This window comes from Pseudophryne corroboree, chromosome 8 (assembly GCF_028390025.1).
Source record: "Pseudophryne corroboree isolate aPseCor3 chromosome 8, aPseCor3.hap2, whole genome shotgun sequence".
NCBI lineage: Eukaryota > Metazoa > Chordata > Amphibia > Anura > Myobatrachidae > Pseudophryne > Pseudophryne corroboree.
The window spans coordinates 363,767,358-363,911,536 of NC_086451.1; the positions used below are offsets into that span (position 1 = coordinate 363,767,358).

Consider the following 144,179-nt stretch of genomic DNA (forward strand, 5'->3'; position numbering starts at 1 on the left):
CTTCCAAAACCTATAATCCAAAACCTAAGCGTGCCTGGGCTGCCTATCAGCCTGCTTCCAAAACAGACAAGCCTGCTGCATGACAGGGTGGGCCTCCTCCTGGAGGATCCAAGGGTGGGAGGCTGACTTCTACGGTTTACCCAGGTATGGTTGAGAACCACTTCGGACGCCTGGGTAAGGGAAGTTGTCGCTCACGGATACGCCATATCCTTCAAGAAACGTCCCCCTCATCAATTTTCGCCTGACAAACATCCCTTCGGATCAGGAAAAGGCAAACACTCTCCGTCTGTTGGTACAATCCCTCCTGGACACAGGAGTGGTAGTGCCGGTGCCTCTGGCTCAGAGAGGCAGGGAGTACTATTAAACGCTGTTCCTAGTTCCGAAACCGAATGGTTCCTCCCCGCCCATTCTCAACCTCAAGTCTTTGAACAAGTTTGTGAGGGTATCCAAGTTTCGTATGGAAACTCTTCGCTCTCTTGTTCTGGCTTTGGAGCCAGAGGACTATATGGTATCCCTGGACATACAGGATGTTTACCTACATATTCCTTTTGCCATGTCACATCAGCAATACCTGTGGTTTGCTATTGGCAACCTCCATTATCATTTCCGGGCCTTACCTTTTGGACTGACCACGGCTCCGCGAATCTTCACCAAGGTCATGGCGGTGATGACGGCCCTGCTCCGCCGTCAGGGTATCAGGATCCTGCTGTACCTGGACGACTTGCTGATCCTGGTGAATTCCCCAGAAGTTCTCCTCCTTCATCTGGATCTGAGGGTCCAGTTTCTGCAAGCCCACGGGTGGCTCATCAACTGGAAGAAATCATGGTACCTGCCCAGAGCATGGTGCACCTGGGGTCGTTGTTGGACACACACAACCAGCGGTTGTTCTTGTCACAGGAGGAGGTCCTGAACCTTCAGGACAAGATACGATGCTTCCTCTCTCGCCCGCGAGTGTTGATACACTCAGTGATGCAAGTACCAGGCCTCATGGTGTCGGCTTTTGACATGGTAGAATACGCTCAATTTCATTCCCGCCCTGTCCAGAAACTGGGACGGCCTGCCACACCGGATCATGTCTCAAATGATCTTGATGTCTCTGGAGGTACGTCTGTCACTGAGCTGGTGGCTACAGGACCAACGATTGAGCAGGGGTCGTCCCTTCTGGATCTCCAACGGATGCCAGTCTTAGAGGTTGGGGAGCGGTGTTGGAGCAACACTCTCTTCAGGGTCGGCGGACCAGGGAGGAGTCTCTCCTCCTGATAAACATTCTGGAATTGCGGGTGGTGTTCAATGCTCTGAAACTGGCCAGGCATCTGATACAGAACAGGCCTGTTCAAGTACAGTCGGATAACGCCACCACGGTGGCGTACATAAATCATCAAGGCGGCACTCGAAGCCGCATGGCAGTGATGGAAGGGTCAAGGATTCTTCAATGGGCAGAACGCCATCTGCCAGCCATATCGGCAGTGTTCATCCGGGGTCCTCAACTGGGAAGCGAACTACCTTAGTTGTCAGGACGTAAACGCCAGAGAGTGGAGGCTTCATCCAGAAGTATTTCAACTCCTAATGGACAACTGGGGCCTACCACATGTAGTCCTGATGGCGTCTCAACACAATCATAAGGTTCCGGTCTTTGGAGCAAGGACAAGGGATCCTCAAGCAGCATTCGTGGATGCACTGGCAATTCCAACGAACTTTTGGCTGCCGAACGTGTTCCCTTCGGTGTCACTCCTGCCCAGGGTAATTAGGAAGTTCAAGCAAGAAGGAGGAATCCTACTTCGGATCGCTCCAGCGTGGCCCAGATGGCATTGGTTCTCAGACCTACATGGTCTCTCGGTAGAGCATCCTCTCCTGCTTTTGCAACGCCCAGACCTCCTCATTCAGGGCCCTTGTGTCTACCAGGATTTGGCCTGGCTGGCTTTGATGGCGTGGCTCTTGAAGCTTCAGTTCTGAAGGCCAAAGGATTTTCTGATGCGGTCATTCAAACTATGTTGAAGGCTTCTGCTTGGATTTATCATAGGGTCTGGAATTCTTACTTTGCTTGGTGCACGTCTAACAATCATGATGTGTACAAGTTTAGTACGGCCAAACTTTTGGCTTTCCTGCAATAGGGCCTGGACTTGGACATTCGTCTGGCCTCCCTCAAAGTTCATATTTCTGCCTTGTCGGTATGGTTTCAGAGAAAAATTGCGACTCTGCCTGATGTTCATACATTCACTCAGGGTGTTTTTCGGATTCATCCTCCCTATGTCCCGCCTGTGGCTCCTTGGGATTTGTCAGTTGTTCTGGAGGCCTTACAAGAGTCTCAGTTTGAACCTCTTGAATCTGTGGACCTTCAGTGGCTTACTCTTAAGATCTTGTTTCTGCTGGCTATTGCCTCTGCTAGACGGGTTTCAGACTTGGGTGCTTTGTCCTGTCGGTCACCCTTTCTGATTTTTCACCGTGACTGGGCAGTTCTCCGAACTCATTCTGGTTATTTGCCTAAGGTGGTGTCGTCTTTCCATCTTAACCAAGAGATTGTTGTTCCGGGCTTACCTCTCCAGGTTTATCCTCCAAAGAGCAGTCTATGGATGTGGTACGGGCTCTCCATATTTATGTGAAGAGAAATGCTTTGCTTAGGAGATCTGATTCTCTCTTTGTCCTTTTTGGTTTTCACAAATGTGGCTGGCCTGCTAACAAGCATACCTTGGCCAGATGGATTAGAATGGTGATTGCACATGGTTATGTACAGGCTGGCCTTCCAGCTCCTGATACCATCAAAGTTCATTCTACTCGGTCTGTTGGACCTTCTTGGGCGGCCCACCATGGTGCGACCCTTGAACAATTGTGCAAGGCGGCTACGTGGTCCTCAGTGAACACGTTCATAAGGTTCTATGCCTTCGATACTTCCACCTCCCAGGATGCCTCCTTTGGACGCCGGGTTCTTGTGCCCGCTACATTGCATCCCCTCCCATGAGGAACTGGTTTAGGACATCCCCGATGTTATCCCTGTTGGACCCCAGTGTACCCTGCTGCAGAAAAGAAGATTTATGGTAAGATCTTACCTTTGTTAAATCTCTTTCTGCGAGGTACACTGGGTTCCACAGGGCGCCCACCCTGATGCACTTAGCTTCTTTGGGTTTGTGTGGAATTAGCCACTGACACCTTCTCCTGTCGTGAGAATGTGGTGTATGTTGTCATCTCTTTTACCGCTACTGCATTGGACTGGTTAACAAAACTGAGCTCCTGTGCACAGAGGCGGGGTTATAGAGGAGGCGGCGCTGTGCATCCTGGGAACAGTCAAAGCTTTTAGCCTGTTGGTGCCTCGGATCAAGATCCTACTCTAAACCCCGATGTTATCCCTGTGGAACCCAGTGTACCTCGCAGAAAGAGATTTAACAAAGGTAAGTTCTTATTATAAATCTCCTTATTCATGGAATCAGGGTCTTGTTGCAGTAATCTGGGCCCCATTTAAAAACAAAGGTAATCCAGGCCCTTCAGTGCTGCCGATCCCCGGGGGAACCACCCAGCACATACTTTATATTATACACATCAGAACATGTATGTTTATAGTGCTAAGTGCCCTCCCCCCACTATGTGGTCGGCACTGCCGCCGCTGGTCACACTGCTTTATTATAGGATATCTGTAAACTTGTGATTCATGCTTAGCATAAGATTGTGATTTGTCATCATGGAAACCTGCAAGCCACAGATCTGTGGTTACTGCTGGGGACATTGCTGGTGGTGCATGATACATGTTTATGGATTAAAGACAAAGCTCACCCATGTATACAGTAAGTATGAGAAACAATGTGGCTAGGCAGGAACTCACCCAACATTGTTTTTAACTTACATATTTCATAGTGTAGGGGAGATGTATGAAGTTTTGGAGAGAGATAAAGTGGAGAAGTTGCCTATAGCAATTAATCATGCTATCAAGAAGATGACTGATTGCTATAGGCAACTTTCCCACTTTATCTCTCTAGAAGGTTTGATGCATCTCCATCTGTGTTTATTTTCTCTAATACCCCTTGTATACTGCCTGAGAAGCCTGACACGGGGGCTTCCCGGCTGCAACCAGCCTCAGGCCCCTCTCCGCCGCTGTTTCCAACCCAGCATATTGCTGGGTTGGTGACATCATTGGTGGCACGGAGGTGGCGGCACTTAGAGATAACATGATCTTCAAGCGCCACCCATCCACACAGAGTGAATGAGAAATGGGCCGCTTTGACCCGGCTTACCATTCACACAGCACAGAGAGCCTGGTTGAACCCGTGTTCAACCTTGCTTGTTATCCGAGTTTGAATACCGGGTCGCTGGACCCAGATTATTGCAGTTGGGCCCTTTCACACCACACAGCAATGCAGGTTATGCACGCTCATGTGCAATAACCCGTGTTCAAATCTGGCAGTGTAAAAGGGGTATTAGTGTCATACTGTATATAAGTGATTGTTATCCTTGATGACACCATGTGCCACAAAGTAACTGTTTCCTTTCACTTCACAATTTCCCTTTGTATATTTTGCTTTCTTATTTATGTTTTTAAACCATTTGCCACCTTCATTCCTAGAAATAATAATAAACGTTAAGTTTTAAATACACTTATCTCTTGCATTAAATAAACTGGTTACTTTCTCTTTCCCCTATACAAGTGTTTCAATTACCCATACTTCCCAACATTCTGCAGGGCTAAGTAGGGACTTCTGTGTGTTCCAAAGTCAGGCCCTCCTGAAAAGGGGTGTGGCCTCAGTAAAAGGGATGTGGCTTCACGAGAATACCGCAATCGCGAGCCACGCCTCCCATTTTGATTATTGTGGAAGCTGCTGGCCATGCCCTTAGCCCCTCTGTCTCCCGTGAATAGATGCTGGGTGCATGGGCACAGCATCTATACACTGCTTCACTGCTAAGCAGAACAGCAAGTGTCAGGGGGTATCACAACTACCCCGCTATAGGTTAAAGCAAATCTTCACCATTTAAGTTCAATTAATTAAACCCTCAAACCTTCAGTTTTTCGAAGGAGGAGTTATTGTACAATGCAATTTACTTTATTTTTTCTTGAGCCATTTTTAGTTTACCATACTGGTAGATATGGGTGGTCTTCAGGTTGCTGGTGGCTGGGCTCACGACGACCACCATACTGGCGCCGGAATCCCGACCGCCGGCATACCATCAACTTTTCTCCCTCTTGGGGGTCCACGACCCCCCTGGAGGGAGAATAGATAGCGTGGCGCATGTAGCGCGCCACCGTGCCCACAGCGCAGCGAGCCCGCAAGGGCTCATTTGCGCTCACCCAACTGTCGGTATGCCGGCGGTCAGGATTCCGGTGCCGGTATGCTGGTCGCCGGGAGCCCGACCGCCGGCAACACATACTACACCCGTAGATACAGAGTTGGGGAAAGAGCCAGGTGCAGAGGCACTTTAAAAGTGGAGGGGGCTCGTGTGCAGTCTCCAACTGGGCCCCCACCTCTCTGGTGGCACAGTAGATTCTGGCACTGTGCCAGAGTCTACTGCGCCCAGGAACATTTTTACTGTGCAAGTGCGACTCACTGGAAAATAGCCATGGTGCACATTTTCCAGGGGCCCATGTGCACCGTACACCTTGCATACATTATACAGTAGATATGTCAGTGGCCAGGTGTATATTCTTGATTTAAACACTCTACAAAAAACAACAAAAGTAAATATATATCCAATATTTTTTTTTATTTAAATACGTTATTAAAATTCTGAAGTATGTGCCTAGCTAGACAGTGCATTTTATCTATAACAAACATGAAAATATCCGAGATCATAATTAGCAAATTTTCTTGGTAAAATACAAGAATAGGCAGAATGTTTATAGCAATTCTTCTAAAAACTAAATTCTAAATCAGAAATGTTCACACTGAGATGCTGATATCATGTGGGGCACGCAGCAGATGAACAGTTTCTACAATATGAGATGATTTGGATGCACATGTTCTGTGCTAATGATGTTTTTGATATTATATAATTGAGAGTATCAGAAATCTCACCTTTCACCTAGGGACAAAATCCTCTTAAAATGCCTTCAGAATCTGTTTCTTCAAGTTATCCAACATCTTAATACTGATGTTTTATCAATCTAACTTATCAATGACACTTATTGAAAAGTAAATTTCAAATTTCACTTCAATACTAGTAGAGGACAACATGGTGCCAGAAGACCAACTACAGTAAGTTTTAGAGTTGCAAACAACAAGGAAAAAAAGTCCCTCAGATTTGAAACAAAATTTGCAATTGCAATGTTGCAGTTGGCAATTGGTCTTGCTTCATAGTCATTGTTCAACATGTGCAGTACGAGTCTGGTTCATGTGTAAAGTACCCAACATCATACACTGCTACTCCAACCACATCTGAATCAGGTCCAATGTCTACTATTGTATTAGGCTTTGGGTGAGGGTTACCATTAGGATTAGCGTAAGGATTACCATAGACTGAAATTAAAAAGTGTCAACATTATATCAGTGTTGACATGTTAAATGTTGACGTAGTCAATGTCAAAATTAAGAAGATGACGACATGTTCAATCTCAGCATAACTGCCATGTCCACATTCTCATGCCGACATTCTGATGGAGACATAAATACTGAACCCATTCTATAATCTGTAAACAGGAAAGTGTTAGGGGTAGCAGATTATTTTATCCCTATACTTTACAGTCAATTCTTTAACACTTTGAAATCAGATGCTGTTCTGCATCTTCAATTGCTTACTATGGAGATTTTCCAAACCCCAAAGACATTGCTGTACCTCTTGCTTTATGTCCATTAACATATTTACAAACTGAGGGGAAGATTCAGCTCTGTTCAATGTTTGGACCCACACATCGCGGTACAAAACGGTACACTAACCTATATATTGTACATTGAGTAAATGTTTTCTTATATTTATATACATTATACTTATATTTATTTATAAGAGTGTTATTAAGTCACATGACTTCTTACATTTTACATTTAAAAAGTCACAGTCACCAAAATAAATCATCGATATTTCAATCCTATTGAACAAAAAGTTCATATTGCAGCTTTCACTTCTGTCAGCTAATTTTTAACTTATTGAGGTATTTATTCACATAAAAGGCACTTCTCTAATAATAAAATGTAAACATACTGTACATTATTTTCTAATACAATATATACAACACGATAAACGTTTTGTGTGGCACTACACACTCTACCTCTCAGGGTATTATTAACTAGACATCTAGGAAGCCTATAGCTGTACCGGTCACTTTAAAATCATGGAAGTTTTAGTTTGGCAGTTTAAGATTGCCGTTGGGCTAACAGAAGTAATTAAACTTACATTTAGGGGCATATTCAATTAGCATGGGGTTTACCGTTAGCTAATTGCAGTGCCTGGAGCTATTCATTGCAGCCCATGGGCTGCACTTAAAACAGGTTTCTGCTCGCACAATCCCAAGGTGTAAGAGGGTACAGACAGAACTCTACGGTAATTCTGGATTTGTTGCACTTATGGAGGCCGCCATGAGAACGTTAACCCATAGCCCTGGGCACTTTACCTGAAACCTAGGGCTTAACACACATTTGCCGTGGATTTACTGCAGGAGGAAATGTCCTTTTAATTGAATAGCTCTGAGTGTTAAAACTCAAGGCTATCCTCCTGCAATAAACTGAGCGGCTCATTGAATTTGCTGATTAGAATTTACAAATCACTTCCAAAAGATATACTAACATTTAAATCACATAATAAAAAGCTTAATCTATGTTGATGAATATGTACAATATTTTACAATGCTGCAGCTGAACACGGGAACATCCGCAGTGATTTTTAACCTTTAAAAATGGCATTTTATATTTTTCAATGGGCAGTTTATGGTATTGTCATTATTTAAATAACAAAATCCAACAGTGGTCCAGTTGCACTTGATACTGGATGTCAGGTGTGGTGTTCTGTTCTGTTTATTAAGAAAATGCTTTGTTGTCATATCCTGATAAGCCTCCTTCAATCGTGGGGATTTCCAGAGCATTTGTAGCTTTTTGGATATTACTGAAGTTTTCATATCTTCCAGTGCGATGTTGATCTAGAGCAGGGCCCCAGTCTGAGGTTGGGCGGCACAGAGTCCGAAAACGCTGTAGGAAAATTACATTCACTTATTATACTGATTTTAAAAGCAGATTTTATTTTTCTTGGCAAGCATGGCCTTACAGAAAACCCAAAGGCACATACAATATAATACATAGAATTTTTGTGGCAGTTTAGAATTATACTTCCAACATAGGGGGAATTCAATTAGCTGCAAAATTGCGTTTTCGTGGTAAAAGCAGAGATTTTACTGCGACCTGTGATAAGTCCCTATTCAGTTGTCTGGGAAAAATTATCACTGATAATTCTCCACAGGTTTTCCACAAATTGAATTTCACCACCTCTGAGCAGGTGATAAGCTTGGGGAAAATCACTATTTTAAGGTAAAAATGCTGGGATTTGGTACAGAACCCCTGGGACACCCCCCTGAATAACTAATTAGGCAGTCTTTCATTATTTTTAATTGTTCAATAATGACAGGGGGTCAAAAAATGGCAAATGATGGAAGCTTGGGTGCAAGTGTTTTTAGGCTTGCAGGTGGGAGTAATCATATTTTTGGAAGTGGCTTAAAAAATTACACAAATATATACGTATATCCATTATTATGTACCCCTGATTAATAAGAGCACTTATTTTGCTGAAAACACTAGCTTGCTATCATTTTTTTACTTTTTTTTTGGTAGAAAAATGCATATAACAGCCATTTGACCCAATTTAAGAACCCTAAATATTTGTATTTTGACCACTAATAGACTTCTATACTGTTTTCCTATTTTAGTTTGTTATTTTTTGGTGTACAGGCAGATTTCCCTATTTTCTTCTACACTTCTCTCTTGTTTTGATGGCAAGAATCCCATTTTGGTGAATTTCCAAGCCCTGAAGGAGCACCTGCGTATACAGCAGCACCTGTGTGGTTCACAGCAGGATCCTAGTGTGACAGCTGCTCTTTCAATGGAGCTCTTGTTAATTGGCTCTGTCCCAGGAGCCCTGCTATCTCCTGCAATAGGGGACAGGACGGCTCCCGTCTGGTGTCGCTCAGCCTGGGCTGCAGCAAAGGATGGCACACCCACCGCTGCTGGACTGTGAGATGGGACACACCGGTGAGCACTGATTCTGCATGCTGCAGATGACTGAATCTCGTGAGTCTGACCCTGACCTGCCTGCCGTTGTCACACAGTGTAGCTGAAGCCCTGACAATTCACTGCGGTATCCGGTACCTGTAGAACAGCTGAGAGTGCTATCTATAATTCTGTAAAATGTATGTGTTCCTTTTTTTAAGGGGGTGGGGGCAACAAACTCCAACTTCCTCATCCCTTATGTCCAGTCCTTCTGCCCACCATGGTCATTTGTGTTCTATTTGACCCCAGATTCTTCCATCATTCCCTTCTTATAGAATGTAACCTTTTACAAGCAAGATTCTTTCTCTTACGTCCTAGAGGATGCTGGGGACTGCATAAGGACCATGGGGTATAGACGGGATCCGCAGGAGACATGGGCACCTATAAAGAACTTTTAGTATGGGTGTGCACTGGCTCCTCCCTCTATGCCCCTCCTCCAGACCTCAGTTAGATCTTGTGCCCAGAGGAGATAGGGTGCATTACAGGGAGCTCTCCTGAGTTTTCTGTGTAAAAGAATTTTGTTAGGTTTTTTATTTTCAGGGAGCACTGCTGGCAACAGACTCCCTGCATCGTGGGACTAAGGAGAGTGAAGCAGACCTACTTAAATGATAGGATCTGCTTCTTAGGCTACTGGACACCATTAGCTCCAGAGGGAGTCGGAACACAGGTCTCACCTTGGGGTTCGTCCCGGAGCAACGCCGCCGTCCTCCTCGCAGAGCCGGAAGATAGAAGCCGGGTGAGTATGAGAAAAAAAGAAGACTTCAAGGCAGCAGAAGACTTCAGATCTTCATGAGGTAAGTGCGCAGCGGTAACGCTGCGCGCCATTGCTCCCACACAACACACACAGGCACAGATGGGTGCAGGGCGCAGGGGGGGCGCCCTGGGCAGCAATAAACCTAGTTTTTGGCACAAATATATATATTAGGCTGCGGAGGCAGCAAATAGACGATCCCCCGCCATTTTTATGAAATTGAAGAGGGACTGAAGCCCGCCGCTGGAGGGGGCGGAGCTTGATCCCTCAGCACTAACCAGCACCATTTTCTCCACAGAAGCTGCAGAGAACGCTGGCTCCCCGGACTCTCCCCTGCTGAACGCATCAGAGGGCTGAAAAAAAGAGGAGGGGGCACATTTCAAGCGCAGTGAGTGGGAATAGCATTGGCTTTATATATAAAAGCGCTATCTGGGTTTTCCAGTGTCAGTTTGGCGCTGGGTGTGTGCTGGCATACTCTTTCTCTGTCTCTCCAAAGGGCCTGGTTGGGGTATTGTCCCCGTATAGTTATATCCCTGTGTGTGTGTGGGGGGGGGGGGGTCGGTACGTGCGTGTCAGCATGTCTGAAGCGGAAGGCTTATCAAAGGAGGAGTTGGAGGAGATGAGTGGTGTGTCCCCGTCGGTAGTGCCGACTCAGGAATGGATGGATATGTGGCATATGTTAAATGCAAGTGTAGCATCATTGCATAAGAGGCTAGACAAAGCAGAATCCAGGGAGACATCAGGGGGTCAATCCACGGATTGGACCGACTCACAGGGCCCGTCAGGGTCTCAAAAGCGTCCCTTGTCACAAATTGTGGACACAGATACCGACAGGGACTCTGATTCCAGTGTCGACTATGATGATGCTAGATTGCACCCTAGGGTGGCAAAAACTATTCAGTATATGATTATTGCAATAAAAGATGTTTTGCATATCACAGATGACCCCTCTGTTCCCGACACGAGGGTGCACATGTATAAGGAAAAGAAACCTGTGGTAAACTTTCCTCCATCTCATGAGTTATTTGAAAAAGCTTGGGAATCTCCAGATAAGAGACTGCAGATTCCCAAAAGGGTTCTTATGGCGTACCCTTTCCCTACACAGGACAGGGCACGTTGGGAATCCTCTCCCATAGTGGACAAGGCTTCCGCAGGTAAATCTACCTTTTTACCTTTTGTTCCCCAACAGCAAAAGAAAACTCCACAGTATAAGATGCAGTCCTTTCGGTCGCAAAAGCCCAGAAGAGGTCGGGGCTCCTCCTTCCTTGCCAGAGGTAATGGTAGAGGGAAAAGAACACCTGCCGCGGCGGGTTCCCAGGAACAGAAGTCCTCCCCGGCTTCTACAAAATCCACCGCATGACGCTGTGGCTCCCCTGCGGGAGTCTGCACCGGTGGGGGCACGCCTTCGACTCTTCAGCCAGGTCTGGGTTCGGTCAGACGTAGATCCTTGGGCGATGGAGATAGTTTCCCAAGGCTACATGCTGGAATTCGAAGAGGTGCCCCCACGCCGATTTTTAAAGTCGGCCTTACCAGCTTCTACCCCAGAGCGGGAAGTAGTGTTAGCTGCAATTCAAACGCTGTGTCAACAGCAAGTGATTATCGGGGTTCCCCTGAGCCAACAGGGAAAAGGGTACCATTCGACCCTCTTTGTGGTCCTGAAGCCGGATGGTTCGGTCAGGCCCATTTTAAATCTAAAATCCCTAAATCGTACTTGAAACGTTTCAAATTCAAGATGGAATTACTCCGAGCTGTAATAGCCAGCCTGGAAGGGGGGGATTTTATGGTGTCATTGGACATAAAGGATGCTTACCTTCATGTCCCCATATATCCCGCCCATCAGGAGTACCTGAGATTCGCGGTACAGGATTGTCATTTCCAGTTTCAGACGTTGCCGTTTGGGCTTTCAACGGCCCCGAGGATTTTCACCAAGATAATGGCGGAAATGATGGTGATCCTGCGCAGGCAAGGAGTCACAATTATCCCATACTTGGACGATCTCCTGATAAAGGCGAGATCAAAAGATCAATTACTGATGAACGTGTCACTCTCTCTGAGAGTGCTCCAGCAACATGGTTGGATTCTCAATCTGCCAAAGTCACAGTTGGTTCCAGCAACTCGACTATCGTTCCTAGGCATGATACTAGACACGGAACGAAAGAAGGTTTTTCTCCCGTTGGAAAAAGCCCAGGACCTCCAGAACATGGTCAGAGACCTGCTAAAGCCAAGAAGAGTGTCAGTTCATCAATGCACTCGAGTTCTGGGGAAAATGGTGGCAGCCTACGAGGCCATTCCCTTCAGCAGGTTCCATGCGAGGACGTTTCAATGGGACCTTCTGGACAAGTGGTCCGGGTCCCATCTACAAATACATCAGAAAATAACACTGTCCCCCAGGGCCAGGATGTCTCTCCTATGGTGGCTGCAAAGTACTCACCTTCTAGAGGGTCGCAGGTTCGGCATTCAGGACTGGGTTCTGGTAACCACGGACGCGAGCCTCCGAGGATGGGGAGCAGTCACCCAAGGAAGAAACTTTCAAGGACTATGGTCAAGCCAGGAGTCCTGTCTGCACATCAACATGCTGGAATTAAGGGCCATATACAATGGCCTTCGACAAGCGCAGGGTCTTATTCGCAACCTACCGGTTCTGATTGAATCAGACAATGTCACAGCCGTGGCTCATGTGTACCGCCAAGGCGGGACAAAGAGCAGAGTCGCGATGGCAGAAACCACCAGGATTCTTCGCTGGGCGGAAAATCACGCAAGCGTTCTGTCAGCTGTCTTCATTCCGGGAGTGGACAACTGGGAAGCAGACTTCCTCAGCAGACACGATCTCCATCCAGGAGAGTGGGGACTTCATCAAGAAGTCTTTGCAGAGATAACGGGTCTCTGGGGAGTTCCTCAAATAGACATGATGGCGTCACGCCTCAACAAAAAGCTACGGAGGTACTGTGCCAGGTCCCGGGACCCTCAGGCAATAGCAGTAGATGCTCTGGTAAGGCCATGGGTGTTCCAGTCGGTCTATGTGTTTCCTCCTCTGCCTCTCATCACAAAGGTGTTGAGGATCATAAGACGGAAAAGAGTACAGACAATACTCATTGTTCCAGACTGGCCTTGAAGGGCCTGGTACTCAGATCTTCAGGAGATGCTCGCAGAAGATCCTTGTCCTCTTCCGCTAAGGGAGGACCTGTTACAGCAGGGACCCTGCACGTTCCAAGACTTACCGCGGTTACGTTTGACGGCATGGCGGTTGAATGCCGGATCCTAGATGAGAAGGGTATTCCGGAGGAGGTCATACCTACTCTAATAAAGGCTAGGAAGGAGGTGACGGCGAAACATTATCACCGTATCTGGAGGAAGTATGTATCTTGGTGTGAAGCCAAGAATGCACCTACGGAAGATTTCCACCTGGGCCGTTTTCTCCACTTTCTACAGACAGGAGTGGATATGGGCCTGAAGTTGGGCTCTGTTAAGGTACAGATTTCGGCCTTATCGATATTCTTTCAGAAGGAATCGGCTTCTCTTCCAGAAGTCCAGACTTTTGTGAAGGGAGTGCTACACATCCAGCCTCCTTTTGTAACCCCAGTGGCGCCATGGGACCTGAACGTGGTGTTACAGTTCCTTAAGTCACACTGGTTTGAACCCCTTAAAACGGTTGAGTTGAAATTTCTCACCTGGAAGGTGGTCATGTTATTGGCCTTAGCTTCGGCAAGGCAGGTGTCTGAATTGGCGGCATTGTCTTACAAGAGCCCCTACTTGATTTTTCATGTGGATAGAGCAGAATTGAGGACTCGTCCTCAATTTTTACCTAAGGTGGTGTCTTCATTTCATATGAACCAACCTATCGTGGTGCCTGTGGCTACAAATGACTTGGAGGATTCCATGTCCCTGGATGTAGTCAGGGCCTTAAAGATTTATGTAGCCAGGACGGCTAGAATTAGGAAAACAGAGGCTCTTTTTGTCCTGTATGCAGCCAACAAGATTGGCGTGCCTGCTTCAAAGCAGTCTATTGCTCGCTGGATCTGTAACACGATTCAGCAGGCTTATGTTAAGGCTGGATTGCCGTTACCACATTCAGTAAAGGCCCATTCCACTAGGAAGGTGGGCTCTTCTTGGGCAGCTGCCCGAGGCGTCTCGGCATTACAGCTTTGCCGAGCAGCGACTTGGTCGGGTTCAAACACTTTTGCTAAATTCTACAAGTTTGATACCCTGGCTGATGAGGACCTAGCATTTGCTCAGTCGGTGCTACAGAGTCATCCGCACTCTCCCGCCCGATTGGGAGCTTTGGTATAAACCCCATGGTCCTTACCGAGTCCCCAGCATCCTCTAGGATGTAAGAGAAAATAAGATTTTAAACCTACCGGTAAATCTTTTTCTCCTAGTCCGTAGAGGATGCTGGGCGCCCGTCCCAGTGCGGAAAATCTGCCAGACTTGTATATAGTTATTGCTTACATAAGGGTAATGTTACAGTTGGAATCGGTCTTGGACCGATGCTGTTATTTGTTCATACTGTTAACTGGTTTTGGGTATTCCAGGTTATATGTATGATTGGTGTGGGCTGGTATGAATCTTGCCCTTAGATTAACAAAATCCTTTCCTCGTATTGTCCATCTCCTCTGGGCACAGTTCTCTAACTGAGGTCTGGAGGAGGGGCATAGAGGGAGGAGCCAGTGCACACCCATACTTAAAGTTCTTTATAGGTGCCCATGTCTCCTGCGGAGCCCTTCTATACCCCATGGTCATTACGGAGTCCCCAGCATCCTCTACGGACTAGGAGAAAAAGATTTACCGGTAGGTTTAAAATCTTATTTTCTATCCTATGTCTCATGTCTTTGCTATCTACCTAATATGTCATTATCGTGAGTTACGCTGTATTCTTATTTCAGTAGTATGCTGATCGTCTGTTTTTATTCTTAATTACATTCATTGTTTTGTTATTCTACTTATCTGTATTCATGTGTTTGTTACTATGCTTAATAGTATTCTTGAATTTTATGCCCTCTGAGAGGTGCGGAGCCTTATAAAACAAATGGTGATTACAATTTAGTTAAATTACTTGTTGTTAAACTGTTTAAAAGTCAGACTTATTGCAGGATTTGGGGATCTCATGAAAAACTTCTTAGCTCTCTTTCCAATCCAAAAAAACAATGTTTTTTTAAGGATTTAGTTATTAGGTGATGTAACTAGTTTGGCCAGTAATGAACCACATATTCCCACGTACAGAAAACGTTAAAAAAATACCTGTTGAGAAATTCAAATAGAAATTTGTATAACTAGGCTCTAGGAAAGTTATTAGGTCAGTGATCTGTAAATTATTAGCAGAAAAAGTAAAGGATGAAGTTTAGAATGTCCACATTTATGTCACTGCATCTCATTTCACATAAAACAGAAACCTACTTGAATTTCTGATTTTGCTATAATAATTCACTTTGAGTAGTGCATACTTAGCAATATCTGGCAGCACGCAGCGCTGAACTGGTTTATTGGCAAGGCAGCAAAGGCACAACTTTGGGGGTCAAATGTATTTAATGGCACTTCCACAGTCCCCATGACACCAACATATGGACACTGACACTACAGCTTTAAAAGACCTGCTGTCTGGAATGGAAAGTGATGGACCACTAGGCCAATAGTGTAGTATGACACCACAAACCGATTGGCCAATCTGTGAGGTTCTGGAGTCATCTATGGTCCTACTTACTGTTATACGGCAATAACAAAAATATCTATCACTGCAAATCGCAGCAACAGAAAATCTGCTTTCTCTGTAATTTACTTTGAATGATATCGAATGATCGGCAATACTGGCTGGCAGTGGTAAGACTAGTCTTACTGCTTTGCCGGACAGTCTTGATGTATCTTGAGCTTTCACTCCAACTTGTAAGAAAATAAAGTTTGAAAATATAAAATAAATGTAAAATAATTAATATTTCAATCAAATTCTGAAATGCTTTAATTAAATAAATAAATAAATATATAAATAAATAAATAAATAAATAAAGCATTTTCTTTTTCCATTCATTATTTCCTGCTACTGCCATCCTGAGATTGTACCACCATGGTCCTGGTAATATAGGCTTCCTTGTTATATAGGCTTACCCATACTGGCGATAGCTGGAAAATTGCTTCGCCAGTGAGTGGCACCATCAACGATAGCACAGTGGTGGCTCTTGAAAGCAAAACTCCTAGTACGGACTTATTAGATAACCTGAGAGATGCTCATAGGGAAGTTCAAAACACAACAGATGACCAACGTTAGCATGAAATCCTTATCGTCAGCCTGCCTCACCAGACCAGGAATTAGTCTGGACCAGTAACATTTCATTTATGAAATACAAGGCGCCTCATCGCTACTTTCCGATCCCCCCCCCCCCACCCTCCTTCTGTTAATAATTCCTTGTAATGTACCTACTGTATAGCCATAATAATGAGCCATGTAGAGTGATATATAAGACTACTTACCTCCCAAATGCTTCCTTCTCCTTTACATATTTTTATAACAGCTAATATAGGAATCCAAATGATGCAGAATATGATCATGCACCAGCCCAAGATGACTCCCCATGCTGGATACTCCACATCACCGTGTTTTGGAGAAGCAAAGGTGGCCAGAGACCAAATCAGTATAGCCTGTGGATCAACCAGAAACATATGAGTTGTGTCTCCTTAATCATAAATATGTATATATATATATATATATATATATATATATATGTATATATATATATATATAGATTACCCATACTGTCATTTGACAAAGCAACAAAATAAAAGTACAACCCTAAGGTGTCCAGAACAGTGAAGCCACTCTGCCCATGGGGTGTGGATCATTATTACATTAAAAAGGTCTACAGTCAGTAGGCCAACCACTAATGGTCAACATGCATTAGGTCGACAGGGTCAAAAGGTCAACATAGAATAGGAAGAACGTAAAAAAGGTAGACAGGGTCAAAAGGGTCAACATGGAAATGGCAACACAAAAAAGCTTGACACTTTAAAAAAAACATTTTTTTATAGTTTTGTCACTTTTCTGCCACCGTTGCAGGTTTCTATTCCCAACTGTAGTCCATGTGGATGGTAAAGTATGAAAAAGTAAAAAAAATATAAAACAAAAAACTTTAAAAAACTTATGTCGACTATATGTGTGTCCACCAATGTCATGTTGACCTTTTGAACCTACCAACCTTTAGAACTGTATAGCTTTTGCATGTCGTCCTTTTGACCCTGTTGACCCAATGCATGTCAACCATTAGTGGTCGACCTATTGACTGTACATCTTTTTAGTGTAGCTCTATTGACCGGATACCCGTCCCAAATACCAAGTAAGGTTTGAATCAGTTTAGCTACTCTTGTGGCCCAATTATAGGGTGGTCTTGGTGTGGAATGATCTACATTCTCTTAACCTTATGATTTTATACAAGAAAATTAGAATGTTGGTGATACAGTCATAAGACCTTATTCAGAGATGATCGTAGATCTGCGTTCATCTCCTCACATGCTGTGGGCCGCCCAGCACAGGGCAAGGCCATCCAGCATGTGTGATGCTGCCTACCAATGCGTCCGCAATTACACTGCGGATGCTGCAGAAGAAAGGTTGACCCCTGGCTGCGCTGTCAGGTGATCTGCCGCCATTTTGTTTTTGGAGTGGCTGTGTGTAACATCAGGCAGTCGCCCCGAAAGAGGTCCCGGCCTGCCCCCGGTCAGAACACTTTAGCCCCCCAACGCAGCAACGACTCTCCCCCCAACACTTGCCGCTGTCAATCACACTGCAGCCGCATCCTTCCTGGATGTGGACGCAATGTGTAAAGTCGCGCCTGTGCACAACTGCCGGTGCAAGTGCGCAGACCACCTGGATGCGGCCGCTGCATGCGAATTTGTGGCTGCGTCCAGGTCTGAATAACCTCCATATACTGTACAAAAAGTTATGAATTTAGGCATGAATACAACTGACTTGTAAATGACCACTTGTTAGCAATCTATAGTCTATATGGGCAAAATGTAGCCAAAATGTGTCACGACAGCTGCTGTGAAACTACACATCCCAGAATGCCCTGCCACAGGTTTAGCATGTCCTAACAGGAAATCTGTGACAGGACATGCTGGGATGTATAGATCCACAGCAGCTGGAATGCCATAGGTTGCCTACCCCTGATCTATATATCTCCAATGGGCACCAAGGACTCTTAGTAAAATAGTACAAATACAATTATCTCTGAATCATGTAAATGTAAAATTCTTCAGTTTATTAGCAAGCATTTGGGACCCTTCCTAACCAAGACTGATAAACAAGGCCCTGCCCGGGAGGCAGTCAATTTACCACCTGTCGGGATCCCGGTGGACACATGCCTATTACCAGGGGTATATCTAGGGGTCTGAGCGCCCCTGGCAAAGTAAGGAACTGGCGCCTTCCACCTCCCCCACCTAGGGACACAGAGGGGGGAGGTACAGATAGGCTGAGGTCAGGGAGGGAGAATTACAGGGAGGGTGCGGGTAGGGACAATGAGGTGGAGGGCTTACAGGGAGGCTGAGGTCAGGGACACTGAGGGGCAATTATAGGGAGGGTGTGGGCAGGGACACTGAGGGGGAATTACAGGAGTGTGCGGGCAGGGACACTGAGGGGAAATTACGGGCAGGGTACATGCAGGGACACTGAGGTGGAATTACAGGAGGGTGTGGGCAGGAACACTGAGGGGGAGTCACAGGGAGGCTGAGGTCAGGAACACTGAGGGAGAATTACAGGGAGGGTACAGGTATGGAAAATGGGAGGGAGGGGCTACAGGGAGGCTGAGGTCAAGGACACTGAGGGGCAATTACAGGAGTGTGCGGGCAGGGACACTGATGGGGGAGTCACAGGGAGGCTGAGGTCAGGAACACTGAGGGAGAATTACAGGGAGGATGCAGGCGGGAACACTGAGGATGAATTACGAGGAGGGTGCGGGCAGGGACTCTAAGATGGAATTACGGGGAGGGTGCAGGCAGGAAGACTGAGGGGTAATTACGAGAAGTGTGCAGGCAGGGACACTGAGGGAGAATTACGGTTAGGGTGCGGGTTGGGACACTGAGAGGGAATTACGGGGAGGGTACGGGCAGGGATACTGAGTGGTAATTATGGGAAGGGTGCGGGCAGGGACACTGAGAGGGAATTACAGGAGTGTATGGACAGGGTCACTGAGGGGGCAGTTGCATGGATGGTGCAGGCAGGGACACTGAGGGGGAATTACAAGGAGGGTGCAGGCAGGTACACCGAGGGGATATATGCACACATACATACAGTTAAAAACCCCTCTCTAGGTGTGATGGCACTACATGTCCCAGCAAATCCAGTTGACAAGGTCTGCTGGGACTTGTAGTCTCAACACAGCTGGACAGGCAGTCACTGGTCTAGATACCTCTCCATACAGAGCTCTTTGTAAGCTGTGATCCAGACTGCCAGGATAGACCATGCAGTGCAGCTACGGTACCCCAGAAAATGTACAGGTCTGCTCAGGCTGCACTGCTGACTGGTGCTGATTGTGGTGGCTGGTGTTTGGTGACAGACCGCGTGGGACCAATGAGAAGGGGAGCGGATGAGGAAGAGGAGGTGCCTCACCCCTCCCCATACCTGTAAGTGCCCCGCTTCCCAGCTATATTCACCATCATTGTGATTGTAGTCACAGAGAGTGTCAGAGTGCAATACGCTTCTGAGAGTCCGGCAGTGGATGAGCACTGTTAAGGGATGTACTCAGTGAGAACTACTATGTCATTCTACCCTCTGGCGCGGGTGACACTGCCGAGTGGCGCCCCCCTCTTGGCCGGCGCCCCTGGCAATTGCCATCCTGGCCAATAGGAAGATACACCCCTGCCTATTACATAGCGTATTACACTTAAGTATATTCACATAATGCTAATGATGTAGTGTCTAGGTCGCTTAGTGTGACAGTAATGTCTTGAAATACATATATTGCTTACATAATTGAAATCAAGTTGGGTGACCAGACTTACGGTAAGCAGAAGGGGAGTTATAAAAAACCAGCACAGTCTCCACCACAGCCAGAACAGCCAGCCCTTCTTTCCGATCATCATCTCGATATCTTCAATGAAGCGGTTTCCACCTGTACAAAGTAAGGGAACAAATACTGAGATGATGCTGTATCACTTTCACCACACAGTGGACTGCTTATATCAATATATATCATTTAGGCTAAAATGTATAAGGAAAACATAAAATAAATGTCTCCTTTTGGTTGCTTGTGCTTAATTGTATGACATGCTTGATCTTACAACTGGTCTGATTGCCTTGAGAATAAAGTTGCCAACTTAATTTTTTGCTTGTTAATATAGATAGTTATTATTATTATAACTGTATCTGTACCAGCAACCCCCTTCATCCAGATTCATATTTAAAATGAACACTAATCCGCCATCCTCACACAGGCAAGATGGCACAAGGCAAGCACATCCGCGTTGCTACGCACAGAATTGGTCTGTTCTTTCTTTGCACAGAAGATAAAACATTATCTTTGAAATTGTCACACACACACACACACACATATATATATATATATATATATACAGTATATATATATATACAGTATATATATATATATATATATATATACATATATATATTGCCTCTATTGTAAATAATTGTAATAAACATAATGCTCACATGTAAAACCTCCTTATAAAGGAATAGTAATAAATATATATATATATATATATATATTTATATATATATATATATATATATATATATATATATAATATATCTCTATTGGGATTTGTTCCTCTACACATTTTAACCCTGCAATCTCTGGTGATGACTTCTCAAGACTTTGTTGAAGCCTCTTTACAACTATCCCAGTAATACTTGCACTGCCATAATTCATGCTCTATTATCACATTATTATTATTTCTAATGCAGTCATGGGGCTATCTGGGTCGAGGGGGTCCACACCGCACTCCCGAAAAACAAATATAAAAGTCACCTCTGTGCACAGAAATTCCTGGAAAAATTGCATGGCACAGTGACGGGGTCTGCTCCATAGCTGCACCGGCAAGAAATGAGGCTGTAAGGAGGCTTAACGCAGACCACCTCCTCTCTTAACCACTTGCCTGGCATGTTCACCATCAGGTGTGACCACACCAGGCTGGGCTGCTGTGAAGACTAATGCGACCACTGTAAATCTGCTGGAATAGCCCTTACCATCTATCCAGCCACCAGGAAAATTTGTGATGGTTGCAATGTTCTGATGATCAATTATCCGGTATATATATCAGCCATCAGTGTTTAAACAGATATTTACAAACTTTTTGGGAGTTTTATAAAAAAATAAATATTAGTCTATAAGGTGGGTAAACTGTCCCTGAAAAAAGCTTTATTTTAATGTCTACAGTTTTTAAAAATTTTTTTTTTTTTTATAAGTGGGACTAAAAGATCAGATTTAGGCTAGCCCACGATTGTTCATATGCCGTGCCAGGTAGTGAATTAACTCTTACCGCTCTGGGTCATGTTGCCTTATAGGTAATTGTCTGCACTTAGTCTAATATTAGGGCAATAGATGTTGTCTGAATCAAAATATAATTCATTATAAATAGGCGATGTTACCATAGTGGACAGTATAGTGGATATATATAGTAAGGAATAGATATGAAATAAGTTTGAATGTATGAGGTAATGTTTAGCTGATTTAAGAGATTAGGTTTGTGTATGTGTTTATATAGATATACTGTATATTTGTGTTTTACAGCAAGATGGTAAAAAATAGTGTAGGGAACAGGTTTATTCTGCTCTAGTCATAAATAAGGCCAGAGAGGTTACAGTAAGATCAAGAGTCATTGTAGAGAAAAGGTATTAGGCCATAAATGATAATAGGTATGTGACAGAGCTCTGTTGGTCATTGGAATTCACAGGTGTGCTTACAGTAGATCAGAATCTACTGGTTTGTCTATTGTCCAGTGAAGGTTAAAAGCTAGGGAGTATAAATTAACTACTATGAAAAGAGATCACATCCATTGATAAAACATTGTGTAACCGACCCCAGGAAAACTTGTCAATACAACAGAACTTTGGATGAAAAGACATTCCAGATTTTACAATACTATACTTGCTTAAGGCAGTGTGGACACCACACTTTTATGACACCATGCCTCCGTGAACAGGACACGACAGCCCAGTTCAATGTTTGTTTTATTACACCTTGGAATCTGACAAACCTATAATTACCTATTCCATTGGAAACTATGAGAATATGATAGTTTGAATTGGTAAAATATGAGATAAAAGGACCAGACTTGTAGTTAGGAGTTAGAAGGAAGAGGGAGAGGGAGAAGAAGAAGGAGAAGGAAGGAAGTCAGTCAGGAGGAGAAGTCATGGAGAACATGCAGAAGGAATGATTCTTGGGATGGCAATCTTTAACTTGCAAGTATACATTTTATGTTAGCAATTGAAACTGTTTGTGAAACTTATGTCATGTTGTTTTATGTTATGTAACGAAGGAAGCATATATAATTATAATTAGTATATATATCACTACTGTGTATATCTTATTCTGTACGATTTGATCTGCCTGTAAATAAAGAATCATATAAAAAGAGCGGTAATATTCAAGCTTGAACTCTCTTTAAGGAATCTTAACTTAATAACTTCATAAGTCATATGTATAAGGACTGCATATATGTATCAGCCAATTAGTTTGTAAGCCTGACATAATATATTTGCAGATATATATGATAAATGCATATTAATTGAAATATATCCATATATTAAATAACCATATATGTTATATTGAATATTAATATTCATAAATAAGATTCCATAAAGACCACGAATTGGACTTGTTATTACTGAATCTGATTATCTGATTTATAATATTTATGAGGAGTAGCAAATGCTATAAGCTGGCTACCAAATCTGCAGAATCACGGTGGGGATGTATCTATGAAAATTTATTACCATTGTGTAATGTCAATTTTGTATTCTGTATAACCTAGGATAAATGTGTTAGTGCAATATACGTTATTTTAACTAACATAATATCTATTAGGAAGCAGCACCAAAGGCTATAAGCCTGCTGGCAAAATACAAGATCACAGTGGAATAGGTTACAAATGAGAATAAAGAATTTAAAGGCCTAGAATAGAAAATGTGCACAGTGGAAAAGAGTATTTCCAAATAAATGTATAAATGTACCAGGTATTAGAGTTTAACCTTAAGACACCGGTCAATCTTAAGGAGAGGATACCTTCAGTACTAAAAACAAAGAATATATAAATTTAGCATTGAAATGTTAAAAATGCAAAAGTTTTCTGTAGCATTTAGAAAAATGCGCAGAACTGCGGCTCTAGAAGCCAAACAGAAATGTAAAGAAGAATCAGGTTCACGTCTTCGTAAGGCGTGCCTGACCATTAATGCAAAAATGCATTCGTTATTTAAGTCCCTTAAACAGAAAAATAAACAGAAAAAGTTTGGGGCAGAAGCGAAAAGCCTGACAGTTTGTAATCAAATTGTCAAGATCTCTGATGAAGAGATAACATCCAGCAAGCAAGCTGAGATAGAAACACCAAACAGGAATAGTGTTGAGGTATGTGAAACTCTGTACACAGAGTCTACAGGAGTCAGAAATGACTTAATCAGTCAAGATCCTAAAATTAAGGAAAGTTACATGTTGCAGGACTGCATCAATGTGCAGCGCATGGAGTCTGCTATGGTCACACAGACCACCAGCAGAACAGCCTCTGTGGTAAAGGAAGAAAGTAGCAATGTGCCGGATGTGTCTATCATCAGACAGCACATTAATGTAAAGGAGGTAGCAGCAATAGGAGATGTCCCCTATACTGTGTCTAGTAAGGGGGAAGATCATTGTAACTCAGATTATGAGTATTCTGCTGAATACACTCTCAGAGTTCCCAATGTAAATGAAGAATTTGTTATGCCCTTAGGCAAAGGTGAATTGTCAGCAGATTTAAACACTGATAGCAGCAGTACAGTGCACACAGGGGTGGGGAAGTTCCCCATGGTGAAAACTCCCATGGCAACCAGAGTTGCAAACCTTGAAATGTATTCACCTGGAAACATGTTTAAAGGGAAAATCCATGAAATTAATTCAGGAATGCATGTTTACAAACAAAGTTCCCAAACTTATGTAACCCCCACAGAGCACTCAGAGACTTCTAGTGATGGTGCAAATGTTTGCATGCTCTCAGAGAGACCACATGCAGAGTGTCATTCTGCAAACCACACACCAATTAACAATGACAAAAAGGATCACCAGGATGAAAATGTTTTTATGCCCTGGTGCCATAACCATTTTATTACAGGTGTGGAAAGACAGAAAGCCCTGGGACCTGCAATACATATTTGGCAAAGTTTAACAAGTTTCTCTCCCCACAAAAGTAGGTTTTTTCAGAAGCTCCAAGATTCTTCCAAACTAAGGAGCCACACCAAGCAGCAAACGCTATGGTTAAAGACAGTCTGGGACCAGGCTGCATCACAAGGGAGTATGGTCACAAGTGAATACGGTAGTATCATTCCTTTACTTGTTAGATCCAATGAAGCCATTGTTTGCTTTGATGTTCAAACAGCCACAGTTTCCAAATTAAACCTGCATCATATCTGCAGCGACAATTGTGCTGTCATTGACACACAATGTGACAGGAAAGATTGGCACAGGCCAGAAACAATTGTTTGTTTGTTATTCAATCGTTAAAAGACACATTTGTAAATTCTGTACCTGATAACATGCAGCAGATAGGACAGAATGCATAGCAAGCTATGTTAAATCACTGTATAAATATCTGTGATAGTCATTGTATGTATTTTTGTTTGATTCATAGTAATCCTGGCAACCTGTATACAGAATGGTGCAAGACTCCAAAAAGACTCCAATTTACAAGGGAAAAGGTCTTCATTAACCCTTTCATCGCTGCTATCCAGCAAAATCTACATAGCATCCCTAAAGACTGATATATGGACAAATCCTCAAGGAGTTTTCCAGTTTCACAAGAAAGGGGAAGGTTTTCATTAACCCTTTCATCACAAGTAATCATTACTTGTCTTTCAAACTACATGTACACTCCCACAACAGTGTACAGCACATCTCATCACTGTGATTATACAGAACTGTCTCATCCCTTCATATACCTTAATCACATATATGTAAACATTTGTCTGAGATATATTTTATATCATTGCATATATACCTTGTAAATATTTTATGTTTTTTTTATATATTACACAATAGATACTACCTATGCTTCCTTCGTAAAAGCTTCAAAAGTAATTAAATATCTAATACAGGATGGTATACCACGTTATAACAAATTGGGCCGAGATTATTAAGTGGGATGAATAATTCTCTTAATAAAGACTGTCACAAGTCTAAGATAATTATTTGTAGCATAACAGGGTCACTGTATATGCACATGGCTGCATATAAAATAATATTGGATGGAATTAGATATATTTAAAGCCATTCCTAAATGATATTTAATATCTGTTTGAAGCAAAATTATATTCATTTATTGTATTGATAGGATGTTACTATATACACATCAAAAGCATTTTAAATAATTATTAGTCAAAATATAGGTAGGATAGAAAACGCCTTTATATGGGTTAAACTGGTATAAGTTTATGTAAGATTGAGATGTATAAATAGGTACAAGGTAGAATAAGGAGATTTAAGACTGCATGGTAATTTATTCAGTGAGGAAATACAGAACAGAGTAGGTGTACTACTCACAGCCATTTGTGGTACTATTGCCCGAAGACAATTAAGACCTACTATTAACAAGCAAGGAAAGAAAGAAAGAAAGAAAAAAAAAAAGACTGTTTCATATATGCCTGTTCTATTCAAAATCACAACCTGTTTGTGCAAAAGCAATATGGACACTGGTCACAACTGCGGCATTGGATAAACGCAAAGGAAACAGAACTGCTAAAGACTGTATAAAGACTATTACTATTACTGAGGGTCGTCACAAGTACTGAATGTTCAAGACACAGCACTCGACGTACACAGCCCTCTGCCTCAAACAGCGAAATGGCAAGCAAAGGAGCAGCTGCTACGAAGAATTCTACTTCTAGTAATGGTGCAAATGTTGCAAACGCAAGGCCATAATGCAAACGCAAGGCATCTCCAATTGCAAGCAAACCACGCAGATGACAGTCTTATCCCAGTAAATTGCTACATACAAGAACAGCAAAAATGTCCAAACGTACTGATCCAGATACAGAAAAAAGGTCTACAATTGGGCTATGGTATTCCAAATGTCTGTAGAAATTAGTTTTCCTCATGAATACTGAATAAAAACCTCAGTTTTGTCTGCTTTAGTTAAAAAGTAGAATAAGGTTAGGTAAGCTAAGAATTTTTATAGATTTTTAAAATCACAATGGTTATTATTATTACACTTATGGTATATATTATGGTTACAACGAAAGTTATGTTTGAAGGAATATTTTGAAACGTATTTGGAGGCAATTACGCTAGTTTAATGTGTGGCCAATCAAAATAATTTCTCATGGCCACAAGGGGGCGACTGTTGCCTTATAGGTAATTGTCTGCACTTAGTCTAATATTAGGGCAATAGATGTTGTCTGAATCAAAATATAATTCATTATAAATAGGCGATGTTACCATAGTGGACAGTATAGTGGATATATATAGTAAGGAATAGATATGAAATAAGTTTGAATGTATGAGGTAATGTTTAGCTGATTTAAGAGATTAGGTTTGTGTATGTGTTTATATAGATATACTGTATATTTGTGTTTTACAGCAAGATGGTAAAAAATAGTGTAGGGAACAGGTTTATTCTGCTCTAGTCATAAATAAGGCCAGAGAGGTTACAGTAAGATCAAGAGTCATTGTAGAGAAAAGGTATTAGGCCATAAATGATAATAGGTATGTGACAGAGCTCTGTTGGTCATTGGAATTCACAGGTGTGCTTACAGTAGATCAGAATCTACTGGTTTGTCTATTGTCCAGTGAAGGTTAAAAGCTAGGGAGTATAAATTAACTACTATGAAAAGAGATCACATCCATTGATAAAACATTGTGTAACCGACCCCAGGAAAACTTGTCAATACAACAGAACTTTGGATGAAAAGACATTCCAGATTTTACAATACTATACTTGCTTAAGGCAGTGTGGACACCACACTTTTATGACACCATGCCTCCGTGAACAGGACACGACAGCCCAGTTCAATGTTTGTTTTATTACACCTTGGAATCTGACAAACCTATAATTACCTATTCCATTGGAAACTATGAGAATATGATAGTTTGAATTGGTAAAATATGAGATAAAAGGACCAGACTTGTAGTTAGGAGTTAGAAGGAAGAGGGAGAGGGAGAAGAAGAAGGAGAAGGAAGGAAGTCAGTCAGGAGGAGAAGTCATGGAGAACATGCAGAAGGAATGATTCTTGGGATGGCAATCTTTAACTTGCAAGTATACATTTTATGTTAGCAATTGAAACTGTTTGTGAAACTTATGTCATGTTGTTTTATGTTATGTAACGAAGGAAGCATATATAATTATAATTAGTATATATATCACTACTGTGTATATCTTATTCTGTACGATTTGATCTGCCTGTAAATAAAGAATCATATAAAAAGAGCGGTAATATTCAAGCTTGAACTCTCTTTAAGGAATCTTAACTTAATAACTTCATAAGTCATATGTATAAGGACTGCATATATGTATCAGCCAATTAGTTTGTAAGCCTGACATAATATATTTGCAGATATATATGATAAATGCATATTAATTGAAATATATCCATATATTAAATAACCATATATGTTATATTGAATATTAATATTCATAAATAAGATTCCATAAAGCAATAGTCAGTATAACTATGGCAGCTGATTATCACTCAGCTATTCTAGCAATATAGTTTTAATACATGTAAAATGCCTTATTGTTGTAATAAGCAAGAATGGCAAATCTGCCTTTTCTTTTTTTTAATAAATTAGTATTGTACCTTTAAGTTAACCATACTGTCTTGACATTAATATAGGACAACATACAGTATAAATAAGTCGTGACCCAAACGAATACTGTACACTCACCATAAATCCAGCAGATCCCAACCAGCTCAAGAATTGCAGCAATAAGTATTCCCCAACCAGCACAAAAATAATCAATTAGATCCACCCAATATATTCCTGACTGCAAAAAAGATATTAAGAAGTGACTTACATATTACGAAAAATATATGATATACATGGGCAAACTGTATCGGGTAAACATAAGCAATGTACATGTTAGGAACATTATAAAGTACTAATATGTACTGTATTCTCATATCTGAGAAAGGAATTATCCTACATTCTGTTTTAAATTGTCCACAAGGGGGCACTCCTCAGCAATCGCCTGTATGTAAGGCAAATATAATAAATTATGGTACAAGAAGAAAATTTTATAGTGATCCCATCCAAAGATCTGTGAATGTGTAGACAATCTGTCCACAAGGGTGGAAGATAGACAGTAAATACTAGTCAATGGGTATTATTCTAATCATTATTATAGTCAAACCTCTGGAGTAAAAAGTCTATGGCAGGTGAGGCAGTGCCTCACCTGCTTATCTTTTCTGCACCTCTCTGATCAAAACTCACTAAATTTCCAGCAGCATATACTACTACACTTGTGTATAATGCCCACATGTATATACTGCTACACCTGTGTATAATGCCCACATGTATATACTGCTGCACCTGTGTATAATGCCCACATGTATATACTACTACACCTGTGTATAATGCCCACATGTATATACTACTACACCTGTGTATAATGCCCACATGTACCATTGGGCTCATATATTGGGCGGGATGTACTAAACAGAAAATGCGGTAAACTCCCTGTTTACCGCATTTCCTGATGTACTAAGCCCCGGCCGCCAGGTCAGCGCCGCGGCGGGGTACGCCAGCTTTAGCTGGCGTACATCCATAGAAGCCTATGGGGCTTCTCTCCGCGGCGCTGTGTGAGGGATCCGATCGGATCCCTCCCAGCATGCCCTGCGGCCGCCCCCGTCACCCCGCGCATGCGCAGACTGACTTCTGGGGCCGAATCCCGGAAGTCAGGCTGCCGCTGCGCATCGCGGAGGACAGCTCTTATCGGAAGAGCTGTCCTCCGCAATGCTGATCGCATATGTTAGTACATATGCGATCAGCATCGTGGCGCAGGGCGGCGATGGGCGGCGATGTACATTAGTACATCCCGCCCATTGTGTGTAAATCTGACTCTGGTACTAGCCAGTGCCTCCCCAGCCATTAATCTCACCGCACGTCACTGGTCTACACTATATTGCTGATGCATGTGAGTGTGAGCTCCTGTAACTATTAGATCCTTTGTTCAGCACTGTATACAATAACTTCATTTGTGGAGCTCAGTACTAGTTTGCATTGGGTTATTTCAGGAAAAAACAACGTCACACATGTCTATTGCTGTGATCTCAGCCTCACTTTTCAAAGTAAACAATACTGGACCTTGCACTTATTGGTAATACATGCTGATATACTGTATAGATAAATACGGTTCTGTGTTGAATAATTCCAACTTATTTCACTGACCATTTATAGAAGACAACTGATAGTTTTTCATTAATTGTGTAGTCTCATTTTCATTTACATGCATACTAAGCTGTCCATCAAAACTAAAAGTGTAATGTTAACCCCCACATCCCACAAAAATCAGAACGGCTTCGGATTTCCTGTCCACACCTCTCCCTGTGTTTCTGCATCACCAATTATCCTGCAGCACCTGGTGGATGGTTTATATATACAGTATTAGCATTTTTATAAGATTGGGGGAGTTAGGGGGTCAAGAAAACCGATTAAGGAACAGCAAACCATCACCAGGTGGTCTCAATATATTTATCAAATCATGAAGAGAGATAAAGTGGAGAGAGATAAAGTACTAACCAATCAGCTTCTGACATTTTACCAGCTGTGTTTGACTAATGACGAGCTGATTGGTCAGCACTTTATTTCTCTCTGATATATCTTTCTCCAAACTTTGATAAATCTCCCCCTTAGCGACAAGCCCCAATGTGTGGACTGAGGAATTCTCCTTCTCAACTTGTCCCATATGGCAAGGTTCTGGACATTCATCCCCAGCTGTAATTCTGGATGCATACTGGTGAGAGATGTCAGTGGTCCCGCTGTCTAGACCGACAGAGCAACCGATGCAGGTACACATATACACTTACCAATCTGCCGCTCGATGTGTTGTCCTGACGTCATAGCTGGGTGGGCATTTGTATGTGCACGCCAAGCTGTGATGTCAGTCCCTGCAGCTAGTGTACGGGCGGTCAATGGACTACCCATATACACAGCGATATGTTCTGGTATATCTGTGGATATATCGGCCATTGGCTGTGCTACAAGGCTAACATGATATGTCCGTGAACATCATTCACAGACATATCATTTGTATACACTCGCCAACCCACTAGAAATATACACGAATGACCGATGTATCGCCCATTGTGTACCCAGCTTTAGGCTTCACCACTGGATGTAGGCCTTCGTGGGAGGAGCAATAATAGACTTGGCAGGAATACCATCAAACATTTTAAAGTGCAACAACACTAGAGCCATCACTTCACAAAATGTAACAGAGATCGTAGTAGGAAAATGGAATATCATAAGCGTTTTGTACCTGAGTGACACACACAAGTCCGAGCAGGAAGAACATAATGCAGGCTCCCACAGTGATAACGCCTCGCATTTTCTTCATCACTTTTGGATATGCATCATGTATGGTGGTGGTAATTGTTTCTGTCAAAGCAAATACACAATCTGTTTAATCAGGATCCTTTATCTATAGAAGGTTTCTGTTTTTAACAGAGAACTCAACACCACATTCACTAGAAGTAGACATATAAATGTACAATTCTAAAGAAAAGCACACTGCTGTGATGATGCATCTGAGTACATAACAGGTACAGTATACTGTAGGCAAGGCTTGGTGAGCTGCTATCCCTAACATGGTGTATATCCATCATGTAGACCTTGTAAGGCCAGTATTTGACATCAATATTTGCCAAGGGTTCTACATACTATACCTCCCAACATTCTTTAAATTAGAGTCAGTTGCCCCTGTTGTGTGGCCTGTGGGTGGGACAGTGCCCTAAAAATAGGACTGTCCCACTGAAATTGGGAAGGTTGGGAGGTATGGGTTGGATATTATTCAGTTGACTAATATACATAAAATAACTCAAGTGTTTATACTAAACTGCTATGTCCACTCTTCTCACTGTTACTAGCTACTATGCAGCAGGTGCAACGTTAGGAGGGAAGTGTAGAGAGAAAAAACAGGTAGTGGCAGCATTACTGGGTGTGGATTAGTGGACTCACATACAGGGTAAGGGCAAGTGATGTCACATTAACTTAACTATCTGTAGATGAGCTTCTTTATTAACTGTATTAGATAGTGTTAGATCTCCAGCTGTCTTTGATGGGAAAGGGAGTGGGGAATTAATGCATTATTGTCTCTAGTAATTTGCTCCGGTGAAAGGTAAACTTGCTTCCCACCGGTGTCTGAGAGGGGAGATGTGGGAGATTATAAGAGACTCACTCAGCAGTTCTGGTTAGACAAAAGATCCCATGGCTTACGGAGTAGAGTCAATAACACCAAAAAAATGTGGAATCGCAATGTTTTTTTTTTTGGTAAAACGTAAGTTGCAGACCCACATCCTTGGTGGCTAGCGCATAGCAGAGAATATGACTGCAGCTGCAGGTTTATAAATACACAGTATGCGGGGAACAATAAAAACATCATTATATAGTCCAGCCCACTCCTACTATGGGATCCTCATCTTCAGTCATTTCAGCCTTTCTGTTTTTCTACTACAATACTGCTTTCTTTAGTCTTAAATTAATCCTGAGGGTGAGGGCATATTGGAGCTCCCTTGAATACATGTCCCTTTTGTATGTTTGAATGCAGTACAGTAGATCACACAGTACCTCCGGACTGTCCCATTTTGATAACATTGCTCACACTATATGCATACAGGAGCAGAGAGCAGTACGTCTTTAGTAACTTGTTACCAAATATCACATGACGCTGCCTTGCTTCACAGGGACATGAATTAGTAGGTGCTCTAGTGAACAAGTTGTGTCATATCCTGAATTATCACACCTGTACTATTTCCCACAGCATAAATGGGTTTGTTTGACTCATGAAGGAGGGACATACAATAAATCTCATTATGCAGCTATGACTCAACACCTGAGGGGTTAACACTAATTACAGCCAACTGTAAACTGTCCCAGTAAGCATTTCGTTAATAACTAGCAATATCGCTGGGGCATTTATGAATACTATTTAGGGATTAGGAAATCATTTTGACAAATTTTGAGTTTCTCTAATTATTGGTGTTTTGCAGTTAGCACACTAGTATGCATTGGCTGAGGTAAAATTAGTTTTGAAATTTGAAACAAAATGTTGGTTTTCAAATGTCGTCGTGAACACCAAACTTTTTAAAATATAATGCAGCCTATGAGCAGTACCTGTTGCACCAATGTTCATTTATTAAAAGGTTTTTGAAATCTCAGAAACAACTTTAAAACAAGGATCCCAGTCATGACAGCTAATAATAGCTCTGCTATTATCTTAATAAAGTTAATAATTTGATGAACATAGCAAAAGAGAGCCATAAATAAAATGTTCAGCTTAAATTAGCAGCTTTCTGAGCAGGAAAACACTCAGCAGACACTGTCATTGATAATAAGGTATCTACTACTGACAACAGATCTGTACTCACCTACAGAGGCAAACTGGGAGTCAAGACCCAGGGTTAGCAGCATGAAGAAGAATAGAATTGACCATAGTGGGGCCACAGGCAATTGAGACAATGCTTCTGGATAGGCGATGAATGCGAGTGCAAATCCTAGAATAGAAGAAAACAGCACATATGAAGTGACTTATCTACTGACAGCTATTCAGTGTGAGGCTGCTATATGCCCTCCTTAATTCATGACACATATACATTTTACCAGAGGTGGAACTACCATTGGTGCAGCAGGTGCATTGCACCAGGGCCCTTGAGGACTAAGAGGCCCACTGCTGCTTAGGCCAGAAATAAGTTATCGTATTTTGATTTAACCAATCCTTTCGTCAGTGATATGCAGTGATGAGCGGGTTCGGTTCTCAGAGAACCGAACCCCCCCGAACTTCACGCTCCGAGCCCAGATACGAGTCCGGCTCGGGACTTCCGCGCAGACTCAGAAACCAGAACAAGGCAAAACGTCATCATCCCGCTGTCAGATTCTTGCAGGATTTGGATCCTATAATATAAACAGCCACGCGTCGCCGCCATTTTCTCTCCGGACTTGGAGAGTGAGGGAGACAGACTCCTGTCTGTCTCTGTGGGTGGTGGCGTCGGGTGAGGTTAGTGTGTGCTCTGTACGGCTGCTGCTGCAGTCACTGTGGTGTACCTGTGCAGTGTTAGGGGTGCTGTCTTGGCTGTCACTGGTGTTTAATGTGCTTTTACGGCTGAGGGCTGCAGATGTACATGGGTGTTGCTGTCCTTGCTGTCTCTGTGTTGTACAGGGTGTAGGGGCACTGTCCATCCTTTAAAATATAGGGGTGCTGCTGGCCCTGTGTGTTGTAAAAATTCAGGGGTGCAGTTGTTAAAAATTAAAAGCACACTGCTCCTGTATGCTGTAAAATATAAGGATTCTGCAGGCTCTGTATTTTGTAAAAACTCATGGGTGCAGTTGTTAAAAATTAAAAGCATGCTGCTCCTGTATGCTGTAAAATATAGGGTTGCTGCTGGCACTGTATGTTGTAAAAATTCAGGGGTGCAGTTGTTAAAAATTAAAAGCACACTGGTCCTGTATGCTGTAAAATATTGGGGTGCTGCTGATCAAATAAAATTACACTGGCCCACAAACAGTTACTGAATAAGGCCCAGTATGGAGTCTCATGGTGGCTTACAGCCAGGAAGATGCTTCCTCCCACAGTCCTACTTACAGTATGAAAGGAGTTTGGACTGTAGCGTGGTAAGCTCCACTAGGGCTGGGGCTCAATAACAAAAAAATGTACTGCACGGTCGTGCTTAGTACTTTACTGGACCCACCCGAACTCAACTTGCCCCATCCGGGGCTGATGTGGGGACTCAGGAGGGGCTGCTAAAACATCTAAGGCGCTGCTTTATTTAAAAATAAAATATGAATAAAATAAACAAGACACACAGGTATGCTCACATGCATGTAACTGGGACACACAGGTATGCTCACATGCGTGTAACTGGGAACTGTGAAAAACCAAAATAAAGCATCTGCCACAAAATATGTAAAAAAAAATGCAATAAAAAAATGGAAAAAAAGAAACCCACAAGATTTTCACGAAATAAGTCTCCAGACTCCGTGGAGAGGAAAATATCAAATCTTGATCCTGTGGTATACACCAGTTTATTTGCATCCCACCATTAAATCCGAGATTATCTTAATCCCTGTACATGGAGAAGGGGGTACAATTTTGGATGCTTTGGCCCCTAGTTTTTCAGTTTGTCCAGTAATGTGGTAATTAATAATGATATATTTGCTTGGTTGAAGTCATTTCTGTTCCACACCAATATAGTGGAGGTGAAAGCCTGTGTGTTGTTCCTGATTTCGTGTGCCTCTGTAATTTTTAATCACCTTCTTGACACTGTCCTCTTCCTCTTGCTCTTGCCTCTTCTCATAATGTGAAAAGTAATCAAATATGGAGGTGATATGTTTGTAGCTAGCTATGATTCGGAAAACTTGGCGAGCTTTTTCCAGGGGGACCACCTGTTGCTGAAATGATGGGTTTATTAAACTGTGCATGTCCTGTTTAAACAACATATGGGCGGGCCATGGTGGGTGGGAGGGCCCAAGACAATTCCATCTTGCACCTCTTTTTTTTCTTTGCATGATGTGCTCTTTGGGGCCTAGATTTTAAAAATGCCATCCTGCCTGCCACTGCAGTGCCACTCCTAGATGGGCCAGGTGTTCGTGCCGTCCACTTGTGTTGCTTAGCTTAGTCATCCAGTGACCTCGGTGCACCTCTTTTTTTTTTTTTTTTGCATTATGTGCTCTTTGGGGCCTAGTTTTTAAAACTGCCATCCTGTCTGACACTGCAGTGACACTCCTAGATGGGCCAGGTGTTTGTGTCGCTTAGCTTAGTCATCCAACGACCTCAATGCAACCTTTTGGCCTAAACACAATATTGTGAGGTGTGAGGTGTTCAGAATAGACTGGAAATGAGTGGAAATTAATGTTGTTGAGGTTAATAATAACTTAGGATCAAAATTACCCCCAAATTCTGTGATTTTAGCGGTTTTTATGTTTTTTTCAAAAATCATCCAGATCCAAAACTAAAACGAAACCCAAAAGGGTGGTTTTGGCAAAACCAATCCAGATCCAAAACACAAGCGGGGATCCAGATCCAAAACCAAAACCCAAAAAGTGTCCGCTGCACATCTCTAGTGATATGATAGGCTGCATTCTTATAAATGTGCCAGTCCTGGATAAATATAATGTAGCGCCAGTGATAGCTTAAATGTGTCACACAAGAGAAACAGGTGGAGGGGAAAAGGTCAGCCTTTTGTGAAAAAAAAAGGAAGAAGTAAACTTCAAATACTCCTCATGTGCTTATATTAAATCAGTGATAACATTTGTGGTTACATGTACTGTTTGTTTTCAGTGTTGATGATAATTATAGTAGCAAGCTACCAGGAAAAGTGAACGTACTGTAGATGATGTGAATAATCTCCCCTACTTTCACCTATACTGTAGCGCAGTCATAATACGAGAGAGTAGACATTATGAGGGAGATTTATCAAAGATTGGAGATAGACTAGGAGGGAAATGTATAAAGCCTTGGAAAGTGATAAAGTGGAGAGAGACAAAGTACCAGCCAATCAGCTCCTAACTGCCATGTTACAGACTGTGTCTGAAAAATGACAGGAGCTGATTGGTTAGTACCTATTTCCACTCTCCAAGGCTTGGTACATCTGCTCCAAAGTGAAGAATGATAAACTACTAACCAATCAGCTTCTGACTGTCATTTATCTAGCATATGTTCTCACTGGGCTGCTGCTGCCCCAGGAATGCTAGCAGCGTTCACATGTACAAGCAGAAACATGGGTGCATAGCGGCAGCCACATGTGGGGGCCCTGGGGTGACCTGTTGGCAGTGTGACACACGCTCAATCCATAATGTTGCTGACTGGACCGCGATCACAGAGAGAAATCCTAAAACCATGGTCTGGAACAAGTAACTAGTCAGTCACTATTTTAAGTCTGTCTAAATAAAGACCCTACATGCTGGAAGCAGTCCTTCAATACTTTATGGTGGTCTTCCCCAATAGTCCAGAATGTGTGGTATTACATGCTTTATTTTCACTTACTCACTAGCACATTTGAACAGTGAACTGCGCTACAGCCACACTGGAGCCATCACTGGTTATGATATAAAAAAGCTTGTTTCTCTGACGTCCTAGTGGATGCTGGGAACTCCGTAAGGACCATGGGGAATAGCGGCTCCGCAGGAGACTGGGCACAAAAAGTAAAAGCTTTAGACTAGCTGGTGTGCACTGGCTCCTCCCCCTATGACCCTCCTCCAAGCCTCAGTTAGATTTTTGTGCCCGAACGAGAAGGGTGCAAGCTAGGTGGCTCTCCTGAGCTGCTTAGAAGTAAAAGTTTAAATAGGTTTTTTATTTTCAGTGAGTCCTGCTGGCAACAGGCTCACTGCATCGTGGGACTAAGGGGAGAAGAAGCGAACTCACCTGACTGCAGAGTGGATTGGGCTTCTTGGCTACTGGACATTAGCTCCAGAGGGACGATCACAGGTTCAGCCTGGATGGGTCCCGGAGCCGCGCCGCCGGCCCCCTTACAGAGCCAGAAGAGCGAAGAGGTCCGGAGAAAGCGGCGGCAGAAGACGTTCCTGTCTTCAAATAAGGTAGCGCACAGCACTGCAGCTGTGCGCCATTGCTCTCAGCACACTTCACACTCCGGTCACTGAGGGTGCAGGGCGCTGGGGGGGAGCGCCCTGAGACGCAATAAAAACGATATAAAAACCTTATATGGCTAAAAAAAATGCATCACATATAGCTCCTGGGCTATATGGAGGCATTTATCCCCTGCCAGTTTCCTGAAAAAAGCGGGAGAAAAGGCCGCCGTGAAGGGGGCGGAGCCTTTCTCCTCAGCACACAAGCGCCATTTTCTTTCACAGCTCCGCTGGAAGGACGGCTCCCTGACTCTCCCCTGCAGACTACACTACAGAAACAGGGTAAAACAAGAGAGGGGGGGCACTATTGGCAGCTAATATATAATACAGCAGCTATAAAGGGAGTAACACTTATATAAGGTTATCCCTGTATATATATAGCGCTCTGGTGTGTGCTGGCAAACTCTCCCTCTGTCTCCCCAAAGGGCTAGTGGGGTCCTGTCCTCTATCAGAGCATTCCCTGTGTGTGTGCTGGGTGTCGGTACGATTGTGTCGACATGTATGAGGAGGAAAATGATGTGGAAGCAGAGCAATTGCCTGTGTTAGTGATGTCACCCCCTAGGGAGTCGACACCTGACTGGATGGTAGTAATTAAAGAATTACGTGACAATGTCAGCACTTTGCAAAAAACTGTTGACGACATGAGACAGCCGACAAATCAATTAGTGCCTGTTCAGGCGTCTCAGACACCGTCAGGGGCGCTAAAACGCCCGTTACCTCAGATGGTCGACACAGACACTGACACGGATACTGAATCCAGTGTCGACGGTGACGAGACAAACGTAATGTCCAGTAGGGCCACACGTTACATGATCACGGCAATGAAGGAGGCATTGAACATTTCTGACACTACAAGTACCACAAAAAAGGGTATTATGTGGGGTGTGAAAAAACTACCAGTAGTTTTTCCTGAGTCAGATGAATTAAATGAGGTGTGTGATAAAGCGTGGGTTTCCCCCGATAAAAAACTGCTGATTTCTAATAAATTATTGGCACTATACCCTTTCCCGCCAGAGGTTAGGGCACGTTGGGAAACACCCCCTAGGGTAGATAAGGCGCTCACACGCTTATCAAAACAAGTGGCGTTACCGTCTCCTGATACGGCCGCTCTCAAGGAACCAGCTGATAGAAGGCTGGAAAATATCTTAAAAGGTATATACACACATACCGGTGTTATACTGCGACCAGCGATCGCCTCAGCCTGGATGTGCAGCGCTGGAGTGGCTTGGTCGGATTCCCTGACTGAAAATATTGATACCCTGGATAGGGACAGTATATTATTAACTATAGAGCATTTAAAGGATGCATTACTATATATGCGAGATGCACAGAGGGATATTTGCACCCTGGCATCTAGAGTAAGTGCGATGTCCATTTCTGCCAGAAGAACGTTATGGACGCGACAGTGGTCAGGTGATGCGAATTCCAAACGACATATGGAAGTATTGCCGTATAAAGGGGAGGAGTTATTTGGGGTTGGTCTATCGGACCTGGTGGCCACGGCAACGGCTGGAAAATCCACCTTTTTACCCCAGGTCACCTCTCAGCAGAAAAAGACACCGTCTTTTCAAACCCAGTCCTTTCGTCCCTATAAGGGCAAGAGGGAAAAAGGCCGCTCATTCCTGCCCCGGGGCAGAGGAAGGGGAAAAAGACTGCACCATGCAGCCTCTTCCCAGGAGCAGAAGCCCTCCTCCGCTTCTGCCAAGTCCTCAGCATGACGCTGGGGCTCTGCAAGCAGACTCGGGCACGGTGGGGGGCCGTCTCAAGAATTTCAGCGCGCAGTGGGCTCACTCGCAAGTGGACCCCTGGATCCTGCAGGTAGTATCACAGGGGTACAAATTGGAATTCGAGACGCCTCCCCCTCGCCGGTTCCTGAAGTCTGCTCTACCAACGTCTCCCTCCGACAGGGAGGCAGTATTGGAAGCTATTCACAAGCTGTATTCCCAGCAGGTGATAATCAAGGTACCCCTCCTACAACAGGGAAAGGGGTATTATTCCACGCTGTTTGTGGTACCGAATCCGGACGGCTCGGTGAGACCAATTTTAAATCTAAAATCTTTGAACACTTACATAAAAAGGTTCAAATTCAAGATGGAGTCACTCAGAGCAGTGATAGCGAACCTGGAAGAAGGGGACTATATGGTATCTCTAGACATCAAGGATGCTTATCTCCATGTCCCAATCTACCCTTTTCACCAAGGGTACCTCAGGTTTGTGATACAAAACTGTCATTATCAGTTTCAGACGCTGCCGTTTGGATTGTCCACGGCACCACGGGTCTTTACCAAGGTAATGGCCGAAATGATGATTCTTCTTCGAAGAAAAGGCGTATTAATTATCCCTTACTTGGACGATCTCCTGATAAGGGCAAGGTCCAGGGAACAGTTAGAGGTCGGAGTAGCACTATCTCAGGTAGTGCTACGTCAGCACGGGTGGATTCTAAATATCCCAAAATCACAGCTGATTCCAACAACACGTCTACTGTTCCTAGGGATGATTCTGGACACAGTCCAGAAAAAGGTGGTTCTCCCGGAGGAGAAGGCCAGGGAGTTATCCGAGCTAGTCAGGAACCTACTAAAACCAGGACAAGTGTCAGTGCATCAGTGCACGAGAGTCCTGGGAAAAATGGTGGCTTCTTACGAAGCGATTCCATTCGGAAGATTCCATGCAAGAACTTTTCAGTGGGATCTGCTGGACAAATGGTCCGGATCGCATCTTCAGATGCATCAGCGGATAACCCTATCTCCAAGGACAAGGGTATCTCTCCTGTGGTGGTTACAGAAGGCTCATCTTCTAGAGGGCCGCAGATTTGGCATTCAGGATTGGATGCTGGTAACCACGGATGCCAGCCTGAGAGGCTGGGGAGCAGTCACACAGGGAAGAAATTTCCAGGGCTTGTGGTCAAGCATGGAAACGTCTCTTCACATAAATATCCTAAAGCTAAGGGCCATTTACAATGCCCTAAGTCAAGCAAGGCCTCTGCTTCAGGGTCAACCGGTATTGATCCAGTCGGACAACATCACGGCTGTCGCCCACATAAACAGACAGGGCGGCACAAGAAGCAGGAGGGCAATGGCAGAAGCTGCAAGGATTCTCCGCTGGGCGGAAAATCATGTGATAGCACTGTCAGCAGTGTTCATTCCGGGAGTGGACAACTGGGAAGCAGACTTCCTCAGCAGACACGACCTCCACCCGGGGGAGTGGGGACTTCATCCAGAAGTCTTCCAAGTGATTGTAAACCGTTGGGAAAAACCAAAGGTGGACATGATGGCGTCCCGTCTCAACAAGAAACTGGACAGATATTGCGCCAGGTCAAGGGACCCTCAGGCAATAGCGGTGGACGCTCTGGTAACTCCGTGGGTTTTCCAGTCGGTATATGTGTTCCCTCCTCTTCCTCTCATACCAAAAGTACTTAGAATCATAAGAAGGAGAGGAGTAAGAACGATACTCGTGGCTCCGGATTGGCCAAGAAGAACTTGGTACCCGGAGCTGCAAGAGATGCTCACGGAGGACCCGTGGCCTCTACCTCTAAGGAAGGACCTGCTCCAGCAGGGACCTTGTCTGTTCCAAGACTTACCGCGGCTGCGTTTGACGGCATGGCGGTTGAACGCCGGATCCTGAAGGAAAAAGGCATTCCAGATGAAGTCATCCCTACCCTGATCAAGGCCAGGAAGGATGTAACTGCAAAACATTATCATCGCATTTGGCGAAAATATGTTGCGTGGTGTGAGGCCAAGAAGGCCCCTACGGAGGAATTTCAACTGGGTCGTTTCCTACATTTCCTGCAAGCAGGATTGTCTATGGGCCTAAAATTAGGATCCATTAAGGTTCAAATTTCGGCCCTGTCGATCTTCTTCCAGAAAGAACTGGCTTCAGTGCCTGAAGTTCAGACGTTTGTCAAAGGGGTACTGCATATACAGCCTCCTTTTGTGCCTCCAGTGGCACCTTGGGATCTCAATGTAGTTTTAGGGTTCCTAAAATCACATTGGTTTGAACCACTTGCCACAGTGGATTTGCAATATCTCACATGGAAAGTGGTAATGCTGTTGGCCCTGGCTTCAGCCAGGCGCGTATCAGAATTGGCGGCTTTATCCTATAAAAGCCCTTACCTGATATTTCATTCGGATAGGGCGGAATTGAGGACTCGTCCTCAATTTCTCCCTAAGGTGGTTTCAGCGTTTCACATGAATCAACCTATTGTGGTACCTGTGGCTACTAGGGACTTGGAGGACTCCAAGTTGCTGGACGTAGTCAGGGCCCTGAAAATATATGTTTCCAGGACGGCTGGAGTCAGAAAATCTGACTCGCTGTTTATACTGTATGCACCCAACAAGCTGGGTGCTCCTGCTTCTAAGCAGACGATTGCTCGTTGGATTTGTAGTACAATTCAACTTGCACATTCTGTGGCAGGCCTGCCACAGCCAAAATCTGTTAAAGCCCATTCCACAAGGAAGGTGGGCTCATCTTGGGCGGCTGCCCGAGGGGTCTCGGCTTTACAACTTTGCCGAGCAGCTACTTGGTCAGGGGCAAACACGTTTGCTAAATTCTACAAATTTGATACCCTGGCTGAGGAGGACCTGGAGTTCTCTCATTCGGTGCTGCAGAGTCATCCGCACTCTCCCGCCCGTTTGGGAGCTTTGGTATAATCCCCATGGTCCTTACGGAGTTCCCAGCATCCACTAGGACGTCAGAGAAAATAAGAATTTACTTACCGATAATTCTATTTCTCGTAGTCCGTAGTGGATGCTGGGCGCCCATCCCAAGTGCGGATTGTCTGCAATACTTGTATATAGTTATTGTTACAAACAAATCGGGTTGTTTATTGTTGGAAGCCATCTTTTCAGAGGCTCCTACGGTTATCATACTGTTAACTGGGTTCAGATCACGAGTTGTACGGTGTGATTGGTGTGGCTGGTATGAGTCTTACCCGGGATTCAAGATCCTTCCTTATTATGTACGCTCGTCCGGGCACAGTATCTTAACTGAGGCTTGGAGGAGGGTCATAGGGGGAGGAGCCAGTGCACACCAGCTAGTCTAAAGCTTTTACTTTTTGTGCCCAGTCTCCTGCGGAGCCGCTATTCCCCATGGTCCTTACAGAGTTCCCAGCATCCACTACGGACTACGAGAAATAGAATTATCGGTAAGTAAATTCTTATTTTCTTTTGCTCACCTGAATCCACTACATCCTTTACTTCCTTCTGTGCTTTGAATGCCATGTGCCCCAGTATAGAAAAGATGGCGAAGCCAGCAAACACACTGGTGAGACAATTAGTGATGCACACCATTATAGCGTCTCCATAGCAGTTGTTGTGAAATTTGTTGTAGGATGAAAGTGCTACCAGTCCACCCCATGCCGTTGACAGTGAGAAGAAAATTTGTGTGGCAGCGTCTTTCCAGACCTAAAACATCATGCAAAAAAAAACAATGTCAGAGAAGTCTATATGGTGGATGATATCATAAGTAAAGTATTCCAGGAAAGTTTATGGAATTTTCAGATATAAAACATATAATTGAACTATATATATATATATATATATATATATATATATATATTATTTTTTATTTTATTTATTTTTTCATTTTTTTTTTTCGACAAAGCTTTATTGTCTGGCACAGAATAAAAGCACATTTCATATACTATTCAAATGAGTATCAAACAAAAAAACATGAAGTAACAAAAGGTAACGGTCATTTAAATCCCCAAGTCTGAGGTTAAGGTGATACTAGAAATCAGTTTGGCAATGAACAAGAGTGGTACCTGAATAATTATACCCATTGGGGTTGTGTTGGCTGATGTATGGGTAACTATTGGATAGAGCTTATTACATTACACTCTAGAGACATTTTTCAGATCTTATAGTGGGGGTCATTCCGAGTTGTTTGCTCTGTAAATTTATTCGCATTGCAGCGATTTTCCGCTTAGTGCGCATGCGCAATGTCCGCACTGCGACTGCGCCAAGTAAATTTGCTATGCAGTTAGGAATTTTACTCACGTTTTTTTCTTCGTTCTGGTGATCGTAATGTGATTGACAGGAAGTGGGTGTTTCTGGGCGGAAACTGGCCGTTTTATGGGTGTGTGTGAAAAAACGCTACCGTTTCTGGGAAAAACGCGGGAGTGGCTGGAGAAACGGAGGAGTGTCTGGCAGAACGCTGGCTGTGTTTGTGACGTCAAACCAGGAACGACAAGCACTGAACTGATCGCAGATGCCGAGTAAGTCTCGAGTTACTCAGAAACTGCACAGAGATGTCTTATCGCAATATTGCGAATCTTTCGTTCGCAATTTTAAGAAGCTAAGATTCACTCCCAGTAGGCGACGGCTTAGCGTGTGCAAAGCTGCTAAAAGCAGCTTGCGAGCGAACAACTCGGAATGACCCCCAGTATATGTAATATTAAGAAACTAGACATAGTGTACACTCAATTCATGTGATTATAGTGATTACTGAAAGTTGTGCGAAAATAGCACTAATAAAAAATCATACTACTGTCACTGTTTAAAATTGACATGATAAAGTGAAAACCAATAGTTGATTGCATTGTGTTTGCAGTCTGTTTGCTGCATAACATAGTTATATGATCTAAATAATAGGATTTTAATTACCTACCGGTAAATCCTTTTCTCATAGTCCGTAGATGATACTGGGGCCCATTTAGCACCAAGGGGTATAGACGGGTCCACTAGGAGCCATGGGCACTTAAAGAATTTGATAGTGTGGGCTGGCTCCTCCCTCTATGCCCCTCCTACCAGACTCAGTCCAGGAAACTGTGCCCGAGAAGATGGACATACTTTGAGAGAAGGATAGATAAGGATAGTGGTGAGATTCCGAACCAGCACACACAACAAGAGGAAAGCCAAGCTAACCAAACTTGAAACAGGCTGAACCAACATTACTTAACCAAGTAACAGTGCAGGAAGAACAAAGCACTGGGAGGGCGCCCAGTATCCTCTACGGACTACAAGAAAAGGATTTACCGGTAGGTAATTCAAATCCTATTTTCTCTTACGTCCTAGAGGATACTGGGGTCCATTTAGTACCATGGGGATGCTTCAAAGCTCCCAAACCGGGTGGGAGAGTACTGAGGTTCCTGCAGAACTGATTGACCAAACTGAAGGTCCTCAAAGGCCAAAGTATCGAACTTGTAGAACTTAGCAAACGTGTTCGAACATGACCAAGTAGCTGCTCGGCAGAGCTGTAAAGCCGAGACACCCCGGGCAGCAGCCCAGGAAGAAACCACCGACCTAGTAGAGTGGGCCTGTACAGATTTTGGACATGGCAAACTTGCCGTGGAATAAGCATGCTGGATAGTAAGTTTGATCCAGCGTGCAATAACCTGCTTTGAAGCAGGACACCCAATCTTATTGGGATCATAAAGAACAAACAGCAAGTCCATCTTTCTGTGACGAGCTGTTCTTTTCACATACACCTTCAAAGCCCTCACAACATCCAAAGACTTTGAAGTAGCAGAGGTGTCAGGGACAACCGGAACCACAATAGGTTGGTTGATGTGAAACGCAGACACCACCTTAGGAAGAAATTGCTGATGAGTTCTGAGTTCATCTCTGTCTTCATGGAAAATTAAATAGGGACCTTTGTGAGACAAAGCCACCAGCTCCGACACACGTCTTGCTGAAGCCAAGGCCAACAGTGTGACAGTCTTCCACATAAGATATTTTACGTCCACCTCCTGTAACGGCTGAAACCAGTCCGAATGGAGGAAATGCAGCACCACGTCGAGATCCCAAGGTGCCGTGGGAGGCATAAAGGGAAGTTGGATGTGCAGAACACCTTTCAAGAACATCTGGACCTCCGGGAGAGAAGCCAACTGTTTCTGAAAGAAAATGGACAAGGTCGAAATCTGGACTTTTATGGAGCCCAGACGTAGGCCCACATCCAGTCCTGCTTGTAGAAAAAGCAGGAAACGTCCTAGATGGAATTCCACCGCAGAAAATGTTCTGCTCTCACACCAAGAGACGTATTTCTTCCAAATACAGTGGTAATGCTTAGACATTACCCCCTTCCTGGCTTGGATCATAGTGGGGATAACCTTGTTAGGGATCCCTCTCCTGGCTAGAATCAGCCATTCAACTTCCATGCCATCAAACGTAGCCGCGGTAAGTCCTGACAGATGAACGGACCCTGTTGCAGAAGATCCTCGCGCAGAGGTAGAGGCCACGGATCTTTGAGGGTCATCTCCAGAAGGTCCGCATACCAGGCCCTTCTTGGCCAGTCCGGAGCAATTAGAATTGTTTGAACCTTTTCCCTTTTTATTTTCTATAGAATTCTTGGGATCAGAGGAAGTGGAGGAAACACGTACACCATCTGATAGACCCATGGAGTCATCAGGGCTTCTACCTCCACCACCTGTGGGTCCCTCGACCTGGAACAATACCACTTGAGCTTCTTGTTGAGACGAGGGGCCATCATGTCAATCTGTGGATATCCCCATCGACTTGTCAAGCACCTGAACACTTCTGGGTGAAGGCCCCACTCCCCCGGGTGCAGTTCGTGTCTGCTGAGGAAGTCTGCTTCCCAGTTGTCTACTCCTGGAATGAAGACCGCTGACAACACCACAGCATTTCTCTCTGCCCAGAGGAGAATTCTTAACACCTCTTACATTGCTGCTCTGCTTTTCGTTCCGCCCTGTCGGTTTATGTACATTACTGCTGTCACATTGTCTGACTGGACCTGAATGGCCAAATCTTGAAGAAGATGTGAGGCCTGCAGAAGGGCGTTTTATATGGCCCTGATTTCCAGAATGTTGATTGGAAGGACCACTTCCTGACTGGACCATCTTCCTTTAAACTGCACCCCCTGAGTGACTGCACCCCAACCTCTGAGGCTTGCGTCTATGGTTAGCAGAATCCAGTTCTGAATTCTGAACCTCCGACCCTCGACGAGGTGAGAAGTCTGTAACCACCACAGAAGGAATTCCCTCTCCTCTCCTCCAGACCTGAGATCACCACTCTCAGAGACTCCATCTTGAAGTTGAACACTTGTAAGTACGGGTTCAACGACTTGAGGTTCAATATTGGTATTACCGAACTGTCCGGTTTCGGTACTACAAACAAGTTGGAATTGTACCCCTTGTTCAGCTGATGAGGTGGAACTGGAACAATGATGTGAGTCTGTACCTGTTTTTAGATGGCATGTTGTAAAGTTATACTTGCCTCTTGCGAAACTGGCAAGCCTGATTTGAAGAATCTGTGAGGTGGGAGTTCTTGGAACTCCAGTCTGTAGCCCTGGGAAATAAGATTTCTGACCCCGGGATCCTGGCACGAATTTGACCAGATCTGGCTGAAGAATTGTAGGCGTGCTACCACCTGACAGCCTTCCAGGCATTGCGGTCCACCGTCATGCTGAAGTTTTTGAGGAAGCAGAGCCTGAGCTCTGTTCCTGAGCACCTGCTATTGCTGGTTTGCATGGTTTACCTCTGGCGCTGCTGGAGGACGTAGAAGCACCTCTGGATTTACCCTTGAACTTGGCTGTCCGAAAGGACTGTAACTTAGAAGCTGAATAAGTCTTCTTGGTTGGGGGGGCTGCGGAAGGAAGAAACGTAGACTTACCCTCAGTAGCTGTGGAGATCCATTTGTCTAATTCATCTCCGAACAAGGCCTCTCCTGTGAATGGTAGGCCTTCCACGCCTTTCCTGGAATCCGTGTCAGCAGTCCACTGGTGTAGCCACAAGCCCATGCGTGCCGACATTTCCATTGTGGTGGTGCGTGCGTTAAGCACGCCTATTTCCTTTATGGCTTCCACCGTAAAGTTCGCAGAGTCCTATATATGCTGCAGGAGTAATACAACATCCCCCATAGATAAGGAATCTAACCCCTCAATTAGGTTACCTGACCATTTAGCAATGGCTTTAGTGATCCACGCACATGCAATAGTGGGTCTTTGGGCCACCCCAGCAGCTGTGTACAATGATTTGAGTGTAGTCTAAATTTTACGATCAGCCGTGTCTTTCAGGGAGGCTGCACCAGGAACAGGCAATACAATTTTACGTGACAGCCTAGAGACTGATGCGTCCACTGTCGGTGGATTTTCCCTTTTTTTCCTATCCTCCAGAGGAAAAGGAAAAGATGAGAGTAACCTTTTAGGGATCTTAAATTTCTTATCAGGATTAACCCATGGTTCTTAGAAACAGGGTATTCAATTCCTTTGACGCAGGAAGAGTGACTGAGGACTTCTTTTTAAATTCAAATAAGATTCCTCACACTCCTCTGACACCTTATCAGGAATATGCAGAACATCTCTGATAGCCTCTATCAGGCTCAGTACTCACCACTCTTCATTCATCTGGCTCTGTTAGGGGTGGCGGCGTGCTGTGGGACTGTACGCTCGCCGTGGTGGGGCTTGCGAATAGGTCCCTCAGGAGCTCAATGTCCTGTAAGCGGGGAATGGGACCATTAACCCTTCAAGAGGTTGGGTCGTCTACCCACCCTTACCTTAAGTCCCACGAAGTAGGCAGGCTGGTGTCAACCAGCCCTGCCTGAAAATAACAAACATAAAAAATAAATGCAGAAAACTCTTCAGGAGCTTCCTTCAGCGTGACCGACTCCTCCAGGCACATTTTTTAAACTGAGTCTGGTAGGAGGGGGCATAGAGGGAGGAGCCAGCGCACACTATCAAATTCTTAAAGTGCCCATGGCTCCTAGTGGATCCGTCTATACCCCATGGTACTAAATGGACCCCAGTATCCTCTAGGACGTAAGAGAAATACAGTAAGCCCTTCTTCTGGGTGTAATGTGTTGCATTTAAATAATCATCTACTGTAAAACAAATGATGCCAACAAATCCCAATACCAAGAGAGAAACATTGTTACCGTGAAGTGTGTCTGCATTGATTCAGCCAGATGAAGACATCACCCCGCAATTTAATTCTCCCCATTGTTGCAAACAGTGAGTAAACTTACTTCTGCATTTGCCAGTTTTGAAATGTCCGACTGCGTACCAATATAAAAATTGATGCCATCATAGGCTCCTTCCAATGTAACTCCTCGTATCAAAAGAATCAGCAGAACAACATATGGAAATATAGCAGTAAAGTATACCACCTGTCAAAACAACCCTTAAGAAATCAGTATGCTGTACCTTAATATGTTTATAAAGGCTTACAACATTATAAATAATGTTAATCGTATTCATAAAATAAAATATAAGATAAAAATTGTTTTGGAAACTCATTATAAATTGTATCTGGCCTATGTGAAGTCATATAAATAAATGAACTTACTTAAGCCACAAATGCACAGACAGTAATAGAAATAAACTATTTTTATTATTATTATTATTATTATTATTATTATTATTATTATTATATGGTGCCACAAGGGTTCCCCAGCGCGTTCCAAAGTACATAAACAAATGAGTTAAACAAGAAAACCGTGACTTACAGTACAAAACAATGCAGCACAAGGACATGGTTTATAAACACTGCTGCTTATCTGAGTCAGGAGACATTAAAAGCAAGTAACATGGCAAAACCATGTTGCACTGCGGTGGGGCAGTAAAATGAGTAGAGAGATTTAGGTTTGGGAGTGGAGAGTCCTGGTTCATATCTAAATTGCTGTGTAAAGATAATGATGTCCAGCATGTGTTAGCTACATGCCAAAGAACCCAGTATTTATCCTGCATGCAAACATTATATGTATCGGTTCTCCATGCATTGCAACATAGCTTTGGCAAGGTGCAAAGTTACAGTACTCACATTTTTGCTTTACCCCCAACTCAGAATCAGTCCGCCTATGTAATACCTTGAATATTTTGTATATGAATTATGAACTACTTTATGTTTAATAATAATAATAATAATAATAAGAATAAGAAGAATAATAATAATAAGAAGAATTATTATTATTATTATTATTATTATTATTATTTCTGCATAAATGGTGATTTCCTCTTTCCTCAATATTTAGACAATTAGAGGTAAATTTACTAAAGTGTCTAAAAATGAAAAGTGGTGATGTTGGCCATAGCAACCAACTAGATTCTATCATTTCTCTATTGCATCCTAGAAAATGATAGACAGAATCTGATTGGTTGCTATGGGCAACATCACCACTTTTCAATTTTAGACGCTTTAGTAAATTTTAAAAAATTAGTAAATCAGGAGTCTCATCGCAACTTTTCGACCCCACCCCCCTCCCCTATCTGTTTAATCATGTCCTGATCACTGTGCCGTGTAATGTACCTACTGTATAGGTACTATAATGTTATCTGCTGCTAGTGTACTGCTACTGTCATTATCATCCTATCTTTATCAAGACTACTCTGTAATAATATAACAGCATCAGCATCAAAGTAACCATTTAAAATATGTCTGCAAAGAAAAATATTTTGTTGATTTTTTGCTATCCAATGCGACGGTGACAGCGCTGCAAAGAGACACTCAGATGCTAAATGAAGCTTCTATAATAAAGTGCTGAACCTCCTAACAGCTATATGTTAATATTTGGTGGAAATGGATTCTTTATGAGATAATATAATTTATGCTGGGGCCATTTGGACTCTTTATGACGCAATTCATTTTAATGGTTTACAATGAATGCATTTTAATGCAAGACTTCATATATAATTTACAGAACGGTGACTTTATTGGTTTACAGTCTGATGTACCTGGTAGACAGGCACAGCGCTACTTGCTGTTAGTAGTATTTTTCCTACTCTGTACTTTTATGGGACAATCATTTTAATATGTTTTATGCTACTAATGGTATTTTGTTTAGAACTGGGCTTGTTCAAAAGAAGTTCAGGTAGTGGATTTCATGTTTAATTACTTAATGGTATACAATATAATAATGTGCAATATAATTTTATGATAGGCATAACTACGTATATACAGGAGCCAATCAACTTTCATTAGGACTTTTGTTAAGCAAAAGCACAGTGTTCATCCTTGTTTATATACATTTGTTAGCATGTTAATATAATGTACATTTTGTTTTATTTTGGTGTATTCCAGGCTGCTAATATATGTATATTGCACTGCTTTGTCTGAAGAAGGGGAGAAGTCCCCGAAATGTCACATCAATAAAGCACACCCTGTGGGGTTGTTATGCACTAATACTGCTGGTTACAAGTCTCCGAGTTCCGCCTGATATATGGACGGTATGGTATTTTGGGGTTGTACCCCATACGAGGGCACCAGAGCCAGATATTGGAGTGACCGGAGTGCCAGAGCAAATTGACTATTATATATACAGATGGGTCCATGGTTCTCTTGACTAGTTTTCTGCGCCTAGGCACAACATGACTTTTTAGCATAAACCCTTCATCTATTGTTCCCAGCTGCAATACAATACAGAGAACAATGCAGCATGGGATTAAGGCATTACAGCAGGGGATTAAGTCCGATTGGCCAGTTTCAGTTAATCCTATAAAAGGTCAAGATAAATATGGACCCATTGTCTCTTTCCAATATTTTAGAAATCTCCCCCATGTTTTAGCTAGTGTCACCTGCATTTCTGAGCCCATCTCGCCATTGCAGACCATAACATGACAGCGATTACCCCTGTGGTACTAGTATCCCAGACAAGGACACAACTAGAGGTGGGCAAGCAATTCTCCGCCCATGATGCAATGCATAGAGGGCTGCACCATCATTCCCATGTTCCCATGTGGTATCGGCAATTTGATTGCCGAATGTTTAAAGAGAGCACCATAATAAAGCTCCAGTCACCGCCGCAGACCTTTCCGGGGAGTCCTTAGAACACTTTGGACCCTCTGCACTTTCCTAGTACTAGTGGCCTCGCCCCCTCGATGTGATGTATAGTAAGGATGTCACAAGTTCAGGGACGGGGTCGGCACAGAGCGGAATTTTGAACTGTTAAATCCCTGAATTTAGGGTAGAAAATGGCTGCCTTGTGAAAATGAGGAAACTTCCACAGCAAAATTAAATTAACGGTAAAAGGTTCCAATCCTTTGACGTACTCCAGTTATCAATATAAATAGAAGCACATGATTTATGTATACTCAATGCGTAACTTGTTACCTTTCCTGAAGACTTGATGCCTTTGAACAGAGCAGCACCAATTATTATCCAGGATAAGAGTAAGCAAAGGGCCAAGTACCAAACAACATTGCCCGTTTCATCAAGTCCACTTGATCTACGGAGAGCCACTTTTCTAAAAAGAGTCATTAAATGTATTGTCAGCATGTATTGATGATATTGATTGCCATCATAAACCAGGGGGTAAATTTACTAAGGTGGGAGTTTTTTTTAGAACTAGTGATGTTGCCCATAGCAACCAATCAGATTCTACTTAACATTTATCAAGCTGCTTCTAGAAGATAATAGATATAATCTGATTGGTTGCTAAAGGCAACATCACCAGTTCTAAAAAAACTCCCACCTTAGTAAATTTACCCCCAGGTGTCTCACTTTGTGTTTATAGGAAATTGGCTATGGGTAGGAGGCTGTTATATTGATTTTCATTTTAATTAGTAAATGGCTGTATTTAAATGGATGTTTTTTCTAGTTGAATGTTTAGATGTCTGCAATGGTTAAAACTTGGTGTACTTCCATGTTGTAAAATGGAATTTGTGTGGACTGGGATAGTGTTACCATTGAACACTCTGCCACTTCAATTTTTCAAGTATTCTAAAATGGGGTTCTAGTCATAAATTATTTTCAGAAGCAGAGTTCATTATTAAACTGCAAATGTAACTAGATAAATGTATCCCAATGTTAATGTTAATTTAGATCTTAGCTAAAGAATATGTTATACCACTTTCAGACTGCATAAGCCGGGTCACACTCGGGATTTGTACACGGTTCCTTCCCGGGTACTACCCGACTGAGATGCCTTTCAGACTGTTGGCCCGACCCGCTTACTGCCGACACGTGCCGAGGTGGCGCTTGGAGATGAGATTATCTCCAAGCGTCTCCTCTTCCTATATAGTGAACGAGTGCCGGGTCGCAATTTACCCGTTCATACTGCATTGCAAATCCAGGTTGAACATGTGTCAACCCTGCTCACTACCAGAGTTGAAATATCCGGTCACTTAACCTGGATTATTTCAACTGACCCCTTTCAGATTGCACCACAACCCCGGTTCCTGCACATTCACATGCAATAACCCAGGTTACTGCTGGCGGTCTAAAAAGGGTATTACTCAATACATTGATGTGTATGGAATTTATAGTGGATGGATAATTTTCCTCACATTTTAATCTGCTAATTATTGTTGGATAATGAAACATCTACACAATATACAGTAGATACTATGTATACGTTTTGCTATAATATACAGTGTAATAAAGAGCACTGTAGCACTGTAGCATATGCTTATGAATATACAGTACTTGCTATACGGATAAAATGGCAGAAAACAAACATTCTAAAGTTTTAACACAGAGGACACTGAACTGACAGCAGTGGATAAAAATTATTAATAATTGTCAATACATATCACTTAAAGATGGCTGTACATATAGTAATGTTACTTGTGTACAGAAGATGTGCTAATTCCGTTTCTGAAATACATAATATGGCTCTTCAGCTTCAAATCACAACGTCATTCAAGACAATATTCCAACTGAACAGTATATCTATACAATCTGATATTAATTAACCTGTCTCTACTGTCCTTATATGCATACAGTGTCGGACTGAAGGGCTTACAGGGGGATTGTAGTAGTAGTAGTTGGGGCCCATGTTTAGGAATGTGGCCAGTCTCCAGAGGGGGTGTGACCAGCCACCACAGAGCTTTGGCTAAACATTACAGAATTCATGGTCTGGGCCTCTTGATAAATATATATATAGTAAATATTGCTGCTGCATGCATGATAGTATACCAGAATAAAAACAGCAATGCACTGTATAAAATACACAATAGTCCTGTGCAGTATTAGCCGGTAAAATATGGATAATGTATAATTCAGCTGCAAAGTTTGGAACCTGATCCCTAGAGGAAGAGGAGGGCCCGCAGGCAGTGGGGCCCACCGGGTGTTTCCCCTGTACACCTTTGAGCCAGTCTGACCCTGAATGCATATTATTTATAATATGCACACACAGTGTGTCAGCACTAAGTAATTACTATAAATACATTATCTACTTACTTTATTTATTCCATATGTATCCACCTAAAATCTAATGGAAAACATTAGGATAGGAATATACTCACTCCCAATACTGTTTGCTGGGGAGTTCGGTTTCCATAAACAGAGTCGAGTTTTCCAAACACGTGTAATTATTCTCTCGTACCCAGGTGAGATTTACTGTTTCAATGAGATTTGGCTGCAGAGTAATGTTACAGAACCCTGTGAATAGATAACCCATTATTGACATGATCAGGAACAGATAACTGAAAAGCTTTTTATACCTCTTTCAGACTGCCTGAGGCGTGACACTGGAGCTCCCAGCGTGCGACCCGCCTCAGGTTCCGCACCGCCGGGTTGGTGACGTCATCGGTGATGCGGCGGGGGCGGCGCTTGGAGATCACATGAGAGTGAATGGGAAACGGGTCGCATCGACACGGCTCCCGTTCACACCGCACAGTGAGCCTGGTTGAAGACGTGTTCAACCCTGCTCACGACCAGGGTTGAAATACCAGGTCACTCGACCCGGTATTTAAACCCTTGCACCTTTCAGACCACACATGAACACGGATTATGCGCGCTCATGTGCCCATAACCCGTGTTCAGAGGTGGCGGTCTGAAAGGGGTATTACAGTGCTTCTAGTACACAATCTGTCTTTACTGTTAGTGGAATGTCACAGACAGACGCAGTGACACTGGCTTTAGGAAAGTTTAAATATCTTTGACCAAATAATAGTGCATGTCACTTTAGCAAATGAAATAAAGTTAGGAATAGGTGTGAATCGGGCGGTCTCCTGACCGTCGGTCACATAATCGCATCCCGGTTGAACCATTCTGTTTATTTAGTTTGTTATGTATTAGTGGGGAACTTCATCTAAAAACATATACTGTACGCATTTCTTTAGAGTCTTTCACCCAAGTAGAAATAAAAACCGCACCCCAGTAACCATTAACAAGATGTCAATGATTCCTCCCAATAAATGAAAATATTTACCTTTGGGTACTTTGCTGCACTTGCTGTCAGACCAATCGTAACAATCAGACCATGGTAATACACTTGTAAACGAGGCGAATAAATAATACAAGCTGTATGCGATAATGACATTATAATATATGGTGACCAGTGTTGAAATCAGGACCATTGTAATTCCCACTCCTGAGGAGTAAAAAACACATATTGCAATAATAAATACACTTAGTATATATACCCCAATAAACAACATTACTACAGTATGTTAAATTAAGATAATAAAAAGGAAACCATGGTACAGTATATATATTGTACACTGAAACTTAGCCAAAATAGTGGACAAGATTTATGGTCATACAGTGCACCCGGAAAGTATTCACAGAGCTTCACTTTTTCCACATTTTGTTATTTTACAGCCTTTTTCCAAAGTGGAATACATTAATTTTTTCCCTCAAAATTCTACACACAACACCCCATAATGACAACGTGAAAAAAAGTTTTTTTGAAATTATTGCACATTTATTAAAAATAAAAATCTAAGAAATCACATGTACCTGTACATAAGTATTCACAGCCTTTGCTCAATACTTTGTTGATGCACCTTTGGCAGCAATTACAGCCTCAAATCTTTTTGAATATGATGCCACAAGCTTGGCACACCTATCTTTGGGCAGTTTCGCCCATTCCTCTTTGCAGCACCGCTCAAGCACCATCAGGTTGGATGGGAAGCGTCAGTGCACAGCCATTTTCAGATCTCTCCAGAGATGTTCAATCGGATTCAAGTTTGGGCTCTGGCTCGGCCACTCAATGACATTCACAGAGTTGTCCTGAAGCCACTCCTTTGATATCTTGGCTATGTGCTTAGGGTCGTTGTCCTGCTGAAAGTTAAACAGTCACCACAGTCTGAGGTCAAGAGTGCTCTGAGGCAGGTTTTCATCCAGGATGTCTCTGTACATTGATGCATTCATCTTTCCCTCCAGCCTGACTAGTCTCCCAGGTCCTGCTGCTGTACAACATCCCCACAGCATGATTCTGCCACCACCATGCTTCATTGTAGGGATGGTATTGGCCTGGTGATGAATGGTGCCTGGTTTCCTCCAAACATGATGCCTGGCATTCACACCAAAGACATACCTCCCAACATGACCCTCTCCAGGAGGGACAGAATGCTCTGCTCCTGGACTTCCCTCTTAATTTAGGATTGCCATCACCTGTGCTGAAACACCTTTCTTATCAATTACCTGTTCAAAGCAGATGCTGGCAATCTTGAATTAAGAGAATAAATCCAGAAGCAGAGCATTTTGTCCCTCCTGGAGAGGGTCATGTTGGGAGGTATGCAAAGAGTTTAATCTATGTCTCATCAGACCAGAGAATTTTGTTTCTCATGGTCTGAGAGTCCTTCAGGTTCATTTTGGCAAACTCCAGGCGGGCTACCACATGCTTTTTACTAAGGAGTGGCTTCTGTCTGGCAACTCTACCACACAGGCCTGATTGGTGGATTGCTGCATAGATGGTTGTCCTTCTGGAAGGTTCTCCTCTCTCCACAGAGGAATGCTGTAGCTCTGACAGAGTGACCATTGGGTTCTTGGTCACCTCCCTGACTAGGGCCCTTCTCCCCCGATCTCTCAGTTTAGATGGCCGTCCAGCTCTAGGAGAGTCCTGGTGGTTCCGAACTTCTTCCATTTACAAATGATGGAGTCCACTGTGCTCATTGGGACCTTCAAAGCAGCAGATATTTTTCTGTACCCTTCCCCAGATTGGTGCCTCGAGACAATCCTGTCTCGGAGGTCCACAGGCAATTCCTTTGACTTCATGCTTGATTTGTGCTCAGACATGCACTGTCAAGTGTGGGACCCTATATAGACAGGTGTATGCCTTTCCAAATCATGTCCAATCAACTGAATTTACCACAAGTGGACTCCAATTAAGCTGTAGGAACATCTCAAGGATGATCATTGGAAACAGGATGCACCTGAGTTCAATTTTGAGCTTCATGGCAAAGGGTGTGAATATGTACATGTCATTTCTTAGTTTTTTATTTTGAATAAATTTGCAAAAATCTCAAAAAAACTTTTTTCAGGTTGTCATTATGGGGTATTGTATGTAGAATTTTGAGGGGAATTACCAAATTTATTCCATTTAGGAATAAGGCTGTAACATAACAAAATGTGGAAAAAGTGAAGCACTGTGAATACTTTCCAGATGCACTGTACTATAGTTATCAACATCTAAAATGTTTTTTTTTCTTTGATGTTTTTCCACTCAAATGTATTAATAAGAGTGAAAAGCATTTAGTTCACCAACATTTTCAAGGGCAGATTTAATGTATTACTTTTAAGGGTGTGTGCATTATTATAATTAGTTTATTGCTTATACATGGTATATGCAATCCAATACCATATGATGCTCCCAAGAACATGTATAAGTATCCAGAAATCAATCATGATTTATGAAAACTTTAAAATGCACAAATTTCCACACAGATTGTGGGTTTTAGCTTGAGTAAGCCTCCTGCATGTAAGCACAAACTTACTGTCACAAAATCACAGGATTACATATTTATTTTGAGTTATGTGTTTGTATGCAATGCGACCTGACATGGGAGGTCATTCCGAGTTGTTCGCTCCGTAAAAATCTTCGCATCGCAGCGATTTTCCGCTTAATGCGCATGCGCAATGTCCGCACTGCGACTGCGCCAAGTAAATTTGCTATGCAGTTAGGAATTTTACTCACGGCTTTTTCATCGTTCTGGCGATCGTAATGTGATTGACAGGAAATGGGTGTTACTGGGCGGAAACAGGCCGTTTTATGGGCGTGTGGGAAAAAACTAGAGATGAGCGCCTGAAATTTTTCGGGTTTTGTGTTTTGGTTTTGGGTTCGGTTCCGCGGCCGTGTTTTGGGTTCGAACGCGTTTTGGCAAAACCTCACCGAATTATTTTTGCCGGATTCGGGTGTGTTTTGGATTCGGGTGTTTTTTTCCAAAAACACTAAAAAACAGCTTAAATCATAGAATTTGGGGGTCATTTTGATCCCAAAGTATTATTAACCTCAAAAACCATAATTTACACTCATTTTCAGTCTATTCTGAATACCTCACACCTCACAATATTATTTTTAGTCCTAAAATTTGCACCGAGGTCGCTGTGTGAGTAAGATAAGCGACCCTAGTGGCCGACACAAACACCGGGCCCATCTAGGAGTGGCACTGCAGTGTCACGCAGGATGTCCCTTCCAAAAAACCCTCCCCAAACAGCACATGACGCAAAGAAAAAAAGAGGCGCAATGAGGTAGCTGTGTGAGTAAGATTAGCGACCCTAGTGGCCGACACAAACACCGGGCCCATCTAGGAGTGGCACTGCAGTGTCACGCAGGATGGCCCTTCCAAAAAACCCTCCCCAAACAGCACATGACGCAAAGAAAAAAAGAGGCGCAATGAGGTAGCTGACTGTGTGAGTAAGATTAGCGACCCTAGTGGCCGACACAAACACCGGGCCCATCTAGGAGTGGCACTGCAGTGTCACGCAGGATGTCCCTTCCAAAAAACCCTCCCCAAACAGCACATGACGCAAAGAAAAAAAGAGGCGCAATGAGGTAGCTGTGTGAGTAAGATTAGCGACCCTAGTGGCCGACACAAACACCGGGCCCATCTAGGAGTGGCACTGCAGTGTCACGCAGGATGTCCCTTCCAAAAAACCCTCCCCAATCAGCACATGATGCAAAGAAAAAGAAAAGAAAAAAGAGGTGCAAGATGGAATTATCCTTGGGCCCTCCCACCCACCCTTATGTTGTATAAACAAAACAGGACATGCACACTTTAACCAACCCATCATTTCAGTGACAGGGTCTGCCACACGACTGTGACTGATATGACGGGTTGGTTTGGACCCCCCCCAAAAAAGAAGCAATTAATCTCTCCTTGCACAAACTGGCTCTACAGAGGCAAGATGTCCACCTCATCTTCACCCTCCGATATATCACCGTGTACATCCCCCTCCTCACAGATTATCAATTCGTCCCCACTGGAATCCACCATCTCAGCTCCCTGTGTACTTTGTGGAGGCAATTGCTGCTGGTCAATGTCTCCGCGGAGGAATTGATTATAATTCATTTTAATGAACATCATCTTCTCCACATTTTCTGGATGTAACCTCGTACGCCGATTGCTGACAAGGTGAGCGGCGGCACTAAACACTCTTTCGGAGTACACACTTGTGGGAGGGCAACTTAGGTAGAATAAAGCCAGTTTGTGCAAGGGCCTCCAAATTGCCTCTTTTTCCTGCCAGTATAAGTACGGACTGTGTGACGTGCCTACTTGGATGCGGTCACTCATATAATCCTCCACCATTCTATCAATGTTGAGAGAATCATATGCAGTGACAGTAGACGACATGTCCGTAATCGTTGGCAGGTCCTTCAGTCCGGACCAGATGTCAGCATCAGCAGTCGCTCCAGACTGCCCTGCATCACCGCCAGCGGGTGGGCTCGGAATTCTGAGCCTTTTCCTCGCACCCCCAGTTGCGGGAGAATGTGAAGGAGGAGATGTTGACAGGTCGCGTTCCGCTTGACTTGACAATTTTGTCACCAGCAGGTCTTTCAACCCCAGCAGACCTGTGTCTGCCGGAAAGAGAGATCCAAGGTAGGCTTTAAATCTAGGATCGAGCACGGTGGCCAAAATGTAGTGCTCTGATTTCAACAGATTGACCACCCGTGAATCCTTGTTAAGCGAATTAAGGGCTGCATCCACAAGTCCCACATGCCTAGCGGAATCGCTCCGTGTTAGCTCCTTCTTCAATGCCTCCAGCTTCTTCTGCAAAAGCCTGATGAGGGGAATGACCTGACTCAGGCTGGCAGTGTCTGAACTGACTTCACGTGTGGCAAGTTCAAAGGGCATCAGAACCTTGCACAACGTTGAAATCATTCTCCACTGCACTTGAGACAGGTGCATTCCATCTCCTATATCGTGCTCAATTGTATAGGCTTGAATGGCCTTTTGCTGCTCCTCCAACCTCTGAAGCATATAGAGGGTTGAATTCCACCTCGTTACCACTTCTTGCTTCAGATGATGGCAGGGCAGGTTCAGTAGTTTTTGGTGGTGCTCCAGTCTTCTGTACGTGGTGCCTGTACGCCGAAAGTGTCCCGCAATTTTTCTGGCCACCGACAGCATCTCTTGCACGCCCCTGTCGTTTTTTAAAAAATTCTGCACCACCAAATTCAAGGTATGTGCAAAACATGGGACGTGCTGGAATTTGCCCATATTTAATGCACACACAATATTGCTGGCGTTGTCCGATGCCACAAATCCACAGGAGAGTCCAATTGGGGTAAGCCATTCCGCGATGATCTTCCTCAGTTGCCGTAAGAGGTTTTCAGCTGTGTGCGTATTCTGGAAAGCGGTGATACAAAGCGTAGCCTGCCTAGGAAAGAGTTGGCGTTTGCGAGATGCTGCTACTGGTGCCGCCGCTGCTGTTCTTGCGGCGGGAGTCCATACATCTACCCAGTGGGCTGTCACAGTCATATAGTCCTGACCCTGCCCTGCTCCACTTGTCCACATGTCCGTGGTTAAGTGGACATTGGGTACAACTGCATTTTTTAGGACACTGGTGAGTCTTTTTCTGACGTCCGTGTACATTCTCGGTATCGCCTGCCTAGAGAAGTGGAACCTAGATGGTATTTGGTAACGGGGGCACACTGCCTCAATAAATTGTCTAGTTCCCTGTGAACTAACGGCGGATACCGGACGCACGTCTAACACCAACATAGTTGTCAAGGACTCAGTTATCCGCTTTGCAGTAGGATGACTGCTGTGATATTTCATCTTCCTCGCAAAGGACTGTTGAACAGTCAATTGCTTACTGGAAGTAGTACAAGTGGGCTTACGACTTCCCCTCTGGGATGACCATCGACTCCCAGCGGCAACAACAGCAGCGCCAGCAGCAGTAGGCGTTACACGCAAGGATGCATCGGAGGAATCCCAGGCAGGAGAGGACTCGTCAGACTTGCCAGTGACATGGCCTGCAGGACTATTGGCATTCCTGGGGAAGGAGGAAATTGACACTGAGGGAGTTGGTGGGGTGGTTTGCGTGAGCTTGGTTACAAGAGGAAGGGATTTACTGGTCAGTGGACTGCTTCCGCTGTCACCCAAAGTTTTTGAACTTGTCACTGACTTATTATGAATGCGCTGCAGGTGACGTATAAGGGAGGATGTTCCGAGGTGGTTAACGTCCTTACCCCTACTTATTACAGCTTGACAAAGGGAACACACGGCTTGACACCTGTTGTCCGCATTTCTGGTGAAATACCTCCACACCGAAGAGCTGATTTTTTTGGTATTTTCACCTGGCATGTCAACGGCCATATTCCTCCCACGGACAACAGGTGTCTCCCCGGGTGCCTGACTTAAACAAACCACCTCACCATCAGAATCCTTCTGGTCAATTTCCTCCCCAGCGCCAGCAACACCCATATCCTCCTCATCCTGGTGTACTTCAACACTGACATCTTCAATCTGACTATCAGGAACTGGACTGCGGGTGCTCCTTCCAGCACTTGCAGGGGGCATGCAAATAGTGGAAGGCGCATGCTCTTCACGTCCAGTGTTGGGAAGGTCAGGCATCGCAACCGACACAATTGGACTCTCCTTGTGGATTTGGGATTTCAAAGAACGCACAGTTCTTTGCGGTGCTTTTGCCAGCTTGAGTCTTTTCAGTTTTCTAGCGAGAGGCTGAGTGCTTCCATCCTCATGTGAAGCTGAACCACTAGCCATGAACATAGGCCAGGGCCTCAGCCGTTCCTTGCCACTCCGTGTGGTAAATGGCATATTGGCAAGTTTACGCTTCTCCTCCGACAATTTTATTTTAGGTTTTGGAGTCCTTTTTTTTCTGATATTTGGTGTTTTGGATTTGACATGCTCTGTACTATGACATTGGGCATCGGCCTTGGCAGACGACGTTGCTGGCATTTCATCGTCTCGGCCATGACTAGTGGCAGCAGCTTCAGCACGAGGTGGAAGTGGATCTTGATCTTTCCCTAATTTTGGAACCTCAACTTTTTTGTTCTCCATATTTTATAGGCAGAACTAAAAGGCACCTCAGGTAAACAATGGAGATGGATGGATTGGATACTAGTATACAATTATGGACGGACTGCCACGGTTAGGTGGTATAAAAAAACCACGGTTAGGTGGTATATATTGTAATACAATTATGGATGGACGGACTGCCTGCCGAGTGCCGACACAGAGGTAGCCACAGCCGTGAACTACCGCACTCTACACTGGTTGATAAAGAGATAGTAGTATACTCGTAACAACTAGTATGACTGACTATGACGGTATAAAGAGTGAAAAAAAAAACACGGTTAGGTGGTATATATTGTAATACAATTATGGATGGACGGACTGCCTGCCGAGTTCCGACACAGAGGTAGCCACAGCCGTGAACTACCGCACTGTACACTGGTTGATAAAGAGATAGTAGTATACTCGTAACAACTAGTATGACTGACTATGACGGTATAAAGAATGAAAAAAAAACCACGGTTAGGTGGTATATATTGTAATACAATTATGGATGGACGGACTGCCTGCCGAGTTCCGACACAGAGGTAGCCACAGCCGTGAACTACCGCACTGTACACTGGTTGATAAAGAGATAGTAGTATACTCGTAACAACTAGTATGACTGACTATGACGGTATAAAGAATGAAAAAAAAACCACGGTTAGGTGGTATATATTGTAATACAATTATGGATGGACGGACTGCCTGCCGAGTTCCGACACAGAGGTAGCCACAGCCGTGAACTACCGCACTGTACACTGGTTGATAAAGAGATAGTAGTATACTCGTAACAACTAGTATGACTGACTATGACGGTATAAAGAATGAAAAAAAAACCACGGTTAGGTGGTATATATTGTAATACAATTATGGATGGACGGACTGCCTGCCGAGTTCCGACACAGAGGTAGCCACAGCCGTGAACTACCGCACTGTACACTGGTTGATAAAGAGATAGTAGTATACTCGTAACAACTAGTATGACTGACTATGACGGTATAAAGAATGAAAAAAAAACCACGGTTAGGTGGTATATATTATAATACAATTATGGATGGACGGACTGCCTGCCGACTGCCGACACAGAGGTAGCCACAGCCGTGAACTACCGCACTGTACACTGGTTGATAAAGAGATAGTAGTATACTCGTAACAACTAGTATGACACTATGACGGTATAAAGAATGAAAAAAAAACCACGGTTAGGTGGTATATATTATAATACAATTATGGATGGACGGACTGCCTGCCGACTGCCGACACAGAGGTAGCCACAGCCGTGAACTACCGCACTGTACACTGGTTGATAAAGAGATAGTAGTATACTCGTAACAACTAGTATGACACTATGACGGTATAAAGAATGAAAAAAAAACCACGGTTAGGTGGTATATATTATAATACAATTATGGATGGACGGACTGCCTGCCGAGTGCCGACACAGAGGTAGCCACAGCCGTGAACTACCGCACTGTACACTGGTTGATAAAGAGATAGTAGTATACTCGTAACAACTAGTATGACACTATGACGGTATAAAGAATGAAAAAAAAACCACGGTTAGGTGGTATATATTATAATACAATTATGGATGGACGGACTGCCTGCCGACTGCCGACACAGAGGTAGCCACAGCCGTGAACTACCGCACTGTACACTGGTTGATAAAGAGATAGTAGTATACTCGTAACAACTAGTATGACACTATGACGGTATAAAGAATGAAAAAAAAACCACGGTTAGGTGGTATATATTATAATACAATTATGGATGGACGGACTGCCTGCCGACTGCCGACACAGAGGTAGCCACAGCCGTGAACTACCGCACTGTACACTGGTTGATAAAGAGATAGTAGTATACTCGTAACAACTAGTATGACACTATGACGGTATAAAGAATGAAAAAAAAACCACGGTTAGGTGGTATATATTATAATAATACAATTATGGATGGACGGACTGCCTGCCGACTGCCGACACAGAGGTAGCCACAGCCGTGAACTACCGCACTGTACACTGGTTGATAAAGAGATAGTAGTATACTCGTAACAACTAGTATGACTATGACGACGGTATAAAGAAAGAAAAAAAAATACCACGGTTAGGTGGTATATAATTATACAATTATGGATGGACGGACTGCCTGCCGAGTGCCGACTGCCGACACAGAGGTAGCCACAGCCGTGAACTACCGCACTGTACTGTGTCTGCTGCTAATATAGACTGGTTGATAAAGAGATAGTATACAACAATATACTACTATACTGGTGGTCAGGCACTGGTCACCACTAGTCACACTGGCAGTGGCACTCCTGCAGCAAAAGTGTGCACTGTTTAATTTTAAATTAATATAATATTATGTACTCCTGGCTCCTGCTATAACAACCTGCAGTGCTCCCCAGTCTCCCCCACAATTATTATAAGCTTTTATACATTGATGTGCAGCACACTGGGCTGAGCTGAGTGCACACAGACTGAGTCACACTGTGTGACTGCTGTGTATCGTTTTTTTCAGGCAGAGAACGGATATAGCAGAGAACGGATATATTAAATAAAAGTTAACTTAACAACAACTGCACTGGTCACTGTGGTAAACTCTGTCTGCACAATCTCTCTCTCTCTCTCTCTCTTCTAATCTATTCTAATGGAGAGGACGCCAGCCACGTCCTCTCCCTATCAATCTCAATGCACGTGTGAAAATGGCGGCGACGCGCGGCTCCTTATATAGAATCCGAGTCTCGCGAGAATCCGACAGCGTCATGATGACGTTCGGGGCGCGCTCGGGTTAACCGAGCAAGGCGGGAAGATCCGAGTCGCTCGGACCCGTGAAAAAAAAAGTGAAGTTCGTGCGGGTTCGGATTCAAAGAAACCGAACCCGCTCATCTCTAGAAAAAACGCTACCGTTTCCGGAAAAAACGCAGGAGTAGCCGGAGAAACGGGGGAGTGTCTGGGCGAACGCTGGGTGTGTTTGTGACGTCAAACCAGGAACGACAAGCACTGAAATGATCGCAGATGCCGAGTAAGGTTGAAGTTACTCAGAAACTGCTACGAGGTGTATAATCTAGAGATGAGCGGGTTCGGTTTCTCTGAATCCGAACCCGCCAGAACTTCATGTTTTTTTTCACGGGTCCGAGCGACTCGGATCTTCCCGCCTTGCTCGGTTAACCCGAGCGCGCCCGAACGTCATCATGACGCTGTCGGATTCTCGCGAGACTCGGATTCTATATAAGGAGCCGCGCGTCGCCGCCATTTTCACACGTGCATTGAGATTGATAGGGAGAGGACGTGGCTGGCGTCCTCTCCATTAGAATAGATTAGAAGAGAGAGAGAGAGAGAGAGATTGTGCAGACAGAGTTTACCACAGTGACCAGTGCAGTTGTTGTTAAGTTAACTTTTATTTAATATATCCGTTCTCTGCTATATCCGTTCTCTGCCTGAAAAAAACGATACACAGCAGTCACACAGTGTGACTCAGTCTGTGTGCACTCAGCTCAGCCCAGTGTGCTGCACATCAATGTATAAAAGCTTATAATAATTGTGGGGGAGACTGGGGAGCACTGCAGGTTGTTATAGCAGGAGCCAGGAGTACATAATATTATATTAATTTAAAATTAAACAGTGCACACTTTTGCTGCAGGAGTGCCACTGCCAGTGTGACTAGTGGTGACCAGTGCCTGACCACCAGTATAGTAGTATATTGTTGTATACTATCTCTTTATCAACCAGTCTATATTAGCAGCAGACACAGTACAGTGCGGTAGTTCACGGCTGTGGCTACCTCTGTGTCGGCAGTCGGCACTCGGCAGGCAGTCCGTCCATCCATAATTGTATAATTATATACCACCTAACCGTGGTATTTTTTTTTCTTTCTTTATACCGTCGTCATAGTCATACTAGTTGTTACGAGTATACTACTATCTCTTTATCAACCAGTGTACAGTGCGGTAGTTCACGGCTGTGGCTACCTCTGTGTCGGCAGTCGGCAGGCAGTCCGTCCATCCATAATTGTATTATTATAATATATACCACCTAACCGTGGTTTTTTTTTCATTCTTTATACCGTCATAGTGTCATACTAGTTGTTACGAGTATACTACTATCTCTTTATCAACCAGTGTACAGTGCGGTAGTTCACGGCTGTGGCTACCTCTGTGTCGGCAGTCGGCAGGCAGTCCGTCCATCCATAATTGTATTATTATAATATATACCACCTAACCGTGGTTTTTTTTTCATTCTTTATACCGTCATAGTGTCATACTAGTTGTTACGAGTATACTACTATCTCTTTATCAACCAGTGTACAGTGCGGTAGTTCACGGCTGTGGCTACCTCTGTGTCGGCAGTCGGCAGGCAGTCCGTCCATCCATAATTGTATTATAAAATATACCACCTAACCGTGGTTTTTTTTTCATTCTTTATACCGTCATAGTGTCATACTAGTTGTTACGAGTATACTACTATCTCTTTATCAACCAGTGTACAGTGCGGTAGTTCACGGCTGTGGCTACCTCTGTGTCGGCAGTCGGCAGGCAGTCCGTCCATCCATAATTGTATTATAATATATACCACCTAACCGTGGTTTTTTTTTCATTCTTTATACCGTCATAGTCAGTCATACTAGTTGTTACGAGTATACTACTATCTCTTTATCAACCAGTGTACAGTGCGGTAGTTCACGGCTGTGGCTACCTCTGTGTCGGCACTCGGCAGGCAGTCCGTCCATCCATAATTGTATTATAATATATACCACCTAACCGTGGTTTTTTTTTCATTCTTTATACCGTCATAGTCAGTCATACTAGTTGTTACGAGTATACTACTATCTCTTTATCAACCAGTGTACAGTGCGGTAGTTCACGGCTGTGGCTACCTCTGTGTCGGCACTCGGCAGGCAGTCCGTCCATCCATAATTGTATTACAATATATACCACCTAACCGTGGTTTTTTTATACCACCTAACCGTGGCAGTCCGTCCATAATTGTATACTAGTATCCAATCCATCCATCTCCATTGTTTACCTGAGGTGCCTTTTAGTTCTGCCTATAAAATATGGAGAACAAAAAAGTTGAGGTTCCAAAATTAGGGAAAGATCAAGATCCACTTCCACCTCGTGCTGAAGCTGCTGCCACTAGTCATGGCCGAGACGATGAAATGCCAGCAACGTCGTCTGCTAAGGCCGATGCCCAATGTCATAGTACAGAGCATGTCAAATCCAAAACACCAAATATCAGAAAAAAAAGGACTCCAAAACCTAAAATAAAATTGTCGGAGGAGAAGCGTAAACTTGCCAATATGCCATTTACCACACGGAGTGGCAAGGAACGGCTGAGGCCCTGGCCTATGTTCATGGCTAGTGGTTCAGGTTTTTTGGAAGGGACATCCTGCGTGACACTGCAGTGCCACTCCTAGATGGGCCCGGTGTTTGTGTCGGCCACTAGGGTCGCTAATCTTACTCACACAGTCAGCTACCTCATTGCGCCTCTTTTTTTCTTTGCGTCATGTGCTGTTTGGGGAGGGTTTTTTGGAAGGGCCATCCTGCGTGACACTGCAGTGCCACTCCTAGATGGGCCCGGTGTTTGTGTCGGCCACTAGGGTCGCTAATCTTACTCACACAGCTACCTCATTGCGCCTCTTTTTTTCTTTGCGTCATGTGCTGTTTGGGGAGGGTTTTTTGGAAGGGACATCCTGCGTGACACTGCAGTGCCACTCCTAGATGGGCCCGGTGTTTGTGTCGGCCACTAGGGTCGCTTATCTTACTCACACAGCGACCTCGGTGCAAATTTTAGGACTAAAAATAATATTGTGAGGTGTGAGGTATTCAGAATAGACTGAAAATGAGTGTAAATTATGGTTTTTGAGGTTAATAATACTTTGGGATCAAAATGACCCCCAAATTCTATGATTTAAGCTGTTTTTTAGTGTTTTTGGAAAAAAACACCCAAATCCAAAACACACCCGAATCCGACAAAAATAATTCGGTGAGGTTTTGCCAAAACGCGTTCGAACCCAAAACACGGCCGCGGAACCGAACCCAAAACCAAAACACAAAACCCGAAAAATTTCAGGCGCTCATCTCTAGTATAATCGCAATATTGCGATTACTTCGTTCGCAATTTTAAGATGCTAAGATTCACTCCCAGTAGGCGGCGGCTTAGCATGAGCAAATCTGCTAAAATCCGCTTGCGAGCGAACAACTCGGAATGACCTCCCTGGTGTGTGTACTGTATATCGTACGTCTTATTCTATATTACTACTTGGATGTTGGTAGTCATTTTGGAATGGTTTCTGAGCTCCTAATTTTCTAATACAGAACAATACAGTATACATTAATTATCTCCTGAAAGCTAAAATAAGTTTACTAATATATTTTTAAAATAAATAATATGTGTTTACTTATATGAACATGTAGACTTTTTTGTTAGTGATCTATGGTCTACTGACCTTCAAAAAGAGGAAGCACCTTCCACATGGCTACTGGTCCTGAGCTGGAAAACTGTCCAAGGGAGCACTCCAGAAAGAACAAGGGTAATCCAGCAAGCGCCAGCATGATGGTGTATGGGATGAGAAAGGCTCCTATGAGGAAATATTTATATTATATCAATTAAGGTATATCCATATTTGTGGTTCTATGGAAACAGACAGCAATCCTTTCAGAAGAATCAGTTTAAATGAAGATTAATATACACATTGTGGGGAGGATGTGTCAAGCTTAGGAGAGAGATACAAAGGAGAAGTTGCCCAAACAACCAATCAGATTCTAACAGCAATTTCAAATAAACAACCATTAGGACCTGATTGGCTGCTTCGGGCAACTTCTCAACTTTCTCTCTCTCAAAGGCTTAACATATATCACCCTGTAACTGAACCCAGCAATGTATACCATCAGAACAAACTGTACATATCACCATTGATAGAAAAGACTAATGTAAGAACACAAAGTATAATTAAAATGCTGTAGTGCAGTGGTTCCCAAACCGTGTGCCGTGGCACCCTGGGGTGCCGCGGAACACTTGCAGGGGTGCCTCGGGTTGGTGGTCCAGGACCAATTAAAAATATTTATTATCCATGTAATAGGAAAAACTAGTACTTGTGGCTGCCAGTCATAAAATATGTGTACAAACAGAAGCAAATCTTGTCCCTCACCACATAACTGAACCTAAGTATGACATATAAACATAATTTACTTAATTTCATATTTTTTATACATTTCCCAATTAGAAACTTTTGGACTAGGGGTGCCGTGATAAAAATTCTGATACTCTAGGGTGCCGTGATTCAAAAAAGTTTGGGAACCACTGCTGTAGTGGATGGACAGTGTAAATTTTCCTTTGAGACACCTTAAGTTACTAGTAGTTTTGTGCTATTTTGGAACTGGTGTGAGGAAACAACATCTGTAAATGCTCTCCTGTGATGGCTGAAGGCTTCTGACTGGTCAGATAGGAACCAGGAAATAGATGTGCATTTCGCCAGTGGGCTGATAGGTGCTCAAGCCCACTGGTGAAACACGCGTCTGTTTTCAGGTTCCTATCTGACTGTACAGAACCCTCCAGTCTGCACAACCCAACATACACAAATGTTATCTCCTCATACAAGGCACATACTTTTCATCTTTCTAGTGGATCATTGTCTCATTCAGGAAGCATCCGAGTCCTTGTAATGTCTATTATACCAGGAGGAACCTAACTTTCATCACAGACAGCAAATAAACCTGAAGTTTCCTATTTCAAACTGATATACTAATGTAACACTTTTTTTATTAAGTGTATTTTTTAGCTTTACAATATCATAATTTTACATATTTAACAACTTGAATTTGAAATTTTAAAATTGAATTGTCAGAATTTAGACTTTGGGCGGTATCAGCCATGGTAAATTGTCTCGCCTCGCTGAGGCTTATCAGGGATTTTGTTTCACCTGCCTCAGACAGACAAAACCAAATTCCCGGAAACAGATGTTTTCATGCGAAAACCGGGCTGTCTCTCACAAAAACACACAGATAATTTTTTTATTTTTACGGGCATCTAATTGGATAGCCTGTCAAAAAAAATTGGTGACACATCGGGAAAAACTATGAAAAATGGACATACAGTATGCACCCATATTCTGCAATACTACTTATCTCTCCGTAGTCCTGCATCAGCAGGAGCAGTGCTGCACAAATCACTGGGAAATTGTTGCAGTGGTCATTCGCAGCCAGAGTCTATGCCAGCTGGAGAGGAGGGGGCCTGGCTGGTGGCTGCACACCGGCAACCTCCTCTCTTAATATGCCCCTGTGGATGGTCTCTATAGTATAACAATTAAATCTGTATTATATATCACCATTGCTTAGATAATGGTGCATATAATCAGTTATTGTAATATTAGTTTTAGTTTTCACATGAGTTAGGATTTCTGCCCTTACAGTATTTCGCTGAAGATCCAGCTTGGATAGTAGCTATATGCATGTTAATTAATGCGTAATGATATAAAACTGTATAGAAAAATAAGCTTTTATGCAGAGAAAACTAGATATATTCTGTGAAATATGCTCCTCATTCAGATGCCGACATTTGCATATTCCCTTATAGGATGTGCCTTATTATATACAGTGGTGGAACAGCTGTGTAAGGTGTGCTGCATAGGAGCTCTCTGTGGCCCACACATCCATATGGTACCAGCTGCACTCCCCACTGCCCGCTGTGTCCAGAGAAGACCCAGGCAAAGTCCTAATCTGAGCAGTGTATGAACAATGGGGGCTGATACTTCGTCCAACTGTGGATGGATCCAGCAGACGTCTGAAAATTGTGTAAGCGCTGTAGAAAGCAGTCACCGACTGCACAAGCATTGCACTATGCTTATCCACTGACGAATCATTCTTTCTGTGAAATGGCCCTTTCTGGGTGGCACTGGTCAGCTATCATGTGATCCCATGGAACTGATCCATTTTGCGATAGTGTCAGGAGAGTTTGGTGGTTGTGTAGCCAAATATTCATGCTCGTTTGTAGACGGAGATGGGTGGCCTGTTTCAGACAGATCTTTTACACCATATAAGCGTACGTCTTGATGCTAATAATGATAGTTGCAGGTGCAGACAGAAAAACAGTGTGCAGTCCAGTCATCAGTATGAAAACTAGAAGTGTCCGCGGTTTTGGTTCTAATTCGTCATCATGTTTTGGTTACGGTTTTGGCAAAACCACTATCAAGTGTGTTGGTTCAGATTCAGATTTTGGTTCAGTTTAACAATGCTAAAAAAAAAATCAATAATTACCGAGAAAAATAGATAAAAACAGCTAAAATAATGTCATTTTTACAATCCAAAACCCGAAATTCAGATTTAAAATCCAAATTCCGAACAGAGGGAAGATCCGAACAGGACTCGGTTCTGATCAGAACTCCTAGTGAGATCTGGGATGGGTTTTGGTTTGGTTCGGATCCAAAAACTTAGGGTGGATTTCTGGAGAACCGTACCGCACAGCTCTAATGAAAACGGATGGATGCATCACATAGACAGGTGGATACTAACATTAGCATAATGTAATAATCAGGCTGCCACTGCTGTCTGGAAGAGTGGCCGCAGATGAACCCAGCTCAGCCTCTGGGGGCGAATGCCATATGGGCATGCTCAAAAGAGACTCCTGATTGGCCTCTCCATAAGCGTTGCTTTGGAGTCCGGTGTACTGATTATACCTAAATTACACCACAGAGAAGAGAGAATTCACACTGTCATCGGGGGTAATTCTGAGTTGATCGCAGCAGGAACTTCCTTACCAGTTGGGCAAAACCATGTGCACTGCAGGGGAGGCAGATATAACATGTGCAGAGAGAGTGAACACACCCCACCCAAATCTAACTCTCTCTGCACATGTTATATCTGCCTCCCCTGCAGTGCACATGGTTTTGCCCTGCTAACAAAGTTCCTGCTGCGATCAACTCGGAATTACCCCCATTATACCATCTCTTTGTATTGGATATGCTATCGGTCAAAAACACGAATATAATACAAAATCTCATAGTATATGTCACAGGGACATTGTACCTTTGTGAACCAGCCTCATCATTATGGCATACATGTTATTTACTAAATGGAATACATTTTACTGAAAGTGGGTGCCAGTAAATAAGAATGTGTAGAATTAGAATTCAAATTATTGTGCTCCTGTGGCATTGTAGTTATGAAGGATATGGCAACTAATTCCAAATCACAGCTACAGTATTTGTCATCTCAAAAAGAATAAAATGTGCAGCAAATGATTAGTACGTCTGACAAATAATAAGTGAACAGTGCTGCCCTGAAGCAGGGGTGATTTTCAAGAAGCGTATGCAGAATTGCTCAACCTGGCACCGGTTTATTAAAATGCCCTAAAGACATTTTAGAGTTGGATTTTATAGCTTAGTACTTGGTCACATGGCACCTTATATTCTAAAATGTGACAGATCTGGTTACATTACCTCCTCCATGCTGAAAGGTGAGGTAAGGGAATCTCCACACATTTCCTAAACCAACAGCATAGCCCACCATGGACAGGAGATATTCAGATTTACTGGACCAGTTTCCACGCTCCGTGTTCTCATCCGTGTTTTGTGCATTTACATCCTAGTCATAAAGAATCAGAATATTAGAGTTAGTAGAGCGTTTAAGAATTGCATGTAGATGACATATCATTTACATATCAGTTTCAGTATTTTCTGGATCTGTATTCCTTTATTCTTTATATTTCTGATTGGTTGTTTGCCATTATTGCATTTTTGTTTATACTGTTTTCTTTTGTAGCTGTTATTTTGTTTTACTTTTCCCTGTATTAAGTATTTGCCTTAACATGATTGGTTAATTTCCTTTGAAAAATGATATAGTTCAATAAAAAAAAATGACTTACGCTATTCATACTTCCATCATATGTATTATTATTTGCTCAGCTGTCCACTAATCACTATGAATTATCATGGCTTCTTTTTCAAGATAGTAATTTATAGATCAAAGGCTATATGGAATATTAATGTACAGACTTAGGATAACCTGGAAATATGGGAATCCTAGCAATAAATAACATTCCATACAATACTGATTCAAACTTGGAACTTTAAAGAAAACCACTTTAACATATAAATTAATCAGATAGTAGTAAACTTGAATCAGGAAATGTTAAACCACTAGGTGGTAAGTGTTTATATTAAGGTGAAGCGAGACAGTATTGTTTTATTTGTAAATCTCGCAAAGAAAATCAATAGTTTAGTTGCTCATTAATGCTCAAAATTCCCAGCAATGTCTAGTTTGCTACTAGATCAGACGTATGAGCCCACAGAAGCGAGACAAATTACTCATTAACATCTATGCTTAGGGAAAATCAAGTTTAAGCCATTTGCTCCACAAGAAATATCTACAATTTCTCTATCCGCACAGTGTAAAATACAGCCAATGTTTATTAGGAGAAAGGATGTAAGCGCCAATCTGAAGAAAACGGATGGCTGCCTATCTGTTCAGAATCTAGTAGGGTATACTGTATCTCCAGCAAAGCATTGTGCTAAAAATGAAGAAACACCTTTATTAATCAAGAAGTACTGTAGAAGAAATGCCATAAGTCAGTGATGGCTAACCTTGACACTCCAGCTGTTGTTGAACTACACATCCCAGCATGCCCTGCATCAGTTTTTGCATGGCCAAATAGCAAAACTGTAGCAGGGCATGCTGGGATGTGTAGTTCAACAACAGCTGGAGTGTCAAGGTTAGCCATCACTACCATAAGTAGTAATCTAGATGGTATAACATTTGTAAGAATGGAGTAAGCCAAACATTTTGTCCTTTTTAAAGTTAAAAATTAATTAAGGAGATGATACATTTAAGGCACATTTCAGATTCGTAATTCAAAAGATAATTTCCCACATTAATTTTATAAATATAGATATAAAGGTGAACTTTTCAACTTGTCCTATATGTACACTAAGGGGGAGATTTACTGTAGCCTCTAAAAATGAATAGTGAAGGTGTTGCTCATAGTAACCAATCAAATGTTAGCTATCATTTCTCTGTTGCATTCTATAAAATGATAGACAGAAGCTGATTGGTTACTATGGGTAATATCGCCTCTTTTGAAGCTTTAGTAAATCTAACCCTATATTTTATTATTATACCTTTGCCATTAACACCTACGTTACAAAACCACTGAATTAGGACAATAAAGCTTTAGCTGGCTTTCTTCCCAGAACGTTAACATTACTTATCCCTACTTGATTCCTCTATAACTCTCATTCCCCGCAAGGTGGGCACTTACCGCAAGGTCCTTACTAGCTTTTCTGTTGCAGCACTTGAGGAAATTAGGCAGAGAGAGACCCATTCTTGAAATGAGATGTTGAGAGTAGATGTATTATGTTCTTCTCCCTCTCAGGTACAGTACTTGTGCTTGTCCGTGGAAACTCAGCCACAACCTGGCCCAACCTCCTCCTCACTTTACCTTTCAGGAAAGACAGACAGGGAAAAAGTATCTTACAGAGGGATCCTTTATGAAGACATCTCCCCACCTCCCATAATTGCTTCAATTATTGTAATGATGAGTTTCACAAGTGGGCTGGACAAATTGCAACATCCCATGCAAATCACGTTTGATAAAACAATGAGGTGTGCTGCTGGGAGTTTCAGCAAGATAGTGTCTGTGACAGAGTTAGCACTGCCTTTGTTCAGTTTACCAATCTCTTTAGTCAAACAGACATATGTCAACATGCCAGGTCTTCTTCGCTGTGGTGTGCAGGTGCATAGCTGTAGTCTATGTTATTAGAGCATTGGCACAAGTGCTGTAAATGGGTGAGATATTCATTGAACTATGAAGTGGATTAAAAAAAAGTTTTATCTTTGTGATTTGTGCACAATCTCTATGAGACAAGACTATCACGTTTTCTAGTAAATTCCTGCATTTTTGTTTTGTTTTGCAACTGTACAGTTGGACAGAATGGAGCAGATGTATTAAGCCTGGAGAAGTGATAAAGCAGTGATAACGCACCAGCCAATCAGCTCCTAACTGCCAATTTACATATTGGAGCTGAATGGCTGGTGTTTAGACTTATCATGTGCAGTATCTCTAGCACCATACATTGTAGGTATAGAATATTTTCACAGTTTTGGTATATGTGGCATCGGCTGGTACATACAATCTTGCCAATCTTTGCATAACAAGTGCTGTTTCCTTTTCAATAGTACATACAGTAGAGGCTTTAGTATCACCTACAGGTGCTGTGACTACAGCCACCTGCTCAATCTTTATTCCCCCACCTAAAGTGCACAATCACTACATCTGAAAATATCTCACCCTACAACACAAAGTCTATACTTGGACCTGGGTGTAATATGGAAGCATTGCCCTGCCCTGGCTGTGTTCGTCAAGGAACGGTGCAATCTGATTGGCTCCTCTCATAAGAGGGTGAGCATCTGTGCACCTCCGCTGTTGCCACTATCCTGACATTCTAAGCCATGTCCTCATGGCTGTACAGATGAATGCTACAGCACACATGTAGGCACAACTTCACAAAATGACTTCTGACTTTGTGAATGGCCCATAATAATTCTCCGTTGTACACTGTAAAGGTAAAGAACTCACCAACTAGCACTAAAACATATAAATGCCCGATACAGCAAGTAACTTCTGTAAACCTAGAATAGATGAGGGTACTTAGGATTCTATTTATCAAGATCAGAGTACCAGTAAATTGTGTTATTTATCAATGTATGTCAAAGTGTGTAATACTGGATTTTTCTTACATTTATGAACCACGTGCAGCAGGGACAACGCTTGCTGCTGGAACCTGCTGTTCATGCAAAGAAAAAAAAAGTGTCATTTCTGTATAATCTTTTACATTTACGAAAAGAATTCTCTTGTCCTTCTCAATGGCCTGATTCAGATGTGGTTGGATTTAGCATCACTGCTGCTTATATGGAAGCAGCAGCAATGCTAGTTACTGGTAACGCAGCAGGAGGCGTCTGGTATAAGGAGATTCGGTGCTGTATCCTGATACACAGCAATGGAACACTTGCAACACCATCAGCTGCGTGACATATGAGGCCAGGACATTTCTGTCAGAAGACGGAGATCCTGGTCTTGGCACTCTCACAAAAAGCAGGCAACACTCCTCCGTGTTGTGAAACGGCTGCCGTCGCTGCCCCCTCCTCACCCCCAAACATCTGCAGACCGTCAGTCACTTGACTGCATCCGATGACGCAGGACATGTACTGCACATGCGCAGAGTACCGAACATCAGTACTTTGCATTAGAGATGAGCGGGTTCGGTTTCTCTGAATCCGAACCCGCCAGAACTTCATGTTTTTTTTCACGGGTCCGAGCGACTCGGATCTTCCCGCCTTGCTCGGTTAACCCGAGCGCGCCCGAACGTCATCATGACGCTGTCGGATTCTCGCGAGGCTCGGATTCTATCGCGAGACTCGGATTCTATATAAGGAGCCGCGCGTCGCCGCCATTTTCACACGTGCATTGAGATTGATAGGGAGAGGACGTGGCTGGCGTCCTCTCCGTTTAGAATAGATTAGAGAGACACTTGATTTACTAATTTTGGGGAGCATTAGGAGTACTCAGTACAGTGCAGAGTTTTGCTGATAGTGACCAGTGACCACCAGTTTTATTTATAATCCGTTCTCTGCCTGAAAAAAGCGATACACAGCACACAGTGACTCAGTCACATACCATATCTGTGTGCACTGCTCAGGCTCAGGCCAGTGTGCTGCATCATCTATTATCTATATATAATATTATATATATCTGTCTGACTGCTCAGCTCACACAGCTTATAATTGTGGGGGAGACTGGGGAGCACTACTGCAGTGCCAGTTATAGGTTATAGCAGGAGCCAGGAGTACATAATATATTATATAGTGAGTGACCACCAGACACACAGTGCAGTTTATTTAATATATCCGTTCTCTGCCTGAAAAAAGCGATACACACAGTGACTCAGTCAGTCACATACCATATCTGTGTGCACTGCTCAGGCTCAGGCCAGTGTGCTGCATCATCTATATATATTATATATCTGTCTGACTGCTCAGCTCACACAGCTTATAATTGTGGGGGAGACTGGGGAGCACAACTGCAGTGCCAGTTATAGGTTATAGCAGGAGCCAGGAGTACATAATATTATATTAAAATTAAACAGTGCACACTTTTGCTGCAGGAGTGCCACTGCCAGTGTGACTAGTGACCAGTGACCTGACCACCAGTATATATAATATTAGTAGTATACTATCTCTTTATCAACCAGTCTATATTAGCAGCAGACACAGTACAGTGCGGTAGTTCACGGCTGTGGCTACCTCTGTGTCGGCACTCGGCAGCCCGTCCATAATTGTATATACCACCTAACCGTGGTTTTTTTTTCTTTCTTTATACATACATACTAGTTACGAGTATACTATCTCTTTATCAACCAGTCTATATATTAGCAGCAGACACAGTACAGTGCGGTAGTTCACGGCTGTGGCTACCTCTGTGTCGGCACTCGGCAGCCCGTCCATAATTGTATATACCACCTAACCGTGGGTTTTTTTTCTTTCTTTATAGATACATACTAGTTACGAGTATACTATCTCTTTATCAACCAGTCTATATATTAGCAGCAGACACAGTACAGTGCGGTAGTTCACGGCTGTGGCTACCTCTGTGTCGGCACTCGGCAGCCCGTCCATAATTGTATATACCACCAAACCGTGGTTTTTTTTTCTTTCTTTATACATACATACTAGTTACGAGTATACTATCTCTTTATCAACCAGTCTATATATTAGCAGCAGACACAGTACAGTGCGGTAGTTCACGGCTGTGGCTACCTCTGTGTCGGCACTCGGCAGCCCGTCCATAATTGTATATACCACCTAACCGTGGTTTTTTTCTCTTTCTTTATACATACATACTAGTTACGAGTATACTATCTCTTTATCAACCAGTCTATATATTAGCAGCAGACACAGTACAGTGCGGTAGTTCACGGCTGTGGCTACCTCTGTGTCGGCACTCGGCAGCCCGTCCATAATTGTATATACCACCTAACCGTGGTTTTTTTTTCTTTCTTTATACATACATACTAGTTACGAGTATACTATCTCTTTATCAACCAGTCTATATATTAGCAGCAGACACAGTACAGTGCGGTAGTTCACGGCTGTGGCTACCTCTGTGTCGGCACTCGGCAGCCCGTCCATAATTGTATATACCACCTAACCGTGGTTTTTTTTTCTTTCTTTATACATACATACTAGTTACGAGTATACTATCTCTTTATCAACCAGTCTATATTAGCAGCAGACACAGTACAGTGCGGTAGTTCACGGCTGTGGCTACCTCTGTGTCGGCACTCGGCAGCCCGTCCATAATTGTATATACCACCTAACCGTGGTTTTTTTTTCTTTCTTTATACATACATACTAGTTACGAGTATACTATCTCTTTATCAACCAGTCTATATATTAGCAGCAGACACAGTACAGTGCGGTAGTTCACGGCTGTGGCTACCTCTGTGTCGGCACTCGGCAGCCCGTCCATAATTGTATATACCACCTAACCGTGGTTTTTTTTTCTTTCTTTATACATACATACTAGTTACGAGTATACTATCTCTTTATCAACCAGTCTATATATTAGCAGCAGACACAGTACAGTGCGGTAGTTCACGGCTGTGGCTACCTCTGTGTCGGCACTCGGCAGCCCGTCCATAATTGTATATACCACCTAACCGTGGTTTTTTTTTCTTTCTTTATACATACATACTAGTTACGAGTATACTATCTCTTTATCAACCAGTCTATATATTAGCAGCAGACACAGTACAGTGCGGTAGTTCACGGCTGTGGCTACCTCTGTGTCGGCACTCGGCAGCCCGTCCATAATTGTATATACCACCTAACCGTGGTTTTTTTTTCTTTCTTTATACATACATACTAGTTACGAGTATACTATCTCTTTATCAACCAGTCTATATATTAGCAGCAGACACAGTACAGTGCGGTAGTTCACGGCTGTGGCTACCTCTGTGTCGGCACTCGGCAGCCCGTCCATAATTGTATATACCACCTAACCGTGGTTTTTTTCTCTTTCTTTATACATACATACTAGTTACGAGTATACTATCTCTTTATCAACCAGTCTATATATTAGCAGCAGACACAGTACAGTGCGGTAGTTCACGGCTGTGGCTACCTCTGTGTCGGCACTCGGCAGCCCGTCCATAATTGTATATACCACCTAACCGTGGTTTTTTTTTCTTTCTTTATACATACATACTAGTTACGAGTATACTATCTCTTTATCAACCAGTCTATATATTAGCAGCAGACACAGTACAGTGCGGTAGTTCACGGCTGTGGCTACCTCTGTGTCGGCACTCGGCAGCCCGTCCATAATTGTATATACCACCTAACCGTGGTTTTTTTTTCTTTCTTTATACATACATACTAGTTACGAGTATACTATCTCTTTATCAACCAGTCTATATTAGCAGCAGACACAGTACAGTGCGGTAGTTCACGGCTGTGGCTACCTCTGTGTCGGCACTCGGCAGCCCGTCCATAATTGTATATACCACCTAACCGTGGTTTTTTTTTCTTTCTTTATACATACATACTAGTTACGAGTATACTATCTCTTTATCAACCAGTCTATATATTAGCAGCAGACACAGTACAGTGCGGTAGTTCACGGCTGTGGCTACCTCTGTGTCGGCACTCGGCAGCCCGTCCATAATTGTATATACCACCTAACCGTGGTTTTTTTTTCTTTCTTTATACATACATACTAGTTACGAGTATACTATCTCTTTATCAACCAGTCTATATATTAGCAGCAGACACAGTACAGTGCGGTAGTTCACGGCTGTGGCTACCTCTGTGTCGGCACTCGGCAGCCCGTCCATAATTGTATATACCACCTAACCGTGGTTTTTTTTTCTTTCTTTATACATACATACTAGTTACGAGTATACTATCTCTTTATCAACCAGTCTATATATTAGCAGCAGACACAGTACAGTGCGGTAGTTCACGGCTGTGGCTACCTCTGTGTCGGCACTCGGCAGCCCGTCCATAATTGTATATACCACCTAACCGTGGTTTTTTTTTCTTTCTTTATACATACATACTAGTTACGAGTATACTATCTCTTTATCAACCAGTCTATATATTAGCAGCAGACACAGTACAGTGCGGTAGTTCACGGCTGTGGCTACCTCTGTGTCGGCACTCGGCAGCCCGTCCATAATTGTATATACCACCTAACCGTGTTTTTTTTTTCTTTCTTTATACATACATACTAGTTACGAGTATACTATCTCTTTATCAACCAGTCTATATTAGCAGCAGACACAGTACAGTGCGGTAGTTCACGGCTGTGGCTACCTCTGTGTCGGCACTCGGCAGCCCGTCCATAATTGTATATACCACCTAACCGTGGTTTTTTTTTCTTTCTTTATACATACATACTAGTTACGAGTATACTATCTCTTTATCAACCAGTCTATATATTAGCAGCAGACACAGTACAGTGCGGTAGTTCACGGCTGTGGCTACCTCTGTGTCGGCACTCGGCAGCCCGTCCATAATTGTATATACCACCTAACCGTGGTTTTTTTTTCTTTCTTTATACATACATACTAGTTACGAGTATACTATCTCTTTATCAACCAGTCTATATTAGCAGCAGACACAGTACAGTGCGGTAGTTCACGGCTGTGGCTACCTCTGTGTCGGCACTCGGCAGCCCGTCCATAATTGTATATACCACCTAACCGTGGTTTTTTTTTCTTTCTTTATACATACATACTAGTTACGAGTATACTATCTCTTTATCAACCAGTCTATATATTAGCAGCAGACACAGTACAGTGCGGTAGTTCACGGCTGTGGCTACCTCTGTGTCGGCACTCGGCAGCCCGTCCATAATTGTATATACCACCTAACCGTGGTTTTTTTTTCTTTCTTTATACATACATACTAGTTACGAGTATACTATCTCTTTATCAACCAGTCTATATATTAGCAGCAGACACAGTACAGTGCGGTAGTTCACGGCTGTGGCTACCTCTGTGTTGGCACTCGGCAGCCCGTCCATAATTGTATACTAGTATCCAATCCATCCATCTCCATTGTTTACCTGAGGTGCCTTTTAGTTGTGCCTATTAAAATATGGAGAACAAAAATGTTGAGGTTCCAAAATTAGGGAAAGATCAAGATCCACTTCCACCTCGTGCTGAAGCTGCTGCCACTAGTCATGGCCGAGACGATGAAATGCCAGCAACGTCGTCTGCCAAGGCCGATGCCCAATGTCATAGTACAGAGCATGTCAAATCCAAAACACCAAATATCAGTAAAAAAAGGACTCCAAAACCTAAAATAAAATTGTCGGAGGAGAAGCGTAAACTTGCCAATATGCCATTTACCACACGGAGTGGCAAGGAACGGCTGAGGCCCTGGCCTATGTTCATGGCTAGTGGTTCAGCTTCACATGAGGATGGAAGCACTCAGCCTCTCGCTAGAAAAATGAAAAGACTCAAGCTGGCAAAAGCAGCACAGCAAAGAACTGTGCATTCTTCGAAATCCCAAATCCACAAGGAGAGTCCAATTGTGTCGGTTGCGATGCCTGACCTTCCCAACACTGGACGTGAAGAGCATGCGCCTTCCACCATTTGCACGCCCCCTGCAAGTGCTGGAAGGAGCACCCGCAGTCCAGTTCCTGATAGTCAGATTGAAGATGTCAGTGTTGAAGTACACCAGGATGAGGAGGATATGGGTGTTGCTGGCGCTGGGGAGGAAATTGACCAGGAGGATTCTGATGGTGAGGTGGTTTGTTTAAGTCAGGCACCCGGGGAGACACCTGTTGTCCGTGGGAGGAATATGGCCGTTGACATGCCAGGTGAAAATACCAAAAAAATCAGCTCTTCGGTGTGGAGGTATTTCACCAGAAATGCGGACAACAGGTGTCAAGCCGTGTGTTCCCTTTGTCAAGCTGTAATAAGTAGGGGTAAGGACGTTAACCACCTCGGAACATCCTCCCTTATACGTCACCTGCAGCGCATTCATAATAAGTCAGTGACAAGTTCAAAAACTTTGGGTGACAGCGGAAGCAGTCCACTGACCAGTAAATCCCTTCCTCTTGTAACCAAGCTCACGCAAACCACCCCACCAACTCCCTCAGTGTCAATTTCCTCCTTCCCCAGGAATGCCAATAGTCCTGCAGGCCATGTCACTGGCAATTCTGACGAGTCCTCTCCTGCCTGGGATTCCTCCGATGCATCCTTGCGTGTAACGCCTACTGCTGCTGGCGCTGCTGTTGTTGCCGCTGGGAGTCGATGGTCATCCCAGAGGGGAAGTCGTAAGCCCACTTGTACTACTTCCAGTAAGCAATTGACTGTTCAACAGTCCTTTGCGAGGAAGATGAAATATCACAGCAGTCATCCTACTGCAAAGCGGATAACTGAGTCCTTGACAACTATGTTGGTGTTAGACGTGCGTCCGGTATCCGCCGTTAGTTCACAGGGAACTAGACAATTTATTGAGGCAGTGTGCCCCCGTTACCAAATACCATCTAGGTTTCACTTCTCTAGGCAGGCGATACCGAGAATGTACACGGACGTCAGAAAAAGACTCACCAGTGTCCTAAAAAATGCAGTTGTACCCAATGTCCACTTAACCACGGACATGTGGACAAGTGGAGCAGGGCAGGGTCAGGACTATATGACTGTGACAGCCCACTGGGTAGATGTATGGACTCCCGCCGCAAGAACAGCAGCGGCGGCACCAGTAGCAGCATCTCGCAAACGCCAACTCTTTCCTAGGCAGGCTACGCTTTGTATCACCGCTTTCCAGAATACGCACACAGCTGAAAACCTCTTACGGCAACTGAGGAAGATCATCGCGGAATGGCTTACCCCAATTGGACTCTCCTGTGGATTTGTGGCATCGGACAACGCCAGCAATATTGTGTGTGCATTAAATATGGGCAAATTCCAGCACGTCCCATGTTTTGCACATACCTTGAATTTGGTGGTGCAGAATTTTTTAAAAAACGACAGGGGCGTGCAAGAGATGCTGTCGGTGGCCAGAAAAATTGCGGGACACTTTCGGCGTACAGGCACCACGTACAGAAGACTGGAGCACCACCAAAAACTACTGAACCTGCCCTGCCATCATCTGAAGCAAGAAGTGGTAACGAGGTGGAATTCAACCCTCTATATGCTTCAGAGGTTGGAGGAGCAGCAAAAGGCCATTCAAGCCTATACAATTGAGCACGATATAGTAGGTGGAATGCACCTGTCTCAAGTGCAGTGGAGAATGATTTCAACGTTGTGCAAGGTTCTGATGCCCTTTGAACTTGCCACACGTGAAGTCAGTTCAGACACTGCCAGCCTGAGTCAGGTCATTCCCCTCATCAGGCTTTTGCAGAAGAAGCTGGAGGCATTGAAGAAGGAGCTAAAAGGGAGCGATTCCGCTAGGCATGTGGGACTTGTGGATGCAGCCCTTAATTCGCTTAACAAGGATTCACGGGTGGTCAATCTGTTGAAATCAGAGCACTACATTTTGGCCACCGTGCTCGATCCTAGATTTAAAGCCTACCTTGGATCTCTCTTTCCGGCAGACACAGGTCTGCTGGGGTTGAAAGACCTGCTGGTGACAAAATTGTCAAGTCAAGCGGAACGCGACCTGTCAACATCTCCTCCTTCACATTCTCCCGCAACTGGGGGTGCGAGGAAAAGGCTCAGAATTCCGAGCCCACCCGCTGGCGGTGATGCAGGGCAGTCTGGAGCGACTGCTGATGCTGACATCTGGTCCGGACTGAAGGACCTGACAACGATTACGGACATGTCGTCTACTGTCACTGCATATGATTCTCTCAACATTGATAGAATGGTGGAGGATTATATGAGTGACCGCATCCAAGTAGGCACGTCACACAGTCCGTACTTATACTGGCAGGAAAAAGAGGCAATTTGGAGGCCCTTGCACAAACTGGCTTTATTCTACCTAAGTTGCCCTCCCACAAGTGTGTACTCCGAAAGAGTGTTTAGTGCCGCCGCTCACCTTGTCAGCAATCGGCGTACGAGGTTACATCCAGAAAATGTGGAGAAGATGATGTTCATTAAAATGAATTATAATCAATTCCTCCGCGGAGACATTGACCAGCAGCAATTGCCTCCACAAAGTACACAGGGAGCTGAGATGGTGGATTCCAGTGGGGACGAATTGATAATCTGTGAGGAGGGGGATGTACACGGTGATATATCGGAGGGTGAAGATGAGGTGGACATCTTGCCTCTGTAGAGCCAGTTTGTGCAAGGAGAGATTAATTGCTTCTTTTTTGGGGGGGGGTCCAAACCAACCCGTCATATCAGTCACAGTCGTGTGGCAGACCCTGTCACTGAAATGATGGGTTGGTTAAAGTGTGCATGTCCTGTTTTGTTTATACAACATAAGGGTGGGTGGGAGGGCCCAAGGACAATTCCATCTTGCACCTCTTTTTTCTTTTCTTTTTCTTTGCATCATGTGCTGATTGGGGAGGGTTTTTTGGAAGGGACATCCTGCGTGACACTGCAGTGCCACTCCTAGATGGGCCCGGTGTTTGTGTCGGCCACTAGGGTCGCTAATCTTACTCACACAGTCAGCTACCTCATTGCGCCTCTTTTTTTCTTTGCGTCATGTGCTGTTTGGGGAGGGTTTTTTGGAAGGGACATCCTGCGTGACACTGCAGTGCCACTCCTAGATGGGCCCGGTGTTTGTGTCGGCCACTAGGGTCGCTAATCTTACTCACACAGCTACCTCATTGCGCCTCTTTTTTTCTTTGCGTCATGTGCTGTTTGGGGAGGGTTTTTTGGAAGGGACATCCTGCGTGACACTGCAGTGCCACTCCTAGATGGGCCCGGTGTTTGTGTCGGCCACTAGGGTCGCTAATCTTACTCACACAGCTACCTCATTGCGCCTCTTTTTTTCTTTGCGTCATGTGCTGTTTGGGGAGGGTTTTTTGGAAGGGACATCCTGCGTGACACTGCAGTGCCACTCCTAGATGGGCCCGGTGTTTGTGTCGGCCACTAGGGTCGCTAATCTTACTCACACAGCTACCTCATTGCGCCTCTTTTTTTCTTTGCGTCATGTGCTGTTTGGGGAGGGTTTTTTGGAAGGGACATCCTGCGTGACACTGCAGTGCCACTCCTAGATGGGCCCGGTGTTTGTGTCGGCCACTAGGGTCGCTTATCTTACTCACACAGCGACCTCGGTGCAAATTTTAGGACTAAAAATAATATTGTGAGGTGTGAGGTATTCAGAATAGACTGAAAATGAGTGTAAATTATGGTTTTTGAGGTTAATAATACTTTGGGATCAAAATGACCCCCAAATTCTATGATTTAAGCTGTTTTTTAGTGTTTTTTGAAAAAAACACCCGAATCCAAAACACACCCGAATCCGACAAAAAAAATTCGGTGAGGTTTTGCCAAAACGCGTTCGAACCCAAAACACGGCCGCGGAACCGAACCCAAAACCAAAACACAAAACCCGAAAAATTTCAGGCGCTCATCTCTACTTTGCATCTGCTGCCAGACCTGCATCGGGAACTGAATCAGGCCCAATGTTTTTGTGCACCAACTTCAGTTGCCTAACACTACACTGCCGGGTTCCGTCCAGCAATGTTACTGTGCATGCACGTTGTATCGGCCAGAGAAGGCGGAGGGAGCTGAAGATGACTTTAGAACCTCACGGGTGTAGTATGGTCTGCCGGCTGCCGGAGTCTCGCGCACAGCATACCGGCGCCGGAATCCTGACTGCTGGCATGCCAATAGCGTGGCGAGCGCAAATGAGCCCCTTGCGGGCTCGCTGCGCTCACCATGCTGTGGGCACGGTGGTGCGCTAGGCGCGCCACGCTCTCTATTCTTCCTCCAGGGGGCGGGTCGTGAATCCCCAAGAGGGAGAAACGGTGTCGGTAGGCCGGCTGTCGAGATTCCGGAACCGTTATACTGTGCGCCGGGACCCTGACAGCCGGCAAACTGAAGACCACCCCTGTAAAAGTACTATTGCATTCCGATGTGCTCAAATCCTTCTCACTGATTATAATAGATGACATCACAACTTAGTAAACATAGGGGGTCATTCCGAACCCGATCGCACACTGCACTTCTTCACAGCGGTGCGATCGGGTCGGAACTGCGCATGCGCGGCGTGCGTGTAGCAGACGCGCATCGTTGCTCGGCGATGGCTGTCGTCGGGCAACGACGCCGGGAACAAGGAAAGCGGTCACAGCGGTGACCGCAAGAAGATTGACAGGAGGAAGGCGTGTCGGGGTGTCAACTGACCGTTTTCCGGGAGTGGACCAGCGAAAGCAGACGTGTCCAGGCGTTTTGAGGGCGGATGTCTGACGTCAAATCTGGGACCTGCATCGCTGGATCCGTTGCAAATGGTAAGTAGGTATAGGGCTGGTCTTGTTTTGCTAGAAACTTTTTTAGCATAGCAGGGCTGCACAAGCGATCGCAGCCCTGCTATGCTAAAATACACTCCCCCCATAGGCGGCGTCAGGTTGATCGCATGAGCAGCAAAAAGTTGCTATGTGCGATCAACTCGGAATGACCCCCATAATGCAATCTACAGCAGAGTATCACTCTTGTAACAGAAATTGATGTATGCATAAAGAGTTTACATGGTCTGGACCTACAGTATATGAACATACGGTATTTCTTCCCCTGCCACTGGGAACATTAGAGACATGAAACAAGTACTGTACCATATCATACCAACTGAATAATCACTAAAATGTAAAACAAACACAGAGCTGCTGTATATAGATACAGTAAATGTATAGATGACACACATACAGTACATATATATTATTACTGTACTATGGTGGTCATTCCGAGTTGATCGCTCGCTAGCAGTTTTTAGCAGCCGTGCAAACGCTATGCCGCCGCTCACTGGGAGTGTATTTTAGCTTAGCAGAAGTGCGAACGAAAAGATCGCAGAGCGGCTACAAATTTTTTTTGTGCAGTTTCAGAGTAGCTCAATACCTACTCAGCGCTTGCGATCACTTCAGACTATTCAGTTCCTGTTTTGATGTCACAAACACGCCCTGCGTTCGCCCAGCCACGCCTGCGTTTTCCCTGTCACGCCTGCGTTTTTCCAAACACTCCCTGAAAACAGTCAGTTGACACCCAGAAACGCCCACTTCATGTCAATCACTCTGCAGTCAGCAGTGCGACTGAAAAGCATCGCTAGACCCTGTGTGAAACTACGTTGTTCGTTGTAATAGTACGTTGCGCGTGCGCATTGCGGCGCATACGCAAGCACAGAAGTGCTGTTAATTTGTCTCATCGCTGCATAGCGAACGAATGCAGCTAGCGATCAACTCGGAATGACCACCTATGTCTGCTTATACAGGTAGCCGAAAGCATCCGTAACCTCTGCTGCCATAAACTAAGATGTGCATAGCCTTGTAAATGAAATCAGCCATAGAAAACAGTATTTTATGACAGTTTATGTACTTATGTACTCCAGGATAACATTGGCATATTCTATTTATTAAAATGTACTTATACAGTACCAGCATATTCCATTGCACTTTGCAATTGGGAAATAAATAGTAGTAGAAAAGTAATACATTAATCCTGGATAACAGACAGACAAAGCGGTATGAGGGCCCTGCCCATAAGCTTACAATCTACAGGGAAATATTTTCTATGTGAAAAATAGTTTTGAAAGGTACAATAAGAATTATTGCAGGGCCCATATGCTGTGGGATGTAGTCAAAACATTCATGTCAACAGGGAGTATGTCAATATTCTCAATGTCAACAGGTGAAATGTTAACTTTATCAGACTGCTGATATTAGGGTTAGGCCGTAGGTGGGAGGGTTAGGGTTAGTCTGCAGGGGTAGGTTACAGTTAGTCTGCGGGGCGAAGGTTACAGTTAGTCTGTGGGGGGTAGTTTATGGTTAGGCTGCAGGGGGAAATTACAGTTAGTCTGTGGAAGGATGGTTACAGTTAGGCTGCAGTGAGAGGTTACGGTTAATCTGCGGTGGTAGGTTATGGTTAGGCTGCAGGGGGCGGAGGTTACAGTAAATCTGCGAGGGGAAGGTTATGGTTAGACTGCAGGGGGAAATTACGGTTAGTCTGAGGGGGGAATGTTACAGTCAGGCTACAAGGAGGAGTTAGTCTAAGAGAGGTAGGTTACGGTTAGGGTGCAGGGGAAATTACGGTTTGTCTGCGGGGGTAGGTTATGGTTAGGCTGGAGGGGGAGGTTACGGTTAATTTGCGGTGGTAGGTTATGGTTAGGCTGCAGGGGGGAGGTTACAGTTAGTCTGCAAGGGGTAGGTTATGGTTAGGCTGCAGGGGGAAATTACGGTTAATCTGAGGGGGGAATGTTACAGTCAGGCTACAAGGAGGAGTTAGTCTAAGAGAGGTAGGTTACAGTTAGGGTGCAGGGGAAATTACGGTTTGTCTGCGGGGGTAGGTTATGGTTAGGCTGGAGGGGGAGGTTACGGTTAATCTGCGGTGGTAGGTTATGGTTAGGCTGAAGGGGTGTAGTTACAGTTAGTCTGCAAGGGGTAGGTTATGGTTAGGCTGCAGGGGGAAATTACGGTTAGTCTACGGGGGAAGGTTACAGTTAGGCTGCAGGGGGAGGTTACGGTTAATCTGCGGTGGTAGGTTATGGTTAGGCTGCAGGGGGGAGGTTACAGTTAGTCTGTGAAGGGTATGTTATAGATTGGCTGCAGGGGGAAATGACTGTTAGTCTGCGGGGGGAAGGTTACAGTTAGTCTGCAGGGAGGAGGTTACAGTTAGTCTGAGAGGGGTAGTTTATGGTTAGGCTGCAGGGGGAAATTACAGTTAGTCTGTGGGGGGTAGGTTACATTTAGGCTGCAGTGGGGAGGTTATGGTTAATCTGCGATGGGTTATGGTTAGGTTGCAGGGTAGAGGTTACAGTTAGTCTGTGAGGGGTAGGTTATGGTTAGGCTGCAGAGGGAGGTTACAGTTAATCTGCGGTGGTAGGTTATGGTTAGGCTACAGGCGGAGGTTACAGTTACTCTGTGAGGGGTATATTATAGTAAGGCTGCAGGGGGAAATGCTGATTAGTCTGCGGGGGGAAGGTTACAGTTAGGCTGCAGGGAGGAGGTTACAGATAGTCTGAGAGGGGTAGGTTATGGTTAGGCTGCAGAGGGAGGTTACAGTTAATCTGCGGTGGTAGGTTATGGTTATGCTACAGGGGGGAGGTTACAGTTAGTCTGTGAGGAGTATATTATAGTAAGGCTGCAGGGAGAAATGACAATTAGTCTGCGAGGGGAAGGTTACAGTTAGTCTGCAGGGAGGAGGTTACAGTTAGTCTGAGAGGGGTAGGTTATGGTTAGGCTGCAGGGGGAAATTACGGCTAGTCTGCGGGTGGTGGTTACATTTAAACTGCAGAGGGAATGTTATGGTTAATCTGTGGGGGTAGGTTATGGTTAGGCTGCAGGGGTAGGTTATGGTTAGACTGCAGGGGGAAATTATGGTTAGTCTGCAGGGGGAAGCTTACAGTTAGGCTGCAGGGGGAGTTTACGGTTAGTCTGCGGTGGTAGGTTATGGTTAAGCTGCAGGGGGAAGGTTACAGTTAGCCTTCGAGAGATAGGTTATGGTTAGGCTGCAGGGGGCAATGACGGTTATTCTGCGGGTGGTAGGTTACAGTTAATCTGAAGTGGAAGGTTATGGTTAGGCTGCAGGGGGAGGTAACAGTTAGTCTGCGAGGGATAGGTTATGGTTAGACTGCAGGGAGAAATGACGGTTAGTCTGCAGGGGGAAGGTTACAGTTAGGCTGCAGGAGAGATTTTACGGTTAATCTGCAGTGGTAGGTTACGGTTAGGCTGCAGGGGGGAGGTTACAGATACATACTCTCCAACAGGACCCATTCCATTAGGCACAAGATCCTCTGCTCCTGGACTTCCTTGTCAGTGGTAGTAGCAGAGGTGGGGCTGCAGTACAATCCAAAATTCAGATAGGGGAGCCTCACCAACTGCCACCCTAAACACTGCCAAACATCACTGGCTGGGACTCATTGCAGTTTATGTGGCTTCCCTATCAGAATTTTGGACTGTGCTGCAGCCTCACCTCTGTAACTGCTACTGGCAAGGAAGTCAGGAAGCAGAGGATCTTGTACCTAATGGAATGTGTCATGTTGGAGGGGATGCAGATAGGCTGTGGGGGGTCTAGGCACTACAGGCAGGCGTAAGGGTTAGGGAAAGGAAATAAATACTTACCAGAGTGCTGGAGAACCGGAAAAGAAGGTAAGTCACCGCTGGGCCACCAAGACAAAATGTCTAAAATTCCAAACTGATGCATATGAGAAATGCAGCCAAACCTCTGATAGTGGCATTTTAAGCTTTTATCCCGCCCTTTGACATTTTGTACCAAACCCACATGCTGCATATGATATGTACATGTCTTAACTGCGGAATGATTCACCGGACAAAATACTGTATGTGACTAACAATATTTTCTGATGTTTGTCAACTGTTTCTGTGAAAATCAATCATTCAAGTGAATCATATAAACACCTACTTTACCAGTGATAACTGTAGTTGTTCCTAATAAAGAAAATATATTTACTCTACATTATTTAGTTTGTAATGTACATTGTAAAAATTCAGGGGTACAGTTGTTAAAAATTGAAAGAGCATTGCTGTATGCTGTAAAATATAGGGGTGCTGCTGTTCAAAAAACATTACACTGTGCCTGTATGTTGTAAAAATTCAGGGGTGCAGTGAAAATCAATGTACACTGGCCCAGTCTTATATGCTGTAATAATTTTAGGGTGCAGTGAAAATCAATGTATACTGGCCCTGTCTAGTATGCTGTAATTATTCTAGGGTGCAGTGAAAATCAATGTACAGTGGCCCTATCTTGTATGCTGTAATTATTCTAGGGTGCAATGAAAATCAATGTACACTGGCCCTGTCTAGTATGCTGTAATTATTCTAGGGTGCAGTGAAAATCAATGTACACTGGCCCTGTCTTGTATGCTGTAATTATTCTAGGGTGCAGTGAAAATCAATGTACACTGGCCCTGTCTTGTATGCTGTAATTATTCTAGGGTGCAGTGAAAATCAATGTACACTGGCCCTGTATGCTGTAATTATTCTAGGGTGCATTGAAAATCAATGTACACTGGCCCTGTATGCTGTAAATTACAGGGCTGTTGTGGAAATACAGGGGTCCTGGCACTGTCTGCGGTTGCGATGTCTAGACCTAACCTTCACAACACTGTATGGGAAGAGGAGGTTCCTACCACCATTTGCACGCCCCCCCTGCAAGTGCTGGTAGGAGCCCTGCCAGCCCAGTTGCTGATATTGAGATTGAGGATGTCACTGTAGAAGTATACCAGGATGAGGAGGATATGGGTGTAGCTGGTGCTGCGGAGGAAGTTGACGATGATGATTCTGATGATTCTGATGGTGATGTGGTTTGTTTGAAAAAGGCACCAGTGGAGACAGTTGTTGGCCATGGGATGAAAAAGCCCATTGTCATGCCTGGGCAAAATACCAAACAAGCCACCTCTTCAGTGTGGAATTATTTCTCCACAAAACCGGACAACAGGTGTCAAGCCATCTGTTGCCTTTGACAATCCATAATAAGTAGGGGTAAGGACTTTAACCACCTAGGAACATACTCCCTTATAGGTCACCTGCAGCACATTCATCATAAGTCATTGTCAAGTTCAGAAACTTTGGGTAATAGCGTAAGCAGTCCACTGACACCTAAATGATGTGGTTTTGTTTGAATATTATTACTCTGTGAGGATGAGGATGTAAACACTGAAGGAGAGGGGGGGGGGCACTGAGGATGAGGACGACATCTTGCCAATGTAATGCCAGTTTGTGCAAGGAGAGAATAATTGCACTCCTAGATGGGCCAGGTGTTTGTGCCGCCCACTTGTGTCACTTAGCTTAGTCATCCAACTACCTTGTTGCACCTCTTTTTTTTCTTTGCATTATGTGCTCTTTGGGGCATAGTTTTTAAAACTGTCATCCTGTCTGATACTGCATTGCCACTCCTAGATGGGCCAGGTGTTTGTGCCGTCCACTTGTGTCACTTAATTTAGTCATCCAACTACATTGTTGCACCTCTTTTTTTCTTTGCATTTTGTGTTCTTTGGGGCGCCGTTTTGTTAAAAATGCCACCCTGTCTGACACTGCAGTGCCACTCCTAGATGGGCCAGGTGTTTGTGCCACCCACTTGTATCGCTTAGCTTAGTCATCCAGCCACCTCTGTGCAACTTTTTGGCCTAAAAACAATATTGTGAGGTGTGAAGTGTTCAGAATAGACTGGAAATGAGTGGAGATTAATGTTATTGAGGTTAATAATACCGTAGGATCAAAATTACCACCAAATTCTGTGATTTTAGCTGTTTTTATGTTTTTTCAAAAATCATCCAGATCCAAAACCAAAACCAAAACCTGAAAGGGTGGTTTTTGGCAAAACCAATCCAGGTCCAAAACAAGAGCATGGAACCAGATCCAAAACCAAAACACAAAACACGAAAAGTGCCCACCGCACATCTCTAAAAGTAAAAGACAGATTATGGGGCATGAGTAGAGCCTTTCTTTTGTAGAAAACACAAGATCAGTTTTCTCTTTGGCTCTGCACAAATTAACCACTATAGGCATATGAATCATGTTTTATAATACTTTACAAAGTACAGTTGCCAATAAAAAGACACTTCAATAATAAACAGGGTTTAAAAAAAAAAAAAACAGTTACCAAAACTTTCTATCCTTTTATTGAACTGCGAATGCGTATGCACCGCAATGTGCAGGCGCGACGGTCCGCAGTGCCGAGGAGCACCGGGCAGTGATGGGATGGTGTGACAAATCCCATTGCACCGGCGAATACTAGGAGATTGACAGGAAGAGGGTGTTTGTGGGTGGCAACTGACCGTTTTTAAGGAGTGTCCTCCGGAAAAACGCAGGAGGGACCAGGCATTTGGAGGGAGGATTCCTGACGTCAACTCCAGCCCCGATCATCGCAGCGGCTGAGTAAGTCCTGGGCTGTGCAGAGACTGCACAAACTTCTGTTTAATAAACAGAAGTTTGTGCAGCTCTCCTGCACATGCGATCGCACCCCTGCACAGCAATTTCCCTCTCCCCTGTAGGCGGCTCCTACCTGATCGCAGGGATGCAAAAAACGCACCCTAGCGATCAGGTCTGAATAAGCTCCAAAGAAAGAAGCACTACAGATTTCAACTGACAGTTTGTATCAACACGGGTTGGTGGTCCAGGACCAAATCAGATCATTTATGGTCAATGTGAAGGCAAAACTTTTGGCATAGGGATGCCATGAAAAAAAATGGTGATACTCTGGGGTGACAAGATTCAAGAACGTTTAGGAACCGTTGACTTAAACAGTAGTGACTTTTCTTTGAGAAGATATCTATATGAAAAGTAACAGAGCGGTCATGTGACTACCTGCTACAACAAAGGAAAGCCACATCTGCATGGAATGGAGGCTATTATGTTAAAGTGGGCATCTCCATGTTAAATGTGACGTCAGGTAGCATTCCAAAGTGTTCCAGCGTTTCTTTTTTGTTTTTTTATAGAACAATTTTGAAAGTTGTATTAAAATATTTGAATGTAAACAATACTATCTTCCTCCCTTCGTGATTGTTATCCTTTTATAGACTGATGTTCTGTACAAGCCACCTCTGAGTAGTGCTGAACAGAGTGTGAGGCAGGTGCTTTGACCTTACATGACCTTGTGTAAAACGGCTAGATAGGTAATCACTATCTACAGGATGAGGTAGCAATACAGAGTGCAGATACATTTCTTCATATAAGACAGTTAAACTTATCTGTGTATGGGCCTGTTCATCAAGCACACAAACATTACATGTCTAGAACAATATAGAAAGATAAGTATATGCAATCAGAGAGTGAATATAGCAATATAACCAGGGTAAGAGTGGTCCACCATGGAAAACCACTGCCCCCTACCCTTGCCCTAGACCACTGTGCATCCAATGTGGTATGTCAGATGGAAAGAAGAATCTATGCCCCATCATCTGTGTGATCCTTTTATCATTCCTTTACCTACCTGCGCAGCCAGGATGTGCAGGTAGGGGTCAGCCTCTAATTGAAGCATTCACAATTAAATTGCTTAACGCATCACGGGGCATCACACTTGCTGGGCGGCCCTTCCCTGTGCTGGGCGTCCCCCAGCATGTGAGTAGACAGCGCAGATCTTGCTGCGGAAGCAAGATCTGCATCCATCTCTGAATAACCCCCTATATTTGTACCTTTTTTTATTACCTATAATTATTTGTTAAATCAGTATTAGCGAAACAGAATCAGTTATTTCTTGAGTAATAGCGACATTAAGATATAATAATCTATCACAAAATATTTTTGCATGATGTTACTGAATGATAAGTGTACTGCTATTGCAATCCGTAGCAGAACCACGTTCGCCTTACTGCACCATCATACCTGTTCCATTCAATAATAATCCAAACCAGAAAGTCTTATTGATTGTCCAATGTAAACAGTACTGCTGCCAGAGTGTGACTTCAATGGGAAATAAACCTCATGCTAAGTTCCTATTGTGTAATGATGAAGTACTAAGATGACATCCAGGGCGTAATACAAAGGCTCAAAATGTTCTTATTACAACAATGATGAAACCATGGATTATTATCAGGGATTTTTCTGTCTCAAGCAGCAACTCTTAAACCGGCCACACACTGTGTAACCTCCCCTAGTCAGCAATCAGCTCTATATCGCTGATTGCTAATTAGGGGAGATTGCTAGTGCATACACACTGAACGATATCATTCAGTGGAGTCATCCCCCACACTCCCTGAACATGCAGTTCAACAATATAGCTAACAGTGAGCTGCATGTTTGGTAGATCATGGATGAATGAGAACGACCCACGTGTGCGTGCATAGTTCATCGTTCAGGCATACAGACTGGACGTTATGAACGATAGATCTTGCAAAAAAGATTGTTATTATTCATATCGTATTGTGTGGTCGCTCAGTGTGTACAGGTCTTAAATGTTATCAGTATCTCAAAGATATAGTAGCCTATGCATCTAGGTGAATACTAGAGATGAGCGGGTTCGGTTTCTTTGAATCCGAACCCGCACGAACTTCACTTTTTTTTTCACGGGTCCGAGCGACTCGGATCTTCCCGCCTTGCTCGGTTAACCCGAGCGCGCCCGAACGTCATCATGACGCTGTCGGATTCTCGCGAGACTCGGATTCTATATAAGGAGCCGCGCGTCGCCGCCATTTTCACACGTGCATTGAGATTGATAGGGAGAGGACGTGGCTGGCGTCCTCTCCATTAGAATAGATTAGAAGAGAGAGAGAGAGAGAGAGATTGTGCAGACAGAGTTTACCACAGTGACCAGTGCAGTTGTTGTTAAGTTAACTTTTATTTAATATATCCGTTCTCTGCTATATCCGTTCTCTGCCTGAAAAAAACGATACACAGCAGTCACACAGTGTGACTCAGTCTGTGTGCACTCAGCTCAGCCCAGTGTGCTGCACATCAATGTATAAAAGCTTATAATAATTGTGGGGGAGACTGGGGAGCACTGCAGGTTGTTATAGCAGGAGCCAGGAGTACATAATATTATATTAATTTAAAATTAAACAGTGCACACTTTTGCTGCAGGAGTGCCACTGCCAGTGTGACTAGTGGTGACCAGTGCCTGACCACCAGTATAGTAGTATATTGTTGTATACTATCTCTTTATCAACCAGTCTATATTAGCAGCAGACACAGTACAGTGCGGTAGTTCACGGCTGTGGCTACCTCTGTGTCGGCAGTCGGCACTCGGCAGGCAGTCCGTCCATCCATAATTGTATAATTATATACCACCTAACCGTGGTATTTTTTTTTCTTTCTTTATACCGTCGTCATAGTCATACTAGTTGTTACGAGTATACTACTATCTCTTTATCAACCAGTGTACAGTGCGGTAGTTCACGGCTGTGGCTACCTCTGTGTCGGAACTCGGCAGGCAGTCCGTCCATCCATAATTGTATTATTATAATATATACCACCTAACCGTGGTTTTTTTTTCATTCTTTATACCGTCATAGTCAGTCATACTAGTTGTTACGAGTATACTACTATCTCTTTATCAACCAGTGTACAGTGCGGTAGTTCACGGCTGTGGCTACCTCTGTGTCGGCAGTCGGCAGGCAGTCCGTCCATCCATAATTGTATTATAATATATACCACCTAACCGTGTTTTTTTTTTCATTCTTTATACCGTCATAGTGTCATACTAGTTGTTACGAGTATACTACTATCTCTTTATCAACCAGTGTACAGTGCGGTAGTTCACGGCTGTGGCTACCTCTGTGTCGGCAGTCGGCAGGCAGTCCGTCCATCCATAATTGTATTATAATATATACCACCTAACCGTGGTTTTTTTTTCATTCTTTATACCGTCATAGTCAGTCATACTAGTTGTTACGAGTATACTACTATCTCTTTATCAACCAGTGTACAGTGCGGTAGTTCACGGCTGTGGCTACCTCTGTGTCGGAACTCGGCAGGCAGTCCGTCCATCCATAATTGTATTATTATAATATATACCACCTAACCGTGGTTTTTTTTTCATTCTTTATACCGTCATAGTCAGTCATACTAGTTGTTACGAGTATACTACTATCTCTTTATCAACCAGTGTACAGTGCGGTAGTTCACGGCTGTGGCTACCTCTGTGTCGGAACTCGGCAGGCAGTCCGTCCATCCATAATTGTATTATAATATATACCACCTAACCGTGGTTTTTTTTTCGTTCTTTATACCGTCGTCATACTAGTTGTTACGAGTATACTACTATCTCTTTATCAACCAGTGTACAGTGCGGTAGTTCACGGCTGTGGCTACCTCTGTGTCGGAACTCGGCAGGCAGTCCGTCCATCCATAATTGTATTATAATATATACCACCTAACCGTGGTTTTTTTTTCGTTCTTTATACCGTCGTCATACTAGTTGTTACGAGTATACTACTATCTCTTTATCAACCAGTGTACAGTGCGGTAGTTCACGGCTGTGGCTACCTCTGTGTCGGCACTCGGCAGGCAGTCCGTCCAACCATAATTGTATTATATACCACCTAACCGTGGTTTTTTTTTCATTCTTTATACCGTCGTCATACTAGTTGTTACGAGTATACTACTATCTCTTTATCAACCAGTGTACAGTGCGGTAGTTCACGGCTGTGGCTACCTCTGTGTCGGCACTCGGCAGGCAGTCCGTCCAACCATAATTGTATTATATACCACCTAACCGTGGTTTTTTTTTCATTCTTTATACCGTCGTCATACTAGTTGTTACGAGTATACTACTATCTCTTTATCAACCAGTGTACAGTGCGGTAGTTCACGGCTGTGGCTACCTCTGTGTCGGCACTCGGCAGCCCGTCCATAATTGTATATACCAGTGACCTAACCGTGGTTTTTTTTTCTTTCTTTATACATACATACTAGTTACGAGTATACTATCTCTTTATCAACCAGTCTATATATTAGCAGCAGACACAGTACAGTGCGGTAGTTCACGGCTGTGGCTACCTCTGTGTCGGCACTCGGCAGCCCGTCCATAATTGTATATACCACCTAACCGTGGTTTTTTTTTCTTTCTTTATACATACATACTGCAGTGCCACTCCTAGATGGGCCCGGTGTTTGTGTCGGCCACTAGGGTCGCTAATCTTACTCACACAGTCAGCTACCTCATTGCGCCTCTTTTTTTCTTTGCGTCATGTGCTGTTTGGGGAGGGTTTTTTGGAAGGGCCATCCTGCGTGACACTGCAGTGCCACTCCTAGATGGGCCCGGTGTTTGTGTCGGCCACTAGGGTCGCTAATCTTACTCACACAGCTACCTCATTGCGCCTCTTTTTTTCTTTGCGTCATGTGCTGTTTGGGGAGGGTTTTTTGGAAGGGACATCCTGCGTGACACTGCAGTGCCACTCCTAGATGGGCCCGGTGTTTGTGTCGGCCACTAGGGTCGCTTATCTTACTCACACAGCGACCTCGGTGCAAATTTTAGGACTAAAAATAATATTGTGAGGTGTGAGGTATTCAGAATAGACTGAAAATGAGTGTAAATTATGGTTTTTGAGGTTAATAATACTTTGGGATCAAAATGACCCCCAAATTCTATGATTTAAGCTGTTTTTTAGTGTTTTTGGAAAAAAACACCCGAATCCAAAACACACCCGAATCCGACAAAAATAATTCGGTGAGGTTTTGCCAAAACGCGTTCGAACCCAAAACACGGCCGCGGAACCGAACCCAAAACCAAAACACAAAACCCGAAAAATTTCAGGCGCTCATCTCTAGTGAATACTGTAGGTCCTTCATACTAGAGATGTGCACTTGAAATTTTTCGGGTTTTGTGTTTTGGTTTTGGGTTCGGTTCCGCGGCCGTGTTTTGGGTTCGACCGCGTTTTGGCAAAACCTCACCGAATTTTTTTTGTCGGATTCGGGTGTGTTTTGGATTCGGGTGTTTTTTTCAAAAAACCCTAAAAAACAGCTTAAATCATAGAATTTGGGGGTCATTTTGATCCCAAAGTATTATTAACCTCAAAAACCATAATTTCCACTCATTTTCAGTCTATTCTGAACACCTCACACCTCACAATATTATTTTTAGTCCTAAAATTTGCACCGAGGTCGCTGGATGACTAAGCTAAGCGACCCTAGTGGCCGACACAAACACCTGGCCCATCTAGGAGTGGCACTGCAGTGTCACGCAGGATGGCCCTTCCAAAAAACACTCCCCAAACAGCACATGACGCAAAGAAAAAAAGAGGCGCAATGAGGTAGCTGTGTGAGTAAGCTAAGCGACCCTAGTGGCCGACACAAACACCTGGCCCATCTAGGAGTGGCACTGCAGTGTCACGCAGGATGGCCCTTCCAAAAAACACTCCCCAAACAGCACATGACGCAAAGAAAAAAAGAGGCGCAATGAGGTAGCTGTGTGAGTAAGATAAGCGACCCTAGTGGCCGACACAAACACCTGGCCCATCTAGGAGTGGCACTGCAGTGTCACGCAGGATGGCCCTTCCAAAAAACACTCCCCAAACAGCACATGACGCAAAGAAAAAAAGAGGCGCAATGAGGTAGCTGTGTGAGTAAGATAAGCGACCCTAGTGGCCGACACAAATACCTGGCCCATCTAGGAGTGGCACTGCAGTGTCACGCAGGATGGCCCTTCCAAAAAACACTCCCCAAACAGCACATGACGCAAAGAAAAAAAGAGGCGCAATGAGGTAGCTGTGTGAGTAAGATAAGCGACCCTAGTGGCCGACACAAACACCTGGCCCATCTAGGAGTGGCACTGCAGTGTCACGCAGGATGGCCCTTCCAAAAAACACTCCCCAAACAGCACATGACGCAAAGAAAAAAAGAGGCGCAATGAGGTAGCTGTGTGAGTAAGATAAGCGACCCTAGTGGCCGACACAAACACCTGGCCCATCTAGGAGTGGCACTGCAGTGTCACGCAGGATGGCCCTTCAAAAAAATACTCCCCAAACAGCACATGACGCAAAGAAAAATGAAAGAAAAAAGAGGTGCAAGATGGAATTGTCCTTGGGCCCTCCCACCCACCCTTATGTTGTATAAACAGGACATGCACACTTTAACCAACCCATCATTTCAGTGACAGGGTCTGCCACACGACTGTGACTGAAATGACGGGTTGGTTTGGACCCCCACCAAAAAAGAAGCAATTAATCTCTCCTTGCACAAACTGGCTCTACAGAGGCAAGATGTCCACCTCATCATCATCCTCCGATATATCACCGTGTACATCCCCCTCCTCACAGATTATCAATTCGTCCCCACTGGAATCCACCATCTCAGCTCCCTGTGTACTTTGTGGAGGCAATTGCTGCTGGTCAATGTCTCCACGGAGGAATTGATTATAATTCATTTTAATGGACATCATCTTCTCCACATTTTCTGGAAGTAACCTCGTACGCCGATTGCTGACAAGGTGAGCGGCGGCACTAAACACTCTTTCGGAGTACACACTTGTGGGAGGGCAACAAAGGTAGAATAAAGCCAGTTTGTGCAAGGGCCTCCAAATTGCCTCTTTTTCCTGCCAGTATAAGTACGGACTGTCTGACATGCCTACTTGGATGCGGTCACTCATATAATCCTCCACCATTCTTTCAATGGGGAGAGAATCATATGCAGTGCCAGTAGACGACATGTCCGACTCCGTAATCGTTGTCAGGTCCTTCAGTCCGGACCAGATGTCAGCATCAGCAGTCGCTCCAGACTGCCCTGCATCACCGCCAGAGGGTGGGCTCGGAATTCTGAGCCTTTTCCTCGCACCCCCAGTTGCGGGAGAATGTGAAGGAGGAGATGTTGACAGGTCGCGTTCCGCTTGACTTGACAATTTTCTCACCAGCAGGTCTTTGAACCCCAGCAGACTTGTGTGTGCCGGAAAGAGAGATCCAAGGTAGGTTTTAAATCTAGGATCGAGCACGGTGGCCAAAATGTAGTGCTCTGATTTCAACAGATTGACCACCCGTGAATCCTTGTTAAGCGAATTAAGGGCTCCATCCACAAGTCCCACATGCCTAGCGGAATCGCTCGGTGTTAGCTCCTCCTTCAATGTCTCCAGCTTCTTCTGCAAAAGCCTGATGAGGGGAATGACCTGACTCAGGCTGGCAGTGTCTGAACAGACTTCACGTGTGGCAAGTTCAAAGGGCAGCAGAACCTTGCACAACGTTGAAATCATTCTCCACTGCGCTTGAGACAGGTGCATTCCACCTCCTATATCGTGCTCAATTGTATAGGCTTGAATGGCCTTTTGCTGCTCCTCCAACCTCTGAAGCATATATAGGGTTGAATTCCACCTCGTTACCACTTCTTGCTTCAGATGATGGCAGGGCAGGTTCAGGCATTTTTGGTGGTGCTCCAGTCTTCTGTACGTGGTGCCTGTACGCCGAAAGTGTCCCGCAATTCTTCTGGCCACCGACAGCATCTCTTGCACGCCCCTCTCGTTTTTTAAATAATTCTGCACCACCAAATTCAAGGTATGTGCAAAACATGGGACGTGCTGGAATTTGCCCATATTTAATGCACACACAATATTGCTGGCGTTGTCCGATGCCACAAATCCACAGGAGAGTCCAATTGGGGTAAGCCATTCCGCGATGATCTTCCTCAGTTGCCGTAAGAGGTTTTCAGCTGTGTGCGTATTCTGGAAACCGGTGATACAAAGCGTAGCCTGCCTAGGAAAGAGTTGGCGTTTGCGAGATGCTGCTACTGGTGCCGCCGCTGCTGTTCTTGCGGCGGGAGTCCATACATCTACCCAGTGGGCTGTCACAGTCATATAGTCCTGACCCTGCCCTGCTCCACTTGTCCACATGTCCGTGGTTAAGTGGACATTGGGTACAACTGCATTTTTTAGGACACTGGTGAGTCTTTTTCTGACGTCCGTGTACATTCTCGGTATCGCCTGCCTAGAGAAGTGGAACCTAGATGGTATTTGGTAACGGGGGCACACTACCTCAAGAAATTGTCTAGTTCCCTGTGAACTAACGGCGGATACCGGACGCACGTCTAACACCAACATAGTTGTCAAGGCCTCAGTTATCCGCTTTGCAACAGGATGACTGCTGTGATATTTCATCTTCCTCGCAAAGGACTGTTGGACAGTCAATTGCTTACTGGAAGTAGTACAAGTGGGCTTACGACTTCCCCTCTGGGATGACCATCGACTCCCAGCAGCAACAACAGCAGCGCCAGCAGCAGTAGGCGTTACACGCAAGGATGCATCGGAGGAATCCCAGGCAGGAGAGGACTCGTCAGAATTGCCAGTGACATGGCCTGCAGGACTATAGGCATTCCTGGGGAAGGAGGAAATTGACACTGAGGGAGTTGGTGGGGTGGTTTGCGTGAGCTTGGTTACAAGAGGAAGGGATTTACTGGTCAGTGGACTGCTTCCGCTGTCGCCCAAAGTTTTTGAACTTGTCACTGACTTATTATGAATGCACTGCAGGTGACGTATAAGGGAGGATGTTCCGAGGTGGTTAACATCCTTACCCCTACTTATTACAGCTTGACAAAGGCAACACACGGCTTGACACCTGTTGTCCGCATTTCTGTTGAAATACTTCCACACCGAAGAGCTGATTTTTTTTGGTATTTTCACCAGGCATGTCAATGGCCATATTCCTCCCACGGACAACAGGTGTCTCCCCGGGTGCCTGACTTAAACAAACCACCTCACCATCAGAATCCTCCTGGTCAATTTCCTCCCCAGCGCCAGCAACACCCATATCCTCCTCATCCTGGTGTACTTCAACACTGACATCTTCAATCTGACTATCAGGAACTGGACTGCGGGTGCTCCTTCCAGCACTTGCAGGGGGCGTGCAAATGGTGGAAGGCGCATGCTCTTCACGTCCAGTGTTGGGAAGGTCAGGCATCGCAACTGACACAATTGGACTCTCCTTGTGGATTTGGGATTTCGAAGAACGCACAGTTCTTTGCTGTGCTTTTGCCAGCTTGAGTCTTTTCATTTTTCTAGCGAGAGGCTGAGTGCTTCCATCCTCATGTGAAGCTGTACCACTAGCCATGAACATAGGCCATGGCCTCAGCCGTTCCTTGCCACTCCGTGTGGTAAATGGCATATTGGCAAGTTTACGCTACTCCTCCGACAATTTTATTTTAGATTTTTGAGTCCTTTTTTTACTGATATTTGGTGTTTTGGATTTTACATGCTCTGTACTATGACATTGGGCATCGGCCTTGGCAGACGACGTTGCTGGCATTTCATCGTCTCGGCCATGACTAGTGGCAGCAGCTTCAGCACGAGGTGGAAGTCGATCTTGATCTTTCCCTATTTTTGGAACCTCAACATTTTTGTTCTCCATATTTTAATAGGCACAACTAAAAGGCACCTCAGGTAAACAATGGAGATGGATGGATACTAGTATACTTATGGATGACGAGCGACTGCCAACACAGAGGTAGCTACAGCCGTGGACTACCGTACTGTGTCTGCTGCTAATATAGACTGGATGATAATGAGATAAAATTAAAATATATATATATTATATATCACACTAGTACTGCAGCCGGACAGGTATATATTATGTAATGACGGACCTGCTGGACACTGTCTGTTAGACTCAGCACTGCAGACTCCTAAAGTAAGCTACTAGTATCAAGAAGATAGAAAAAAAAAAAACGACGGGTAGGTGGTATACAATTATGGATGGACGAGCGACTGCCGACACAGAGGTAGCTACAGCCGTGGACTACCGTACTGTGTCTGCTGCTAATATAGACTGGATGATAATGAGATAAAATTAAAATATATATATATATATATCACACTAGTACTGCAGCCGGACAGGTATATATTATGTAATGACGGACCTGCTGGACACTGTCTGTCAGACTCAGCACTGCAGACTCCTAAAGTAAGCTACTAGTATCAAGAAGATAGAAAAAAAAAAAAAAACACGGGTAGGTGGTATACAATTATGGATGTACGAGCGACTGCCGACACAGAGGTAGCTACAGCCGTGGACTACCGTACTGTGTCTGCTGCTAATATAGACTAGATGATAATGAGATAAAATTAAAATATATATATATATATATTATATATCACACTAGAACTGCAGCCGGACAGGTATATATTATGTAATGACGGACCTGCTGGACACTGTCTGTCAGACTCAGCACTGCAGACTCCTAAAGTAAGCTACTAGTATCAAGAAGATAGAAAAAAAAAAAAACCACGGGTAGGTGGTATACAATTATGGATGGACGAGCGACTGCCGACACAGAGGTAGCTACAGCCGTGGACTACCGTACTGTGTCTGCTGCTAATATAGACTGGATGATAATGAGATAAAATTAAAATATATATATATATATATATCACACTAGTACTGCAGCCGGACAGGTATATATTATGTAATGACGGACCTGCTGGACACTGTCTGTCAGACTCAGCACTGCAGACTCCTAAAGTAAGCTACTAGTATCAAGAAGATAGAAAAAAAAAAACCACGGGTAGGTGGTATACAATTATGGATGGACGAGCGACTGCCGACACAGAGGTAGCTACAGCCGTGGACTACCGTACTGTGTCTGCTGCTAATATAGACTGGATGATAATGAGATAAAATTAAAATATATATATATTATATATCACACTAGTACTGCAGCCGGACAGGTATATATTATGTAATGACGGACCTGCTGGACACTGTCTGTCAGACTCAGCACTGCAGACTCCTAAAGTAAGCTACTAGTATCAAGAAGATAGAAAAAAAAAAAACCCACGGGTAGGTGGTATACAATTATGGATGGACGAGCGACTGCCGACACAGAGGTAGCTACAGCCGTGGACTACCGTACTGTGTCTGCTGCTAATATAGACTGGATGATAATGAGATAAAATTAAAATATATATATATTATATATCACACTAGTACTGCAGCTGGACAGGTATATATTATGTAATGACGGACCTGCTGGACACTGTCTGTCAGACTCAGCACTGCAGACTCCTAAAGTAAGCTACTAGTATCAAGAAGATAGAAAAAAAAAAACACCACAGGTAGGTGGTATACAATTATGGATGGACGAGCGCCTGCCGACACAGAGGTAGCTACAGCCGTGGACTACCGTACTGCGTCTGCTGCTAATATAGACTGGATGATAATGAGATATAAAATATATATATATCACTACTGCAGCCGGACAGGTATATATTATATAATGACGGACCTGCTGGACACTGTCAGCTCAGCACTGCAGACTCCTAAAGTAAGCTACTAGTATCAAGAAGATAGAAAAAAAAAAAACTACGGGTAGGTGGTATACAATTATGGATGGACGAGCGACTGCCGACACAGAGGTAGCTACAGCCGTGGACTACCGTACTGTGTCTGCTGCTAATATAGACTGGATGATAATGAGATAAAATTAAAATATATATATAATATATATCACACTAGTACTGCAGCCGGACAGGTATATATATATTATGTAATGACGGACCTGCTGGACACTGTCTGCAGAATGCGTTTATAAAAACACCACACGACGAGTGTTTAACTTTTTCAGGCAGACAATCACAATATACTGGTGGTCAGCAGACTATCACAATACTGGTGGTCAGTGGTCACTGGTCAGTCACACTGGCAGTGGCACTCTGGCAGCAAAAGTGTGCACTGTACTTAAAATATGTACTCCTGCTATAACTGCTCCCCAGTCTCCCCCACAATTAAGCTGTGTGAGCAGTGAGCACTCAGCACAGTCAGATAATGATATACAGTATTACATATAATGCAGCACACTGGGCTGAGCACAGATATGGTATGTGACTGTGTCACACTGTGTATCGTTTTTTTTCAGGCAGAGAACGGATTAATTAAACTGGTGGTCACTGGTCACACTATCAGCAGCAAGTAGTACTCCTCCTAATAATATGCTCCCCAAAATTTGTGTCTCTCTCTAGTATCTAGTCTAAACGGAGAGGACGCCAGCCACGTCCTCTCCCTATCAATCTCAATGCACGTGTGAAAATGGCGGCGATGCGCGGCTCCTTATATAGAATCCGAGTCTCGCGATAGAATCCGAGCCTCGCGAGAATCCGACAGCGGGATGATGACGTTCGGACGCGCTCGGGTTAACCGAGCAAGGCGGGAAGATCCGAGTCGCTCGGCCCCGTGTAAAAAAACCTGAAGTTCGGGCGGGTTCGGATTCCGAGGAACCGAACCCGCTCATCTCTACTTCATACATGTAGTTTTTCTATGTTTTAAACTTTTTAGTAATGGTACAATGCAGTGGTGCTCTACTAATACCGCTATGAGACTAGCATACATTTCCCAGGTTATTGCATGTGAACGCACATCAACCCAGGATTTTGCTTAGTCTGAAAGGGTCCTGAAGGAATATCCGGGGTCGAGCATCCCGGCATTTCATACCAGGTCTCGACCTGGGTTAAAGCCAGAATCGTCCTGGGATGCGTGCAATGTGAACGGGTAAGCCGGGTCAAGGCGATCCGGCACCCGTTCTCTGCATAGGAGGAGGTGGTGCTTGGATATGATAATCTCATGCCTCTGGTAGTGTTGGTATGTGATGTCACCTACCTGGCAATATGCCGGGTTGGACCGCAATTCTGAAAGGGGTCTCAAGCCATGTCGTACGTTGGAAGAACTCGTGTACAAATTCTTGGGTGCGACTTAGCTCTGCTAATCTGAAAGGGGTATAAGTAAAAGACACAGTGTCCTCTGGGTCCTGGTTCAGTGAAAAGAAAGCTGGTTTGGCTTAATGGAGTCCGCACAGCCCAGGAATCAGTATAGTCAGAGTTTAAAGTGAGCCAGACTGGGTTGGAACTGCCTTCTGTCAGTTCCGCCTTTTCCGGCCCACCTAACCCTGGATTGTCAGCCAGGAGTGCAGGGAGATGCCGGGCGCCCGCTGAGATTTTGAAACCAGCGAGCGCCCATCTCCTTCTCCACAGCAGCAGCCAGAGACAAGAGTTCACACCTGAACTCTGGCTTCCGGCTCTGGCAGTGTGCGTTTCTCCTATAGTCATGATGTCTCTCCCATAGTTCTGAGGAGCGGACAGCCAGACGGACAGCAGCGGTCGGATGCAGGAGCAGAGCTTAAGGTAAGTATTGTGGTTATTTTTGTGTGTGTAAGCAGCACAACCACAGTGGGCACTATAACTGGGGGCAATACTACAGTAGGCATTGCCACTGGGGGCACTGCTAATGGGGGTACTACTAATGGGGCAATACTATGGATTCAGTAGTACTGGGGTCAGTGGTGCAAGTAGACATTTTTTCTTAGTGGTACTGATAGTAAAAATGAGCGTGGTCATGTGTCATGAGGGGGCATGGTCACATGAAATTAGGGGAGTGACTACATGACAATAGGGGCATGGCCACATTATGCCACACACCATAATGCCCCTTACACATTATGCCAAACACCGTAATACCCATTACACATTATGCCACACACCATAATGCTTATTACACATTATGCCACACACCGTAATGGTTTTTACACATTATGCCACACATCATAATGCCCATTACACATTATGATAGACACTGTAACACCCATCACACATTAGGCCACACACCGTAATGCCTATTACATATTATGCCACACACAGTTATGCCACTGACACCATTTTATGTCCCACACACAAAAATGCCCCTTATAAATTATGCACCAGCAGTGGGCTGGTGGTACTGCATACCACCACTATATTTCTTAATGGTACTCCATATCACCCCGTACCACCCTACTTTCAGCACTGATTGGAGGCATTACTGCAGGGGCACTACTACTCAGGCCAGCACTAATGGGGGCAATACTACAGGGGGCATTACTACTGTGGGCACTACTAATGGGGGCAGTACTACAGGGGGCATTACTCCTGGGGCCAGTACTTACAGGGGGCATTACTACTGGGGGCACTACTAATGGGGGCACTACTACAGGGGTTATTACTACTGGGGTCCAGGGGCATTATAAGAGCAGAGGGGGCCTGTGTGTAGACGCCGGGTGGGCATGCGCAGGTCTCTGGAAACATGGCATCCACCAGCAGTTGACCGCGAGAAACCTCAACCGCTGACCGCAAAGTTCCCATCATTGGATATAATGGTGCGCCTATGCGCTACATTGTATCTTCACTGCACAGCCTCACTGACACTACAGGAGGTCACAGCCAATCAGGAGGGTGCCACGACGTGGCGCTCCCTGATTGGCTGAAGGGACCCTCTTTGACAGGAGTCAGGGGGGATTCCGGCAGACGGGGAAAGGGGTCCCATGTGTAAACATGGGACCCCTTTCAGTGCGTGGATCGGGTATGCGGGTTTGTTTTTTTGCCAAGTACGTGGATTATAAAAAAAAGGACACGACACACTGGATTTAGGTAACATAGGTAAGTATGTGTGTGTCGGAATGTATGTAATAAAGTTGTACTTTCAAGGTGTGTGTGTCCTGTTTTTATTTGGGTATTTTTTTGGCAGAAGAACTATAGGTACCAGCGGGCCCGTTTAACCCCCGCATGCTGGTACTTGTGGTTCTCCAAGTACCAGCTTGCGGGGGAGGCTTGCAGGGACTTGTAGTTCTTGTGCAAAAAACAATATTCTTTTATTTTACACTTGGCTATCAGCCCCCCATCCGCAGCCCATGGATGGGGGGGACAGCCTCGGGCTTCACCCCTGGCCCTTGGGTGGCTGGAGGGGGGGACCCCTTGCTTTAAGGGGTCCCCACTCCTCCAGGGTTCCCCGGCCAGGGGTGACTAGTTAGTGATTTAATGCCAGGGCCGCAGGGACCTATATAAAAGTTTCCCCCGGCTGTGGCATTATCTCTCTGACTAGTGGAGCCCGGTGCAGGTGTAAAAAATACCGGGGACCCCTACGCTTTTTGTCCCCCATATTTTTTGCACCACGACCAGGCGCAGAGCCTGGTGCTGGTTGATTAAATATGGGGGAACCCCTGTCATTTTTCCCCACATATTTTTTCAACCAGGACCGGCTCAAAGAGCCCGAGGCTGGTTTTGCTTAGGAGGGGGGACCCCACGCATTTTCTTTTTTAATTTTACATCATTTCCCACCCATTTCCACTGATAACCATGCACGGATATCATGGATCCGTGCATGACTATCAGAACACGGTAAAAAAAAGCAGGTCTGTTTTAAAACTGCTTTTTTTTTACGATTTGTATTTTTTCACGGCAGTGTTTGGCTATTGCCGGCAGTGTTTGTGAAATAAAATTTTTAGTAAATTACCGAGTTGTATGAAAAAACAGGCGTATTTGACCGAAGGTGTATTAATTCGTATTTTTTTTCTTTGACTTAAAAAAAAATACGAATGCCCTCATCACTGCCGAGATTTGCGTTTAGTAAATTCCCGAGATGACACTTTGAAGAAAAAACACCATCTCTGTCAAAATCGGGAGCTTAGTAAATATACCCCTAAGTGTGTCCGCGAGTGCTATTTTTGCATGAGTCCAACCTTGTTGATACTGTAATCATAGAGAACCGTCTTTCCACTATTCCTGCACCCTCAGCAAATGTGGGGATGAGAAGTACTAGTATACAGTAGCTGGAGAGAGAAATTGAGAATTCCACTGTGGAAGTGCAACAGCATGAGGGGAATATTGGTGTAGCTGACACCGCAATGAGGATGTTGATGTTGAGGATGTTGTTTGCATTAAGTCAGACACCAGTGAAAGCAATTCTTGCCCATTATAAGAATAAGGCCACTGTCATGCCTGGCCATAAGACCAAATATTCCACCTCTTATGTGTGGAATTATTTTTACCTAAATCCTGACAACAATCGTCTTGCCATCTGTAGCATTTGTAAAGCCACAGTAAGTAGAGGCAGGGACCTTAACATGTAGAAACCACCACCGTGTTATGTAATTTGCAGTGAGTTCACGGAAAGTTTTTGGGAAAATCAGAAACTTATGCTAAAAAAAAACGCAACAAACAGTCCAGTATCAGTTATTTCCCTTCTCTCAGCTAGATCCTACCACTGCTTGGACTCTTCTCAGATTGGTGATTTCTGGTAGCATCACAATATTGTAAAAACATTACAGCAGGGTGAATTCCACCATGTCCTATGTTTTGCTCATGCAATTAACGTGGTGGTACAGAGTTTTTTAAGAAATGACAGGTGCATGCAGGAGATGCTGTCTGTGGTCTGAAAATTGTGGGGCATTTTTGGCATGTAGGAGATTGCAGCAGTTGCAAGAATAGTTCAATTTGCAATACCACCAACTGAAGCAAGAGGTGGCAAAAAGGTGGTTTTCCATCCTTTGTATGTTTCAGTGGATGGAGGCATGTAGCTAGGTGCCTTGGTGCCCGGAGCATGGGTATGTTTTGGCGCCCCCCTCTTATGTTACACTTGAAAAGAAAAAAATACAAAATAATCCTAAATTGGAGTCCATTCTGTTGTATTATTCTAAGCAGCACTCCTGGTGTCTTGAATAAAATACACTTATAAGCACAAGTCAAACTGGCAACGTTTCAGTGCCCTTTAATAGCATGCCACTTTTGTCAGGTAACATAAGTGTATTTTATTCACGACGCCAGGAGTGCTGCTTATTTGGACATGCTGTGAAATTCGTATGCGGGCACCCGACGCAGCACGCGCTATTGAAGAGTGAGCCGGACACCTTGTCTTATATATATTGTGACAAGAACACTGGGATAGTGTTTGAGGGCAGGTATATTTGTCCCAGGTTCTTGTCTTACATGTTTTAGAAAATGTTAACTTCTAGGAAAAATGCTTTTTGTTTTGTCTGAACCTTTTCAGTTTGCTGTAAAAGCTGGGTAAAGGCTCTGAGAGAGAGATAAGGCGAGTTCTAGACATTGGGCCCAGTTCGGGTCTTTGGCCTCACAGAGGGCTAATCAGGGTTTCAGCTGTGTAAGAGTGATATAGTGCTTCTAACCTGATTAGTATGGGCAGACTGCCTGGGAAGGCTGCAGGATCTGTGTGTGAGAGACACGCTTTCTGATGCAAGTAAGCTATACAGTATGTACTGAAGAACTCTGTGTTTTGTTTAGTGACAGTTAGGAACATCTTATGTTTAGTTAGTGCCGGACAGGCAAGGTATTTTTATTTTGGGGTTTGTTTTATTTTCTGTTTCAATAAAACTGGCCGGGGTCAGTTGTACCAGAAACTGGACTTGTGTTGTCCCTCAGCTGCTGCGTGCTGCCATATTCCCCAGGAAAAGGCACCTTGCACCCCTACAGTGTTACAACTTGGTGGAGAATGCGAGCAGGCCGTTCTGCGCATAAGTGAAAGCAGCAGCTTTGTGAGGCCTGCAGAAAACGGTGGTTTATGCAGATACAGCCCAGTGGGAAGTTACTGAGACTCACCCCTGAGGGTTTGATATATGTCCTGGGTGAAAGCAGCTGCAAAGCCGCCTGAAAAATCTGTTGACATGGAGGATCTGCTTAAAGCCTTGCTGCAAGCTACAGCGGCTCAGCAGGAGGCCAACCGACAGCAGCAGGTGGCAATGGAGGAAAATTGGAGACTACAGCGTCAGGATAGAGAGGCCTTAGCAGAAGTGGTGCAGAGACTTGCAGCTCGGGTTGGAGATGTGGCCGTCAGTGCTCCAACCAGCTCTAGTTCTATACGAGCCAGTCACTTCCTGCAGAAAATGACAGAGGCTGATGATGTGGAGGCCTATCTGACCACGTTTGAAAGGACTGCCGAGCGTGAGAACTGGCCGAAAGCACAGTGGGCCAGTCTGCTGGCACCTTTCCTGTCAGGTGAGCCCCAAAAAGCTTACTTTGATTTAAGCCCTGCTGAGGCTCGGGACTATGATAAACTAAAGACTGAGATCCTGACCCGCCTGGGAGTCACGCTGTCAGTACGAGCGCAACGGGTGCACCGTTGGCTGTACGCCATGGAGAAGCCTCCGCGCTCCCAGATGCACGACCTTATTCAGCTAACAAAAAAATGGCTGCAGCCAGAGACATTAACTGGTCCCCAGATGGTGGAAAGAGTCGTCATGGACCGCTACTTGAGATCTTTGCCCATGGTCCTGCGCAAGTGGGTGAGCCATGGAAACCCGGGTACTGCTGACCAATTAGTGGACATGGTAGAGAGGTATTTGGCAGCAGAGGAACTACTGATGACCACCCAGCAACCCATAGATCCTCGACAGCGCCCTTCAGTAAAGACTGGTAAGACTGTTCCGTGGGAAAACGTTGCTGGGCGGTTAAGAGAACGCAAGGCTGGAGAGACTGTAAACACTGGCCCTGGAAACAGGCCAATGGGGCTAGAACGGTCTATGCTGCCCAAATGGGTTGATAATCGTGTGGTTAAATGTTTTAGGTGTGGTATGCCAGGTCATGTTATTGCCAATTGCCCAGTCACGCAAGAACCCATGCAATGTGATGCTGCCTTTGAATGTCGCAGAATGTCTTTCTTTGCTAGGTTAGCCTGTACTGTGGTACCTTCACCTGAGCTGGAAAAACAAATGTGTGATGTGTTCTTAGAAGGTAACCGGGTAGAGGCCTTGCTAGATTCAGGAAGTTTAGTTACCCTCGTGAAAGCTGGGTTAGTGAACCCCTTGAAGGTCCAGCAAATACCTATTGGGGTAACTTGCATACATGGGGATACCCAATATTATGCCACTGCTGAGGTGAATATAGAAACTTGTTGTGGGTCAGCAATGGTTAAAGTGGGACTGGTCCCTACCCTGGTGCATGAGGCCATAATAGGGAGGGATTTTCCTCATTTTTGGAAACTGTGGGAATCACGGTTATCAACAGATGTGAGAAGTAAAAAGCCAGTTGATAATACCGGTGATTTTTTGGATGTACGTGGGTCTTCGGAACTTTCTGGCCCTTTGCCTTTTGCTAGTTTGGCTGGGGAAGTGACAGATGGGGAGTCCAGTGAGGACCCTCTTGCCGGGAACAGAGACATAGTAGTTAGAACTGAAAGCGTGCCTGACCTGGAGGTAAAGAAGGATCTGTTTGCGTCTGAACAGTTAAAGGATCCTACCTTAATAAAGGCTAGAGAGAATGTTAAGATTGTTAATGGGGAACCTGTGGTACCAGGTGATAGGGTTACGTATCCCCACATGGCCATCTGTAATGAGCTCTTGTACCACATTGTCAAAAGGGGTGAGGATGTGGTGGAACAGCTGGTAGTTCCCCAGCCTTATCGGAGAACGGTACTAGATTTAGCTCATAGTCACGTTACCGCAGGACATTTAGGGGCAGAAAAAAACCACTGAAAGAGTTTTACAAAGGTTCTTTTGGCCAGGGGTTTATAAAGAAGTGTCTGAATATTGTTCTTCCTGTCCTGAATGCCAGTATCATGCCCCTAGACCCCATTTCAGGAGCCCACTAGTTCCCATGCCTATTATAGAGGTCCCGTTTGACAAAATAGCCATGGATCTCGTGGGGCCCTTGTTAAAGTCTGCTCGGGGCCATCAGTATATCCTGGTAATTATGGACTATGCCACTCGATATCCTGAGGCTGTCCCTTTACGCACTATCACAACCAAGGCGATAGCTAGGGAGCTGGTGCAGGTATTTAGTAGAGTGGGAATACCAAAAGAAATTTTGACTGACCAAGGTACTCCATTTATGTCAAGGATCATGAAAGAATTGTGCAAGTTATTTAAGGTCACTCACCTCAGGACGTCCATATACCATCCCCAAACTGACGGGTTGGTGGAAAGGTTTAATAAAACATTAAAAAGTATGTTAAAAAAGGTTGTTGAGAGAGATGGGAAAAACTGGGATTGTTTGTTGCCCTACTTGTTAATGGCCATCAGAGAAGTTCCTCAGTCCTCTACGGGGTTTTCTCCATTTGATTTGTTGTATGGTAGACACCCCAGAGGGCTGTTGGATGTTGCCAAAGAGACGTGGGAAGGACAGCCCACTCCTTATAGAAGCGTTATTGAGCATGTAACACAAATGCAGGATAGGATTGCAGCCGTGGTACCTGTTGTCAGAGAGCACATGGAACAGGCCCAAAGTGCTCAACAGAGGGTCTATAACCGGAGTGCCAAGATACGGGAATTTGCTCCTGGAGATAGAGTTCTTGTTTTGGTACCCACTGTGGAAAGCAAATTCCTAGCTAAATGGCAGGGTCCATTTGAGATTAGGGAAAAAGTGAATGAGGTTAATTACAAAGTATACCAGCCGGGAAAGAGAAAACCCGAACAGATCTACCATGTTAACTTAATCAAACCCTGGAAAGATAGGTTGTCTCTGTCAGCGGAGCCTTGCCCTTCGGTGTCTTCACCCCGGTTGCTTCCCGCAGTGAAGGTGTCAGAGACATTATCAGCTGATCAGAACAATCAGGTTAAAGAATTTCTCATCCAAAATAGGGAGGTATTTTCAGAGCTGCCTGGCCGAACGACCATAATAAAACATGACATTGTCACAGAACCAGGGGTCAGGGTTCATTTAAAGCCATATAGGATTCCTGAAGCTCAGCGAGAAGCTATTTCTAAGGAAGTTAAAACCATGTTAGAACTTGGAGTCATAGAGGAGTCTAACAGTGAGTGGTCCAGTCCCATAGTGCTCATCCCGAAGCCCGACGGTAGCATACGCTTCTGTAATGACTTTCGTAAGTTAAATGAGGTGTCCAAGTTTGACGCATACCCCATGCCCCGTGTGGATGAGCTTGTAGAAAGGCTGGGAACAGCCAGGTTTCTCACCACATTGGACCTGACCAAAGGTTACTGGCAAATACCTTTATCTGATAGCGCCAAAGAAAAAACAGCCTTTTCGGTTCCGGAGGGGCTGTACCAGTATAAGATGTTACCCTTTGGGTTGCATGGGGCTCCAGCAACCTTTCAACGGGCGATGGATAAAATTTTGAGGCCCCATAGAAAATATGCAGCTGCCTATTTGGATGATGTGGTAATTCACAGTACAGACTGGGGGTCACATTTGGTTAAAGTACAAGCAGTACTGGACTCAATCAGAGAGGCAGGGTTAACTGCTAACCCAAAGAAGTGCTGCCTCGCAATGGAGGAGGTCAAATACTTGGGCTTCACCATAGGCAGAGGTCTGATTAGGCCCCAATTGAATAAAGTTGATGCTATTCAAAACTGGCCTCGTCCAGTGAATAAAAAACAGGTAAGGGCTTTTTTGGGAATTACTGGGTACTATAGACGGTTTATTCCTAATTTTGCGACCACAGCGGTGCCGTTGTCAGACCTTACCAAAGGGAAGCAGTCAAATGTGGTGAAATGGAACCCTGATGCAGAAAAGGCGTTCCAAGCGTTAAAAGTGGCTTTGTGTTCACAACCGGTGTTGATAACACCAGATTTTTCAAAAGAATTTGTGGTACAGACAGATGCCTCAGAGGTAGGGATAGGTGCTGTGCTGTCCCAAACCAGAGATGGGGACGAACACCCTATCATTTATTTGAGTAGGAAACTCAATGAGCATGAAAAAAGGTATGCCATTGTGGAAAAGGAGGCTTTGGCCATTAAGTGGGCACTAGATACCTTGAGATATTACCTCTTGGGTAGACAATTCAGACTAGTGACAGACCATGCCCCTTTAAAATGGATGTATGTAAATAGAGGCAAGAATGCTCGTGTAACTAGATGGTTTCTAGCGTTGCAGGACTTTAAGTTTACTGTCGAACATAGACCGGGAACACAATTGGCCAACGCAGATGCATTGTCTCGCATCTTCTGTTTGGGGGCTACAAGTGTTCCGGCCCCTAGGTCGAAACAGGGGAGGGGGATATGTGACAAGAACACTGGGATAGTGTTTGAGGGCAGGTATATTTGTCCCAGGTTCTTGTCTTACATGTTTTAGAAAATGTTAACTTCTAGGAAAAATGCTTTTTGTTTTGTCTGAACCTTTTCAGTTTGCTGTAAAAGCTGGGTAAAGGCTCTGAGAGAGAGATAAGGCGAGTTCTAGACATTGGGCCCAGTTCGGGTCTTTGGCCTCACAGAGGGCTAATCAGGGTTTCAGCTGTGTAAGAGTGATATAGTGCTTCTAACCTGATTAGTATGGGCAGACTGCCTGGGAAGGCTGCAGGATCTGTGTGTGAGAGACACGCTTTCTGATGCAAGTAAGCTATACAGTATGTACTGAAGAACTCTGTGTTTTGTTTAGTGACAGTTAGGAACATCTTATGTTTAGTTAGTGCCGGACAGGCAAGGTATTTTTATTTTGGGGTTTGTTTTATTTTCTGTTTCAATAAAACTGGCCGGGTTCAGTTGTACCAGAAACTGGACTTGTGTTGTCCCTCAGCTGCTGCGTGCTGCCATATTCCCCAGGAAAAGGCACCTTGCACCCCTACAGTGTTACAAAATATATATATATATATATATATATATATATATATATACAGAGTTGAGTATCCCTTATCCAAAATTCAAAATCACACATTTTTGGTTCCCCTACAGAGATAATGATATATATATATATATATATATATATATATATATGTGTATATTATATTCTATATCTATATAATATATCTAGATATACACATAATATATAATATATGACACAATATATAATATATATAATAAAACTTATAATATAGCAAATAGTAGCAGGCAGGCAGGGCCGCGCTGCCAGAACGCACCTCTTTTCAATATATATATATATATTTTTTTTTAATGAGCGGTCACGGTGCTGCTGCACGCAGCCCCTCTCTCAAAGTCTCCTCTCCAGCGTCTCCTCCCATTGCACGTGCGCTGTGACGTTATGACGTCACACTCACCATTCGGGACTCGGGAGCGCGGCGGGAGGAAGCAGCTCACGTTGTTATTAAACAGCTGTGAGCTGCAAAATGCGAGCTGCAGGTGGACGGGAGGTAGGCGCCGGCAGAGTCGGGCTGCAGCGCGCCTTCCAATATTTTAGGTGCCTGGAGCTTGAGCTCCACCAGAGCAACCTTACCTATGCCCCTGGATGGAGGAATAGCAGCAAGCCATCCAAAGCTACACAACAAACCATGACATTGGGAAAGGAGGAGGAATGTACCTTACTCCAAGTAGTCACCTGTGAAGTGAGTTCAGACACTGCTAGCTTGAGTCAGGTGAGAACCCTAATTAGACTTTTTGGAAAGCAGCTATAGAAATTAAAGGAGGAGATGAAACAAAGCGATTCTGATAAGTATGTCGGGCTTGTAGATCAAGTGCTTCTTTTGCTTCACCAGGAAAGGTTGTCAACATCTTGAAATTGGATCACTAAATTTTGGCAACCTTGCTTGAGCCTAGGTTTAAGTCATACATTGTGTCTTTCTTTCCAACTGAATGAAAAATGGATGGAATGTGTAAATGTGCAATAAACAGAGGGTATGCATCAGATTAACCACTTAACTGACGATTTATTTCGCCGAAAACCGCTCCGAAATTGTCGGGTTTTTTATGAGTGAATTAGGTGAAGAACATGACTTTGACCCTATCCCAAATGATTTTAGTTATAAAAAAGAAAAATGTTTTTTTAATTTCTCTCTCTCCAAACATCGAAACATCAATCGGGAACATTGTGACCATCGGAACATCGCAACCTTCGCGGCTTTCATTTTGAAAGCTGGGACAGTCTGCAGGTATAAAGGGGGGTCTGGGGGTGGCTTGGGAGGGTTCATTTACTCTCCCCAGCGGCTGCCATTGTCTGCAGCCGCTGGAAGGGGGGATCCTGCCGTGCTGACTGATCAGCAGTGATCAGCAGCACAGCAATCAGTAGGGGAGAGTGCAGGGAGGCAGAGGGACCTTCCGGTCCCTCTGACAGCAGCAGCGGAGGGAAGTTTATCTTCCCTGCCGCTGCTAACACTCTCTATCTGACTGGTCGCATCCTGTGCGACCAGGTCAGATAGAGCACTTGCAGGCATGGTCGCATCTGATGCGACCATGCCAGGCAAGTGGTTAAAACACTTATTAAGTAAAAACACCAATTCTTGTGAAAAACAATTTAAACAAACAGTGATAAAAATCTTTGCGCTGTCCTCTGAGGAATGATCCTTAATAGGCAACTTATTATTCATACTTAATTAAATGTATGTATGTTACATTTATAGTACAAGCTAATTACCTAATATATTCTTGCTATAATCTGTTTTGCACGTTTTACATAAGGCTGTGCATTGTGACACTATCTGTGTTTTCTATTGTTTCACAAATAACTTGTACTGTATATTATGCCCTTTTAATTAAGTCTGAATATTATTTTAAATTTGCCTATAAAGGATCATCCTTCAGGGGCCAGTACAAAGATTTTATCATTGCTTCTTTCCTACTGACCCAGATCTTAAGAGGTGAGCAAGTTGTCAGCTCAAGTAGTATATGACACAAAGACATTTCCTCCTTCAGTTTTGCTGGCAACAGGCGCTGCCAGGAAAAAAACAGAACATTCCCAAGAGACCCAAATGGTGATGCAGATGAGTCAGCACAACAAATTGACATCTGTTCGGGTCAAAAAAAATTGCCAAAAATTTGTGACAACTGTACCGTAACTACATCTGATATGGTCAACATTCAAAGAATGGTTGAGGATTACAGCCAAAGAATGGTGGAGGATTATTTGACCATAAAAATAGGCATATCACAGAGTCCCTTTTACTACTGGAAGGTAAAAAAAAAAAAGTACACTTGGAGGTCTTTATACAAACTCGCTTTGCATTATTTAAACAGCCCACTCTCCGATGTGTACTCAGAAAGAGTTTTCTGCACAGCCAGGAACCTTGTCAGTGATAGCAGTAGGAGGCTACTATCTCAAAATGTGGAGGAAGACCTTTACTGGCAACCACATTAAAGTACAGAATTTCTTAATGGTGGATTCCAGTGGGGATAAATTAATATTGTGTGAGGATGATGTAAACAGTGATGAGGATGATAATGATGATGACATCTTGCCACTGTAGAAATTATTGACAGCACTCTTAGCTTAACTGCATTATGCCCATTGGTAGCTTGTTTTGCGGAGGCCCCGACAAAACCAAGCACTTCAGCCACAACAGCGGTAGTCCCTGTTGTTAAAGTGCTTAGTTTGCATATTCTTTTTAATATCATAAGAGTGGGTGGGAGGGACCAAGGACAAATCCATTTTGTAACACATTTCTTTTCTGTCACTGCTGTGTGGCAATGTTTCATAGATGTTTTTAAACTGTCGTGTGTTTGTGCCGCTGCTCTGTCGCTTAGTAACCATTCACCTCACTGCAGCCTTTGGCCTGAACTGGATAAAAACAATATTGTGAGCTGGTGAAAATTGACAGGAAATTAATGTTATAGAGGTTAATAAAACTGTAGGAACAAAAATGGCCCAAATTATGTGATTTTAGCAGTTTTATGAATTTTTGAAAAAATACGGATCCAGAACCAAAAACAAAACACATGAGGGTGGTTTTAGCAAACTAAAACCAAAATATGAAGTTAATTCAGATACAAAACCAAAACCAAAATACGAGGATCTCTAGTTGTATAACTTGTATCCTGGGGCAAAGGATGGCAGCAACCAGTGGTGTAACTCCCCGGAGGGACCAGAAGCTTTTGCCTCATGGCACCAGTAATGTGGCAGAGCACCAGCTGGTGTACCAAGAAGGGCAACAGGGAGGATTTTGTCTCACTAGGAGAGGTAATCTTATCGCATGTTGGTTGTGGTGGGGACTAGCCACCGGGTGCCAGAGCTTGACATCTGCCACTTGAAGCAACTGTTATGTTTCGGTTAGGAGATAGAGAGAACAGATTGATATATAAAAATAAATGGGTTAGGGCTGAAATACCGACCGCTGCATCCCGATTGTTAGAATTCCAACAGGGGTTGGGAAACAATCCTAAGCAACCCCCTAACCCTCCCTCCCCGCAGCCTAAACCTAACCCCCACCGCCACAGCCTAACTTTAACCCTCCCTGGTGGTGCCTAAACCTAATCTCCCTTTCCCGCAACCTAAACATAACTCCCCCGCGCAGTCTAACCCTAACCCTCCCTGGGGGTGCCTAGACGTAACCCCTCCTCCTGGCAGCCTAAACCTAACTCCCCTTACCGCAGCCTAAACCTAACCCCCCTTTCCCGCAGCCCAAATCTAAACCACCCACCCGTGGCTTACCACTCTGTAGGCCGGCAGTCAGTCGATCAGGATCCAGTCTGTTGGGATGCCGCCATCGTGATTGTGACCTCATTTGGGATGCCAGCGCTGGCATTCCGAGCTGTGTCGGGATTCTGGCATTGGTATTTCAACAGCTGGCATCCTAACCAGGGGTCTAATTTAGAGTTGATCGCAGCAGCAAATTTGTTAGCAGTTGGGCAAAACCATGTGCACTGCAGATATAACATGTGCAGAGAGAGTTAGATTTGGGTGTGGTGTGTTCAAACTGAAATCTAAATTGCAGTGTAAAAGTAAAGCAGCCAGTATTTACTCTGCACATAAACAAAATAACCCACCCAAATCTAACTCCCTCTGCAAATGTTATATCTGCCACACCTGCAGTGCACATGGTTTTGCCCAACTGCTAACAAATTTGCTGCTGCAATCAACTCTGAATTACCACCCAGGTCCCAAATAAACGGGTGGTATTCATGTGACCGGCGGTCGGAAGACCGACGGTCACATGACCTTTACCAACATCCTGCCCTCTCACTATTTCGATGGTCAGCATGCCGACCAACAGGGACTATTTCCACTTGTTGGTGTCAGGTTGCCACTGAGCCCGCAGCGTGGCGAGCGCAGTGAGTCCGCAAGGGGCTTTCTGCAATCGCCCCTCCCCGTCGGTATGCTGCCAGGATCCCGGCGTCGGTATGCTGACCGCCGGTCAGCCATACCACACCCCAAATAAACAAGTAAAGCAATATATTTAGAGTTAGTACATGCTGCATATGTCAATAAATGAAAGTTATCTGAAGATGAACAAATGGAACAAAATCTGCCAAGCTCTTTTGTGTAATCACATGGTCACTTCTTTTTAAGTGTCACTTGGGTGTTTTTTTTTCCCAGGCCACCTGGGATTTGCACAAGCCGAATGTCCAAGTTTGTGGGCCCTCCCGCAATGTTCAGTGCCTTGGTCTGAGATGGCATTAATTAATTGCGCCATTGAGCCTGCGTCTCTTCTCTGGGGGGGTTGGGTCTGAAGTGCCAGCATTTAGGATGCCGGCGGTCAGAATACTGACCAAAATATTCCAATGTTTAGAATCCCGACAGGGGTCAGATAAGCATGCTAACTCTAACCCTCCCTTACTGCATCCTAAACCTAATCCTCCCCCACCCACAGACTCACCCTAACCCTCCCCAGTGCTGCTTAACACCCCCCCCTTCCTGTAGCCTAAACCTAACTATCCCTTACCCACTGGCTAACCCTAACCCTCCCAGGGGTGCCCAAATGTTAACACCCTCTCCCCACAGCTTAACCTTCCCTCTGCAGTCTAAACCTAACTTTCCCCTACGGCTTACCTCTCTGGTGGCTCAGCAGTCACTATTTCAGGATTTCAGCTGTTGGGAAACCGGCACCGGGAATGTGATCTCATTCAGGATGCCGGAGCCGGAATTTCAACTGCCGGGATCCCGACCGTTGAGATTCTGACCAGACTCCCTCTGTGGAGTAGGGCAGATCCATCATCCGGGAGACTGGCGCATTCTTTCACGGGAGTCAAGAAGAGCTCCACAAAATTTGTGAAACTACTAGACATTCTGAGAAAATAGGCAAGTGTGCATAAGAGTAAAGTGCAACAAAATATGGTGGTGCTATATAATGGTAAATGACGATGATAATAATAATAATAATAATAATAATAATAATAAAAAAAAATATGTACTGTCACTTGTAAATGGATACCATGTCGTTATCATAAAAGTGACATCTGTTGTATTGTAAACTATTAAGGTCAGTATCTCCTATAAATTGAGCAATCTGGAAATGATTTTATTACAATACAGTCCTACATGGTAGAGCTCTTGTTAGATTACATTTTTAACTCATTTATTTAAATACTTACGGTACGATATTATTGGATATATTAAAGGTAATAGTAATAAGGTATTAATTAAATTAATTAAAACAATCTTTACTTTAGAATGAAAATTTTAATAAGACAGCTTGGTCACTTTGTTAATAACACAACCACTTTCATACTTGTTATATTACTTTAAAATGTTACAAAATTCTAATGACATTTGCGTTATTTGTCTTTTAGTGGCTCAAATGACTTTCCACATACCCATTTACTTCAATGTATGTGCTGAGACAACAATGTACTGTTTGAGTTTCTTACAAATCTACGACACACAATAAATCATCTTGAATCCACAGACTTGTGATAAGATTGGATAAATACTCCTGTTTTCTTCCAAATCCACCTTTGTAAACATACATCTCTCTTTCATAGAATATTTAATTGATGGATTAACACTCATTCTTTTGGGACTAGCAGGGGTAAACAAAAGACTACATTAGAGACCTCAGGCCTTACATCCGTTCATACTTAAAGGTTTGTATTATACTTAAGGCAATCACTTTTGAAATAAATAATTTTATATGTAGACAGTATATACATCTGGATGCCACACCTACAGGAGGAAAGAAATTAAAGGAAACTTTAGTTCATGCTGTAAATGGCAAGTGGGTCATTGAGTTTGATTGCAGTTTCCGTGAAAAGAAAGGGAAGCAGAGTGTAGCAATATATGATACGGCCAGACTAACAGGTTCCAACCTATGTGTTTGTCAAGTAAGAAGAGGGCAGGCTAGCTGGGCAGATTAGATGGGCCATTAAATCCTGACAGAGGTTATTGGACTTGGTAGGCTAGTGCCAAAAACAGTGGCTGAGATTTACTGCAAGCATCATTTCCACTGCAAACAAACTATATTTTCTAGTGTAATCGTTTTTAAGTGAAATCCACTATCTAGAATGTCAACAGCTCAACATGACTCATAACTGTAAATCTATCCTGATCTCCATTTATTATAGAAGATTAGATTATGTTATATGCAACTTCTGTCTGTAATGTTAGAGTAGTACATCTTCTTGTGCTGATGCCAGGTGAGCAGGACTATATTTTATTGTTGCCTTGTATAATTATTATGTTTTTCAGTTAGGAAACCTTACATTTAAAGAAAATGAGTAATAGTGAATCAGAGTTTTCTAGAGGAAATAAGCAAAACAATATATATATATATATATATATATATATATATATATATATATATATATACTGTTTTATATCATGTTTTATTATATGCTAAACCGTTGTCTGATCCCCACATCAGCATATAGTTATTGTAATTATGAACGGAAATGTTCTCATTATTTGCATATACCATGTGTGTATGTACTATACAGCTTTTGAAACCCCAGCGAAAATGCAGCATCTCTGCCGAGGTGTTCTCTCCCTCACAGCATGATAGATTGACCCTGCAGGGGTGTGGCAAAGCTTTCCCAACTTCACAAGCCCCTACATATATATGTATATCCGCTTATAAGGTGCTGTTACCCAGGAGTGAAAAGCAAAGATCTTTTAGGCATATGTATTAAAAATCACAGCATTGACACAATTCTTAATAGTCAGTATTGCAACAGACTTTTTGGAATTTGCAGAAACTCTGGGTATAACTGCTGTCCCTGCAAGTTACACCCTGTGCACATTGGTGAAGTTATTCACATTTTGTAAAGACTCATCCATAGAACCTGACACATTGCTGCACAAAATGCCAGTTTCCTGTAGCCAGACGGAAGCTCCAGGAGAGGGATTGTAAGATCCCTTTCCTGCTAGAATGCCTCCATAGGCGTAAAGAGGTTTACACTATATGAGGAGGGTGTAAACTACCGAGGCCAAACTCCGAAAAGCTACACTTCTTGGAGAATGGTACATAGAGTTGAGACAATGGTCACCATTGCTAACTATGAGGATTGCGGTCTGCAGCAGTATTTAGACTTTACAGGAGATTTCTGGCTATTAGTCCATAGTGGGGGTATATAAAATTATGTATAAACTGCAGTATCTGCATAATATTCTGATAAAAGCTCTATAAATAGGCTCACAAGTCACTTACTTATTACTTAAATTGCAGCAAGCCTATTTTTATTAACTTTCAGCATCATGAGTTAGATGCCTCCTACAAGGGATTTTACTACTTTTAATCTTTGCTGTTTAAATGGAGATGTATGTTAAACATTACTAAGTTATCTCTTCTTAAGTATACTAACGCATGATAAATTAAACAGGAAAGAGATTTACATTATCTATGTAAGATGTTAGAAAAGAATTCCAGCAGTATCCCAACAGTGTAAGGCAAATACAAACTGATAATGTTACAGATAAGGCTGATAAATAACCCAAAAAACATTGCAATATTGTTTTATGGTTTAGACTAGAGATGAGCGGGTTCGGTTCCCTGAGAACCGAACCCCCCCCGAACTTCACTACCCGAGCCCGAATCTGAGTCAGGCTCGGGTTTTCCCACCTGACTCGGAAACCAGAACGAGGCAAAACATCATCATCACGCTGTCGGATTCTCAGGGGTTTTGGATTCCATATAAGGAGGCGGCGATGCCGCCATTTTCACTCCGGCATTGGAGAGTGTAGAGAGAGGATGTGTCTCTGTCCTCAGTGTCCTGCATCAGTTCAGTGGTAGTGTCTTGTGCTGCATCAGTCCAGTCACAGTGGTGGTGTCCTCTGCTGCCATATGTCCAGTGCTGCTGTATAAATCCAGTCCAGTGGTGATGTGTTGTGCTGCATCAGTCCAGTGGTGGTGTATTGTGCTGCATCAGTCCAGTCACAGTGGTGGTGTCCTCTGCTGCCATATGTCCAGTGCAGCTGTATAAGTCCAGTCCATTGCAGTGGAGCTGTGTTGTCCTGCATCAGTACAGTGGTAGTGTCTTGTGCTGCATCAGTCCAGTCACAGTGGGTGTGTCCTCTGATGCCATATGTCCAGTGCTGCTGTATAAGTACAGTCCATTGCAGTGGTGCTGTCCCTGTGCTGCTGTATATGTGCAGTGGTACTGACGTATATGTCCAGTGACACTGCCATATATGTCCAGTGATACTGCCGTATATGTCCAGTGGTGCTGCCGTATAAATCCAGTGATACTGCCGTATAAATCCAGTGATACTGCCGTATATATCCAGTGGCACTGCCATATAATTCCAATGGTACTGGTGTATAAATCCAGTCCAATGATACTGCCGTATATGTCCAGTGATACTGCCGTTTATGTCCAGTGTTATTGCCGTATAATTCCAGTGGTACTGCCGTATAATTCCAGTGATACTGCCGTATAATTCCAGCGGTACTGGCGTATAAATTCAGTCCAGTGATACTGCCGTATATGTCCAGTGGTACTGCCGTATAATTCCAGTGATACTGCCGTATATGTCCAGTGGTACTGCCATATATGTCTAGTGGTATAGGCGTATAAATCCAGTCCAGTGATACTGCCATATAAATCCAGCAGTACTGCCATATAAATTTAGTGATACTGCCGTATATGTCCAGTGATACTGCCGTATATGTCCAGTGGTACTGCCGACTAAATCCAGTGGTACTGGCATATAAATCTAGTCCAGTGATACTGCCGTATAAATACAGTGATACTGCCGTATATGTCCAGTAGTACTGCCGAATAAATCCAGTGGTACTGGCATATAAATCCAGTCCAGTGGTACTGCCGTATAAATCCAGTGATGCTGCCGTATATGTCCAGTAGTACTGCCGCATAAATCCAGTGGTACTGGCATATAAATCCAGTCCAGTGATACTGCCGTATAAGTCTAGTGGTAGTGCCGTATAAATCCAGTGGTACTGGTGTATAAATCCAGTACAGTGATACTGCTGTATACGTCCAGTGGTACTGCCTTATAATTCCAGTGATACTGCCATATAATTCCAGTGGTATTGGCATATAAATCCAGTGATACTACCATATAAATCCAGTCCAGTGGTACTCTGGTATAAGTCCAGTGGTACTGCCGTATAATTCCAGTGATACTGCCGTATAATTCCAGTGGTACTGGCTTATAACTCCAAATTAAACTGCCACATAAAGCCAGTCCAGTGGTACTGTCGTATAATTCCAGTAATACTGCCGTATAATTCCAGTGATACTGCGGTATAATTCCAGTGCTACTGGCGTATAAATCCAGTGATACTGCCGTATAATACCAGTCCAGTGGTACTGCCGTATAAGTCCAGTGGTACTGCCATATAATTCTAGTGATACTGCCGTATAATTCCAGTGAGACTGCTGTATAATTCCAGTGATACTGCCGTAAAATTCCAGTGGTACTGCCGTATAGGTCCAGTCCAGTAGTGCTGCCATATAAGTTTAGTGGTGCTGTCCTGTGCTGTATATTATTTACTCCAAATAAAGGGGTTATTACTATTCCATCCAAATAATTTTCACAGGGTTTGCCCTGTGTGGTGTGGAGGTACGATCTCCTGTACCGCATATTGTTATATAACTCCAGAAAAATTATGGAGAGCAAAAATTTGGAGGATACAATAGGGATAGGTCAAGAACTACTTCCTCCTAGTGCTGAAGCTGCTGCCACTAGTCATGACATAGAGCATAGACAATGAAATGCCATCAACGTCGTCTGCCAAGGCCGATGCCCAATGTGATAGTAGAGGGCATGTCAAATCCAAAAAGCTAAAGTTCAGTAAAAAGACCCAAAAAAAGAAATTTAAATGGTCTGAGGAGAAATGTAAACTTGCCAATATGCCATTTACGACATGGAGTGGCAAGGAACGGCTGAGGCCCTGACCTATGTTCAAGACTAGTGGTTCAGCTTCACATGGCGATGGAAGCCCTCATACTTACGCTAGAAAAATGAAAAGAGTAAAGTTGGCAAAATCTCCAAGGAGAGTCCAAGTTTGTCGGCGGTTGCGATGCCTGACCTTCCCAACACTGGACAGGAAGAGCTGTCTCCTTCCACCATTTGCATGCCCTCTGAAAGTACTGGAAGTAGCACCAACAGTCCAGCTTCTGATATTCAAATTGAAGATGTCACTGTTGAAGTACACCAGGATGAGGATATGGGTATTGCTGGCACTGAGGAGGAAGTTGACGATGAGGATTCTGATGGTGATGTGGTTTGTTTAGGCACCATGAGAGACACCTGTTGTCCATGGGATGAATAAGCCCATTGTGGTGCCTGAGCAAAATACCAAAAAAAGCCACCTCTTCGGTGTGGAATTATTTTTCCACAAATCCGGACAACAGGTGTCAAGCCGTGTGTTGCCTCTGTCAATCTGTAATAAATAGGGGTAAGGACGTTAATCACCTAGGAACATCCTCCCTTATACGTCACCTGCTGCGCATTCATCAGAAGTCAGTGTCAAGTTGTGAAACTTTGGGTAAGAGCGTAAGCAGTCCACTGAATCCTAAATCCCTTCTTCCTCTTGTACCCAAACTCCTGCAAGCCACACCACCAACTCCCTCAACGTCAACTTCCTCCTCAGTCAGGAACGTCAGTAGTCCTGCAGGCCATGTCACTGGCAAGACTGAGGAGTCCCCTCATACCCAGGATTCCTCCGGAAGATCCTTGAGTGGTACGCCTACTGCTGCTGTTGTTGCTGCTGGGAGTCGATCGTCATCCCAGAGGGGAAGTCGGAAGACCACTTGTATTACTTACACTAAGCAATTGACTTTCCAACAGTCCTTTGTGAGGAAGATGAAATATGACAACAGTCATCCTGTTGCAAAGCAGATAACTGAGGCCTTGACAGCTATATTGGTGTTAGACGTGCATCTGGTATCCGCCATTAGTTCAGTGGGACTTAGAGAATTGATGGAGGTAGTGTCCCCCCAATACCAAATCGCATCTAGGTTCCACTTCACTAGGCAGGCGATACCGAGAATGTACACAGACGTCAGAAAAAGTGTCCTCAGTGTCCTAAAAAATGCAGTTGTACCCACTGTCCACTTAACCACGGACATGTAGACAAGTGGAACAGGGCAGACTAAGGACTATATGACTGTGACAGCCCACTGGGTAGATGTATTGACTCCCGCAGCAACAACAGCAGCGGCACCAGTAGCAGCATCTCGGAAATGCCAACTCGTTCCTAGGCAGGCTACGCTATGTATCACCGCTTTCCGTAAGAGGCACACAGCTGACAACCTCTTACGGAAACTGAGGGCATCATCGCACAATGGCTTGTCCCAATTAGACTCTACAGGAGATTTGTGATATCGGATAACGCCACCAGAATTTTTTTTAAAGTGACAGGGGCGTGCAGGAGATGCTGTCGGTGGTCTAAAAAATTGCTGCACACTTTCAACATTCACCCACCGGGTGCAGAAGACTGGGGTGCCAGCAAACACTCCTGGACCTGCCCTGCCATCACCTGAAGCAAGAGGTGGTAACAAGGTGGAATTCAACTCTATATGCTTCAGAGGATGGAGGAGCAGCAAAAAGCCATTCAAGTCTATACATCCACCTACGATATAGGCAAAGGAGGGGGAATGTACCTGACTCAAGCACAGTGGAGAATGATTTCCGTCTTGTGCAAGGTTCTCCAACCCTTTGAACTTGCCACACATGAAGTCAGTTCAGACACTGCCAGCCTGAGTCAGGACATTCCCCTCATCAGGCTTTTGCAGAAGCAGCTGGAGAATTTGAAGGAGGAGCTAAAACAGAGCAATTCCGCAAAGTATGTGGGACTTGTGGATGGAGCCCTTCATTCACTTTGCCAGGATTCAAGGGTGAACAATCTGTTGAAATCAGAGCACTACATTTTGGCCACCATGCTCGATCCTAGGTTTAAAGTCTACGTTGTACAGATGAGTCCACCGTTATCTTGACTAGTTTTCTGTGCCTAGTCACAACATGATTTATTAGCATAAACCCTTCATCTATTGTTCTCAGCTGCAATACAATACAGAGAACAATACAGCAGGGGATTGAGTCATTAAAGTCATTAAGTCTGACTGGCCAGTCTCAGTTAATCCTATTAAAGGTCAAGATAAATGTTTACCCATCTGTATCTCTTTCCAGCAGACACAAGTGTGCAGAGGTTCAAAGACCTGCTGGTGGGAAAATTGTCAACTCAAGCGGAATGTGACCCGTAAACAGCTCCTCCTTCAATTTCTCCTGCAACTTGGGCTGCGAAGAAAAGGATAATATTTCCTAGCCCACCCACTGGCGGTGATGCAGGGCAGTCAGGAGTGAGTGCTGACATCTGGTCCATCAGATCAATTGATCTGCAGATATATCTATGTACGGATCGGGCAGTGTGCTGTGCATACACACTGCCCGATCCGTCGGGGGACTAACGTCATGAACTGGGCTGGCGCCCGCCCAGTTCACCTGTCAATCACCGCCGGCCGACGCAGCATGTGTACGGGCGGTCGGACGACCGCCCCGTACACACACAGCGACGCGCCAATATATCGTTAGATATATTGGCCGTCGGCTGTGCAGCACAGCTGACGCGATATGTCTGTGAATGACGGAGTTCACAGACGTATCGCCCGTACACACTGGCCGACGGTCCCGCGATGTATCGGCCGCTCAAGAGAACGGCCGATATATCGACCAGTGTGTACGGGCCTTTAGAAATTAATACTGATCAATCAAATGATAAAACTGATGCCTTTAGGAACAAATCCTCTACATAAATAAATGTATGCAATTCATCAAAATAGTTGTTTGTTTACATCACTTTTGGGTTACATTGAAACTTTATTACTGTTTTTTTATTTATTTAATGGCCAATATAGAAAAATAGGCCAGACATTCATCTTTGTGTATATGAAAAATAAATATTATATTTTATAGAATATAGATGTATATGTCAGGGTTGCTATGTGAACATTGGTGGTACTGCCACAGCCTAATCATTTTACACATTCTTCTCATGCAATTTCATGGATATTTTTTCTCACATAGTGACTTATTTTCTTCATGGTTCATTAATATGCGTGTTCATGAGCCCTCCGTGTACACAATTACTAAAAAGTAATTTGTATTAATGAGGAGGACTTCCCTAACCTCATTGTTTTTTAATTAAGTCCTATGTCAAAAACAAAAATACTTCCCTTTATATACAGTTAGCCATTTTGTTTAGCTATTTTGTTGCACAATTGTTTCATTCTTCGCACAAGACAAAATAACCATCAGTGGGGAAAGCTACAAACAACAAATTACTCTAGGCCGTAAGATCATTTATTAATCCGTATTAGATCCATTTGGGGAGCACAAGCTTGAGTGCTCTTGTTCAAAAGTGAATCAGCTGAACTAGTCCCTCGGTAATCTCACTAGCTTCTAATGCAGAGGTTCCCAAACGCGGTCCTCAAGGCACCCAATGGTCCTGGTTTTAAATGTATCCATGCTTGGCCACAGGTGATTTAATTAGCACCGAAGTCAATTTGATTTATCCATCTGTGCTGATCCATGGATATACCTAAATCCTGGACTGTTGGAGCGCCTTGAGGACCGCGTTTTGGAACCTCTGTTCTAATGAACTGAACGCATACATTTTTATATTTATGCATATCAATATTGGTTTGGCCCCCCTTACATGGCTCCCTTCATGCTTCACGGTGTAGGCGAAACTTGAATATTGCAAATGCATATACTGTACATGAGCAGTATCCCTTTGCATTTAAAAAATTTCACGCTGAAAAATAAAGGTATAAAAAGGGGGTGGTCTTCAGTTTGCCGACTGTCGGGATCTGGGCGCACAGTACACCGGCGCTGGAATCCCGAAAACCAGCATACCGACACTTTTTATCCCTCCCACGACCTCCCTGGAGGGAGAATAGATAGCGTGGCGCGCGTAGCGCACCCCCGTGCCCGCAGCTTGTTGAGCGCAGCGAGCCCGCAAGGGGCTCATTTGCGCTCGCTCAGCTGTCGGTATGCCGGCGGTCACCGGGAGGCCGGCCGCCGGCATACCCTACTACACCAATAAAATGGGGTTATGTACTCCATTCTGTATTTACCAATGTTTGTGACTGCACAATTTATTGATGGTGTTAGTGGTATGATCTCCGTTAGGTACTCAACACAAGCCTTTTATGGTTTAAGTGAAGACTTCCAGACTCTGCTGAGTCCCTGCCAGGTGAAATGGAATCCGCATACACAGATGGATACTGGGCATTAGACAGCTGAGGGCGGCAGTGAAGAGGAGACCACTGTGGTACCTCGCCAGAGAGGTAAATTATGTTAAATACTGGCTGCATAGTCATTAGTATTACTGTGATTATAAACCAAATATTCCACCGGTAACCAGAATCGTTATTAAATGGAGCTCTTATAGCCGCAGTGATAATCACTTGCAGATAGAGATGTACAGTTTGTTTTTTTAGAAATCCGAACTCACCCGAATTTAAGGGATCAGAATTGAACCGAGTCCCGATTCAGAGCTTGCCTCGGTTCGGCACTTGGATTTCAAATCCGTATCTTGGGTTCTGTATTGCTTGTACGTTCCTCCCTCATGATTTCAGGGTCCATTTTACACAGGAGAGAGAGGTGAAAATCGACTGGAAATAGCTGGAAATTAATGTTATTGATTGTTATTGGTGAGAATTCTGTAGGAGCAAAAATAGTTCCAAATAACATGCTTTTGGCTGTTTTTATCAAGTTGAGGGTGTTTTTGGCAAAAGCGAAAAGCAAAAACAATGAGGGTGGTTTTGGCAAAACCAAAATTAAAACAAGAGGGTCCGTGCACATCTATACTTACACGGTTGTCAAAATCTGTGCCAGGTTCCAGGCCTAGGGGTGTGTGGCCATATGAGTGAGCCTCGCTATACCACATTGGGTGATCTATGTATAAGAAATACCTCCCCTGCTCCCCTGGACTTGGGACAGTCAGGGGAATTCCCGTCATTGCATGCATTCAGGGTTAATCGGTTTTAATCTATAGGTTTACTTGCACTGAGATTATATCTTGCTCTCCTAAGTAAGCAAACAGCGCTCCTCAGCAGCCAGCAATGTGTACAAGAAGCACTTGGCTGTCTTTAGGTTCCTGGCATGTGAACACTTGTATGCAGGCACTTTTCTTGGAAACAATATCCTTCTGTTCTCATCTCCTTTTTAATTTATGTGAACAAAGAGAACATCGGCAGTAGGAAATTAACTAGTTGAGTAGAGACACAAATGATATGTATAGGTAGTGCAGGGAAATTGCAATAAAAGGGTTTTTTATTAATAATGTTTGGGAATTCATCCTCACAATTTAAAGCATTACACAGTTAATTTGAAGCCTTAAAACACATTGTATGCCCCTCCTCATTACCTTGTGTGACATGCTTCTCACAGTGGGGCTGATTCTGAGTCTGGCGCAAACCATAGTTGCCTACCCTCCCTCATTCTGCAGGAGACTCCCTGAAATAGCAGAAATCTCCCTCACTCCCTGAATAGTCCAGCAATCTCCCTGATTGTAACTGATCTCCATTATGCAGCTGTTACATTCTTGGGGAAAAATGAAATTAGAGATATATGCATTCAAATGGGCTCATCAGTTCCATTTCCCTGCATTGGTTATAAGGCACAATGATCCCTATGGCTACATGCATTTTAAATAAGGTTTCTCGTGGCCACTTACAGTATATGGAACCTCTTGTAAAGCACAATACATGAACAAATTCTGCAAAGTATAAGTGTCTTTTCTTCAAGTTAGTAAGTTAGACTTACTAACTTTGGGGCTCATTTACATTTGGATATGTCATTTTTATGACACGCCTCTCAGATGTAGCGATACACATCCGCAGTGATAGGTGTTACTTTCACAATCTCCCTGAAATGCTTTTTCAAAAGTAGGCTAGTATGGCACAAACGGCAATGCAGATGGGTCTCTCAGTTTTCAGCATCTTGCACATGCAGCAAGTACTGTGCAACTATGCACAAATTCAGGTTGAAGCACACAGAAGGAGTTTACTAGTGCTTAGGAGAATTGAGCCGTCCTTTGATAACAACACTATGGGGGTCATTCCGAGTTGTTCGCTCGTTCTTGTTCATCGCATCGCAGCGATTTTCTGCAAACTGCGCATGCGCAATGTTCGCACTGCGACTGCGCCAAGTAAATTTGCTAAAAAGTTTGGTATTTTACTCACGGCATTACGCGGTTTTTTCTTCGTTCTGGTGATCGTAATGTGATTGACAGGAAGTGGGTGTTTCTGGGCGGTAACTGGCCGTTTTATGGGAGTGTGTGAACAAACGCTGCAGTTTCTTGGAAAAACGCGGGAGTGGCTGAAGAAACGGGGGAGTGTCTGGGCGAACGCTGGGTGTGTTTGTGACGTCAAACCTGGAACGACAAGCACGGAACTGATCGCACTGGAAGAGTAAGTCTCGAGCTACTCAGAAACTGCACATAAAAATCTTTTCGCAATATTGCGAATACTTCGTTCGCAATTTTGCTAAGCTAAGATTCACTCCCAGTAGGCGGCGGCTTAGCGTGTGCAATGCTGCTAAAAGCAGCTTGCGAGCGAACAACTCGGAATGACCACCTATGTGTGAAATTGGCATTTCTGGGTGGTGACCTTACAAACATGAAAAAAACTAACAGCTTGGGATTGTTTCCATTATAACAGGTAGTCCACCCCGTTCCTCCCTACCAGAGGCTACTAGCCTGGCAATGGAGCAATTATGGGGCTCTATCATTTCCTTATCCAAGGGCACAGGATTATGAATTAAAATAGCACCACTGTAAAAACAGCTGTGACGCTACATTGACCCCAATATAAAGGATTTGTGCATTATACAATAAAAGTTTAAAGAAACAGACATTTTTTTTAATGAAATTTATTTATTTGAATAAAAGTCTTGAAAATAAATATTATCTTTTTTCTTCTTGATGCTGCATAGTCCAAATGGAAACCAGAATATACAAAGCACTAGGAAAAAAAAGATACAAAGACACAGTCTTTGCATACTAGAAACACTAGTTTCTCCACTGCTAGCGTGGGAAAACACTTGTGATTGGTTGGGCAGTAAACATCCCAGAAATGTTGCTCCTGCCAACACCGGTGTGCTGGGAAGATTCTTCTGTGGGGGGTTTTTCTTTCTTCTTTTATCTTTTCATCTGTAACAAATGAAATCAATAGAGAAAAGAGGGACTTTTTAAACAAATAAAAGTTTGATAAACTGGCGAATCAGGGTTTTCAGGGCCTGACTTTTAATATTTGTTATGCTTTAAGTTTATTTCAAAAAGGAGATTTTTGGTAAGACTTACCATTGTTAAATCTCTTTCTGCGAGGTACACTGGATTCCACAGGGAATAACATTGGGGTGTAGAGTTGGCTCTTGATCCAGGCTAAAGCTTTGACTGTTCCTAGGATGCACTGCACCGCCTCCTATATAGCCCCGCCTCCAGGCACTGGAGCTCAGTTTTGTTAACCAGTCCAATGCAGTATCAGGTAAGAGAGATGGTAGATGTTAGACACATAGAACCACATTCACAAGACAGGAGAAGGGACTAGCGACTAATGCCATACAAACTCAAAGAAGCTAAGTGCGTCAGGTTGGGCGCCCTGCGGAATCCAGTGTACCTTGCAGAGAGATTTATCAATGGTAAGTCTACCATAAATCTCCTTTTCTGCAGCGGGGTACACTGGTATTCCACAGGGAATAACATCGGGTATGTCCTAAAGCAGTTCCTCATGGGAGGGGATGCACTGTAGCGGGCACAAGAACCCGGCGTCCAAAGGAAGCATCCTGGGAGGCGGAAGTATCAAAGGCATAGAACCTGATGAACATATTAACAGAGGACTACGTAGCCGCCTTGCACAATTGTTCAGGTGCGCGCCGCGGCGGGCCACCCAAGAAGGTCCAACCGACCAAGTAGAATGGGCCTTGATAGCAGCATGAGTCAGGAGCCCAGCCTGTGCATAAGCTTGTGCAATCACCATTCTAATCCATTTGGCCAAGGTTTGCTTATTCGCAGGCAGGCCACGTTTGTGAAAACCAAAAAGTACAAAAAGGAAATCTGACCTCCTGATTGAGGCAGTCCTCTCCGCATAAACACGGAGAGCCCGTACCACATCCAAAGATTTTTCTTTGGAAGATAGACCAGAAGAGTTGAAGGTTGGAACCACAATCGCCTGGTTAAGGTGAAAAGATGATACCACCTTAGGCAAATAATCAGGGTGCGTTCGAAGAACAGCCCGGTCACGGTGAAAAATCAGACAGGGTGGATGACAGGACAAAGCGCCTAAGTTCGACACCCTCCTAGCAGAGGCAATAGCCAACAGAAAAATGACCTTAAGCGTAAGGCATTTAAGGTCCACAGACTCAAGAGGTTCAAATGGAGACTCTTGCAGGGCATTCAATACTGCACACAGATCCCATGGAGCCACAGGAGGGACATAGGGAGGCTGAATCCATAGGACACTCTGAGTGAAAGTGTGACCGCCAGGAAGAGATGCAATTTTTCTCTGAAACCACATCGTCAAGGCAGATATATGAACCTTGAGAGAGATCAGACGAAGGCCCAAGTCTAGGCCTTGTTATAGAAAAGCCAATAGTTTAGAAGTTTTGAAAGTATATGCATCATAATTCTTAACAGCACACCAGGTGAAGTAAGAATTCCAGACCCTGTAATAAATCCGAGCCAAAGCTGGTTTACGGGCTTTCAACATACAGTAGTGTGAATGACTGTCTCAGAAAATCCTTTTGCTCTCAGGAGTGATCATTCAGGAGCCACGCCGTCAAAGCCAGTCTGGACAGGTCCAGGTAGACACAAGGGCCCTGAACAAGGAGGTCTGGGCATTGAGGAAGTAGAAGATGACGCTCTAATGAGAGACTGCAGGTCTGAGAACCAATGCCGTCTGGGCCATGCTGGGGCGACTAGAAGTAGTATTACTCCATCTTGCTTGAACTTCCATATTACCCTGGGCAGGAGTGACACTGGAGGGAACACGTATGGCAGCGGAAAGTTCCATGGAATTGCCAGTGCGTCCATGAACGCTGCTTGAGGATTCCTTGTCCTTGCTCCGAAGACCGGAACCTTGTGATTGTGACGCGACGCCATCAGGTTTACATCTGGTAGACCCCACTTGTCTACTAGGAGTTGAAACTCTCCGGCGTGCACGTCCCGACGGCTGAGAAAGTCCGCTTCCCAGTTGAGAACTCCCGGAATAAACACTGCCGATATGGCTGGCAGATGGCGTTCCACCCATTGGAGGATTATTGACACTTCCATCATTGTCTTGCGGCTTCGAGTGCCGCCTTGATGATTTATGTATGCCACCATGGTGGCGTTGTCTGACTGTACTTGAACAGGCCTGTTCTGTACCAGAGACAGGCCAATGTCAACGCACTGAACACTGCCCGCAATTCCAGAATGTTTATCGGGAGGAGAGATTCCTCTCTGGTCCACCGACTCTGGAGAGAGTGTTGCTCCAACACCACACCCCAGCCTCGCAGACTGGCGTCCATTGCCAGGAGGACCCAGTTGGAGATCCAGAAGGGACGGCCCCTGCTCAACTGTTGGTCCTGTAGCCACCAGCTCAGTGACAGACGAACCTCCGGAACCAAGGAGATCATTTGAGACCTGATCCGATGAGGCAGGTTGTCCCATTTGGAAAGGATTAACCTCTGCAGAGGGCGGGAATGAAATTGACCGTACGCTACCATGTCGAAAGCCGACACCATGAGGCCTAGTACTTGCATCACCGAGTGTATCGACACTCTCTGGCGAAAGAGGAAGCATCTGAACTTTTCCTGAAGTTTCAGGACCTTCTCCGGAGACAGAAACAGTCTTTAGCTGTGTGTGTTCAGCAGCACCCCCAGGTGCACCATGCTCCGAGCAGGGACCAGCAAGGATTTCTTCCAATTAATGAGCCACCCATGGGCTTGTAGGAATTGGACTGACATCTCCTGTTGACTGAGAAGAACATCTTGGGAGTTTGCCAGAATCACCAAGTCATCCAGATATGGTGGGATCCTGATTCCCTGACGATGGAGGAAAGCCGTCATTACGGCCATGACCTTGGTGAAAATCCGAGGTGCCGTGGCCAGTCCAAATGGCAGAGCCTGGAACTGAAAATGAAGGTTGCCAATAGCAAACCGCAGATACTGCTGATGCAAAATGGCAATAGGTATGTGCAGGTAAGCATCCTGTATGTCCAGGGATACCATATAGTCCTCGGGTTCCATGGCCAGCACAATAGAGTGCAGAGTTTCCATATGGAATTTGGTCACTCTCACAAACTTGTTCAATGATATGAGGTTGAGGGTAGGCCAGAAAGACCAATTCGGTTTCGCAACTAGAAACAGGGTCGAATAGTATCCCCTGCCTCTCTGTGGTGCCGGCACCACCACTCCTGTTTCCAGGAGGGATTGTACAACCAGGTGTAGAGTTTGTGCTTTCAACGGATCCGAAGGGATAACTGTTGAACAGAACTGGCATGAGGGATGTCTCTTGAAAGAGATTGCGTACCCGTGAGAGACAACTTCCCATACCCAGGCATCTGAAGTGGTCTTTTACCAGCCTGGGTGAACTGCAGGAGTCAGCCTCCCACCCTGGGGTCCCCCAGGGGGAGGCCGCCCCATCATGCAGCAGGCTTGTCTTGTTTGGAAGCAGGCTGACGGGCGGCCCAGGATTATTTAGATTCGGTCTTAGTGGTTTTGTACGAGCCTGTCTCGGGTACACCTGACCTTTTGCTTTACTTGGAGGTCGAAAGGAATGAAAAGTGGTACTCTTAGCCTTCTGAGTATAAGGATTAGTACTTGGGAGAAACGCAGTCTTGGCCATTGCCAAGTCAGTCACAATCTTATTCAGATCTTCCCTAAACAGGATGTCTCCCTTGAAAGGGAGTAGCTCCAAGGTCTTTTTAGAGTCTAGGTTCACATTCCAGGACCTCAACCACAGAATCCAGGAAGCCAGGATAGACCTAGTAGAAGCCTTGGCCGTCATGACCCCTGCATCAGAGGCTGCCTCCTGAGTATAGGCTGTGGTAATATATGACAATTATTGTCTGGCAGTGTCAGAAAAATCCTGAGGTAGCTCCTCCTCAATTGCCTGTACCCATGCTTCAATTCCTTTTGCCACCAAAGAGACAGCCATAGTGGGTCTATGCACAGCACCGGTAAGAGGGTAAATAGACTTCAAGCATCCCTCCACATGCTTATCTGTCGGTTCCTTCAGTGAGGTGACAGTGGTGACAGGCAGAGTAGATTACACCACAAGACGGGCTACATGAGAGTCCACTGGCGGTGGAGTTTCCCACTTGTTACTCAACTCCGCAGGGATAGGATAATGAGATAGCATCTTTTTAGACAGGGAAAACTTCTTTCCTGGTGATGACCAGGATTCCTGACGTATGTCAATTAAGAGGTCAGAATGTGGTAAAACTACTTTAGTAACCTTCTGACGTTTGAACTTATCAGGTTTCTTAGATGTAACAGGAGGCTCAGTGTCATCATCAATTTGGAGAATCATCTTGATAGCCTCCACAAGGTCAGGAACATCAACCTGGTTTGCTGATTCCCCATCAGAAGCAACTGTATCAGTGTCTGACAGATAAGTATATTCCCCATCCTCATCAGAAGAATTATCCGAAATATTAGTGGATTGTGAGGAAGAAATGGCCAGCTTAGATGACCCCTTGGCACCAGAGAGACGTGGGGTGGACTTCTGTCTAATCAAAGTCTGATTTAATTGCTGTAACTGGGTAGACAAAGTATCCGCCCATGGCGGATTAACTACAGGGACAATATGTGGCTGTAATGGCACAGGAGGCCCCACAGTGGGTGTGAGATGCATTACCAGCGTAGTCAGCATATTTGAAAAAGCTGCCCAAGGTGGGTCTTGATTGACCACAGGTGCCACAGATGGACTGGGAGATGTATGACCCCCAGCGCCTGAACCAGCAGCTAACACTTCCCCCACTGGTGAATCCGTGACGACAGCACTGCATGATGCAGGAGCATCTGCGGATGTCCCACCCTGTGTAGCAGACATCGTGTGGGATGTAGTCTTAGGACGTAAAAGTACAATATAGCCAGACAAACACAAAAAGCAGTGAATAATCCCCTTTGTTTTGTGACAGTAAATACAGAGCACAAACAGAGGATTTAAATGGTAATGGGTGATTGAAAAACACAGTGAGAAATACAAACAGTATACCCTGTGTAGCACTATATATATTATGTGAGACCCTGACGCAACTAGTTCCCCAGGGTACAGAATATAGTGATAGCAAATGTGTGACACACAAGAGGGAATCTACACAGCAGCTATAGGCACACTCAGTCACAGGTACAATGCAGGAATTACAGTATCACATATAACAATAAAAGTGCACTGGACTAGTAATTACATATAGCTATGTATGTATACAGATATAACAATGCACAGTAAACACTGGATGTATATCATAGAATACTTGTACTAAATATTCAGATAGCAGTACACTTGTTCTTAACTCACACTGTCTAAAATGACATGTAGAATACTTAAGTGTCTGTAAATACACAGCACTGATGATACAGGCGGATTTACAGAGGAGACAGTGCCCAGCAGTCCTGGAGATCAGCCCAGCTATGTATTGGCGCCAAAATCTCCTCAGGGAGTGAGGGAGAGAGATGCAGCTCCAGGGCGGGAACACCAGCAGTAGATGGCGCCTGGAGCTGGGAGAGGGGCTACAGGTCAGCGCCTTATCCCCTCTGCTGGACTTCACCACCAGGTACTGTGGAGCCTTTTGCAAACGGATTTTAAAAAATCTGACCATTACTCCTTGCCCTGGTGGATATAGTGGGGTCCCTGTGCGACGGTGTACACGCCAGCGGCGCGGTCAGTCTCCTGGGATCGGGACCGGATCGCAATTTACCTTACCTCCCCCCTTTTAGTGCAGCCACGCGATCCTGGAGAATGACAGTGGTGGTGTGCCTGAAAAACTGGTGCGTCTCCGCTGCAAGTACCCGAGAACCAGGCCGCGGGAGTATGCAGCGCCGCTGAGGGAGGTGATGGAGCCGCAGCACAGCATGTCATAAAGACATAGAAAGTGCTGCGGCCCCTGAAGTCTTCTAAAAAGCTCTTTTCAGGGCTGCCTAGTGCAGCCCCACCTGTTAGTGACCTGCACTGCAGGCACCAACTTACAAAAATATGGGGGACAAAAGATGTAGGGTCCCTTGTATTTTTAAAACCAGCACCGGGCTCCACTATCCAGGGAGATAGTGCCACAGCCGGGGACACATTTATGTAGGTCCCCGCGGCCGTGGCATTACCCCCCAAACTAGTCATCCCTTGCCGGGGTTCCCTGGAGAAGTGGGGACCCCTTAAATCAAGGGGTCCCCCTTTCCAGGCACCCAAGGGCAAGGGGTGAAGCCTGAGGCTATCCCCAGCACCCCATGGTGGTGGGTGCCGGGCTGATAGCCATAAGTGTGTAAAACAAATGAATATTGGCCCTCATTCCGAGTTGTTCGCTCGGTAAAAATCTTCGCATCGCAGCGATTTTCCGCTTAATGCGCATGCGCAATGTTCGCACTGCGACTGCGCCAAGTAAATTTACTATGCACTTAGTAATTTTACTCACGGCTTTTTCATCGTTCTGGCGATCGTAATGTGATTGACAGGAAATGGGTGTTACTGGGCGGAAACAGGCCGTTTTATGGGCGTGTGGGAAAAAACGCTACCGTTTCCGGAAAAAACGCAGGAGTGGCCGGAGAAACGGAGGAGTGTCTGGGCGAACGCTGGGTGTGTTTGTGACGTCAAACCAGGAACGACAAGCAGTGAAATGATCGCAGATGCCGAGTAAGTCTGGAGCTACTCAGAAACTGCTACGAGGTGTGTAATCGCAATATTGCGATTACATCGTTCGCAATTTTAAGATGCTAAGATTCACTCCCAGTAGGCGGCGGCTTAGCATGAGCAAATCTGCTAAAATCCGCTTGCGAGCGAACAACTCGGAATGACCTCCATTGTTTTTTGCTGTGGATCTAAGCCTCCCCCGCTTGCTGGTACTTGGAGAAGCTCAAGTACCAGCATGCAGGGAAATAACGGGCCCGCTGGTACCTGTAGTTCTACAACAACAAAAAATACCCAAATAAAAACACAACACACACACACCATGAAAGTAAACATTTATTAAAACATACTTCCACACACACACATACTTACCTACATCCCACGCCGGTCACGTCCACTTGTCCAGTAGAATCCAATAGTGGTACCTGTAAAAATGAGAGAGAGATTACTTACCTACATCTCACGGCGATCACGTCCACTTGTCCAGTAGAATCCAATAGGGGTACCTGTAAAAATGAAAATACTTACAAACTTCGTTCTTGAAGCAATACACAGCAGTTGGAGAAAGGATGCAACACACAGGAGGGGAAAAAGGAGAGAGAGAGACTAACCTGGTAATATATGCTGCTGCTGAGGACGGAGCCAGCGGAGGAGGAATGAGAGGACAGAGGGGAGAGCTGCACTCACTCCTGGCCAGTGCCGTAACTAGAAATTTAGCGCTGTGTGCAAGAAACAGCATCGGCGCCCCCCCCCCCCCCCATATACAAATCAAGGCCAGTGTATACCAAAAATATAGGGGTGTGGCTTCATGGGGAAGGTGCATGGCCATAGATCTCCCTTTTACACATTACAGCAGCAGAGTCCCCCTTTTTACACATTAAGCAGGCAGGGTCCCCTTTTTACACATTAGGCAGCAGAGTTTCCCTTTTTACACATTATGGCAGGCAATCCCCCTTTTTTTACACATAAGGCAGGCCAGAGCGGTAACTAGACTTTTGGTGCCCTGTGCCAAAAAGAGAATTGGTGCACCCCCCCCCACAATTAAAATAAGAATTTACTCACCGGTAAATCTATTTCTCGTAGTCCGTAGTGGATGCTGGGGACTCCGTAAGGACCATGGGGAATAGCGGCTCCGCAGGAGACTGGGCACAGCTAAGAAAGAATTAGGACTACCTGGTGTGCACTGGCTCCTCCCACTATGACCCTCCTCCAGACTTCAGTAAGGATACTGTGCCCGGAAGAGCTGACACAATAAGGAAAGGATTTTGAATCCCGGGTAAGACTCATACCAGCCACACCAATCACACCGTATAACTCGTGATATTATACCCAGTTAACAGTATGAACATAACAGAGCCTCTCAACAGATGGCTCAACAATAACCCTTTTAGTTAACAATAACTATATACAAGTATTGCAGACAGTCCGCACTTGGGACGGGCGCCCAGCGTCCACTACGGACTACGAGAAATAGATTTACCGGTGAGTAAAATCTTATTTTCTCTAACGTCCTAGTGGATGCTGGGGACTCCGTAAGGACCATGGGGATTATACCAAAGCTCCCAAACGGGCGGGAGAGTGCGGATGACTCTGCAGCACCGAATGAGAGAACTCAAGGTCCTCCTCAGCCAGGGTATCAAATTTGTAGAATTTTGCAAACGTGTTTGCCCCTGACCAAGTAGCAGCTCGGCAAAGTTGTAAAGCCGAGACCCCTCGGGCAGCCGCCCAAGAAGAGCCCACTTTCCTCGTGGAATGGGCTTTTACAGATTTAGGCTGTGGCAGGCCAGCCACAGAATGCGCAAGCTGAATTGTGCTTCAAATCCAGCGAGCCATAGTCTGCTTTGAAGCAGGAGCACCCATCTTGTTTGGTGCATACAGGACTAATAGCGAGTCAGTCTTCCTGACTCCAGCCGTCCTGGAAACATAAATTTTCAAGGCCCTGACTACGTCCAGTAACTTGGAGTCCTCCAAGTCCCTAGTAGCCGCAGGCACCACGATAGGTTGGTTCAAGTGAAAAGCTGATACCACCTTAGGAAGAAATTGGGGACGAGTCCTCAATTCTGCCCTATCCATATGGAAAATCAAATAGGGGCTTTTACATGACAAAGCCGCCAATTCTGACACCCGCCTTGCCGAAGCCAAGGCCAAAAGCATGACCACTTTCCACGTGAGATATTTTAAATCCACGGTTTTGAGTGGCTCAAACCAATGTGACTTTAGGAAACCCAACACCACGTTGAGGTCCCACGGTGCCACTGGGGGCACAAAAGGAGGCTGAATATGCAGCACTCCCTTGACAAATGTCTGAACTTCAGGCAGTGAAGCCAGTTCTTTTTGGAAGAAAATTGACAGAGCCGAAATCTGGACCTTAATGGAACCCAATTTTAGGCCCATAGTCATCCCTGACTGTAGGAAGTGCAGAAATCGACCTAACTGGAATTCCTCCATTGGGGCCTTCCTGGCCTCACACCACACAACATATTTTCGCCATATGCGGTGATAATGTTGTACGGTTACATCTTTCCTAGCTTTAATAAGCGTAGGAATGACTTCCTCCGGAATACCCTTTTCTTTTAGGATCCGGCGTTCAACCGCCATGCCGTCAAACGCAGCCGCGGTAAGTCTTGGAACAGACAGGGCCCCTGCAGCAGCAGGTCCTGTCTGAGCGGCAGAGGCCATGGGTCCTCTGAGATCATTTCTTGAAGTTCCGGGTACCAAGCTCTTCTTGGCCAATCCGGAACAATGAGTATAGTTCTTACGCCTCTTCTCCTTATTATCCTCAGTACCTTGGGTATGAGAGGAAGAGGAGGGAACACATAAACCGACCGGTACACCCACGGTGTCACTAGAGCATCCACAGCTATCGCCTGAGGGTCTCTTGACCTGGCGCAATATTTTTCCAGCTTTTTGTTTAAGCGGGACGCCATCATGTCCACCTGTGGCCTTTCCCAACGGTTTACAATCAGTTGGAAGACTTCTGGATGAAGTCCCCACTCTCCCGGGTGGAGGTCGTGCCTGCTGAGGAAGTCTGCTTCCCAGTTGTCTACTCCCGGAATGAACACTGCTGACAGTGCTAACACGTGATTTTCCGCCCAACGGAGAATCCTTGTGGCTTCTTCCATCGCCGCCCTGCTTCTTGTGCCGCCCTGTCGATTTACATGGGCGACCGCCGTGATGTTGTCTGACTGGATCAGAACCGGCCGGTTTTGAAGCAGGGGCTTTGCTTGACTTAGGGCATTGTAAATGGCCCTCAGTTCCAGAACATTTATGTGTAGGGAAGTCTCCTGACTCGACCAAAGTCCTTGGAAGTTTCTTCCCTGAGTGACTGCCCCCCAGCCCCGAAGGCTGGCATCCGTGGTCACCAGGACCCAGTCCTGTATGCCGAATCTGCGGCCCTCTCTGAGATGAGCACTCTGCAGCCACCACAGCAGAGACACCCTGGTCCTTGGAGACAGGGTTATCAACCGATGCATTTGAAGATGCGATCCGGACCATTGGTCCAACAGGTCCCACTGAAAAGTTCTGGCATGGAACCAGCCGAATGGAATCGCTTCGTAGGAAGCTACCATCTTTCCCAGGACTCGCGTGCAATGATGCACCGACACCTGTTTTGGTTTCAGGAGGCCTCTCACTAGAGACGACAGCTCCTCGGCTTTCTCCTCTGGGAGAAACACTTTTTCTGGACCGTGTCCAGAATCATCCCTAGGAACAGTATACGTGTCGCCGGAACCAGCTGAGACTTTGGAATATTCAGAATCCAACCGTGCTGGTGTAGCATCTCCTGAGATAATGCTACGCCGACCAACAACTGCTCTCTGGACCTCGCCCTTATCAGGAGATCGTCCAAGTATGGGACAATTAAAACTCCCTTTTTCCGAAGGAGTATCATCATTTCGGCCATTACCTTGGTAAATACCCTCGGTGCCGTGGACAGGCCGAACGGCAACGTCTGGAATTGGTAATGACAATCCTGTACCACAAATCTGAGGTACTCCTGGTGAGGATGGTAAATGGGGACCTGCAGGTAAGCATCCATGATGTCCAGAGATACCATGTAATCTCCCTCTTCCAGGCTTGCAATAACCGCCCTGAGCGATTCCATCTTGAACTTGAATTTTTTCAAATATGTGTTCAAGGATTTCAAATTTAAAATGGGTCACCGAACCACACGGTTTCGGTGCAACAAACATTGTGGAATAGTAACCCCGTCCTTGTTGAAGTAGGGGCACCTTGACTATCACCTGCTGGGAATACAGCTTGTGAATTGCCTCTAACACAGCCTCCCTTTCTGAAGGAGTCGTTGGTAAGGCAGATTTGAGGAAACGGTGGGGGGGGGGGGGGGATGTCTCGAATTCCAGCCTGTACCCCTGAGATACCACTTGAAGGATCCAGGGATCTACCTGTGAGCGAGCCCACTGATTGCTGAAGTTTTTGAGACGGCCCCCCACCGTACCTGGCTCCGCCTGCTGAGCCCCAGCGTCATGCGGCGGACTTAGCAGAAGAAGCGGGGGAGGACTTTTGTTCCTGGGAAGTGGCTGTATGCTGCAGCTTTTTTCTCCTACCTCTGCCTCTGGGCAGAAAGGACGCGCCTCTACCCCGTCTGCTCTTTTGGGGGCGAAAGGACTGCACCTGATAATACGGTGCTCTCTTTGGTTGTGAGGGGACATGTGGCAAAAATGCCGACTTCCCAGCTGTTGCTGTGGAAACTAAGTCTGAAAGACCATCCCCGAACAACTCCTCACCCTTATAAGGCAAAACTTCCATGTGCCTTTTGGAATCTGCATCCCCTGTCCACTGCCGGGTCCATAACCCTCTCCTGGCACAAATGGACAGTGCACTTATTTTTGATGCCAGCCGGCAAATATCCCTCTGTGCATCTCTTATGTAAAAGACAGCGTCTTTAATATGCTCTATGTTTAGCAATATAGTGTCCCTGTCTAGGGTGTCAATGTTCTCTGACAGGGAGTCTGACCATGCAGCTGCCGCACTGCACATCCATGCTGAGGCAATAGCTGGTCTCAGTATAATACCAGTGTGTGTATATATAGCTTTTTGGAGAGCCTCCTGCTTTCTGTCAGCAGGTTCCTTTAGGGCGGCCGTATTCATTTAATTCTTCAGAA

The 144,179-nt window shown here is 44.4% G+C and overlaps 1 protein-coding gene across 1 annotated transcript; it reads right to left on the reverse strand.

Annotated features, from left to right (window-relative positions):
• Positions 1 to 5,707: 5,707 nt before the first annotated feature.
• On the reverse strand, positions 5,708 to 73,584 carry LOC134949141 (sodium- and chloride-dependent neutral and basic amino acid transporter B(0+)-like). The gene is made up of 14 exons (XM_063937547.1): positions 73,199 to 73,584; positions 71,382 to 71,526; positions 67,395 to 67,526; positions 53,918 to 54,079; positions 53,010 to 53,145; positions 50,875 to 51,007; positions 47,795 to 47,935; positions 42,052 to 42,280; positions 32,672 to 32,797; positions 30,565 to 30,683; positions 27,972 to 28,071; positions 19,891 to 20,000; positions 16,372 to 16,539; positions 5,708 to 8,093 (listed from the first exon to the last, which is right to left on the reverse strand). The coding sequence occupies exons 1-14, from the start codon at positions 73,259 to 73,261 to the stop codon at positions 7,926 to 7,928; spliced, it is 1,932 nt and encodes a 643-aa protein (XP_063793617.1). The 5' UTR covers positions 73,262 to 73,584; the 3' UTR covers positions 5,708 to 7,925.
• Between the last annotated feature and the right edge of the window lie 70,595 nt (positions 73,585 to 144,179).

What these genes read in the sequence shown, in the direction of transcription:
- LOC134949141 (XM_063937547.1), bottom strand. Translation starts at nt 73,261, where the DNA reads ATGGGTCTCTCTCTGCCTAATTTCCTCAAGTGCTGCAACAGAAAAGCT. An exon ending in AAGCTAGTAAGGACCTTGCG is followed by an intron (nt 71,527 to 73,198) that starts GTAAGTGCCCAC and finishes CTTTATGACTAG; the next exon opens with GATGTAAATGCACAAAACAC. An exon ending in CAAAACTGGCAAATGCAGAA is followed by an intron (nt 42,281 to 47,794) that starts GTAAGTTTACTC and finishes ATGATGTTTTAG; the next exon opens with GTCTGGAAAGACGCTGCCAC.